General features: G+C 45.5%; 1 protein-coding gene across 1 annotated transcript; it reads left to right on the forward strand.

The window, feature by feature from the left end:
- Positions 1 to 33,319: 33,319 nt before the first annotated feature.
- KCNN4 (potassium calcium-activated channel subfamily N member 4) lies at positions 33,320 to 109,186 on the forward strand. Its single transcript, XM_073655796.1, has 8 exons — positions 33,320 to 33,981; positions 88,128 to 88,223; positions 99,477 to 99,865; positions 102,274 to 102,400; positions 102,601 to 102,711; positions 106,836 to 106,954; positions 107,209 to 107,278; positions 107,358 to 109,186. Exons 1-8 carry the CDS (start codon positions 33,691 to 33,693, stop codon positions 107,502 to 107,504), a joined length of 1,350 nt encoding a protein of 449 aa, XP_073511897.1. The 5' UTR covers positions 33,320 to 33,690; the 3' UTR covers positions 107,505 to 109,186.
- Positions 109,187 to 119,309: the final 10,123 nt, after the last annotated feature.

The raw sequence follows: 119,309 nt of genomic DNA on the forward strand, positions 1-119,309 counted from the left end.
GGCCAGACTCCCGCCCGTGGCCTGCAGCCAAAAGTTTCCTCCCTGAACCTGGAGGGGGTCCTGGGAAAGCTACCCCTGGAGGATATGGGGTTCTTGCGTGCCGAGGTGCAGGAGCTGGGCTGGCGGATGGAGGAAGCCCAGCAGGCCGCCATCGCACATTGGAAGGACGGGCTGCTGGTGAAACTAACTCGGCAGCGGACCACGCTGAGCTCTACCACCAGCACCCCAGCCCCGGCGGAGCCTGTCCTGAACCCGGAGGTGATGCGCAGTACCGGAGAGAGCAGGTAACCATGCCACACCTGCCCCAGTGCCACACACACATACAGTTTGAGCAAAGTGGGGGAAAAAAAAAATTCTACTTTTTGGAGCAAAAATTTGCATGTTCTTCCCAAAATATCTCAAATTTGCGCAAAAGGGAGGGGAGGAGAAGGGGAAAACACGAGTGCATTTGCGGCAAAAATACTTCACTTTTTAAAAAAATCACCATAAAAGTGCACCTTTTATGATCTCACTAGATATCTATGTTCAGTCGGCCGTCTTGTATGGGGCATCTTTGTGCAATGCACACTTGTGTACAAGTGGCCATCATGAAGGTGATGGATCCAGAGCACAAAGAGTAGACTAACATATATTTTCTGGTGGCGTATCTGACATAGTAGCGCAGTTTATGGCTTTACAAGCCTGAACGTACACACCTATAACATACACTTATTGTTGGGTTTCATAAGTTTGTGCATAAAGTTGATGAAATAGGATTGGTGCATGGACGACGGATATTATGCCTATGTCTTTCCCATACATATATGTTCCGTGGGGCCATCTTGCATGTGGCAACAGTGGCCATCTTGGATGTGGCGGAGCTAGTAGTAGTCATTGCTATATCTTCTGGTTGCGTTATATCCAACCTAGTGTCGCACTTTATATGTTGCACGTGGTATAAAAGGTAATTACCAGGGATCCTCTCTAACAATACTGGACATGGAGTATATGGAGGATACAGGCTGCAGGATCTGGTTATTATTCCACTCCTGATTTTCTATATGACCTGAACACAATGTGGAGGTGGATACATCATGCTGTATATAAGCCAGGTTCAGTGCATTGTATCATTATCCCCTGAAGAAGCCTTTTTGCTGGGTGAGTAGATAGATAATTTTTTGCCTTTTTCCCAGGGGCACACACAGAAACCATGGGGACCGATAATAAAAGTCCTAATTGGTGGGACCCCCTTCACTCTCAGTGGAGCAGGCAAGGTCACTGTGCACAGGAAGAGTCACAAAATAGCATACCTCATAACTTTTAAAGATGGGGAGAGAAACATGTATGGCAGCACAAACACTGTAATTTTGCTCCTTCATAAGCCCCTTAGGCTTTGTTCACACATTGCATTTTTTATGCAAATTTTCAGCTGCGTTTTACAGTACCAGCAAAGTCTGAGATTCCAGAAATCCACACACAATGGAGAAATTCCCCACACACAGCATAAGGACCCCAATGTCTCCAAAACAGTATAGTATCCCCCCTCACACACAGAGAACCCCCACCCCCACCCCCATATCGCCTCATACAATTCCCTCAAACATCGTATGAATGGTGCCCACAGAGAGTGATAGCCCTATAAGTACTGAAGCCATGGTCTGCAGGAAGATGGCCGCTGGAGGCTGCACAGGCGCAGTTGATATCTCGGCTGGGCTGAGATCTGTCTGCGCATGTGGCCCACGGCTTCAGGAAAAAGGCCGCTGGGGACCGAGCCGCACAGTGGATATATCGGACAGACCTGACCGGTGGCTTCTCCCCACCCTCTGCCAGTGATGACAGGTCTACAGTATTACTGCATGCGGGATTAGAGAGACCTGTCCGTCACCGGCAGCGGGTGGGGAGAAGCCACCGGTCAGGTCTGTCCAAGTAGTCCACCATGCGGCTAGTTCCACGGCCGCTTTTATAGATTGGTTTTATCTGAAACTCCGCAAGTGGATGGAGCAGCGTGCGTCATGTCAGGGTCACTTTAGGCCGCGCACTATATCACCGGGGGGGTACAGAACAGGGATATATTGTCCAGAGGAAACAAACCAGCCCCACCAGACATCATTGCATGTATTTAGTCACATGTGGCCCTTCAGCCCCATCACGGGAACTGAAATGCCGCATATGAAGCCATGAGAATACATGATCTACCACAGATGGATACATGTATCTAGACAGGTGCATTCAGCAGATTCTTCTCGGGGGTCTGACTGCAGAGCTGTAAGTACAGGGCAGGAGGCGGAGAGCAGCGCTCTAAGGCTGTGTTCACATATTGCATTTTTTTTTTTGCAACAAAACCTGATCTCATGCCAGGAGGTTTGATCAGGATTTTTCTTGCATTTTTTCCCTTGGTTTTTGCGGCTTTTTTTTGTTTCACTGTCTTTTTGTCTCTTTATTAATGTCCATAAAGTTCAATGGAAACAAAAGAGAAAAAAAAAAAAAAGTTCTGGTTTTGGCAGGAAAAAAAAACACTGAAAAACCTGACACCTGCTTTTTTTTTGTTTTTGTTTTTTTTCCACCACCCATTACTTCCAATGGGTGATAAACACTGAACGAAGTAACATCCTGTATTGTGCAAAAAAAAACCTTGCAAAGCACAAAATACTGATCAAACAAAAGCAAAGGTGCATGAGATTTCTGGAATCTCAAACTTTGCCGGTACTGCAAAACGCAGCTGAAAATTTGCATGAAATTAAATGCAATGTGTGAACATGGCCTAATATACAGAGCAGGGAAGGAAGGGGCAGGGAGAGCAGGGGCAATGTTGTCTGCAAAACACTGGGGCTGGTGGTTGGATCCTCCCCTCCCCTCTCTCTTCTCGAGGGCCCCATACAGCCAGTGTGGGGGAGCATCATAACGTCACATACAGGGGGCACAGTCTTCATGAAATGGCATCACTTTGCTTATAATTTCTGGTCAAGAGCAAAAAAGCACCATTTATGCTACATGTGAACACTGAATTTCTTTTCCCACGTTCACTGAATGCTAAAACTGACCTGCCATCATTATTCTCCAAGTCATTACGAGTTCGTAGATACCAATATGTATAGGTTCTTTTTTATTTAAGTGGTGAAAAAAATGCAAAGTTCGCTTTAAAAAAAAAAAAAAAAACGCCATTTTTCAGGATCTGGGGCCGGGTGAGGGCTTATTTTTTTTCCACGCCGAGCTGAAGTTTTTACTGATACCATTTTGGGGTAGATCTGATGTTTTGATCGCCTGTTATTGCATTTTATTGTAATGTTCCGGCAACCAAAAAACGTAATTCTGGCGTTTAGATTTTTTTTTTCTCGTTACGCCGTTTACCGATCGGATTAATGTTTTTTTTTTTATATTGATCAGGTGATTCTGAACGCGGCGATACCAAATATGTGTATGTGGGTTTTCTATTTTATTTTGAATGGGGCGAAAGGGGGGTGATTTAAACTTTTATATTTTAATATTTTTAGAAACATTTTTTTTACACTTCTTGCTTCTATAGTCTCCATAGGAGACTAGAAGCAGCAACTGTCCGATCGCCTCTGCTACATAGAGGTGATGAGCAGATCACCTCTATGTAGCAGAAATGCTCCTGTGCTATGTGCGCCGACCACTAAATGGCGCTCATAGCGATCTTTACATGACAACCACTGGGGTCTGCTGCAGACCTAGGGTTGTCATGCCCACCCATCAGTGACCCGCGATCACGTGACGGGGTCACCCATGGGCGGGGTAAGTGATGCACTTGCGGCGCTGTTAAATGCCGCTGTCTGAGATTGATAGCGGCATTTAACATGTTAACAGCCGCGGGTAGATCGTGATTCCACCCGCGGCTGTTGCGGGCGCATGTCAGCTGTAAGAATCAGCTGACATGTGCCCGCTTCAGTGTGGGCTCGGCGCCGGAGCCCGTGCTGAACAGGGGGTGACAGCCTAGTGCATACTATTACTCCCCAGGCTGTAAAGGGGTTAAAACCCACCTGTAAAAAAAAAAAAAAGTTAGGGCAAAATCAAAGCTTTTCTGTAGTAATAAAACCACTGCTTTAAATATGGGGCAACTGCAGACAATATACAATCAGAAGATTGTTATTGCATCATGTGGTGTAGACACCTGTAGAAAATGTGCTAAATGCCGCGTGACTTCCAGTGTTGTATATATGTGTAACTTATAACTTTTTTACACTATTAAGGCTATGTTCACACGTTTTTTTCAGCATTCATTTTCTGTAGCAAAACCTGATCCCTTGCCATGAGGTTGTTCAGTATTTTTTGTTGCGGTTTTCTTGAGGTTTTTTTTTTTTTTAGCGTTTTCTCACTATCCTTTTGTCTGTTATGAATGTACACAAAGTTCAGAGGGAAAAAAAAATCATTATGATTTAGGCACAAAAACACTGAAAAAAAACATGTGTGAACATAGCCAAAGTTCAACTTTGCTTCCACCACAAAAGCATGAGCAAAGGTCACCAATGCAAGACATATGTGAAGCCATATTAACCAGAATTACAAATGTAACAGTGGGGGAGGTGAATTGTTCAGGAATAGTTTAATTAAGACACTGGCAGTGCATTGAGTTTGTAGGACACTATTTATTTTCACATTATGGTCTGCCATTGAGTTGCTCAGGGTATGGTTCAATTTCACACCTCCCTGGACCACAGCTTTTGTTCAATCTCACACCTAGCTCAGCCAATCTTTACACATCACTAATTTAATTACACTGTACTAATACAAACTACCATCTCGGTGACCAAAACTAAATGGTAAAATCACAAAAAATGAGTTTCACATACTGCTGTACTCGCTTATTTTCACTAAAGGCAGCAAAACCTGATAGCTATGATCACACTAGGCATTTTTTCATCACCCATTACTTCCAATGGGTGAAAAACGCTGAAAGTGACAAGCTCTATTTTGCAAAAAACTATGCAAGGCACAAAATCCTGTACAAAAAAAACGATGTGTGAACTAAGAATTCTGGAATCTTATAGACTTTGTTGGTACGGCAAAACATGATGTGCGAACATAGCCTTACAGATAACTGTAAATCTGATCATGGTATTGTGTGGGTTGTTACAATTACAGGAACATCAAATATGTTCATGTTATATGCGGATTTGTGTGTTTAAAATTACTGTTTTTTTTTTTTTTTTCCATTATGATTTATAAGCAGAAAAAAACTGACCTTTTTTAATTTCCCTCTAGAATACAGGTATCTAGAAATACACTGCTAGGTACAGATGTTTCTCTGTGTAACAGTATATCTGTCATACTCATCAGTGCAGGCTGTGGCTCATAGCTTTAGCTGATGCATACAATGATGCAGATGGTGGGTTCGATTTCTGATGAAAGCAGATGGAAAGAAAATAATTTGTTTGAGTAGAGATGCCAGCCCTGCCCCCTGAGAAAGAGGAGGAATTGGATAGATGTGCATATTTTCCATCATGCAGCTTTTAATAGGAAAAGTTTTCTTTATTCCTTTCCTCAGATTTACTCCAGCAGAGCTAGAGGAGAATCTTATGGTTGTTGTGGACCATGTCAAGATGCTTGCCAACTAATTCCAAAAACTGGATCTAGCCAGGTATGATGTGTTGGGCGTAACTGTAGAAGATAATTTGCCAAAAAATGATCTGAAGATCTGGTATCTGAAGAAGTGCATGAAAGGACTAGCCTAGAGGTAAGTCATCAGTGTTCTCACCAGACTTATTGAAGGTGGTGGCAGAATCCCAATATCATTTCATTGGAATTTCTAGAAGGCTTCCATATTTCTCCAGTGGCTGCTGTAAAAATTCCCCGTGTTGGACTATTAGTCGATCATTTCTAATGGATCGTTTTGCTTTTCAGGTGTATCCGAACCAATGGATAAGGGCATCTTTGAGGCTTAGGTTCTCATGACCTAAGATCTCAGATACCATGACCTGGCAGTGCCCAAAGAATTCACCTAATGGATTGACCATATGAAGTCTCCAACTGATGAGACTTGGTTCTCGCTTTCCATGACTGATGGGCCATTAAGATATGGCTCTTTTTTTTTTTTTTGGACAGGTTGGGGACAGAACATTATCCGTACACAGTGGCCATCTTTGATCCAAGAACCCCCTTTGTATCCGAAATGCATCTCCAAGGACTTTCAGAAGATCACCAAGAATCATCTTGTTCGTCTATGGTCAATTTGCTCCATATGGACACCAGGAAAATTATTGCTTTATGATGCTCATCACTTCCATTATCTCAGACTTATTTGTGAAAATGATGACATTAAAATCGAGGGACGTACAAGTCCCTCTGTGTCCTCAGGATCCCTGCATGGAACACTCCCTAATTCTACAACCCAACAACAGCCCTGCAGCAGAAGTACTGGATGTAGACTCTGTGGGCCCTGATGACTGTAGAATAGTGGGGTGTACATGATATATTGTTACAAGGTTTTTTTTTTGTTTTGTTTTTTGTGTGTGTATATAGTATGTAATTTCAGCAATATAGGTACACTGCCCAAATAAAGTACAATATTCTTATATGGGTTTTGATATAACAACCCTTCTGTTATGTACCTGCATACACCGGCACCATGGCAAAAAAAATCAAAGGATCGAAACAGTAAAATGTGGCTTTATATAAAGACCTCACAATATAGAGGTGCCTTTTTACTTACAGCATTGCACAATAGCAGAACTTTGCCCCAATTATGTGAAGGTTCATGCACACATCCAATCTTAATGTATGCATAGCAAATTTTTTTTTTTTTTTTTTGGGGGGGGGGGGGGTATTGTTACAGGTCTCAGTTAGACCCATACACTACTCTCTAGCAATCTCACTTAACTCCTGCCTTCTCCCTAGATCAAGAGCCAACATGTCATTGGTGCAGACGGACAAGGGCCCAAGAGATAAGGGGGGGCCCATTTCTACCTTCAAAGCAGGTGGAATTGTGTATTAAGCTGAACTATTGGACTAGAATACACCAAAAATAATAAAGGCAAAAAAACAACTATAAGACCCAAAGTTGAAAAAATGCCAAAACTTTAATGAAATACATAATAAAAAATACATACAATAAAAATAAAAGCAAGACGCACCACAGATGAAAAAAGTGGTGGGGTGCCTGGACCCATAATGTGTATAAGCTGACAACTACGTCATTCAGATAGCTAACATAAGCATATGATTAATATTCAATACAAAACACAGTATTAAATATCTTCGAGCACCAGAGAAGAAATGTATATACTTGTCACAGAGAATAATGACAATCCATAAATATATACATTAGTAATTAGCAGATAGCCTCTGTTGGTCCAATATCCCCATTACAATCACATATATAAATATCAATGCTCGAAGGGGCTATAAAAAAGACTGAGATATAACTGTAGCACCCTGAGGATTCGGCTGCTACAGGGGTATTGCACCTCAACCCAGAGGTGTGATATTCCACTCCCGGGTAAGGAAGGAGTGTGGAACTGAGCTCGGTAGGCTGCATGCACTACACATATCCCATTTCCGAGGAGCAGACCGACGGTACTCCCACGTAGAAATGTGCAGGTACGACCGAGTCTGTTCCTGGCTGGAGTGGGAGGGGGGTGGTACATCCCAAGTAGTGTAGGGGCAGATAGGGGGAGCAGCCTGGGTAAAGATAGGAGCTCATTGGGTGCTGGTCACCTGAGCTCACACATAGAGGGTGTATATAAGGTGGGCACCAACTAAGAACAGGGTCAGTTGCAGAGAGAAAGTCAGCGAGCTGAGGAGAAGAGAGACCCAGAGTGAGAGAGGAGAAAGAGAGACCCAGAGGGGGAAACAGAAGAAAGGACTCTAAGACCCCAAATTAAATCCCCGGGTGAAGAGTCGGCACAGGGTACCGGAACCCAAGCTGGTGGGGGCAAAAACACACCCCAGCCAGAGACCGGAGACCGTGGGCAGCGTTTGCCACGGTCACCCACCACATCCACCACGAAGGCATACCACGTGGAGGGTCAGGGAACCCAAGGCCAAGGGTCTCCCAACAGAAGGCCCGAGGGAGCTGGACCTGGGTGGATCAATAGTGGGGACGGCCAGAGAAAGGACAGAAGGAGAGCTCAGGGTCACGCTCCGGACTTATTTGGGGGTTGGCTGGATCCAGAACCTGGTGGACGCAGCACGGCTCGGGAGGTCACTCGAAGCTGGAGTGACCAGAACATCAGCAGTGAGTAAACATCCTAAACTGCATAACCCGACTCTGTCTCTGATTGCCGTCTACACTGCATCACCACAACTCCCATCCTCTGCACCTGATCCCCCTGAGGCTATACCCCACCCGTTGGGGGTTATATCACCAAAGCTGCACCTACACCACCAGCCTCAGCGGACCCTGCTGCAGCGGCGGCCACAGTGACCGCAACACAACGGGTGGCGTAGTCGACATTAAGAACTTAGTAACATCTGTAGGACTGCCACATACAACTGAGTTTGACACCCTGGGCACGGACCGGGTCACAGCCACTCGGAAGACTACAACCCCCATCTGATCCGGCTCCGGATATTCCCCCTAAAGAATATGGCCCAGGGGGCGCGTCAACTTTGGCGTAGTCGGCAGGATTACGTGCCCGCAACACCCGGGTACTGCGTGCCTGAAGGAAAGTGCAAGTTTACCTCAAAAAGAAGTCTCCTGCCGGTTCCGGAGGGTCCCCGCCATCGGACCCCATCACCAGTCGATTCCCGCCGGTTGTCCGCCATTAACAGCTTTTTCCCGCCATCTGCAGAGTTTCCCGCCACTGGGAAGCGATTCCCACCATTTCCAAAGGTTTCCCGCCTTGGAAGAGCGGACGCCATTATGGGCGTGCCAGAGGGTGGCAAGAGGCCACCTCCCATCGTGGGCCAGGACCGAAAATGGCGCCAAAAGTGGAAACCGCCCCCACCAACAGAGACTGTGATGCTAGAGGTGTCTGTCAGCGTGAAAGAACTCCCCCTGGAGCTGACAGTCACCAAGTGGCCCCGGGACCGCCCTCGAAGTGGGAGGAGACGAAAGAAAAGAACGAAGATGGGTGCCGCCTGGAGCAGTCTGGAGCGAGCGCACCCGGAGGCAAGAAGCCTGGAGAAGAGTAGCGGAGGAGCTCACCCGGAGATGGCGAGAGAGCAGAGCAGCACCGGCCCGCTGGCCAGGAGCCTGCTGGAAGAAGAGCAGAGCAGCACCGACCCGTTGGTCAGGAGCCTGCTGGAAACCACGACCCCACTAGGCCTAGTGGAGGTCCTTGCACAGCTCCCCCGAGACCGGGAGTGTGCACAGACTGCCCTGGAGGGCCTCGCACGGAGGATGGCCCGGGTACAGCGAGAGACATTGGCGGAGTGGAGCCGAGAGATGGCCCAGCAAACCAAGACCCGGAGCACGCCAGCCAAGATGAGGAGACAGACCGCCTCTGAGGATGGCGCGGGAGGACCCAAGGCCGGAGACGGCGCCGAGAAGGGAGCCGAACGCATGGAGGCAGGTAAAGGGGACGTCTATACCCCAAACCGGGAAACCGCGTACCTGTCCCAGCTCCCCGTCGCAGAGCCCGAAAGTCCCCCTGCTGTGCCCGAAAACGCCATGTCACCGACGCAGACTAGGCCCCAACCGGAAGCCGCCGCCGCGACCCCTGTGACGCCATGCGCAACGACCCCGAGCGTGGCAAAACAGGAAGCAACACCAGCCTGGTCGCAGGGCCTAGAATTCCCGGGCGTCGCATCACCAACAGCGCCCCCTACCTCCGCGGAGCCTCCGGCCTGGCCGCAAGGCCAGGTAGCCCAGGGCGCCGCCGTCCTAACGGTGCCCTTCACCTTCCAGGTGCCCCAGGCCTGGCCGCAAGGCCTGGGCAACCCGGGCGCCACCACCACCGCGCCCGCACCCGTAAAACCAAGGGTGCCGCGTCTGGGAGAGGACTTGTTTGCCCAGCACACGTGGCCGGACGGGCAGCCTTTCATCTGGCCCCAGAAATATTATGAACTGGAGCACCAGAGGAGAGTTGGGGCCATGTGTGCACCCCTGATTCCGGCTCCGAAGCCCGTGATAAGGATCTCGCCCCCGCTTGAAGAGACCCAATTTGAGTGGGACCCCACCGGAGAAGACCTAATGGGGTTCACTCAAGAAACCAGGGCAGCTGCAGCGGAGCGTGCTGAGTGCTGCCGACAGCAGCTCGAGGAGTTTGCGAGGGAGCGGAGAGAGAGGCGGGTCCGGGAACAACAGGCCCAAATAAGGAGCGCCGAGCAGAAGAGCCGAACCAGGAGGGACCCCCGTGCAGCGCACAGTCCCCGCACCACCGGGACTGTAATTAAGTTCAACATGCAGCATGGGTGGGGCTTCATCAGAGACCACAACACCCCCGGCGACGTCTTTGTCACGCGCAGAGATGTGGAGTCCCATCTGCCGGAGGGGCACAGAGGTCGTGACCTTTATATCGGGGACGAGGTCACCTTTACCCGGCACAAGTGTGCCAAAGGACCTTACGCCCTCCATGTGCATCGCCTGACAGAGGAGGAGCTGCGATGTGAGGAGGAAGAGCAAGAGGATCCGGACGGGTCTGAAGCTAAGATCCCCAAAGAAAGAGCAGGAGGAAGACGTCGTTAAGTACAGCGGAGCAGGTGCTGTAAATAGTTACCCGACCGGGGTACAAAGAAACTGTTACTGCAAATATAGTCCCCGTTGGGACCAGCTGATGTGAACTGTTCACCCGTTTACCCTTAATCCCACAGGCTGAGGACTGTGAGCAGCCATTCCCTTTCCCTCCTTAACTGGCCGAGGACTGAGAGCGGCCATATCCTTGTATATAGTTGCGCGTCCTAAAGCGCCCCCTACTGGTTTTACTGTTAAATCATCTTAAAGAAAGGAACTGTCGCACTTTGCCCGGTCAACAGTTGCCCAGTGACCGGAGGAGGAACAAGAGACGACGAGAATGTTTAATGCTGCTAATTTATATAATGTTTTATATGTTTTATATGTTTTATATGTTTATGAAAAATTTTGTATGTTTTGTGATGTTTTTGTCTTACAGCCCGAGGACGTGCTGTGATTTACCAGGGGGGAATGTAGCACCCTGAGGATTCGGCTGCTACAGGGGTATTGCACCTCAACCCAGAGGTGTGATATTCCACTCCCGGGTAAGGAAGGAGTGTGGAACTGAGCTCGGTAGGCTGCATGCACTACACACATCCCATTTCCGAGGAGCAGACCGACGGTACTCCCACTTAGAAATGTGCAGGTACGACCGAGTCTGTTCCTGGCTGGAGTGGGAGGGGGGTGGTACATCCCAAGTAGTGTAGGGGCAGATAGGGGGAGCAGCCTGGGTAAAGATAGGAGCTCATTGGGTGCTGGTCACCTGAGCTCACACATAGAGGGTGTATATAAGGTGGGCACCAACTAAGAACAGGGTCAGTTGCAGAGAGAAAGTCAGCGAGCTGAGGAGAAGAGAGACCCAGAGTGAGAGCGGAGAAAGAGAGACCCAGAGGGGGAAACAAAAGAAAGGACTCTAAGACCCCAAATTAAATCCCCGGGTGAAGAGTCGGCACAGGGTACCGGAACCCAAGCTGGTGGGGGCAAAAACACACCCCAGCCAGAGACCGGAGACCGTGGGCAGCGTTTGCCACGGTCACCCACCACATCCACCACGAAGGCATACCACGTGGAGGGTCAGGGAACCCAAGGCCAAGGGTCTCCCAACAGAAGGCCCGAGGGAGCTGGACCTGGGTGGATCAATAGTGGGGACGGCCAGAGAAAGGACAGAAGGAGAGCTCAGGGTCACGCTCCGGACTTATTTGGGGGTTGGCTGGATCCAGAACCTGGTGGACGCAGCACGGCTCGGGAGGTCACTCGAAGCTGGAGTGACCAGAACATCAGCAGTGAGTAAACATCCTAAACTGCATAACCCGACTCTGTCTCTGATTGCCGTCTACACTGCATCACCACAACTCCCATCCTCTGCACCTGATCCCCCTGAGGCTATACCCCACCCGTTGGGGGTTATATCACCAAAGCTGCACCTACACCACCAGCCTCAGCGGACCCTGCTGCAGCGGCGGCCACAGTGACCGCAACACAACGGGTGGCGTAGTCGACATTAAGAACTTAGTAACATCTGTAGGACTGCCACATACAACTGAGTTTGACACCCTGGGCACGGACCGGGTCACAGCCACTCAGAAGACTACAACCCCCATCTGATCCGGCTCCGGATATTCCCCCTAAAGAATATGGCCCAGGGGGCGCGTCATAACCATAGTTACCAATGAGCTCAGGTCAGAGGTCCAGGTACCTGATGCGCGTTTCATTATTTTATTATTTTTTTAATTTTATATTTTCACTTATTTTCTATATTACACATGTTCATAATTATATCACTTGTCACTGTGTTTATAATTATAGCACATGCCACTTTGACAGGCGGCACTTTATTATTATTATATTTTTTCTATTAATTGTACTGTATTTGTATTTGCACTGTTCACTTCACATGGGTGGTGTCTTATTTATTTAACAATAATAAAAGAATTTGTTCTTTTTTCTTTTCCTTTTTTTTGTTATGTCCATCTTATTTTATTCAATTTTTCACTTATATACTCTTTTCATGTTCATTTGCACACTCATTATTTGTTTCGTGATATATTCCTCTTGGATCTCTATATCCATTCTTTTTGTGTCTTTGGGAACTCTGTCTTGGTTAAAATGGCGGCTATTGCGCATGCGTTGAATAGGGTAGAACACGAATCATGTGATTCAGTCCCGATCATGTGACCATTTGTGTCACATGATGGGAAGAACTTTTTCTCAACTATGTTTGAACCCGGAAATTCCAGGGCACGATGTACAGTACGGAGACAACGCTCCTTTTGCGGTAGTAAAACAGAACACAGGTACCCATGGCAATGGTAATCACGGGTTAGGTAGCGGTTGACTATTACGACGCAGGTGCATATGATGACTAATTGGAACGGCATTGGCCAGGGATCCCTATATATATGCCGTTCCAATTAGTCATCATATGCACCTGCGTCGTAATAGTCAACCGCTACCTAACCCGTGATTACCATTGCCATGGGTACCTGTGTTCTGTTTTACTACCGCAAAAGGAGCGTTGTCTCCGTACTGTACATCGTGCCCTGGAACTTCCGGGTTCAAACATAGTTGAGAAAAAGTTCTTCCCGTCATGTGACACAAATGGTCACATGATCGGGACTGAATCACATGATTCGTGTTCTACCCTATTCAACGCATGCGCAATAGCCGCCATTTTAACCAAGACAGAGTTCCCAAAGACACAAAAAGAATGGATATAGAGATCCAAGAGGAATATATCACGAAACAAATAATTAGTGAGTGTGCAAATGAACATGAAAAGAGTATATAAGTGAAAAATTGAATAAAATAAGATGGACATAACAAAAAAAAAGGAAAAGAAAAAAGAACAAATTCTTTTATTATTGTTAAATAAATAAGACACCACCCATGTGAAGTGAACAGTACAAATACAGTACAATTAATAGAAAAAATATAATAATAATAAAGTGCCGCCTGTCAAAGTGGCATGTGCTATAATTATAAACACAGTGACAAGTGATATAATTATGAACATGTGTAATATAGAAAATAAGTGAAAATATAAAATTAAAAAAATAATAAAATAATGAAACGCGCATCAGGTACCTGGACCTCTGACCTGAGCTCATTGGTAACTATGGTTATATCTCAGTCTTTTTTATAGCCCCTTCGAGCATTGATATTTATATATGTGATTGTAATGGGGATATTGGACCAACAGAGGCTATCTGCTAATTACTAATGTATATATTTATGGATTGTTATTCTCTGTGACAAGTATATTTCTTCTCTGGTGCTCGAGATATTGAATACCGTGTTTTGTATTGATTACTAATTATATGCTTATGTTAGCTATCTGAATGACATAATGTGTGTAAGCTGACAACTATGGGTCTAGGCACCCCACCACTTTTTTCATCTGTGGTGCATCTTGCTTTTATTATTATGTATTTTTTAATATGTATTTCATTAAAGTATTTGAAATTCTTCAACTTTGGGTCTTATAGTTGTTTTTTTGCCTTTATTATTTTTGGTGTATTCTATGTCAGTTTGGCCCATTAGATTTATTGGTGTTTATTGAACTATTGGACTGCAAAGGGCCCAAACACTGTTCTTGCCCAGGGGCTTTTTTTTTTTGGGGGGGATGTCCGCCAGTGCCCTAAAGTCTGATTTGGACCCCAGTCACTTGGTCTCGGGGTGCTCCTCTCCTGGCTTTCTGTCTCCTACAATTCTTAAGCTGCTGGCTTGGCTCTCCTGCTCAAGGTCATTCCTACTGCTATGAACTGGTTTTCGAGACACTCAACATTTTGTCTTTTTGAGGCATCCGATCACCTACGTATAGGACTGTCACAGTATCAAACTGTTCTCGAACCCTCAGTTCCACCCTCCCTGGCATTGCACTTTCAACTGTATGGGCAATGGCATAACTACATCGCACTCGCTCTGCTGAGCAGGGCAGGTCTTCAGACCACATGCTATGGAGACTGGGGGAGAGGTGAAGATTTTATTTAACTCAATATAGATCTCAATGTGGGGACCGTTATACTCTTTGCGGGGCCATGGGGTGACCAATTAGTGTGGGTGGGGGCCATTAGCCTCTATTGGGGATCACTGTTGAGATATCATAATTTGTGGGGTAGGGTCACCAAACTGTGCGTCTGGAGGGTGCTATGTCATGATTCACTGTGAGGGTATCATAGTTTATGGGGGCCATGAAAGGGATGTATGAATGTATGGGAACACTAAGAGGCTTCAATGAGAGGAAAATTACTTTGAGGGTTGCAAAGTTATGAGATGAGCTGTTCTGTGTCCCCTGCAGAAACTTTTTTTTTTGGTATGGGGCCAATTACAACCTCAACTAAGGGGGCCCCATGATTTTTATGTATGTCCATGCTTGCTGCTACTTGGCAACATAGATCACTGGAAGGAGGTGTTACCAGCCCTTACATCACCTGTCTGTCACACTGAGCCTAAACTGCTGCAGTATTACAAGACCGAGCATTCGTCACAGGCGCAGAATACAGAATTCATGGCTCAAAAGGACCAGACAAAATGTAGACAAGTGCACGGAGCAGACGTTTGTGCAGACTAGAAACACATTTCATAGGAGGTTAGAATCCACCTTCACCCTATTGCATATGAACAATTGCAGCACGCACTACTGTGTGCCTGCTTCTAGAAAATTCATTACTTGTTGATAAGAATTAGCAGCAGGGGGCAGTAGAGCTCAGTGATAAGGCAGCACATTATAGGACGGAGTTCATTCACAATTCCTGTGCTGGAGTATTGAGCACTGATACATTTCCTTGATGTCTGAAAGAAATCAATAACCCATGAAGACTTGCCTATAATAACTTCCAAGTGTTCCTGTGCTGTGCACTGCAGGATCAACTTTACATTTTTTGGTTTACGATGTCCCCGTACTTTCTGATGTGACCTCATCAAATAATTTGATAAGTAAACAATCTGCAAATCACATACTGATAGTCATGGACGAAAGGGTTGGCACCCTTGAAATTATTCCAGAAAATGAAGTGTTTCTCCCCAAAAATTATTGCAATTACATGTATGTTATACACATGTTTATTTCCTTTGTCTGTATTGGAACAGCACAAGAAAAAAAAGCAAATTGGACATAATTTCGCACAAAACACCAAAAATGGACCAGACTATTTTTGGCACCTTTCCAAAATTGTGGTTAAATAACTTTGTTTAAAGCATGTGATGCTCGTTCAAACTCACCTTTGACAAGTAACAGGTGTGGGCAATGTGAAAATCACACCTTAACCAGAAAAAAATGTGAGAAGTTGACTCAATCTTTGCATTGTGTGTCTGTGTGTGCTACACTAAGCATGGAGAACAGAAAGGGGAGAAGAGAACTGTCTGAGGACTTGAGAACCAAAATTGTTGAACAATATCATCAATCTCAAGGTTATAAGTCCATCTCCAGAGATCTTGATGTTTCTTTGTCCACGGTGCACAACATAATCAAGAAGTTTACAATCCATAGCATTGACTGTAGCTAATCTCCCTGGATGTGGACAGTAGAGAAAATTGATGAAAGGTTGCAACACAGGATAGTCCTGATCGTGGATAAGCAGCCCCAATCAAGTTGCGATGAAATTAAAGCTGTCCTGCAGCCTCAGGGTTCATCAGTGTCAGCGTGAACTATCCATTGATGTTTGAATGCAATGAAACGCTATGGCAGGAGACCTGACTGCTGACACAGAGACATAAAAAAGCTAGGCTGCAGTTTTCTAAAATGTATGTGAGTAATCCAAAATCTGTCTGGGAAAGCATCTTATGGACAGATGAGACTAAGATGAAGCTTTTTGGTAAAGCACATCATTCTGTTTACCAAAAACAGAATGAGGACTACAAAGAAAATGACACTGTACCTACAGTCAAATATGGTGGAGGTTCAAAGATGTTTTGGGGTGGTTTTGCTGCCTCTGGCACTGGGTGCCTTGACTGTGTACAAGGTATCATAAAATCTTAAGATACCAAAGGATTTTGGGTGGCAATGTAGTGACCAGTGTCAGAAAGCTGGGTTTGTGTCCTAGGTCATGGGTCTTCCAGCAGGACAATGACCCCAAACATACATCACGAAGCCTCCAGAAATGGATGGAAACAAAGTGTTGGAGAGTTCTGAAGTGGCAGCAATGAGTCTGGCTCTAAATCCCATTGCCACCTGTAGAGAGATCTTAAAATTGCTGTTGGGAGAAGATGCCTTCACATATGAGAGACCTGGAGCAGTTTGCAAAAGTAGAGTCCAAGATTCCAGCTGAGGTGTAAGAATCTTTTTGATGGTTATAGGAAGTGATTGATTGCAGTTATTTTATTCCAAAGGGTGCAACCAAATAAAAAATTGAGTGCCAACAATTTTTTCAGACCATTTTTGGTGTTTTGTGTGAAATTATGTCCAATTTACCTTTTTTTTCCAATTTTTTTTTTGTGTTGTTCCAATACACACAAAGGAAATAAACATGTGTATAACAAAACAAGTGTAATTGCAATAATTTTCTGGGAGAAATACTTCATTTTCTGGAACAATTTCAAGGGTGCCAACACTTTCCGCCATGACTGTTGATGGCCTCTAAGTCAGGGCAAGCGTTTGGACAGTGCGTGGTGGAATACTGATAAAGCAAAACTGCCAACTGTAAAAGAAAATTAAACGGCAAGTTAAAGAGTGAGAATTTGGACATATCAGACTGATATGTGACAAAAGCAGTAGTGAGGGGATTAGGATAGCTAAACTACCTTAGTGTTTTCTTTTAAGTGCAAGAACGCATAAAAATTGTAATTCTCGACTTTATTAATTTGATAGAACTTTTGTATTTTCATTCTATCCTAACCCACAAATATATATGATCACAATCCTTACTCATTCCATTTGTACATGTCTACAAAATGCAAACCAGACAGAAATTCTCTCTGTGCTTGAGTGGGTGGTCACTTCCTGGTATGATGTAGGGGATGCACTGTGAACCAATCAGATGCCTTTCCTTGCAGCTCCTCCTCCCCTCTCACAGAATGCAGACTCACAGACACAGTAGCTGCAGCTGCATGTTCACCTCCCATTTACCGCTTTAAACTTTTTGGACTTTTTGGGGAGCAAGAGAAAGAAGTCCATGATGCTTTCTTCTGATACTACAAATACGTCATGTGTTAAGAGGTTCTACTTGACCCCCGGAGGTTTAATACTTCCAGATTGTGCTACTTTTTTCTATATTTTCCACTAATGACTCTTTTTTTTTTGTTAGAAATCCTTGCAGACAATAATTCTAATGATAATAAAGGGTTATAGCTAAGAGCCGCAGATTATTGACCGTCTCCTTGGAAGGATATAACGTACCAGAACACATATTTGGTTATACAAGGACGTCCAATAATAAGAGCTGAGCAAACACAATGTGAAAAGCTCCTAATGATAAGCATCGGCGAGGCTATAATAAACCGACGGTTATAACCATTATCAAAGCCTTGCAAAAGTATTGACGCCCTCAAGTGTAAAGTCAATTTTAGATCAAAGTCAATTACACTGAGATCTAACCGGCCAATGGTTTATAATGTCTGCCATATAGAGAAGCGCTAGCACATACACAGTGTGATGCTGAGATACTGTGCCACGGTTGTGTCAAGTTTGACAGACAGTCATTCTGGATCCGGCTGTAGAAGGTCGCTGAGCTTGGCCTTGCAGACACCTTCTTGATTCTTTCACCATCTTTCCCTCTCTTGGACCCAGCGATGATCTCCACCATCTGCTGCTAATTAACACACCCTTGCTGGATCTTTAAATACACTGTTTCTCCAGAGAGTTGCTGGTGATCGAGTAAATTCCTTTGTTCAGGTCTGGAATTCTAGCAGTCGGCTGGATTTTTCTTGGAGTTCCTTTGTGGATTGTAGTCGTGATCTCTCTGGTGTCTTCTCAAAGCTAATGTATCCCCTTGTCTGTTTCCCTTGTTTTGTCTTTACACTGTGTGCAGAATTATTAGGCAAGTTGTATTTTAGAGGATTATTTTTATTATTGATCAACTATGTTCTCAATCAACTCAAAAGACTCATAAATATCCAAGCTTAATATTTTTGGAAGTTGGAGTGGGTTTTTTTTAGATTTGGCTATCTTAGGAGGATATCTGTTTGTGCAGGTAACTATTACTGTGCAGAATTATTAGGCAACTTAATAAAAACCAAGTATAATCCCATCTCACTTGTTTATTTTCACCAGGTAAACCAATATCAGTGCACAAAATTTAGAAATAAACATTTCTGACATGCAAAAACAAAAACAAAAAAAATTAGTGATCAGTATAGCCACATTTCTTTATGATGACACTCAACAGCCTTCCATCCATAGATTCTGTCAGTTGCTTGATCTGTTTTCGATCAACATTGCGTGCAGCAGCCACCACAGCCTCCCAGACACTGTTCCGAGAGGTGTACTGTTTTCCCTCCCTGTAGATCTCACATTTTATGATGGACCACAGGTTCTCTATGGCATTCAGATCAGGTGAACAAGGGGGCCATGTCATTATTTTTTCTTCTTTTAGACCTTTACTGGCCAGCCACTCTGTGGAGTAGTTGGATGCATGTGATGGAGCATTGTACTGCATGAAAATCATGTTTTTCTTGAACGATATCGACTTCTTCCTGTACCACTGCTTGAAGAAGTTGTCTTCCAGAAACTGGCAGTAGGTCTGGGAGTTGAGCTTCGCTCTATCCTCAACCCGAAAAGGTCCCACAAGTTCATCTTTGATGATACCAGCACATACCAGTACCCCACCTCCACCTTGCTGGCGCCTGAGTCGGAGTGGAGCTCTCTGCTCTTTATTGATCCAGCCTCTGGCCCATCCATCTGGCCCATCAAGAGCCACTCTCATTTCATCAGTCCATAAAACCTTTGAAAAATCAGTCTTAAGATATTTCTTGGCCCATTCTTGATGTTTTATCCTATGTTTCTTGTTCAAAGGTGGTCGGTTTTCAGCCTTCTTTACCTTGGCCATGTCACTGAGTATCGCACACCTTGTGCTTTTTGATACTCCAGTAACGTTGCAGCTCTGAAATATGGCAAAACTGGTGGCGAATGGCACCTTGGCAGCTTCACGCTTGATTTTCCTCAATTCATGGGCAGTTATTTTGCGCCTTTTTGGCCAACACGCTTCTTGCGACCCTGTTGGCTATTTGCCATGAAACGCTGGATTGTTCGGTGATCACGCTTCAAAAGTTTGGAAATTTCAAGACTGCTGCATCCCTCTGCAAGACATCTCACAATTTTGGACTTTTCAGAGCCCGTCAAATCTCTCTTCTGACCCATTTTGCCAAAGGAAAGGAAGTTGCCTAATAATTAAGCACACCTTATATAGGGTGTTGATGTCATTAGTCAACACCCCTCCTCATTACAGAGATGCACATCATCAGATTTACTTAATTGGTAGTTGGCTCTCAAGCCTATGCAGCTTGGAGTAGGACAACATGTATAAAATGTATCAGAGTGATCAAAATATGCATTTGCCTAATAATTCTGCACGCGGTGTAGTTGCAGTGGGGCTCACTAGTGCTTACCCCGTCCCCTCCCTTCCTAGGTCCTAGCTCTAGGGTCAGCCAGGGATTAGGTATCCCGCTCGGCGATAGGTGTGGAAACAATTTAGGGATGATAGGGGAGTCAGGGTGTTGTTAGATCTGCATAGGGGTCTCCAATTCCCCTTTCCCTAGTTGCTGGGCTTCCCCCCTTTTCCCGTTGTCGTATGCTGGGTTCTTCCCAGACCAAACATGACATACTGGTTCTGTACACATCTCCCCTCTGATCCTTCTACTCTACTGCCTCAACTGTGTCCATCTTCACTGCGGTTCTGGTATTCTATGTGGGGACAATTGGCAAAATAGGGACTTTGAAGCTTTGCCCCAGGAACAACACCAAAATCACACAGAAAAACTCCACTTCTGGGTGGTTTTTAAATGTCCAAATTTGGCCAGATTGTTTCGAAACAGTCCTGGAAAATTCAGAATTTTGCCGTTTTTAGGTTGTCAGTGTTCTGGTATTTTTTAAATAGTTTAGGATAAATGGTATGCTTTCCAACCGAGCCGGATTCAGCAGGACGGTCGCGGATTTGGAGGCATGTCCCACCTTCAACTGTATCTGCCTGTTTAAGACAAAGTTACTGTTTAAGGTGGTGGTGGATCAGGGAGCCGTCAGCTCCTCTCTCCACCGTTCACTTGTGCCACCTGAGGCTCAGCACAGAAGGCGTAATGATGTCACTACATCTCACCTGCCGTGCTGGAAACAGACCCAGCACACAGCGGAGCAGAGAACTGCTCCTTTCTTTGAGGAAATGGGGCTGGGGAGCATTTGTTATTAGGTTGGAGGGGGAGAAAAGGGGTAATATACTTTGCGTGGGTGATGTGCACTGTGGGGGCATCGTTAGTGGGCATCATACTGTATCGGGAAGCACTAGAGTATCATAGTGCTGGGGGACACCGTGGGGGGTTCATAGTATACTGTGTGGTCACAGTGGGGGACATTATACTGCATGAGGGACATCAAATGGGCATCAAACAATGCAGGAGAACTAAGGGGCTTCAATATTTCTGTGTGGTTGCACAAAAAGAAGTGGGCAGAGTTAGGGGTATGGATAAGTAGTGAACAAAAATTGCTGCACAATATGTGCCTTTCTTTCCTGTCTTTCAAAATTGGGAGGAGATGAGTAGACGAGACCTACATGTCCATTGATGGCCATTATTACCAAAAGGGTGGCCCCCGGAACTTGCTCGTTGTTTACCAAGCACAGCTCCACTCGTTCGGTAGTGGCTGCTAATGGTATTGCAGCTCAGCTCCATTCACTTTATTAGGTCTGAGTTGCAATACCAGGAGCCGCCACTACTGAACATGTGGCACTGTAACTCGTAAACAGAGAGGGGTTGAAGAACCCCTTTAAGGGATCTGGGAAAGCTGGTTGCCCCTTAAATGAACTGTAATGGAGGCTTTATCTTGATCATAGTGGAAAATTTGTGATTAGTAGCCCAGAATTGATGTAGTCACAGCTGTCTGCAGGTGTGCTGTGTACCTGCAGGATGTGGGAATGTTCATCCACTGATAAACAAAGACGTTAATGTATCGGGTGCAGTAAATGAATGGCAATCATTGATCGTAAGCTCCGGGGACAACTTATTAGCCACTTGTAATTTTACGCACCCGGCTATGAATAAGTCCTTTGTTGGTGCAGGTCATTGCGGACATAAATGTGGTGAGATATTAGAACCGGTCCTGGCAGCGCGACGTGTCATTGTTATTTCTTAATTATGTCGCTTCAGGTTCCAAAACACACAGACAATGGAAATTTACTCTTGTTTGGAAAAATTGCCAAACGTAAAAATTAATTTCCTCCTAAAATTAGCACTGTTATGCCAAGATTGTGATGGGGACATTGACTGTGCTACTTTGGCTGCCATAGTTATGGGACATAGTCCTTGGTTGGTAATGTGAATGCATGGCACTGCCGTTAGGGCGCACAAAAAAGGGGCAATTGTTGGTACTGTCGTGCTGCTACGATGGTACCGGAAATATAACATGGCTTATACATTTATGGTGACAATGGATAAGTGGGGCTCTTATGGAGCAGAGTGTCTGACAGTATTACAGGGCATTGCACTGACTGGCACTGCTAAAAGGAAAAGCATATTTTTGTGTCAGCTGCTGTTGGTACTTCTAGGGTGAAACTGTAGCTGAAATTCTTGACACTGCAGAATAAACTGCTTTGGAGCAAAGTTATGTGGATATAGCCTTGGCTGGCACCTGCAGGGTGGTCTTCCTGGTTATTCGGCACTGTAATAGCTATATTGTAACTGCATTGTTGTCTGGAACTGTTACGAGCGTTCTGCGGCTGGCTAGTACAAAAATAACACCGCAAAAAAATGAAAAACAGTTAAAACAAGAACAACCTATGTGTCACAATAGTAGAACAGTACTAGCCCAAAACTAAAGGGCTGGACATCCAAAATCCCTGAGAAAAGAAGCTAACATGCACATACAAAGCTATGTATCCTCTCTGAATAAAAAAAAATATTCACTTATGCAAAATATATAAAGTGTTGGTTACCAAAAATCCAAGAAATCAAATAAATATCAAAACCCCCTGAGGAAGCTGGGTTCTGGCGAAACATGCGGGACCATCCTTTCTCTCACTATGCACTGGATTTAGTATTGATTTGGTCTATAGAAAAGGCTCCGAATGAAGATAGAAGACCAAAAATAAAAAACAGAAGAGCCGCTCGGAGGACTGGAGGCATCGGGTCAAGTATGGTGATGGCTGGGAGGGTGTGAGGTTTGTTTGTTTTTGACCTTTTCCCAACAATTTCATGCTTGCATTTCTCATTTTCATAATTTGCATCCCATTTTTTCTATGAAGATCAAATTTTCTCCTTGGATTAGGCACAAATCGAATATTCTAACAGCGATACATCTTGGCCAACGTTCTACAAGGGTAGGACTAGCGGCCATAAATATATCTTATTGAAATAATTATATCCGCATTTTACGATCCACAGACCTGATGTCTTTTATGCTGAAAAGATCCATTGAGCATGTGCCGCCCAATGCCAAAAATATGTATAACGTCTTGCATGCAAAGCTTTACCGCTATTTAAAGGGCCAGCGTCTACTGAACTCACTTTCAGGACAGCTTGAGTCTCTCGTGAAACAGTTTTCTTTATAGCCAGTTTTTATACGACTTCCAAGAATAATTCAGTGACTCAGAAAGCGATGTGATTGATCTAATTTCCTTTCTCGGAAACTTTTCTGCCTGTGCGGGTGGTTAACGAAGTTATATAGTCATGAAAAGCTTAGAGAAGTGTCACATACGTGACCGATCCAATTGTAATAATCTCCAGGCAGAGTGACAATCCTATGATCACGAGCAATGCGTTTTATCCTCCAGATGTGACAGTATTTTTTTTTCTTTCCAGATCTTGATTGGTTATGATGGGCTTACCCTATATAACTCGACTATTTTAGCCATTGTGCCACCACATATAGCCTATACCTACATACTGTGGAAGCAGAACATAAGCTAGGTGCCTTGGGAAAATGGGACTCCAGCATGGTTGACCCGATCTGAATTGCTATTGATTGGCAGAACTTTCAACAGGAATTGGGAGGAGGACAATAGATTTCGGGAAACCTTAGCCAATTCTGTATCAGGGTAACCTTACATGTAGGTCCCTTTCAATCCAGAAATGTGTGCGGACCACCACCCATTTGTCATATCATGCTTTTCCTGCATGACAGCTCTGAGAACAAAGAAGAAGACGAAGCAGAACACAAACAAGGGTTAAGACGAGCTTCCCGTTCCTGCCCCAGGGGACACTTGACATTTTTCTTCACCTGTCTGCGTCTTCCCGCTTAGTTCCTTTTGGAAAATTACCCTGAATCAAGTGCACACTTTGTTTTATTTAAGATCTTGAACTTTATAAATGAGGCGTGAGGATTAAACGGAGGAGCCAACTGAAGATACTCCAGATAAAATCTATGTGATGTTTTTATGGGAATTATTCTCACTTTGCCCGATAATGCATGAATGAAAACAATTCATATCGTATCGTTAAACAATAGCAATCTGTAAGTATTCAGAAAATTTTTAGAACCCTAAGAAGAAGGAGATTTGGTCGCTCGACGTAAAAATCCTTATAAATTTGGATGTCGTGTGACTGTTTTAGATTTATGATTTGGCTCTAAGGACATAAAAAGAAAATCAAACAAAAAAAAACACAAACGAGTCGCTTTCCATCTAGTCTTACATCGTGGTCCACGATGGCAAAGTCAAAGTCAAGCAGGTTGGAATTTTCGGCATTGGTCACGCTGTAGTCAAGACATTGACCAACTTCAGAAACAATGCATTGCTCATCTAAAGCCGCCAGGCAACCCAAACTTGCCGATACTCAACGATCATCTGGTTGGCTTCCAGAAAGAGAGGGGATCACCTGGACTTTCTAAAGAGATGGCTAATCTTCCAAGCAGCACAACATAAGAAACTATGCTACGGTGTTGCTCATCTAAAGCCGCCTGGCAACCCAAACTTGCCGATTCTCAAGAAACATCTGGTTGGCTTCCAGAAAAAGAGGAGACCGCCTGGAGTCTCTAAAGAGATGACTAATCTTCTGGGTGGCACAGAAACCTTCTCGAAAGCAGCAACTGCAAAAAAGTAGATGACACTGGAGTTGGGTAGTGGGGCATGGATGGGGCGTTTAGAGAGGACATGGCTCGGAAAAGAATTGTAACTTCACTTACCACAATTAGATGCCCGTTTCTAAAAGTTGCCATTTTAACTGTAAATATTCCTTGACGTATGGTGTATGATACCGATGACAGAAGTGGTGACTTTTATAGAAAACATTTATTGGGCATCTATAATATAACACTGCAAGCGTCCCTCTGTCTGAAGCCTCTATAGACTGCGCATGTGCGAAGCGCAGTCTGGCTCCAGACAGAAGAACGCATGGAGCCGATACAGGTAAGAGGAGTGTATGGCGCCGGAGATCGCGGTATGCGTTGACACTGAACTCATACCACGATCTCCGGCGCCATACTTAACTGACCGGGAAGAGCGTTGCCGCGACACCTCTCTTCTCGCCGGAGACTGGGGCAGGAGTGAAGGCGTCGGCGCATGCGCATAGCGCTATCCGGCGCCATTTTACTGAAGACACATTTGCAGCGTGTCTTCAGAAAAATGGCACACTCCTCCCCCGGCCTCCGGCCGAACAGGACACCACAGCGCTGGAGCAAAGGGAAGAAAGGTGAGTATAAGTGGGGGTTTTTTTGTATGTGTGCAGCGTGAAAGGGATGAGGGGGCACACATACCAGTATTGGGGGATGAGGGGTGCCACACATACCAGGATTGGGGGGTTAGGGGTGCCACACATACCAGGATTGGGGGATTAGAGGACACACATACCAGGAATGGGGAATGAGGGGGGCCATGCATGCCAGGATTGGGGGACAAGGGGGGCCACGCATACGAGGGTTGGTGGGTGAGGGGACCATGCATACCAGGATTGGGGGATGAGGGGACCACGCATACCAGGATGGGGTGTGAGGGGTACCACGCATACCAGGATTGTGGGATGAGGGGAGCCACGCATACCAGGATTGGGGGGTGAGGGGTGCCATGCATACCAGCATTAGGGATGAGGAGTACCATGCATACCAGGATAGGAATGCAGGGTATCATGCATACCAGGATGATGGATGGGGTGCCATGCATAGCAGAATAGGGATGATGGGTACCATGCATACCAGGATTGGGGGTGAGGGGACCATGCATACCAGGATTGGGGGATGAGGGGTACCATGCATACCAGGAATGGGGGATGAGGGGGGGCATGCATACCAGGATTGGGGATGAGGGGTGCCATGCATACCAGGATTGGGGGGTGAGGGGTCCATACATACCAGGATAGGAATGCGGGGTACCATGCATACCAGGATAGGAATGTGGGGTACCATGCATACCAGGATAGGAATGTGGGGTACCATGCATACCAGGATGATGGATGGGGTGCCATGCATACCAGAATAGAGATGAGGGGTACCATGCATACCAGAATAGGAATATGTGGTGCCATGCATACCAGGATTGGGGGATGAGGGGGCCATGCATACCAGGATTGGGGATGAGAGAGCCATGCATACCAGGATGAGGGGTTGGGTACCATGCATTTCAGGATTGGGGAATGAGGCGTGCCATACCAGAATTGGGATGAGGGGTGCCATGTATACCAGGATGAGGGGTACCATACATTCCAGAATAGGGATGTGGAGTACCATGCATACTAGGATGAGGGATGGGAGGCCATGCATACCAGGATGAGGGGTACCATGCATACCAGGATAGGAATGCGAGGTACCATGCATACCAGGATTGAGGGATGAGGAGGCCATACATACCAGGATAGGGATCCGGGGTACCATGCATACCAGGATGAGGGATGGGGTGCCAAGCATACCAGGATGAGGGGTACCATACATACCAGGATAGGGATGCGGGGTACCATGCATACCAGGATGAGGGGTACCATACATACCAGGATAGGGATGAGGAGTGCCATGCTTACCAGGATTGGGGATGAGGGGTACCATGCATACCAGGATTGGGGATGAGGAAGCCATGCATACCAGGATGAGGGATTGGGTACCATACATACCAGGATTGGGGGATGAGGGGTGCCATACATACAAGGATTGGGATGAGGGGTGCCATGTATATCAAATTTGGGATGAGGGGGCCATGCATACCAGGATTGGGGATGAGGGGTGCCATGCATACCAGGATTGCGGATGAGGGGTTCCATGCATACCAGGATTTGGGATGAGAGGTGCCATGCTTACCAGGATAGGGATGTGGGGTACCATGCACACCAGGATTGGGATCTGGGGGGGCCATGCATACCAGGATTCAGATGAGGGGCCATGTATACCAGGATAGGGATGAGGGCTACCATGTATATCAGGATGAGGGATGGGGTGCCATGCATACCAGGATAGGGATGAGGGGTACCATGCATACCAGGATGAGGGGTACCATATATACCAGGAGAGGGATGAGGGATGGGGTACCGTGCATACCAGGATTGGGTATGAGGGAATCATGCATACCAGGATGAGGGGCACCATGCATGCCAGGATTAGGGATGAGGAGTGCCATGCATGCCAGGATTAGGGATGAGGGGTGCCATGCATACAGGATTGAGCATGAGGGGTGCCATGCATACCAGGATTGGTATGGGGGCAGCACAAATACCAGGATGGGGGCAGCACATACCAGCATGGGAGACCATATAACAATAAAAATGCTCGCCACCTGGGCGTAGAATGGGTTCAATAGCTAGTAATTATATAATCCCAATAGATTTCTGAAGATCCTATGGGCAACTAAATTTTAATTATACGGTCGGGTTCACACAAGGGTAATTCAGGTGAATTTTATCCCCCATAGTATGGTCAAGTCCAGAGTTGGCATCATATTCCTGGTGAAGTAATATATCGTAAAACTGCCTTAAAATTGGCTATAATTTATGAAAAAGGAAAAGTCTATACTAAAAAAATCGTATTTCAGATAATCGTTCCCAGTCTGGTCATGAGGAGAAGAGAGGTAATGATCTCCCTTTGACTCCGCTGTTGACCACTATGTGGCGCTGCATTATATATCTGTAACACAAAAACATTTCGATCATAAAAAAAACTTTCAAAAAGTTATAGCAGAAACCACGAACGAGTCCAAAATGACATCTAAACAATAAGTCTCAAAGTAACCCTCAAATTAAGTAATAAAATCTATTTCTATCTGAGCCATGAAGCAAGAATAATCATTTTGGTGAACTGATTTTTCACGCTATGACTGTTTTCTTAACCTGTTATTCTAGACCAGGTAATTTCTGCAGAATTTCACTTCTGTGAAACTGAGATATTATCTATGAAGTCAAACTAACCCGAGGGACGTACATCTTGTAAATAATGAATACTGAAAGAAATCTGAAAGAAAATGGTTCAGGGTGTATATAAGAAAACAACCACATGCAATAAATATACAGTTAGGTCCATATATATTTGGACAGAGACATTTTTCTAATTTTGGTTCTAGACATTACCACAATGAATTTTATACAAAACAATTCAGATGCAGTTGAAGTTCAGACTTTCAGCTTTCATTTGAGGGTATCCACATTAAAAAATGAAAGCTGAGTCTGAACTTCAACTGCATCTGAATTGTTTTGTATAAAATTCATTGTGGTAATGTCAAGAACCAAAATTAGAAAAATGTTGTCTCTGTCCAAATATATATGGACCTAACTGTATCTCCTGACAGGAAAGAGGGGCCCATCACACAGTATTATGCCACCACAGTGCCCCCACACAGTATGATGGATCCACACAGTATGATGCCCCCACAACTTCCCAGGCAGTATGATGCCCCCACATAGTATGATGATCCCACAACCCCCCACACAGTATGATGGACCCCACACACAGTAAGATGCCCCCACAAAGTATGATGATCCCACAAGCCCCCACACACAGTAAGATTGCTGCACAGCCCCATACACTGTATGATGAACCCAACAGCCCCCATACACAGTAAGATGCCCCCACATAGTATGATGGACCCCAAAGGCCCAACACACAGTATAAAGCCCTTACAGCAACTCACGCAGTATGATGTTCCAATAATACCCACTCATAGAATAATACCCACACAGTGCTCCTCACAGAGTATGATTCCCCCATACTCAATATTATGCCCCCACAATGCCCCACATGCAATATATGCCCTCAAATAGTACAACAGTGCCACAGCCCCTTACACAATATAATGCCACTAGTGTCTAAACTTAGTATAATGTCTCCACAGTACCCATACTTAGTATGATGTCCCCGGAGAGACCCTCACACAGTATAATGCCCCACAGTGCCCACACATAGTATAATGTATCCACCATGCCCCCAACACAGTATGATGCCGACACATGCCCCCCACAAAGTACATTTCTCTCTATAGTATGATTCCCCCAACACACAATATGATGACCCCACAGCCATCAACAAAGTATGATGCCTCCTAATAGTATACTGCCTCTACAGCAGTCCCATACTGTATGATACCCTCAAAGTTCCCAAGCCACAGTATGATGCCCCTTCATTCCCCTACACAGTGTAATGCCTCTACAAAACCCTAGACAGTGTTCTGCTCTATGATGCCCTCAAACAGTATGATTGACCCCACAGTCCCACCCACACAGTATTTTGCTCCCACAGTGCCGCAGGACAGTATGATGCCTTACTTTGCCCTCAAACAGTATGGTGCCCCGGCATTTTCCTCAAAATGTATGATGCTCCCACATAGTATGATGCATCCACAGCATCCCTCCACACAATGATGCCCCCACATAGTATGATGACTCAACAGTAAACCTCACACACAGTATGATGGCCCACTTATACAGTAAGAAGCCCCCACATACACAGTATGATACCCCCACAGTACATTCCCAACGCTCCAACCCAAAGAATGGTGCCCATCCACCCAACGCCTGTTTCTATAATGTATTTGCTGATAGAAAATAATATTCACCTCTCCCATGATGAGCGGAACAGATGTACAGGTCTCCTCCAGTCCGTACTGTGTGTGGTTTGGCCCCGCAGGTGTGATCTAGTGACGCCATCACCCTCGCTGTGGCAAGTTGTAGATATAGGGTGACGCGCCCCCTGGGCCTCTGTTGTGTAGCGTTGCGCACGCGGGGACTACCCGGAGCCGGATCTAATAGGGGTAGTAGTCCTCGTGGCGACGATCCGGTCCGTGCCCAGGGTGTCAAACCAAGTGGCAGAATTTAGTAGAAGATGTTATAGTGTTCGACTACGCCACCCGTTGAATGCGGTTATGAAGCCGCCGCTGCAGGGCAGACCGCTGAGGCCGGTGGTACAGTTGTGCAGCGTGGATAGTATAACCCCCAACGGGAGGGGTATGGCCTCAGGGCAGCGGACGTGGATGATGGGGATAGCAGAATTGCACGCAGGCACCAGGAACCACTCAGAGACGGTGCGGTGTAGTTCAGGGTCTTTACTGGTGGCAAAGGTAGACCCTCCCGGGAGTACTGGCTAGCGATCGGGGCCTGGTCAGTCCGTGAGCAGATAGGATCTCCCCCGGCCAGGCGGAGTTGTAGGCCTCCCCTACTTATTGTACTCTCCCTGGCTACCTTGCTAGAAGCGGGTAAAAGTAGCCCACGTCCCTGAGTGTACCGTGTGGTGCTCACCCGTATGGCCGGTGACTCGGGGCCTTCTGGTAGCCTCCGCTCCACAACGGCGGTGCTGGTCCCTTGCGTGTGACCGTGCCTTCGGGTTTCTTGGCCAGAGGACCTGAAATCCCCTGCCGGTCGGTTTCTGCTGCTGGGTATGGATCAGTCCCCACTGCCTCGGACTCCGTGTCCGGTGAGATCTCTTCAGTCAGGACGAGCTCTATAGCTTCCAGTCTCTGACCCCTTTTATCACTGCTCCCACATAGCTCCTGATCTTGCTCTCCCTGTATCTGCTCCACTCCAGACCAGACCAGACTGTGTCTCTGTCTGGGACTCCTCTTCTTCTCCTCTAACCCCGCCTCAGCCCCAGTTTATATAGGGGAAGTTCTTCCCCTCCCAGGACTGGGCAGGAAGTGTTGCATGCTTAGGGTTCCTGACCAGGAGACCTCCCACCTGCTCTCAGACGTAATATTGCTATTACTGTGGTAACCAGACCCCTGGGGTGCCACATAGGGCATAGGCTGAATGTTGTCTCATGGAGCTGGCCCATGTTTGCCAACACTCCCAAATTTACAGGGGCTGGCATAATTTTTCAGAAACATCCTGTTTGGTTGCTGGGCACCATTGCCGCGGCCTAAGAGAGCCGTGGTTGCTATGGAAGCTGGGGCCTAACAATGGCCACCAGACCTGTCAACTTCACACACGTATTAGTCTCTGCAGTACAAAAATGGAAAATAAAGTAATAATATGTTTAATTAATCACTTCTGCTCTTACATTTATTGGACTAGGCCTCGTTAAATAAATGCCCCCGCGAGCCCTTGATGTTGGACGTGGCCTGGCAGCCATCCATAGACATTACTGCTCAGTCCATGAAGTCAGATCTACCACACAGACCACGGCCCACAGAGAGTTCCTCCTGTCCGCGCGCCCTGACAGGATGAGCACCTGGTTCACGACACGCCGCCCACGGGCGCAATTAGATCCGCCATTTATAGTTCCATGTCTGAATGTGGTGAATTTTCTTTATTTGGGACAAAAAAGGCAAATGAGACAATTGGCTAACATGCAATCCCCTTCATTATTGAACTCCCTTATGTGGATGCATTTATTAAAAATATTTGACATTGATATAGGCCCGTAAGTTACTAGAAGAAGTTTTTACGCCTAAAGAAATGTGTAAATATGTTACATGTCAGACATGTCGTCTGCGGCAAAGCTCTGTCTGACACTGAGGACATCAGTATTGGACCTACAGCTCCCATAACAATAGTCCCGTAAGGGGCAGGAAATGGGTCTGGTTTGTAATTGCATAGTGGGTCTGGTTTGGGGTCTGTACTTGTTCAGGGGGTCTGATTTAGGGTCCGTACTTTTTCAGGGGTCTAATATGGGGACTGTAATTATTCAGGGAATCTGGTCTATATTTGTTCAGGGAATCTGGTCTATATTTGTTCAGGGGGTCTTGTCTGGGGTCTATATTTGATCAGATGGTTGGGTTTGGGGACTGTAATTGTTTAGGGGTTTAGTCTGGGTTCTGTATTTGTTCAAAAGATTTTGTCTGGGGTATATATTTGTTCAGAGGGTCTGGTCTGAGTACTGTATTTAATCAGGGGTCTGGTCTTCTGGAGTCTATATTGGTTTGGAGTCTGGTATGGGGGCCACAACTGTTTACTGGTTGTGGTTTGGGGTCTGTAATCGTTTAGGAGTCCTAGTCTGGGGTCTGTATTTGGTCAAGGGTCTGGGCTCGGGTCTGTATTTGTTTAGAAGATCTTATCTGGGTACTGTAATTCTTCAGGGGTCTGTATTTGTTTAGAGGGTCTTGTCTCTGTAATGTATTAGTTCAGGCCTCTGGTCTGTGGTCTGTATTTGTTTAGAGGTTCTTATCTGGGTACTGTAATTGTTCAGGGTTCTGTATTTGTTTAGAGGGTCTTGTCTGGGCACTGTAATTGTTCAGGGGTCTGTATTTGGTTAGAGGGTCTTGTCTGGGTACTGTAATTGTTCAGGGGTCTGGTCTGTGGTCTGTATTTTTTTAAAGGTTCCTATCCAGGTACTGTAATTGTTCAGGAGAGCTGGTCTGGGATTTATATTTGATTCGCTGGTCGGGTGTATACTACTGTAATAGTATAGTGGGGTCTAGTCTGGGTTTTGTATATGTTTAGAGGATTGCATGGGGTCTATATTTGATCAGAGGGTCCGGTCTGAGGACTGTAATCAATCAAGAGCTCTGGTCTTGATTGCAGTTTTTGTGTCCTCGGGACAAGCTACCCTAGAACACAACAGTGGAGCAGGGACTCAACAGATCTCTGCTCCACCGTTCCATCAATGTAGTCTACTGGCTAGCTTATCCTTCTCTATTGTTATATGCAATCTACTCCAAGTTCACTAGATGGCGCTATCGACAACATCCTTTTTTTTAACAATTCTCTAGGAAAAAAAATCACTTTTTAGAAGACCAAATTTACAAAAAAAAAAAAACATTCATCAAAATCTGAAATGAGTTTAACAATTTTTTAAAATAAAACCAATTAAAAAGAAGTAAATGTAAAATCCCTTTAAATGTAAAATCCCTTTACATGTACAATCCCTTTAAATGTACAATCCCTTTAATTCTAGATCACTGGGTTCTGATAGATGCCGGATTATCAAACGTTCCGGATTAATGGACGGCCATAGAAAATTTGTATCACGCCCACTTGTAAAGGTAGGAACGCTTCTAGAAAAACACCCGAAATGAATATCGGCTATTAACCCTTTGATGTTTTGTACTGGGGCCGAAAATACGGTTGCGTGTACGAGCCCTTATTAGCAGACCATGACCGTGTAACAAGTGTATGACCCAGGGTATAGGATGCCCGGGTCCTGCTGCAGAGCATTGCTCCGCCGCCACCACCTCCAGCCTCCGGAACAGCTCGCGCATCCATTTATCACCTTCTATAACCACAACACAATAAACCTCAGTATTGCAACTGTTTTTTTTTTTTTTTGTGCCGCCTCCTTCTCCCCTCCCATCCCCTGCAGCTAAACAAATAAGATATATTACAGGGCGAATACACCAGAGTCAAGCGAGATAGAGGTAAAGCAAGAGCTGACGAGGCTGAGCTGAACCAGTTAAAAAGTTTTAAAAAGTTTAGGAAACTTTTGACCAGTTTCAAGATGAAGAAAAGTTAGAGCAGAAAAAAAAAGTTTAGAAAAGTTTTCAGAATTTTCCCAAACTTTTTTTGGGAAAAAAAATTTTTTGAAAGAGGAGGCAGGTAATAAGTGGTCGGAGTTCGGAGTCGACTTTCCCCTCCCTTTTTGCCAAGCGAGAACACAGGAAACTTGCGGTTTCCTTCGCTGTCTGTGGTAGCCGGACTGGGCCGGGGCTCAGGAGACGCTGCCAAGGCTGCACATGGGAAGGAGCGGCTGGCCTCTGTTTACAACATGCCTTCCTGCATCCCGAGGGAAAAGAGCCCGCGACAACATGCAGACCAAGGAGCTCATCGAGATCTCCATCCTCAGCTCCAAAGCCAAGGTGGACATCCTCCGGCAACCGGCCTCCGAGAACCTAAGGAAGCTGAAGAAGAGGAAAGTTCTGGTGGAGCAGAAGAAGAGGTTGTCCGCCTGGATCCTGTTCTTGGCGCTGCTGGGCATCGTGCTGATGGTCATCCATACCGAGTTGCTGCGCTTTGAAAACTGCCAGGTAAGAGAACGGTATCCCCTGATGAAGGAATGTTTCACCACAAGTCTGGCTGAACTTCTACAAAACTTTTGACAAGTCAGAAGTTTTGATCGGTCGAGAGCCATATGTCTCCTTGGCTGGTGGCACCGTCCACACTCGCTTGTCCTCTTATGGATCTGCAGAAAGCAGAAGTTTTGTTTTACCTTCTAAGTCACTTTATTAATGATTTTATGGAATTGTCTCATAAGCGATTCCCTAATATGATGTTATTACAGATACAGCTCCGTGAAGGGGCACATGAGCGACCAGCTGGGTACAGTATCCGGGATATTCCGTCTGGCCTCAAACTGCTCAGAGCAACTTTAATAACGATTTTATGGAATTGTCTTCTAAGCGATTTCCTAATTCGATGCTATTACGGGGTACAGATTTCTTAATATGATGTTACTATGATGGACAGAGAGAAGAGAGTCCAGCTGGATACAATATCCTATATTCTATGCATTCTGCCTAACCTAAAACTTCTCAGAGCAACTGTAATACTAATATTATGGAATTACCTTATAAGCGATTCCCTAACAAATGATGTAATTACAAGTACAGGTCGGTGAAATAGCACAGGAGCGGCCAGCGGCCAGCTGGGTAGGATATCCTTAATCCTGTGTTTTCTGTCTGACTTTAAACTGCTAAGAGAAACTTTTAATAACTTTATTATGGAATTGCCTTATAAGCGATTTCCTATTATGATGCTACTATGATGGACAGAGAGAAGAGCGGCCAGCTGGGCACAAGATCTTGTATTCTCTATATTCTGGCTTACTAAAATTGCTCAGAGCTATTTTAATAATGAAATTATAGAATTACCTTATATGCAATTTCTTAATATGATATTATGGGGAACAGATCCCTGGGGGGAAACGGGAGCGACCAGCTGGGTACAATATACTGGATTCTATCTATTCTGCCTTTCCTAATACTGCTCAGAGCAACTGTAATGCTAATATTATGGAGTTGTCTTATAAGCGATTGTCTGTGATGATGTTACTACATATACAGCTTACTGAAGAGGCACAGGAGCCACCAACTGGGACAATATCCTGTATAAACTGTTCTGAGCAAGTTTATTATGGAATTACCTTATAAGTAATTTCCTACAATGATATAATTGCTGGTACAGCTCCCCACAGGGAGACACAGCTGCCACCTGGGTGCGACATTTTGTATCCGGTGTTCTCTGTCTAACTTAAAACTTCTCAGGCCAACTTTACTAAAGATATTATGGAATTGCCTTATAAGCGATTTCCTTATATGATGTTATTACGGGTACAGCTCCCTATAGGGGCCCAGGAGCGGCCGGCTGAGTATGATGTTCTGGGCCCCGGGTGTTTTGTCTGTCTGATCAGAGCTGGGGATGAGCGGACCCGGGGATGTTCAGGATCGTCGGATTTGAGCAAAGTTTTGTCCAAAGTTTGGTTCAGGTTCCAGAACTGCCACCAATAGAAGCAACGGGGACCCGAACTTGGGTGCTGTAAAATGGCTGCAGTGAGGGCTAGGAGGCTGCAAAAGTCTCTGCTTTCTTACTTACTTTCTTTCTTTCTCTCTCTCTTTCTCCCATTCTCTCTTTCTCTCTCTCTGCCTTTCTCTTCCTTTCTTTCTTTCCTTTTTTCTTTGTCTCTTTCTCTCTCTATTCCTCTTCCTTTATCTCTCTCTATTTCTCTTCCTCCCTCTCTTTTTCTCTGTCTTTTTCTCCTTTTCTTTCTTTTTTTCTTCCTTTCTCTTTCTTTCTCTCACTCGTTCTCTCTCTCTCTCTTTCTCTCTCTTTTTCTTTTTTCTTTCTTTCTCTCTTTCTTTCTCTCTCTCCTTCTCTCGTTCTTTCTCTTTCTTTCTCTCTATTTCTTTCTCTCCTTCTCTCTTTCTCTTACTTTCTCTCCCTCCTTCTCTCTCTTTCTCTTTTTCTTTCTCTCTCTCCATCTCTTTCTTTCTCTCTTTCTTTCTCTCTCTCCTTCTCTCTCTTTCTCTTTCTTTCTCTCTCTCCTTCTCTCTCTTTCTCTTTCTTTCTCTCTCTCTCCTTCTCTTTCTCTCTCTCTTTCTTTCTCTCTCCTTCTCTTTCTTTTTCTCCTTTTCTCTTTTTTTCTCTCCTTCTCTTTCTTTCTTTCTCTCTCTTTCTTTCTCTCTTCTTTCTCTCTTTCTCTCTCTCCTTCTCTTTCTTCCTCTCCTTCTCTTTCTTCCTCTCGCTCTTTCTTTCTCTCCTTCTCTCTTTCTCTTTCTTTCTCTCTCTTTCTTTCTCTCTCCTTCTCTCTTTCTCTATTCTTTCTCTCTTTCTTTCTCTCTCCTCTCTTTCTTTCTCTCTCTCCTTCTCTTTCTTCCTCTCCTCTTTCTTCCTCTCGCTCTTTCTTTCTCTCCTTTTCTCTCTCTTTCTTTCTCTCTCTCCAGCCTCCAAACACTAAAACAGACTTCCAGGACACGTCCGTGTTCGGAGTTCAGCTCTGGTTCGATGCAAATCCCGGACTTTACAGTTCGAGTTCGCTCATCTCTATTCAGAGCCACTTTATGGATATTATGGAATTACCTTATAAGCGATTTCCTTAATGTTATTACGGGTACAGCTCCTTGTAGGGGACCAGAAATGACCAACTGGGTGCGATATCCTATATTCAGTGAATTCTGTCTAACCTGAGCAAATGTAATAATTATAATAAAATTATGGAATTGCCTTATAAGCAATTTCCCTCTATGATGGTCTTATGTGTAGAGATTCCTGAAGCGGTACAGGAGTAGACAATTGGGTTTCCTCTGTCTAACCGCAAACTGTTCGGAGCAATGTTAACAATGGTATTCCGGAATTGTCTTATAAGCAATTTACAATGTAAAAAAATAATTTTAAGGAATTGCCTTATAAGCAATTTGCCAACATGATGATATTAGGGGCACGAAGCAACGACGAGGTGAGTGTGATATTGTGGCAATACAATGGCTCCTGGCACATGGTAATCGCTGCTGCCTGCCGTGCATGGAGGAGGCTGCACACAAGCTGCTGGTAACGGAGCCTGGATTCTGATGCTGGATCCTGCAAGGAAATGACGCACAGCCCTGAATGCAATGAGCTTGTTTCCAGCGACGAGTTAATTTATTGAGGAATTGCTATTTAAGCGTTTTCCTTAGATAATAATCAGTTTTACTGAGTCTTTTTAGGACACTGTCATTATTTCAGCTGGTTGGTGTAGAGTCAGGTTATTCTTATGTCTTGCGAAAAGGTGAGAACGATGTAGCAGAGCAAAGGGGGAGACTAATCTGCAACCTAACGGATAGACTAAAAAACAGAGACTCTGGTGTAGTATAGATGAGTGTGTAATTTGGCAAAATGAGAAGAATCACTGAACGCAAGCTCAGCTCTGCTACATCAGTCTCTCGTCTCACTATTCCAGGTGTTTTTCCAGATACATCACTTTATACAGAACTATTCCGAAAGCCGCTGATTCCTCTGCTACAAAGCAAAAAAAAAAATGTGCCAAATGACAAACTTCAAAAAGACTTGCAGAGCCGATTCTTTTTGGAGTTTGTCATTCGGCACAACTCTAAAATTTTGTTTTTTTTTTTTTTGCTCTGTAGCAGAGGAATCAGTGGCGTTCTGTATAAAATGATGTATCTGGAAAGACACCTGGGATAGAGAGATGAGATACTGATGTAGCAGAGCCAAGCATGCGTTCAGTAATTTCTCTCACTTAGTCAAATCATAGAATCATAGAATCATAGAATCATAGAATGGTTGAGTTGGAAGGGACCTCCTGGGTCATCTGGTCCAACCCCCTGCTCAAAGCAGGATTCACTAGATCATCTCAGACAGATGTCTGTCCAGCCTCTGTTTGAAGACGTCCATTGAAGGGGAACTCACCACCTCTTGTGGCAGCCTGTTCCACTCATTAATCACCCTAACTGTAAAAAAGTTTTTTCTAATATCTAATCTGTGTCTCCTCCCATTTAGTTTCATCCCATTGCTTCTAGTCTTTCCTTGTGCAAATGAGAATAAAGATGATCCTTCTACAATGTGACAGCCCTTGACATATTTGTAGACAGCTATTAAGTCTCCTCTCAGTCTTCTTTTTTGCAAGCTAAACATTCCCAAATCCTGCAACCGTTCCTCATAGGACATGGTTTGCAGACCAGTCACCATTCTGGTCGCTCTTCTCTGAACTTGCTCCAGTTTGTCTATGTCTTTTTTAAAATGTGGTGCCCAAAACTGTACACAGTATTCCAAATCACACACTCGGCTCTGCTATACCAGATTTAAAGCCGCAAGCCGAGTCTTTATCTTTTAGCTTATCGGTTAGGTTACGCTTAGGTTTTAAATAAGTCTCTCGGCTCTGCTACATCGTCCTCATCTGACATAGCAGAGTTGAGTTTGCGTTCAGTAATGACACACTCGGCTCTGCTACACCAGATTTAAAGCCGCAAGCCGAGTCTCTATCTTTTAGCTTATCCGTTAGATTACGCTTAGGTTTCAGATAAGTCTCCCGTTAGTCTCTGCTACATCGTCCTCATCTGATGTAGTAGAGCTGAGCTTGCATTCAGTAATTTCTCTCACTTAGTCAAATGACACACTCGGCTCTGCTACACCAGATTTAAAGCAGAGAGAAAAAATAGTTTTGTTGCATTAGACTGTTGCATTCCTCTAACACAACAAGTTACAGAAGAAATGGCACAGTCGGCTCTGCTACATCTCTGTGTAAATCTGCCAGCTGTTAGTCATTGTTCTTGCTGATGGCGTCCTGACGTGCTGATTTTCTGCTCCTTCCGTCACGTTGTGTATCCTGACATTTCTTTCCAGTTTGTAGTTAGATATATTTTATGCTGCACGAGAGCTGCTAATACGCGTCTGTGCACATGGCACGCTGCGGGGTCTCAGGGGGACCCCTCTAAGGGTCACACAGTCTGGAATCACAACATCATTTCCTATGTTTCCAGCCTGTAACATTTTCAATACCGGGGACAAATCCTTATTTTATCTGCACAGAAATAATATTAATAATAATAATTAATAATAATAATATTTCCTCTGCAGATTTTTACCATTAAAAAAAATATATTTTATCTTTCTTTATCCTTACCCTCTTTTATTGTCTTTTTTTGCTTCACTGATGGCAAACGGAGATCTTAAAATGTAGAACTTTTGCAAAAAAAAAAAATAATAAATTAAGTTAAAATAAAATTCCCTTTAAAGTGTATCTAAAGTTTTACCAAAGTTTTGATATGTTGTCGCCCCCATTAAGTACTGATTAGCAGTAGGGGTCCGAATCCTGAGACCCCTCCCCCACCGATCGCTCAAATTAAGTATGGACTTTGCATAGAGCCCATACATCGCAATGTCCATGCTCTTGGGTGGGAGATCCATGGGGACCCCCTGACTTATCTGGTGGAGACTTTTTTGGTTACAGATCCATAGGCATATTCCATGGCTTCTTACAGGGGATCTCCAGAAGGTGGCGCTAGGGAGACAATCCTCTATATACAGGACAAGGCCTCATTTGCATAACTGTTTTCCCAGGGAGCATTGCCCGGTTGGCGGTCTCCACAAGGAAAGCATTACTCTATTTGTAATTCAGTGGTGCTGACGGGGGCAGTTTCTTCCCAAAGTCCAGTACAAAGGGTTCTGCTCCGCACGTTGTATGAACATGTCCTCTGCCCCAACCGGGCGTCTTAAAGGGGCACACAATAAAAGACGTCTGTCTGCCTGATGTATCTTCCTTGGAGAATCTGAATAGACTTGAGATAAAAGGAAGCGAATCCTGACTGCTAATTAGTAATGCAGTGCGGCCCAGCGGATCGGCAGAACCAGGCAGATTGTGGACGTGGGTGCCAAGATCTAAATCAGGCGATCAATAGCGGAGTATACAGAAACAGGCCGCGAGGAAAGCACTGGTACACAATCACCATTGTGCTGCTAGAGATCCTGCCATCAACTGACATCAGAAGGAGACGGCAGCGCAAGAGGTTGTGAGGCAGCTGCACAGTGTCCTATACACAGGGTGTACAATGGTGGGGATAACGGGGTGTACAGACATCAAGGACAGAACTGAAAACTACTGCATAAAAGCAGACACTATTCTGTAAATGACGACCTACTGTACTGATCCTGTGTCACTGCTAGAACCCTCCAGTTTGTTTTTTCCATCTTGTGTTTTGCGGTCATGTGACCATCTGCCTTTATATTCCAGCTCCGCCATTTTGGCTGTGCTGGACTTCAGTGTTGTTTGTGTGTCTATCTCTGTCAGTTCTTGGTCCTTCTGGGACCTCTAGTACCTTTTTGTCAGTTTTTCTTTTGTTTTTCTGCAACAACTTTCTCTGTTCAGGAGGTGTCCCATTTGTGTTCCAGTCCTTAGTTCTTTTAGGGATCCATTCCCTTTATTCCATAGGTCTTTGTTCAGACTAGCCGAGGACTAAGGCGGGTCTGTTCGCAAGGAACAGGCAGCCCGCTACATCGTAGGGATTCAGCTTAGTCTTACTGTAGGGACAGCTTTCCCCTTCTTTCCTTAGTACTTGTTGCAGATTATAACAGTCACATCCTGTATTATACTCCAGAGCTGCACTCACTATTCTGCTGGTGCAGTCACTGTGTACATACATTACATTACTGATCCTGAGTTACATCCTGTATTATACTCCAGAGCTGCACTCACTATTCTGCTGGTGCAGTCACTGTGTACATACATTACATTACTGATCCTGTACTGATCCTGAGTTACATCCTGTATTATACTCCAGAGCTGCACTCACTATTCTGCTGGTGCAGTCACTGTGTACATACATTACATTACTGATCCTGAGTTACATCCTGTATTATACTCCAGAGCTGCACTCACTATTCTCCTGCTGCAGTCACTGTGTACATACATTACATTACTGATCCTGTACTGATCCTGAGTTACATCCTGTATTATACTCCAGAGCTGCACTCACTATTCTGCTGGTGCAGTCACTGTGTACATACATTACATTACTGATCCTGAGTTACATCCTATATTATACTCCAGAGCTGCACTCACTATTCTGCTGGTGCAGTCACTGTGTACATACATTACTGATCCTGTACTGATCCTGAGTTACATCCTGTATTATACTCCAGAGCTGCACTCACTATACTGCTGGTGCAGTCACTGTGTACATACATTACATTACTGATCCTGTACTGATCCTGAGTTACATCCTGTATTATACCCCAGAGCTGCACTCACTATTCTGCTGGTGCAGTCACTGTGTACATACATTACATTACTGATCCTGTACTGATCCTGAGTTACATCCTGTATTATACTCCAGAGCTGCACTCACTATTCTGCTGGTGCAGTCACTGTGTACATACATTACATTACTGATCCTGAGTTACATCCTGTATTATACTCCAGAGCTGCACTCACTATTCTCCTGCTGCAGTCACTGTGTACATACATTACATTACTGATCCTGTACTGATCCTGAGTTACATCCTGTATTATACTCCAGAGCTGCACTCACTATTCTGCTGGTGCAGTCACTGTGTACATACATTACATTACTGATCCTGAGTTACATCCTATATTATACTCCAGAGCTGCACTCACTATTCTGCTGGTGCAGTCACTGTGTACATACATTACTGATCCTGTACTGATCCTGAGTTACATCCTGTATTATACTCCAGAGCTGCACTCACTATACTGCTGGTGCAGTCACTGTGTACATACATTACATTACTGATCCTGTACTGATCCTGAGTTACATCCTGTATTATACCCCAGAGCTGCACTCACTATTCTGCTGGTGCAGTCACTGTGTACATACATTACATTACTGATCCTGAGTTACATCCTGTATTATACTCCAGAGCTGCACTCACTATTCTGCTGGTGCAGTCACTGTGTACATACATTACATTACTGATCCTGTACTGATCCTGAGTTACATCCTGTATTATACTCCAGAGCTGCACTCACTATTCTGCTGGTGCAGTCACTGTGTACATACATTACATTACTGATCCTGAGTTACATCCTGTATTATACTCCAGAGCTGCACTCACTATACTGCTGGTGCAGTCACTGTGTACATACATTACATTACTGATCCTGAGTTACATCCTGTATTATACTCCAGAGCTGCACTCACTATTCTGCTGGTGCAGTCACTGTGTACATACATTACATTACTGATCCTGTACTGATCCTGAGTTACATCCTGTATTATACTCCAGAGCTGCACTCACTATTCTGCTGGTGCAGTCACTGTGTACATACATTACATTACTGATCCTGAGTTACATCCTGTATTATACTCCAGAGCTGCACTCACTATTCTCCTGCTGCAGTCACTGTGTACATACATTACATTACTGATCCTGTACTGATCCTGAGTTACATCCTGTATTATACTCCAGAGCTGCACTCACTATTCTGCTGGTGCAGTCACTGTGTACATACATTACATTACTGATCCTGAGTTACATCCTATATTATACTCCAGAGCTGCACTCACTATTCTGCTGGTGCAGTCACTGTGTACATACATTACTGATCCTGTACTGATCCTGAGTTACATCCTGTATTATACTCCAGAGCTGCACTCACTATACTGCTGGTGCAGTCACTGTGTACATACATTACATTACTGATCCTGTACTGATCCTGAGTTACATCCTGTATTATACCCCAGAGCTGCACTCACTATTCTGCTGGTGCAGTCACTGTGTACATACATTACATTACTGATCCTGAGTTACATCCTGTATTATACTCCAGAGCTGCACTCACTATTCTGCTGGTGCAGTCACTGTGTACATACATTACATTACTGATCCTGTACTGATCCTGAGTTACATCCTGTATTATACTCCAGAGCTGCACTCACTATTCTGCTGGTGCAGTCACTGTGTACATACATTACATTACTGATCCTGAGTTACATCCTGTATTATACTCCAGAGCTGCACTCACTATACTGCTGGTGCAGTCACTGTGTACATACATTACATTACTGATCCTGTACTGATCCTGAGTTACATCCTGTATTATACTCCAGAGCTGCACTCACTATTCTGCTGGTGCAGTTGACGCGCCCCTGGGCCTGTCTCGCGCTGCGTTGCGCACGCGGGAGCCTACCCGGAGCCGGATCAGTGGAGGGTTGTAGTCTCGTGGCGGTGACCCGGTCCGTGCCCAGAGAGTCAAACTAGACGGCAGTCTATTAGTAGTAAATAGTTGATGACTACGCCACCCGTTGAGTGCAGCCAGGAAGCTGCTGCTGCAGGGCAGACCGCTGAGGCCGGTGGTAGGATTGTGCAGCGTGATAGTATAACCCCCAACGGGAGGGGTATGGCCTCAGGGCAGCCGACGTGGATGATGGGGGTAGCAGGAACCACTCAGAGACGGTACGGTGTAGTTCAGGGTCTTTACTGGTAACAACGACAGACCCTCCCGGAGTACTTGCTAGCAAACGGGGCCTGGTCAGTCTTTGAGCAGATGGGATCTCCCCTGGCCAGGCGTAGTTGTAGGCCTCCCAAACTGACTGTACTCTTCTGGCTACCTTGCTAGAAGCTGATGTAAGTAGCCCACGTCCCTGAGTGTACCGTGTGGTGCTCACCCGTATGGCCGGTGACTCGGGGCCTTCTAATGGCTTCCGCTCCACGATGGCGGTGCTGGTCCCACGCGTGTGACCGTGCCTTCGGGCTTCTGGGCCAGAGGACCTGAAATCCCCTGCCTGACGGATTCTGCTGCTGGGTAGGAGTTAGTCCCCACAGCCTCGGACTCCGGGTCCGGTAAAGAATCTTCTTAGTCAGGGCGAGCTCTGCAGCTGCCAGCCTCTGACTCCTTGTAACTCTGCTGTTTCCTATGCTGCTTCTTGTCTCCACTCTCCTTGTCTGACTCACCCTGCCTCAGCCCCGGGTTTATACAGGGGAAGTTCTTCCCCTCCCAAGACTGGGCAGGAGGTGTGGCATGCACAGGATCCCTGACCAAAGGACCTCCCACCTGCTCTCAGACATAACATTACATTACTGTGGAAAACCAGACCCCTGGGGTGCCACATTCCCCCCTAGTGAAATTTAGTACTCCGGGACTAAACACATTTAGAAAAACATAACAAAGTATAACAATAACAATACTATAAGAAAAACACATAAGATGGTTACGGCGTGTCCGCAACCGGATGCAGTCTTTGAAGAAAAGCAAAGGTGTCCATTTCACCAACACAGGGAGACGTAACCAGGTAGGGGTCTGTCCTACCCCGAGTCCTTAACAGTCTCTAGTCCATCCTGGGTTACGCTCCAACTATATACAAGGATTCCCGGTAAATCCACCAAGGTTTCCTAAAAACAACTGGAAACACAAAATTATACACAAGCAACAATACACAGATAAACATAAATAAAACTATTTTTACACTTCAAATTCTCCAGCGTGCGGGTAACTGGCCTCTAGTGGCCCTAGTGGACCTACGGAGCTGACTGTCTGGCCCTGAACTACAGGGTGTAGGAGCTGTCAAGGGTAAACTGGGCAGCTGTCTACCGGCTCTTTGTCTCACTAGGGGTACGGCAGGCTCACTATAAGCAGAGGGTTGATTCTCCTGTTCTACTCGTGTGGAGTCTTCTGCCTCCTGGACCGGCTGTTCTTCCAGCTCTACCCGTTGCTCCGTAGGTTCTTGGGATGATGGTTGGAGGAAGGTGAGTACGGGTACCACAACTGCACCATTGACTTGAGTCCAGGACCGAGGGAAGTCCCCGAGCACGGTATTAACCATATCTTCCCTTTCTCCCACGGGTCGATGGTCTTCTTGTTCCTCTTCAGGGTTCCTCAGTTGTTCGGGACACTTCTTCAGGTGGTCCCGGGATACAATGGCTGTGGTTTCCCCTCCGTCTTTACTGATGGTACAGACCTTCGGGTTCTCGTGGCTTGAGGGCAGTACGGTGTACGGGTCCTTCTCCCACTGGTCATCCAACTTGTGGAGCCGTCTTTTCCTCTTCAAGACCTGCTCTCCGGGTACCAGGGGAACAGCGGGAGCATACTGGTTGTAAGTCTTCTCTTGTCTTTCCCTAGCCTGACAGAGACTTCGCTCCACGCTCTCTTGTACTCTCCGGTACTGCTGCTGCCTCTCTGTGTCCCAGTCTGTTTCTGGTGAAGTGTCCTCAGGTGTCAGGACTCCCATTTCCAGGTCAACAGGTAACTTACCAGGTCTCGCCCTCATTAGGTAAGCCGGGGTACAGTTGGTGGAACCTACCGGGATGTGGTTGTATAGGTCCACCAGATCGGGCAACTTCTCAGGCCACAGACTGCGTTCTTCCAGGGGCAATGTTTTTAGAAGATCCATTACCACCTGGTTCATTTTTTCACAAAGTCCATTAGTTTGCGGATGGTAGGGTGTCGTCCTTATCTTCCGGCAGCCATACAGATTGCAGAATTCCTGGAAGACCTCCGCTTCAAAGGCAGGTCCCTGGTCCGTCAGCACTTGGTCCGGGTACCCGTGTGGACGGCAGAAGTGCTGCTGGAAGGCTCTAGCTGCTGTTTGAGCCGTTAAGTCCTTGACGGGGACGACAACCAAGAACCGGGAGTAATGATCCACGATGGTTAACGCGTAGACGTAGCCACTTCTGCTTGGGGTCAGTTTTACATGATCCAAGGCTACCAGTTCCAACGGTTGCCGGGTGACGATGGACTGCAGGGGAGTCTTCTGGCTGGCCCGGTCCTTCCTTCTCAGATTGCACGGGCCACAGTCTCTGCACCACTTCTCGATGGTTCCCCTCATGCCTACCCAGTGGAACCGCTCGCGCAGCAGGAACTCCAGCTTTTTCCACCCGAAGTGTCCAGCTCCGTCGTGGTATGCCTCCATCACCATGGCTGCGTCTCTTCGTGGCACCACTACTTGCCAGAGTAGTTCATGCGTCCGGGAGTTGACCATTCTGCGGCACAACTTCCCCTTGTAAAGGAATAGTCGACTCTTCTCCGCCCATAGCTGTTTGGCTTCCTCCGGAGCGTCTGGTTCAAGGCGAGCCTCCGGCCGAGTCAGCATCTCCTTCACCAGTCGGACGGCAGGGTCGCTGTCTTGCGTTTCCGCCCAGTTGTAGTGGGGTAAGGGGTTCAACGTAGCAGCCTGCTTACCCCTTACCCGGTGGGAATACTGGATAGTCCCATGACGGTGGAACGCAGGGAGTTCAACTTCTTCCAGTCCCTCCGGATCTTCTCCTTCGTCCGGCAGGTTGGGCATCCTGGACAGGGCATCCGCGTTAGTATTGGAGCGTCCTGCCCGGTATTTGATTGTGAACTCGTAGTTGGACAGACGGGCCATCCACCTCTGCTCCAGGGCACCGAGTCTTGCCGTGTCCAGGTGTGTCAACGGGTTGTTATCCGTGTATACGGTGAACCGGGAAGAAGCGAGGTAATGCCTAAAGCGCTCGGTGACTGCCCATACCACGGCCAGGAACTCTAGCTTAAATGAGCTGTAATTCTCGGGGTTCCTTTCGGTGGGTCGCAGTTTTCGGCTGGCATAGGAGATTACTCGTTCTCTCCCCTGCTGAATCTGGGACAGTACGGCTCCTAGCCCGATGTTACTGGCGTCGGTGTAGAGGATGAAGGGCTGGCTATAGTCCGGGTACGCCAAGATTTCATCCCCCGTGAGGGCCATCTTCAGCTGGCGGAAGGACTCTTCTTCTAGCTCTTCCCATTTGAAGGGCGGCTTCTGGTTCTTGGCCTTTCGGGACTGGCCTATCAGGAGGTCCTGCATAGGCGCTGCCTTTTTGGTGAAACCGGGAATAAACCTTCGGTAGTAGCCTACCAACCCTAGGAACTGCCGCACTTCTTTTACGCTGGAGGGGCTTGGCCATCCCTTAATTGCGGTGATCTTATCGGGGTCGGGAGCCACTCCGTCAGCGCTCACCACGTGTCCCAGGTATTGCACCTTTGGTTTCAGGAGGTGACACTTGGAGGGTTTCACCTTTAGGCCGTAACTCGCCAGAGCTTCGAACACCTCCGCCAGGTGTTTCAGGTGGTCCTCATAAGTTTTGGAGTATACGATGACATCGTCCAGGTACAACAGGACCGTCTCGAAGTTTCTGTGGCCCAGACAGCACTCCATTAATCGTTGGAAGGTTCCTGGGGCGTTGCAGAGTCCAAACGGCATGCAGGTGAACTCGCTAAGTCCCATCGGGGTGGTGAATGCGGTCTTCTCCCGGTCCGCCTCTGCTACAGGAACCTGCCAGTACCCGCTAGTGAGATCCAAGGTAGAGAAGAAGTTAGCAGATCTTAAAGCAGCCAATGACTCCTCTATCCTTGGTAAGGGGTACGCATCCTTGTGTGTGATACGGTTGATTTTCCGGTAATCTACACACATCCTCATGGTGTTGTCTTTCTTTTTGACTAAAACTAGTGGGGCTGCCCAGGGGCTACAGCTATCCCGGATTACCCCAGCCTCCTTCATGTCTCTAAGCATCCCCTTGGCGTGTTGGTAATGTGCAGGGGGTACGGGTCGATACCTCTCTTTTATGGGAGGATGATCTCCCGTGGGGATGCGGTGTTCTACCCCCTTGACTCGCCCGAAGTCTAACGGGTGTTTACTAAACACTCTCTCATACTCTTGAACCACCCGATAGACTCCTTGTTTCTGATGTGAGGGAGTGGAATCAGTACCCAAATGTAGTTGCTGACACCAGCCCTCCATGTCTTTCTTAGAGCCGTTACCTTCCTCCGGGTGAGATGGAGGCAAGGGTTCCACAGATTGTATAGAATTTTGATTAGTGGTATATAATTTGGCTAGCGTGGCATACCGGGGCAGGTACACTTCCCTCTCCCCGATATTTATTATGCGAATAGGCACCCTCCCATGGCGTACATTGACCACCCCCCGTGCTGTCAAAATGGTGGGCCTACTGTCTGAGTAAACTGGTTCTACCATTGCCTGGTAATCTCTACCTCTCAGACCAATAGCTGCCCGGCACCAAATCATCATTTCACTTTTTGGGGGCATGGCAATAGGAAAAGGGTCACACATTCTTACGCTACCAATCTCACCGCCGGAGAGTTCCACTTGTTGCCGTTGCATCAGTGCCCGGATCTCTTTCTGGAGCACCCGCTGCTCGCCGGAGCTGGCGTTCTTGGCAACCTGCTGTAAAAGGAAAATCACCTCTGCAAGACAATTTTCAATTACGTTAGTTCCTAGAGTTATTTTTGGGTGACTCTCATGTTTATCAATATCTACAATGATCAGTCCCTGTGCGGCCAGTTCGACTCTACCGATTTTGAGGGTCACCTCTTTAAATCCGATCTGTGGCACGGGCTGGCCATTGCTGGCGATGATACTCAAGTCGTCGTCAGGGTAGCGGGTAATATCCGAGTCATTCCAGTACTGCTTGAAGAGCACGTACGGGATGGTGGTGACCTGTGACCCGGTATCCAGTAGGGCACTCATGGGAATGCCATCCAGTACCACAGGCAAGACTGGACGTCCTCCCACATATCTGTCGCGCCAGTTCGATGGGCCTGGTGATCTTTTTCCTGGGGGTTGGCCCTCTACCCCAGGTTGTGCCCGTTTAAAGAACAGTACCTTTCCATATGTCCGGGTTGATTGCAGCGGCGGCAGATGGGTCGTCCGTCCTCGCTGTATCGGTCACTGGGTCTTCCTCTGGCCGGTGGGGTCCTCCTTGGTCGACGCCACGGGATGTCCTCCGGTCCGGATGCCAGCTGGATCTTCCCTGGGGTGGAAACCTGTAAAGACTGCACAGTTCGGGTTAGCGCAGCAACGCTCTTAGCTAGCTCTTGGACCTGATGGTGTAGGTCTGGAGCCGGGTCATTGTCCAAAGCCTGCGCATCAGCTCCCACAGGCCCTGCCGACAAGGGCGCCGCCTCCTGGTGGTAAGTGATAGCTGGGCGCCTGTGGGTAACAACGCCACCCGGTGCTGGTTCTCGGAGCACCCGGATAGCTCTATCCTTGAACTGTGCAAAGTCCAGATGGGGATCCTGTAAGGCCATTGCCCGCAACTGGGTTCGGTGGGCATTGCAATATAAACCCTCTATAAATTGTTCAGTCAATAGCCTGTCCTCGTTTCCCACCCCATCAGGGTCGGTCTGCTTTATGGCCCTCAGGGCCTCTTGTAGGTTTAGTGCATAGTCCCTTATACTCTCATGCGCTCGCTGCTTGCACCCGTAGAATCTAAGCTTAATCTCGGCTGAGGTGCGGGTATCAAAGGTGTCCTTCAGCCGGGTTAGTATCCCTGCGACAGTCTTCCTCCCAGGTGGCCAGGATTTTACTTCCCTTTTGGCTGCCCCGGTTAGTTGGGCCACCAGGATGCTCACTTTTTGCTCTTCTGTGAGGGGGTACACCTGGAAGAGGCTATCCAGCTTTTCTCTAAAGTCATGCAGGGTATGTGACTCCCCTGAGTACTGGGGTAGCCAAGCTGCTCCCGGGATATAGGGCATGGTGAAGGGCATAACTGCAGCAGCGGTAGCGCTGGCGGGGGTTGAGGCAGTGAAGCTCTCCTCCGTATCCGACATCTTCCTCCCCCCTAGTGGACCGTGGCCTACCTTGCGATGATCCTCTTCCGTAGGCCACGGCTCCGCAGTGGATCGTCAGGGTTGAGGACCTTCCGTCGCGCTCCTGTGACGTCGGCGTCTGCTGGGCTCCTTCCAGGACCTTACGCAACGTCCGGACGTGAGGCGGGGCTTCAGTTCTCGCGCGCTTTCGGAGTCCACGCCCCTCTTCTTCCCGCGCGGCATCCTCAAGATGGCGTCCAATGGCGGGAAAACTCCACGGATGGCGGGAAGAAGGTCGAAGATGGCGCCGGATGGCGGGAAAACTTCGCGGATGGCGGGAAGAAGATAGAAGATGGCGCCGGATGGCGGGAAACCTTCACCACTGGTAAGTTTGAACAGTCTTTGCTTTTCAGGCACGCAGTACCCGGTGGTTGCGGGCACGAAATCCTGCCGACTACGCCAAAGTTGACGCGCCCCTGGGCCTGTCTCGCGCTGCGTTGCGCACGCGGGAGCCTACCCGGAGCCGGATCAGTGGAGGGTTGTAGTCTCGTGGCGGTGACCCGGTCCGTGCCCAGAGAGTCAAACTAGACGGCAGTCTATTAGTAGTAAATAGTTGATGACTACGCCACCCGTTGAGTGCAGCCAGGAAGCTGCTGCTGCAGGGCAGACCGCTGAGGCCGGTGGTAGGATTGTGCAGCGTGATAGTATAACCCCCAACGGGAGGGGTATGGCCTCAGGGCAGCCGACGTGGATGATGGGGGTAGCAGGAACCACTCAGAGACGGTACGGTGTAGTTCAGGGTCTTTACTGGTAACAACGACAGACCCTCCCGGAGTACTTGCTAGCAAACGGGGCCTGGTCAGTCTTTGAGCAGATGGGATCTCCCCTGGCCAGGCGTAGTTGTAGGCCTCCCAAACTGACTGTACTCTTCTGGCTACCTTGCTAGAAGCTGATGTAAGTAGCCCACGTCCCTGAGTGTACCGTGTGGTGCTCACCCGTATGGCCGGTGACTCGGGGCCTTCTAATGGCTTCCGCTCCACGATGGCGGTGCTGGTCCCACGCGTGTGACCGTGCCTTCGGGCTTCTGGGCCAGAGGACCTGAAATCCCCTGCCTGACGGATTCTGCTGCTGGGTAGGAGTTAGTCCCCACAGCCTCGGACTCCGGGTCCGGTAAAGAATCTTCTTAGTCAGGGCGAGCTCTGCAGCTGCCAGCCTCTGACTCCTTGTAACTCTGCTGTTTCCTATGCTGCTTCTTGTCTCCACTCTCCTTGTCTGACTCACCCTGCCTCAGCCCCGGGTTTATACAGGGGAAGTTCTTCCCCTCCCAAGACTGGGCAGGAGGTGTGGCATGCACAGGATCCCTGACCAAAGGACCTCCCACCTGCTCTCAGACATAACATTACATTACTGTGGAAAACCAGACCCCTGGGGTGCCACACAGTCACTGTGTACATACATTACATTACTGATCCTGAGTTACATCCTGTATTATACTCCAGAGCTGCACTCACTATTCTGCTGGTGCAGTCACTGTGTACATACATTACATTACTGATCCTGTACTGATCCTGAGTTACATCCTGTATTATACTCCAGAGCTGCACTCACTATTCTGCTGGTGCAGTCACTGTGTACATACATTACATTACTGATCCTGTACTGATCCTGAGTTACATCCTGTATTATACTCCAGAGCTGAACTCACTATACTGCTGGTGCAGTCACTGTGTACATACATTACATTACTGATCCTGTACTGATCCTGAGTTACATCCTGTATTATACTCCAGAGCTGCACTCACTATTCTGCTGGTGCAGTCACTGTGTACATACATTACATTACTGATCCTGAGTTACATCCTGTATTATACTCCAGAGCTGCACTCACTATTCTGCTGGTGCAGTCACTGTGTACATACATTACATTACTGATCCTGAGTTACATCCTGTATTATACTCCAGAGCTGCACTCACTATTCTGCTGGTGCAGTCACCGTGTACATACTTTACATTACTGATCCGGTACTGATCCTGAGTTACATCCTGTATTATACTCCAGAGCTGCACTCACTATTCTGCTGGTGCAGTCACTGTGTACATACATTACATTACTGATCCTGTACTGATCCTGAGTTACATCCTGTATTATACTCCAGAGCTGCACTCACTATTCTGCTGGTGCAGTCACTGTGTACATACATTACATTACTGATCCTGAGTTACATCCTGTATTATACCCCAGAGCTGCACTCACTATTCTGCTGGTGCAGTCACTGTGTACATACATTACATTACTGATCCTGAGTTACATCCTGTATTATACTCCAGAGCTGCACTCACTATTCTGCTGGTGCAGTCACTGTGTACATACATTACATTACTGATCCTGTACTGATCCTGAGTTACATCCTGTATTATACTCCAGAGCTGCACTCACTATACTGCTGGTGCAGTCACTGTGTACATACATTACATTACTGATCCTGTACTGATCCTGAGTTACATCCTGTATTATACTCCAGAGCTGCACTCACTATTCTGCTGGTGCAGTCACTGTGTACATACATTACATTACTGATCCTGTACTGATTCTGAGTTACATCCTGTATTATAGTCCAGAGCTGCACTCACTATTCTGCTGGTGCAGTCACTGTGTACATATATTACATTACTGATCCTGAGTTACATCCTGTATTATACTCCAGAGCTGCACTCACTATTCTGCTGGTGCAGTCACTGTGTACATACATTACATTACTGATCCTGTACTGATCCTGAGTTACATCCTGTATTATACTCCAGAGCTGCACTCACTATTCTGCTGGTGCAGTCACTGTGTACATACATTACATTACTGATCCTGAGTTACATCCTGTATTATACTCCAGAGCTGCACTCACTATTCTGCTGGTGCAGTCACTGTGTACATACATTACATTACTGATCCTGAGTTGCATCCTGTATTATACTCCAGAGCTGCACTCACTATTCTGCTGGTGCAGTCACTGTGTACATACATTACATTACTGATCCTGTACTGATCCTGAGTTACATCCTGTATTATACCCCAGAGCTGCACTCACTATTCTGCTGGTGCAGTCACTGTGTACATACATTACATTACTGATCCTGAGTTACATCCTTTATTATACTCCAGAGCTGCACTCACTATTCTGCTGGTGCAGTCACTGTGTACATACATTACATTACTGATCCTGAGTTACATCCTGTATTATACTCCAGAGCTGCACTCACTATTCTGCTGGTGCAGTCACCGTGTACATACTTTACATTACTGATCCTGTACTGATCCTGAGTTACATCCTGTATTATACTCCAGAGCTGCACTCACTATTCTGCTGGTGCAGTCACTGTGTACATACATTACATTACTGATCCTGTACTGATCCTGAGTTACATTCTGTATTATACTCCAGAGCTGCACTCACTATTCTGCTGGTGCAGTCACTGTGTACATACATTACATTACTGATCCTGTACTGATCCTGAGTTACATCCTGTATTATACTCCAGAGCTGCACTCACTATTCTGCTGGTGCAGTCACTGTGTACATACATTACATTACTGATCCTGAGTTACATCCTGTATTATACCCCAGAGCTGCACTCACTATTCTGCTGGTGCAGTCACTGTGTACATTCATTACATTACTGATCCTGAGTTACATCCTGTATTATACTCCAGAGCTGCACTCACTATTCTGCTGGTGCAGTCACTGTGTACATACATTACATTACTGATCCTGTACTGATCCTGAGTTACATCCTGTATTATACTCCAGAGCTGAACTCACTATACTGCTGGTGCAGTCACTGTGTACATACATTACATTACTGATCCTGTACTGATCCTGAGTTACATCCTGTATTATACTCCAGAGCTGCACTCACTATTCTGCTGGTGCAGTCACTGTGTACATACATTACATTACTGATCCTGTACTGATTCTGAGTTACATCCTGTATTATAGTCCAGAGCTGCACTCACTATTCTGCTGGTGCAGTCACTGTGTACATATATTACATTACTGATCCTGAGTTACATCCTGTATTATACTCCAGAGCTGCACTCACTATTCTGCTGGTGCAGTCACTGTGTACATACATTACATTACTGATCCTGTACTGATCCTGAGTTACATCCTGTATTATACTCCAGAGCTGCACTCACTATTCTGCTGGTGCAGTCACTGTGTACATACATTACATTACTGATCCTGAGTTACATCCTGTATTATACTCCAGAGCTGAACTCACTATTCTGCTGGTGCAGTCACTGTGTACATACATTACATTACTGATCCTGAGTTGCATCCTGTATTATACTCCAGAGCTGCACTCACTATTCTGCTGGTGCAGTCACTGTGTACATACATTACATTACTGATCCTGTACTGATCCTGAGTTACATCCTGTATTATACCCCAGAGCTGCACTCACTATTCTGCTGGTGCAGTCACTGTGTACATACATTACATTACTGATCCTGAGTTACATCCTTTATTATACTCCAGAGCTGCACTCACTATTCTGCTGGTGCAGTCACTGTGTACATACATTACATTACTGATCCTGAGTTACATCCTGTATTATACTCCAGAGCTGCACTCACTATTCTGCTGGTGCAGTCACCGTGTACATACTTTACATTACTGATCCTGTACTGATCCTGAGTTACATCCTGTATTATACTCCAGAGCTGCACTCACTATTCTGCTGGTGCAGTCACTGTGTACATACATTACATTACTGATCCTGTACTGATCCTGAGTTACATTCTGTATTATACTCCAGAGCTGCACTCACTATTCTGCTGGAGCAGTCACTGTGTACATACATTACATTACTGATCCTGTACTGATCCTGAGTTACATCCTGTATTATACTCCAGAGCTGCACTCACTATTCTGCTGGTGCAGTCACTGTGTACATACATTACATTACTGATCCTGAGTTACATCCTGTATTATACCCCAGAGCTGCACTCACTATTCTGCTGGTGCAGTCACTGTGTACATACATTACATTACTGATCCTGAGTTACATCCTGTATTATACTCCAGAGCTGCACTCACTATTCTGCTGGTGCAGTCACTGTGTACATACATTACATTACTGATCCTGTACTGATCCTGAGTTACATCCTGTATTATACTCCAGAGCTGCACTCACTATACTGCTGGTGCAGTCACTGTGTACATACATTACATTACTGATCCTGTACTGATCCTGAGTTACATCCTGTATTATACTCCAGAGCTGCACTCACTATTCTGCTGGTGCAGTCACTGTGTACATACATTACATTACTGATCCTGTACTGATTCTGAGTTACATCCTGTATTATAGTCCAGAGCTGCACTCACTATTCTGCTGGTGCAGTCACTGTGTACATATATTACATTACTGATCCTGAGTTACATCCTGTATTATACTCCAGAGCTGCACTCACTATTCTGCTGGTGCAGTCACTGTGTACATACATTACATTACTGATCCTGTACTGATCCTGAGTTACATCCTGTATTATACTCCAGAGCTGCACTCACTATTCTGCTGGTGCAGTCACTGTGTACATACATTACATTACTGATCCTGAGTTACATCCTGTATTATACTCCAGAGCTGCACTCACTATTCTGCTGGTGCAGTCACTGTGTACATACATTACATTACTGATCCTGAGTTGCATCCTGTATTATACTCCAGAGCTGCACTCACTATTCTGCTGGTGCAGTCACTGTGTACATACATTACATTACTGATCCTGTACTGATCCTGAGTTACATCCTGTATTATACCCCAGAGCTGCACTCACTATTCTGCTGGTGCAGTCACTGTGTACATACATTACATTACTGATCCTGAGTTACATCCTTTATTATACTCCAGAGCTGCACTCACTATTCTGCTGGTGCAGTCACTGTGTACATACATTACATTACTGATCCTGAGTTACATCCTGTATTATACTCCAGAGCTGCACTCACTATTCTGCTGGTGCAGTCACCGTGTACATACTTTACATTACTGATCCTGTACTGATCCTGAGTTACATCCTGTATTATACTCCAGAGCTGCACTCACTATTCTGCTGGTGCAGTCACTGTGTACATACATTACATTACTGATCCTGTACTGATCCTGAGTTACATTCTGTATTATACTCCAGAGCTGCACTCACTATTCTGCTGGTGCAGTCACTGTGTACATACATTACATTACTGATCCTGTACTGATCCTGAGTTACATCCTGTATTATACTCCAGAGCTGCACTCACTATTCTGCTGGTGCAGTCACTGTGTACATACATTACATTACTGATCCTGAGTTACATCCTGTATTATACCCCAGAGCTGCACTCACTATTCTGCTGGTGCAGTCACTGTGTACATTCATTACATTACTGATCCTGAGTTACATCCTGTATTATACTCCAGAGCTGCACTCACTATTCTGCTGGTGCAGTCACTGTGTACATACATTACATTACTGATCCTGTACTGATCCTGAGTTACATCCTGTATTATACTCCAGAGCTGAACTCACTATACTGCTGGTGCAGTCACTGTGTACATACATTACATTACTGATCCTGTACTGATCCTGAGTTACATCCTGTATTATACTCCAGAGCTGCACTCACTATTCTGCTGGTGCAGTCACTGTGTACATACATTACATTACTGATCCTGTACTGATTCTGAGTTACATCCTGTATTATAGTCCAGAGCTGCACTCACTATTCTGCTGGTGCAGTCACTGTGTACATATATTACATTACTGATCCTGAGTTACATCCTGTATTATACTCCAGAGCTGCACTCACTATTCTGCTGGTGCAGTCACTGTGTACATACATTACATTACTGATCCTGTACTGATCCTGAGTTACATCCTGTATTATACTCCAGAGCTGCACTCACTATTCTGCTGGTGCAGTCACTGTGTACATACATTACATTACTGATCCTGAGTTACATCCTGTATTATACTCCAGAGCTGAACTCACTATTCTGCTGGTGCAGTCACTGTGTACATACATTACATTACTGATCCTGAGTTGCATCCTGTATTATACTCCAGAGCTGCACTCACTATTCTGCTGGTGCAGTCACTGTGTACATACATTACATTACTGATCCTGTACTGATCCTGAGTTACATCCTGTATTATACCCCAGAGCTGCACTCACTATTCTGCTGGTGCAGTCACTGTGTACATACATTACATTACTGATCCTGAGTTACATCCTTTATTATACTCCAGAGCTGCACTCACTATTCTGCTGGTGCAGTCACTGTGTACATACATTACATTACTGATCCTGAGTTACATCCTGTATTATACTCCAGAGCTGAACTCACTATACTGCTGGTGCAGTCACTGTGTACATACATTACATTACTGATCCTGTACTGATCCTGAGTTACATCCTGTATTATACTCCAGAGCTGCACTCACTATTCTGCTGGTGCAGTCACTGTGTACATACATTACATTACTGATCCTGTACTGATTCTGAGTTACATCCTGTATTATAGTCCAGAGCTGCACTCACTATTCTGCTGGTGCAGTCACTGTGTACATATATTACATTACTGATCCTGAGTTACATCCTGTATTATACTCCAGAGCTGCACTCACTATTCTGCTGGTGCAGTCACTGTGTACATACATTACATTACTGATCCTGTACTGATCCTGAGTTACATCCTGTATTATACTCCAGAGCTGCACTCACTATTCTGCTGGTGCAGTCACTGTGTACATACATTACATTACTGATCCTGAGTTACATCCTGTATTATACTCCAGAGCTGAACTCACTATTCTGCTGGTGCAGTCACTGTGTACATACATTACATTACTGATCCTGAGTTGCATCCTGTATTATACTCCAGAGCTGCACTCACTATTCTGCTGGTGCAGTCACTGTGTACATACATTACATTACTGATCCTGTACTGATCCTGAGTTACATCCTGTATTATACCCCAGAGCTGCACTCACTATTCTGCTGGTGCAGTCACTGTGTACATACATTACATTACTGATCCTGAGTTACATCCTTTATTATACTCCAGAGCTGCACTCACTATTCTGCTGGTGCAGTCACTGTGTACATACATTACATTACTGATCCTGAGTTACATCCTGTATTATACTCCAGAGCTGCACTCACTATTCTGCTGGTGCAGTCACCGTGTACATACTTTACATTACTGATCCTGTACTGATCCTGAGTTACATCCTGTATTATACTCCAGAGCTGCACTCACTATTCTGCTGGTGCAGTCACTGTGTACATACATTACATTACTGATCCTGTACTGATCCTGAGTTACATTCTGTATTATACTCCAGAGCTGCACTCACTATTCTGCTGGAGCAGTCACTGTGTACATACATTACATTACTGATCCTGTACTGATCCTGAGTTACATCCTGTATTATACTCCAGAGCTGCACTCACTATTCTGCTGGTGCAGTCACTGTGTACATACATTACATTACTGATCCTGAGTTACATCCTGTATTATACTCCAGAGCTGCACTCACTATTCTGCTGGTGCAGTCACTGTGTACATACATTACATTACTGATCCTGAGTTACATCCTGTATTATACTCCAGAGCTGCACTCACTATTCTGCTGGTGCAGTCACTGTGTACATACATTACATTACTTATCCTGTACTGATCCTGAGTTACATCCTGTATTATACTCCAGAGCTGCACTCACTATTCAGCTGGTGCAGTCCCTGTGTACATACATTACATTACTGATCCTGTACTGATCCTGAGTTACATCCTGTATTATACTCCAGAGCTGCACTCACTATTCTGCTGGTGCAGTCACTGTGTACATACATTACATTACTGATCCTGTACTGATCCTGAGTTACATCCTGTATTATACTCCAGAGCTGCACTCACTATTCTGATGGTGCAGTCACTGTGTACATACATTACATTACTGATCCTGTACTGATCCTGAGTTACATCCTGTATTATACTCCAGAGCTGCACTCACTATTCTGCTGGTGCAGTCACTCTGTACATACATTACATTACTGATCCTGTACTGATCCTGAGTTACATCCTATATTATACTCCAGAGCTGCACTCACTATTCTGCTGGTGCAGTCACTCTGTACATACATTACTGATCCTGAGTTACATCCTGTATTATACTCCAGAGCTGCACTCACTATTCTGCTGGTGCAGTCACTGTGTACATACATTACATTACTGATTCTGAGTTATATCCTGTATTATACCCCAGAGCTCCACTCACTATTCTGCTGGTGCAGTCACTGTGTACATACATTACATTACTGATCCTGTACTGATCCTGAGTTACATCCTGTATTATACTCCAGAGCTGCACTCACTATTCTGCTGGTGCAGTCACTGTGTACATACATTACATTACTGATCCTGAGTTACATCCTGTATTATACTCCAGAGCTGCACTCACTATTCTGCTGGTGCAGTCACTGTGTACATACATTACATTACTGATCCTGTACTGATCCTGAGTTACATCCTGTATTATACTCCAGAGCTGCACTCACTATTCTGCTGGAGCAGTCACTGTGTACATACATTACATTACTGATCCTGTACTGATCCTGAGTTACATCCTGTATTATATTCCAGAGCTGCACTCACTATTCTGCTGGTGCAGTCACTGTGTACATACATTACATTACTGATCCTGAGTTACATCCTGTATTATACTTCAGAGCTGCACTCACTATTCTGCTGGTGCAGTCACTGTGTACATACATTACATTACTGATCCTGTACTGATCCTGAGTTACATCCTGTATTATACTCCAGAGCTGCACTCACTATTCTGCTGGAGCAGTCACTGTGTACATACATTACATTACTGATCCTGTATTGATCCTGAGTTACATCCTGTATTATACTCCAGAGCTGCACTCACTATTCTGCTGGAGCAGTCACTGTGTACATATATTACATTACTGATCCTGTATTGATCCTGAGTTACATCCTGTATTATCAGGGGTGGATTAAGAGTAGCAAGGGCCCCGGGCAGTTTAGAAGGCACACCCCCCCCACACACACACACACACACACCTGATGTGTCACACGTCACATGATCCCCTATGATAGATCATGTGATAGTTCACGTGAAATTAATTTGGCACAATATTAATTATAATTTTTTTTTTTAAGCTGTGTGCCCACTATGCGTTTTTTAAGCGTTTCCGCAGCGGCAATTCCGCTGCAGAAACGCTTAAAAAACGCTTGGTAGAAGGTCTGCCATGGTCCCCAATGATAATCTGCATGAGCTGTGCACATGCTGCGGAAATTTCCGCTACGGAAAAATCCGCATTACCAATTATTTTGCGGAAGCGCGGCGTTTTCGCCGCCATTGACTTGCATTAGAACGCATGGAATCCGCATCACTGCATCTGTACATGCAGAATCCATGCGTTTCAATGTGCGGATGGTACCCAGGTGTGGAGGACAGGAGACTCTCCTCCGGACCCGGGTACCATAGAACCTGTAAAAAAAGAATAAAATAAAAAATAAATATTATACTTACCTTCTGATGGCCCCCGGTGTCTTTATCCGATGCGTCCTGGCTTGCCGGCAGCTCGCGATGGTCTGAAAAGGACCTGCCGTGACGTCATTTAGTCATGTGACGGGTCATGCGACCGCTGACGTCGGCAGGCCATCAGAAGGTAAGTATATATTTTTTATTTTTTACCATTCTTTTACGGTCACACTATATAAATCCATGCCGGTTGCATGGATTTATATAGTGTGACCAAGTTGTCAAGCACTTTCCAAGTGATGCTAAAATCGCTTGTCAACCCGCATGCGGAAATGCATGTGAAGAACGCTTCACATCCGTATGTCCCTGGCAGGAAAATGCATGTAAAATCCGCATGCGTTTTTTCTGCCAGGGAGATGCAGAAACGCTCAAACAAAAATCCGGAACATTTCTGTATCGTGCGCACATAGCCTTACATTAATTGTATGACTCAATTAATTGTATTGTATTAATTGTATGACTCAATATTGAGCACACGTAGCCATCTATACAGAGCGGGAGGCCGCACGTAGCCATCTATACAGAGCGGAAGGCCGCACGTAGCCATCTATACACAGCGGGAGGCCGCACGGCACCATCTAAATACAACAGGATGCCGCACGGCGCCATCTATACAGAGCGGAAGGCCGCACGTAGCCATCTATACACAGCGGGAGGCTGCACATAGCCATCTGTACACAGCAGGAGGCCGCACGTAGCCATCTATTCACAGCAGGAGGCCGCACGGCGCCCCCCCCAGAGACAGCAGGATGCCGCACGGCGCCATCTATGCACAGCGGGGGGACGCACGGCGCCATCTATGCACAGCGGGGGGACACACGGCGCCATCTATGCACAGCGGGGGGGCGCACGTAGCCATCTATACACAGCGGGAGGCCGCACGTAGCCATCTATACACAGCGGGAGGCCGCACGTAGCCATCTATACACAGCGGGAGGCCGCACGTAGCCATCTATACACAGCGGGAGGCCGCACATAGCCATCTGTACACAGCAGGAGGCCGCACGTAGCCATCTATTCACAGCGGGAGGCCGCACGTCGCCCCCCCCAGAGACAGCAGGATGCCGCACGGCGCCATCTATGCACAGCGGGGGGACGCACGGCGCCATCTATGCACAGCGGGGGGACGCACGGCGCCATCTATGCACAGCGGGGGGGTGCACGTAGCCATCTATACACAGCGGGAGGCCGCACGTAGCCATCTATACACAGCGGGAGGCCGCACGTAGCCATCTATACACAGCGGGAGGCCGCACGTAGCCATCTATACACAGCGGGAGGCCGCACGTAGCCATCTGTACACAGCGGGAGGCCGCACGTAGCCATCTATACACAGCGGGAGGCTGCACGGCGCCCCCCCCAGAGACAGCAGGATGCCGCACGGCGCCATCTATACACAGCAGGAGGCCGCACGGCGCCATCTATGCACAGCAGGAGGCCTCACGGCGCCATCTATGCACAGCAGGAGGCCGCACGGCGCCATCTATGTACAGCGGGGGGGCGCACGGCGCCATCTATGCACAGCGGGGGGGCGCACGGCGCCATCTATACATAGTGGGAGGACGCACGTAGCCATCTATACACAGCGGGAGGCCGCACGTAGCCATCTATACACAGCGGGAGGCCGCACGTAGCCATCTATACACAGCGGGAGGCCGCACGTAGCCATCTGTACACAGCGGGAGGCCGCACGTAGCCATCTATACACAGCGGGAGGCTGCACGGCGCCCCCCCCAGAGACAGCAGGATGCCGCACGGCGCCATCTATACACAGCAGGAGGCCGCACGGCGCCATCTATGCACAGCAGGAGGCCTCACGGCGCCATCTATGCACAGCAGGAGGCCGCACGGCGCCATCTATGTACAGCGGGGGGGCGCACGGCGCCATCTATGCACAGCGGGGGGGCGCACGGCGCCATCTATACATAGTGGGAGGCCGCACGGCGCCCCCCCCGGAGACAGCAGGAGGGCGCACGGCGCCAACTATACTCAGCAGGAGGCCGCACGCAGTCACGCACAGACACAAACATATACATACACGCATAAACACATTTGAAACACAAAAATACATATAAACAGACATCACACAATGATATCTGCACACACACTCACACACACATACACATACACACACACACATACACACACACACGCAGGTAGCCATCTATACACAGCGGGAGGCCGCACGTAGCCATCTATACACAGATGGCTAGGCACACACATACATAAACACGCATAAACACATTTGAAACACAAAAATACATATAAACAGACATCACACAATGATATCTGCACACACACTCACACACACATACATACACATACATACACACACACACATACATATATACACACAGACATACATACACATACACACACACACAGACTCACCATCCCCCGGCTCCATTCTTCCTGCCTGCTCTGACTTCTTCGTTGCAGCAGTGCAGGCCGGGCGCGTGACGTCACAGCTAGGAGACACGGCCGTGCACAGGGCCGTGTCTCCTAGCAATGACGCGGCCGGGCCAGCACAGGGAAGTTAACTGCTGCAGTGCTGGCCCGGCCGATGAAGAAGTAGCAGCGGCCGCTGCTGGGAGAGCGGTCCGGGGCCCCCCTCCCGCCACTGCTACCGATATGTGCCGCGGCGGCCCGCACATATAATGAGGGCAATCCGGCATTAGACACCCCGCCCGGAGTAGCGGGCCCCCTGCAGGCTCGGGGCCCCGGGCGGTCACCCGGATTGCCCTCATTATAATCCGCCTATGTGTATTATACTCCAGAGCTGCATTCACTATTCTGCTGGTGCAGTCACTGTGTACATACATTACATTACTGATCCTGAGTCACATCCTGTAGATCTTTTATTATAAAAATGATAAACATAACAATAATAATAATAACAGAAACATAACAAAATTAATAACCAGAAAATAAACAGTGTAATGAAACTGGTCCAGCCGCTCCCTCTCTCCTCACACACATATTATACATATATACACAACAATAACTACCTACACCATGACATCTGGTCCGGTTACCAAACAAATAATAACAATATAATAAACAATAACCAACAAATTATATACATACTAATATATACATTCTTTTTTTTTTTTTTTTTTTAAATAAAATAAATACTAACTATACAAATATATACAAGACAAAACAAAACCCCCCACACTCGAGCCCACCAGTCCCTCCCCGGCACTGACCTGAGAGCTGGTCCTGCGCCTCATGCCTCAGTCTATGTCCAACGTCCTTAGGACAGATCAGGCAGTGCCAGTTATTCACCCAAATAACCAGTGTCCCACAAGATGAACCCACCTCCCCCCTTTTCCCACCACCCAACCTAACACCTACACTCAAACCCATATATACAATATATACAGAAACAAACAATAGAATAACACACAATACAATAACCACAAATGACAAAGCCCAAGTTCGGCGCCTGCAGCCCTACATCACTGTCTACTGATCAATAAAACAAAAATCTATGGTGTCAGCAGCAGCCCACCACCAGGAGAGGAGATGACCAGACTAGGGCACACTAAAAGAAAAGCCCCTCCAGAGGAGAGCGGCCCTCCGTGTACCCAGTCTCTCATACTCCAGAGAACCCACCTTCACCAGGTCACCGAGTATGGTCCTAAACACATCGTCCACTGGGAGGATTTTCCGCTGCATCGATACTAAGCACCGTGCATTCCACATGTGATACCTAACCACTGCGCTAACTAGAAATAAGGTGCAGCGGTCCCGACCACCCAGGTCCCTGAATGCTCCATAGGCCCATTCCGCATAAGAGAGACCGGCCAGCCGGGGCCAGCCAATGGAGGTGCCCACCCTGTTGTACACCTCTGTGTTAAAGGGACAACGAAGCAGGAAGTGGTCCATGCTTTCTAGCATGGTACCACAATGCTCCCGAGGACAGTTCCTGTCCTCAGAGCTCCTACACTTCAGATTGTCCCTCACACACAGTTTCCCATGGAAGCAGCGCCAAGCCAAGTCCCAAACCTTCGAGAGGATCCTGATAGAATTCAAAAGATGCAGACCCACCCCAAGATCCCGACTTGGGCAATCCCTGAGCGCCAGAGGCCTCTGAAAATGGGTCAACAGAACCCTTTTGTCAAGGAGCTTCCTTGGCAGAGTCCTGACCTCCCACATTCCCAGACCCCACCGGCGAATTACCTTCAGAACCACGGTAGCGTAAGCCGGGAGATGTCCATGCGGTGTGCGGAGATCCTTCACTTGCCCTCCTGTCTCCCATTCCTGGAAGAAAGGCTGAAACCATCCCTTACAGGAGAATACCCATGGAGGAGCCCTCTCTTTCCAGAGGTTTGCAATATTGATCTTAATGAAGGTATTCATAAGGAATACCACAGGGTTGACCATACCCAACCCTCCTAGTCTCCTCGTACGGTAAGTAACCTCCCTCTTGACCAGGTTCAGTCTATTCCCCCATAACAGTTGGAAGAACAAACTGTAGACCCGAGTCCAGAGAGGCTCTGGCAAGATGCACACACTGCCCAGATAGATCAGCAAAGGGAGCAGGTAAGTTTTGATCAGGTTTACCCTTTCCCTTAGGGTCAAAGACCAACCCTTCCATTGGTTCACCTTCTGAGTGGCGATCTCTAGCCTGCTGTCCCAATTTTGTTTGGGGTAATCCCCCTGGCCAAATTCAATGCCAAGAACTTTTGCAGAGACTTTGGGTTCTGGAAGGGTGTCCGGGAGATCAAAACCAGGATCTCCTCCTCCCAGCCAGAGACTCTCACACTTATCCCGGTTGATCTTAGACCCGGATGCCTCCGAGTAGCGATTTACCTCTGACATCAGCCATTCTGCCTCCCCATCAGAGGAAACAAAAACGGTGACGTCATCGGCATACGCCACCACTCTCAGAGTGGCTTCCGGTGCTGCCCGGTCCATCCCGATCCCAGCCAATGGTCCACGCTCCACCCTCCTAAGAAGTGGGTCAATCGCAAACACGTACAGTAGCGGGCTCAAGGGACAATCCTGGCAAACACCACACCCAACCTCAAAAGAGCTGCCAATCCAACCGTTCACAAGCGGGAAACTCTCTGCCCCAGCGTACAAGGTCTTAAGCCAATCAACAAAGCCCCCCGGCAGTCCATACCTCAGAAGGACAGACCAGAGGTACTCATGATTAACCCGATCAAACGCTTTTGCCTGGTCCAATGACAGCATGTACCCCTTCCAGTGACCAGCCCTACCCTGCTCCACCGCCTCTCGGACACAGAGTACAGCACTAATTGTACTGCGGCCCGGAACAGAGCAATGCTGGGCCCCCGAAAGGAGCTGGGGTGCAAATTTCACCAGCCGATTAAACAGCACCTTTGCCAAAACCTTCCTGTCTGCATTGAGAAGTGCTATGGAACGCCAATTCTCAATGCAAGATGGGTCCTTACCCTTTGACAAGATGATCAGGGCAGACCTCCTCATTGACTTTGGCAGAGTGCCCGAGGAAAGACACTCATTGAATACCTCAGTCAAGAGGGGAACCAAGGCGTCCTTAAAGGTCTTATAGAATTCAGATGTTAAGCCATCTGGACCGGGAGATTTCTTTAGGGCAAGCCCTTCAATCGCCAACTTAACTTCCTCTTCCCTGATCATCTCTGTCAAAACACCAAGAGAGGGGTCTACCCCTGGTTCGGGGACGGCTTCAGCCAGAAAAGCCGACATCTCATCCCAATCCAGATCCCTCTTCCCCAAGAGGTGCGAGTAGAAGGATCTGACGACCTCCAGGATCCCTGATCTGGATCTTTTCAGGGACCCCGCAGTGTCAACCAGTCCTGTAACAACTTTACTATTCACTGACATCTTGCAGTTTCTGTAAGGGTCGGGCGAGCGGTACTTCCCGTAATCCCTCTCAAAAACCAAAGATGCGTGTCTATCATACTGACACCTCATTAGCAAAGATTTCACTCTGGAGATCTCCTCGCGGCTACCTCCAGTTGAGACAAGATGCTCGAGTTTCCTCCTCAGGCCCTGATACAGGCGATAACTGTCCAGGCTCCTGAGGCTCGAGAGCTGGCGGAAGAATCTCGCCACCCTTTTCTTAAACATCTCCCACCACTCTGACTTACTACTACAAAGATCCAGTAAGGGTACCTTACTGTAAGGGTAACAGGCTGCCACGAGAGGTGGTGAGTTCCCCTTCAATGGACGTCTTCAAACAGAGGCTGGACAGACATCTGTCTGAGATGATCTAGTGAATCCTGCTTTGAGCAGGGGGTTGGACCAGATGACCCAGGAGGTTCCTTCCAACTCTACCATTCTATGATTCTATGATTCTCTGAAGAAAATCCTCAAAGGACTGTCTTATCTCCGCTTCTTCCAAGAGAGACGAATTGAGCCTCCAAAAGCCTCTTCCCATCCAGGGGGTCTCTGTAACATTCAGGGAAAACAAAATCAAACAGTGATCGGAGAACTCCACCTCAACAACAGATACTGCTGAAGAGACGGCTTCCTCCTTTAAATAAAACCTGTCTATCCTGGACCTACAGTTACCTCTATGATAGGTGAACCCCTCGTGGCCTGGGGTGTGCCGGATGTGGACATCCACCAGGCGAGCCTCACTAGCTATACTATTAAGGGCGACGCTATCATAAGTCAGCTTGTCTCTGGAACCTCCTCTATCCCGGGGCCTCGTGACAGTGTTGAAGTCCCCTCCAAAGACGACCTGCCAACTCGTAAAAAGGTAGGGCTTGATCCTCGTAAAGAGACACTTCCGGTCCCACTTAGATTGGGGACCATAAATGTTAATGAGCCGAAGCTCCTGTCCCTTCATGAGGACATCTAATATCAGGCACCTCCCCATTTCTAGCTCAATAACCCGTCGGCATTCTACCGGTGCGGTAAAAAGGACCGCCACTCCGCTATACGGCTCGGCCGCAAGAGACCAATAGGAGGGCCCGAGTCTCCACTCCCTCTTAGCTATAAACACCTCTGCCATATTTGGCAGCCTGGTCTCTTGCAAAAAGAAAATGTCAGCTTCAACCCGGCTGAGAAAATCAAAGGCCGCAAATCTAGTCATATTTGACTTAATGCTGGCGACATTAATGGACGCCAGCGTCAACGGAGCGGGTACCGCCATCATTGGTGATTGAGTTAGATGGCTTTCTTCTTCCCACTCTCCTTATCCTCTGCCTCAGAGGAGGAATCCTTCCCCCTCTTTAATGACACAAAGGTGTCCATTCCCACATTTTTCCTTCTTTTTTCGTCCTCGTCTCCGGACTCTGGGCCAGTCCCTCCCCCCAAGGACCTTGCATCCCCAGGAGAAGGAGACTCGGCGCCCCCTGTAAGCTCCGCTGAAGCCGGAACCTCACCCTCAGCCTCCTCCTCAGAGGAAGAGATGTTATCAAGGGCTTGGAACCGGTTAGAAAGACCAACCAGAGGGGAGTCGGTTTTACCTTCCTTAGGTACCTTGGTCAGAGCGGGAGAAGATGTTTTATCTCCCTTCTTTCTCTTCTTGTTGGTGCCGAGCTTACGCTTGTTCTCTAGCCACCGCTTATTATCCTCATCCATACTTTCATAATGGGAGGATTCTGAAGCAGAGGCAGTTTCCTCCCTGTGGATCCTCCTGACCTCCTCATCCAACTCATCATTCCTCGGGGCCTCAGCAGCAACACTGGCATCCAGGACAGGGGCCGCCCCAGTAGCCCGGGGCTCACCCCGCTCCCTCTCCTGTATGCGCTTGTCTAGACGCCTCAGCTTGGCAGGCGTCTTTTTATTGCTTTTCTTCCCTGGCCCCTCAGCTCCCCCACCCCTGCTAGTCCCCTCCCCAGCAGAATCAGCCTCACGGCTTACTCCCACCGGGGTCTCGACTGCATTAGCAAAGGAGCGAGGACAACGGCTGAATGGGTGACCTAACTCACCACACAGGTGGCACCTAATCTCCACACAAGAGGCGGCAAGATGGCCGACACCCCCACACAACGCGCATTTCTGCACAGTGCAGTTTGCACTGAAGTGTGTGGGGTCGCTGCACCTGTGACAGAGCTTTGGTTGCCCTTGGTAGAAGACCAGGATACGATCCCTACCCAGGAAGGCAGACGATGGAATGTGGGCAACCGTACCACCTGAACACTTAAGTTTTACCATAAACGTCCAGGCCCCTGACCAGATACCAAACTCGTCGCGGTTTTTCTTTGGCATCTCCACCACCTCTCCATACTGACCAAGCCACGTCATGATGTCATAGCAAGAAAGCGACTCGTTACGAGTCATCACGGTCACTTTCTTGATCTGGTTTTGGCGAGACACTGCCTGAATGGCAAAGTCTCGCCAGCCGGGCTCATTTTTTGCCAACTCATAATTCGCCCAGAAGAGCTCAAGCCCCTCCGGCCGAACAAAGCTGACATCAAACTCAGATGTGGAATAGGGATGTATCAAGGCGTAGATGTCAATCGCCTTGAAGCCCATCCTCAGCAGGAGCTCCACAACTTTAGACCTTGGCGGACATGCATCACTGCCCCTCCACCGAAGACGGACCACATTCCTACGCACACTGCCTGGCCCGGCTGTTGGGAGGGACCACACCGTATCCCCTCCTTTTTGCTCTCGGAAGGCCCCGAGGCCATGCCTCTCTATCCAGAAGGATAGATCAACCTCTCGACCCTCTACCATTAGTGATCTCTCCCCCTTCTTTAGAGCCTCCAGAAGGCGCCGTTGCAACAAGCCGTCCCCAAAGCCCGGAGACGAGGAGGATGCCCTATTTGCCCCGGAGGTGACACTGGCATAACTCTGGACAGGTGTTGCCACCCCCGGGGGGGCAACCGGACCAGTGACCACATCAGCCCCAACAGTATCACCATTACCCACCTCCATCTCACCCTCCACCAAACCAGCAACCACACCACTAGACAATGAATTATCCTCATTCACCTCCACCACCACATTCATTCCTGCTGGACCAGTAACAATGGTGGATAACCTTTTGACCTCCGCATCAGGCACAAGGGGCTCAGTCACCTCCATAGAACTGGAGGCGACCTCACCCCCGGTCTTATGTGTGCCCTCCACATCATCGGTCGGTAATTTCCGCTGTTTGGCATTTGGTATAATGTGCCGCTGATCTCTAGCTGCAGTTAGGCGCCGCTGATCTTTAGCATCAGGATCTTCTGGACCAGCGACGCCAACACAAAATAGCACTTTCGTGGGAGGACCGGAACGCTCAGTCCCAACTGCCCCCTCACACTGCCGTCGCTTCTCAACTAAGTGATCAGCGGCAACAGCATTCAGAGGCGCCGAGGCTACCGGAGCTGCCCCCGACACCGGGCTGCTCCCCCCTCCCTCTGAGGAGCGCACCACAGCATCGTGGCCTGATGGAACGCCCGCCGCCGGGCCGCCCTCACTGTCCAGCCTCTCGGCTGATGCATCTCCTGCTGCGTCCCCGCTACTACAAGCAGAGACGGAGCTCTGCGCCTCACTACCGCACTCTGTAATCTCCCCGCGCCTTTGCACCGGATCCACAGCAGAACCCGGGCTGGGCTGGGCAACGGGGCGTATACAGCGAGCTGAGCCTGCCACCGACTCAGGGGGTACAGGGAGGGGGGCATAGACATAGCTTACCGGTTCCTGCAGCTTTGGCTTGGTCTTCTTTGCCTTTTTGTGGCCCCCAGGTGCCTCTTCTGGTAGATCGTCACCAAGATGGAAGTTTTGGAGGCACACTGGGGACTCCAGGAGCTTAATCTCCGCCATTAGCGCCCCTCCCTGGCCGCTGCTGTCACTGTCCTCCCCACAGCCGGCAGAACTGCGACCGGATGTCACTGTCGCCTGTCCTGCAGGGAGCTCGCTGCACGTGGCCTGCGGGTGACTTTGCAGGCTGCCAGGTGGGGCTTCCTGCTGGTCATCATCACTCTCATCATCCACCTGGCTCTCAGGCTGCAGCCCTATCTGCCTTTGCTCTCTGGTATCAGCCATTTCTCTAAAGCGGTTTTCATTTATAAGTTTTTCTTTGAAAGGACCACTCTGCTCCCTGATGGTGGCTTTCCTAAGTTCCAGGAGTTGAATTTCACTGCTCAGTCTTTTTACCTCGGCTTGGAGCTTGGACTTTCTTGGTTTGGAGGCCCCTGCAGCTTTTGCGCTTGTGCAGCGCAGCTCCTCCCGGAGCCTCCTGATGAGCTTACTGGCATCTTCATACTCATGGAGGTGGATCATGACCCGGGAGGCATAGGTGGACACAGACTCCCGGGGTCCCTGCAGCGCCCACCCCCCCTCAGGGAGGTCGGCCTCACCTCCGTGAGCACTCAGCTTTCCTCTGGAAGGAGCGCCATCTTGCACGCCGCTGTCAGGCTTTTCCTCCATGCTGGAAGCCTTGCGGCTTCTGGGGGTCTCCACAATCCCGGGGGGAGTAGGAGCCACATTGCTGCGACTCCTGGTGCAGCGTCTCACCCTCGAGTCCTCTGATGTGCAGGCCGGTTGCTGGTTTCTTCTGCCCCCCCGCCGGCCTGGTTCGGGAAGCAGAAGCCTGGGACTTGGCTCCATCACTCATCCCAGAAACCCGCTCCCTCCCTGGGAAAGAGAGAGGTCCCCAGGTGGAGAGGTGTTGGTTTCTCATAGATCAGGAGCTCACAGCAGGATCTGCAGCCACCACACCCGTAATCACCACACTGACTAGCAGCTGATCAGAGCTGCACCCAGTATGCTGCTGGTGCAGTCACTGTGTACATACATTACATTACTGATCCTGTACTGATCCTGAGTTACATCCTGTATTATACCCCAGAGCTGCACTCACTATTCTGCTGGTGCAGTCACTGTGTACATACATTACATTACTGATCCTGAGTCACATCCTGTATTATACTCCAGAGCTGCACTCACTATTCTGCTGGTGCAGTCATTGTGTACATACATTACATTACTGATCCTGTACTGATCCTGAGTTACATCCTGTATTATACCCCAGAGCTTCACTCACTATTCTGCTGGTGCAGTCACTGTGTACATACATTACATTACTGATCCCGAGTCACATCCTGTATTATACTCCAGAGCTGCACTCACTATACTGCTGGTGCAGTCACTGTGTACATACATTACATTACTGATCATGTACTGATCCTGAGTTACATCCTGTATTATACTCCAGAGCTGCACTCACTATTCTGCTGGTGCAGTCACTGTGTACATACATTACATTACTGATCCTGAGTTACCTCCTGTATTATACTCCAGAGCTGCACTCACTATTCTGCTGGTGCAGTCACTGTGTACATACATTACATTACTGATCCTGAGTTACATCCTGTATTATACTCCAGAGCAGCACTCACTATTCTGCTGGTGTAGTCACTGTGTACATACATTACATTACTGATCCTGTACTGATCCTGAGTTACATCCTGTATTATACCCCAGAGCTGCACTCACTATTCTGCTGGTGCAGTCACCAGGTACATACATTACATTACTGATCCTGAGTTACATCCTGTATTATACTCCAGAGCAGCACTCACTATTCTGCTGGTGCAGTCACTGTGTACATACATTACATTACTCACTCTGTACTGATCCTGAGTTACATCCTGTATTATACCCCATAGCTGCACTCACTATTCTGCTGGTGCAGTCACTGTGCACATACATTACATTACACCCGTGTTCTCCATCTGCAGAGAACACAATATTTACATTCCATTGGAGTGATGTTCTCATGTCACCATAGTCTTTGTGCCCTTCCTTATGTACAGGGTAACTGCCCATCACACGCACACAGGGCAGGTGTCGGATTCCAGTGATTTCTGTGTTGTGTTAGAACTTGTTTCTCCAGTTGTTCTGGATGAAACTTCGAGGAAACTTTGATTCTTGTGTTTGGTAGGATTCTATAGACTCTTTATCATGTTTGTATCTTTAACCTTTCGTATTTCTTAATCTTTACATTTCTCATAAATGTACATATTTAGTGATGATTCCCTGTTGTTTCCTACTGGTTCTATCTATCTATCTATCTATCTATCTATCTATCTATCTATCTATCTATCCTCTTGCAACATTTATCACTATTTAGCCCCAGTCTACGATTGAATGTCATCCTTTGGGGGAATCTAATGATTTGGCTGAGAATGGGTTAAACTTTTATCCTTTCTCCATCTCCGGTAATGCCGACTTCCAGAGTACCTTTCTCTAAGGGATGAGTGGATCCTGTACTCAGGGGGTCATTGTTACATTACTCTCATGGGGGTCACTGGTGAATGACCCCCATATCCACTCGTATAAGACACAGTCCGTAATTTACACATGGAAGGAACAGGAATAAAAGAGTCTTCTGTTATCACGATGGAAATGAGACCCAGGATTTGCATGACGTAGGGAAAGCATTCAGTATAAAACACACACATCACATGTACCGACCGGCTATAGGGTCAGATGGCATCACTGAGTATCAGGGGGCAATGTAGAGAATATCTAGATTTGGGTACCACCTTAAAGTTGACCTATCACTTGCCATAAATATGTATTTTTTCCTCCTGGCATAGAAGCCGCTGTTCTCCTGAATCCGGCGCTGTATTTCTTTTCTTCCTGCGCCTTTCCGTTCCTGAGATATGACCTCCTCTTTCTTGTGTGTAAATCGACTCTTGTTAAACAAGTGGGAGTGGTTTTCAAAAAGACACACCCATAGAGGAGCTGAAGACCGTGCCTAGTTGGCTAACAAGACTAGATTTATATGCATGATAGTCGGGGTCATATCTCAAGAACGGAGAGGCGCAGGAAGAAAAGAAACACGACGCTGGATTCAGGAGAACAGCGGCACTTACATCAGGTAAAAATTACATATTTACACCATGAAAGGTCATCTTTAAAGAGATATTCACATCTCCTAACATGGTTGCATATCATTTATGATCAGTGGGATCCAACCTCTGATTCTGAGGATGTAGGATGTAAGCAGAAGTTTTTCCACCTGGGTGTGCGGGAATCCGCAGAATGGCCCCACTGCCCATTGTGCTGAGCAAAGAAAAATGAGAGCTACACCAATCTGGCTTCTCTTCACAATCGTTTACGAGACAATCCCACAAAGTGGATTTTATGGAAATCTGTTCCACTGTGGGCGTTTTTGGGTCTTTCCTGGTGGGTGAAGCATGAAGAGGTCATCCCAGTAAAACCATATATCAGTTATCCCCAGGATAGGTGATAAATGCATGATCAGGGGTAGTCCAATCTTTGGGACCCCTAGCGATCACAAGATCTCAATATCCCATGTGTGAATGGAGCTATAGCGGTAGTGAGCATGTGCCGTCATAAGAGTGATGGTCGCACATGCTCACTACCGCTCCATTCACACATGACAACTTTGTCCTCCTGCTCTGGAGATCGGTGGAGGTCTTAGCCATCGGACCCTTAGCGATCCTAAATTTTTCACCTATCCCGTGGATTGATTATAAAAGTTTAAATGTCCTGTTTGGACCTTCTAAAGGGATTGTAGAGGCGATAACGACCAGATTCCATTTTTTAACGTTCCTGCTTGGTCTTTAGGCCTCTGGCAGTGCCATGCCGGTGCTGGGTAATCTGCACATTTTTAGCAATGCCCATGTAGATTTATAATCTTCCATTCCCAGCCCCTGATCGCAGCCAGAAGGTCTTGTCGCTGATAAGAACATTTCATTGTTTGCTATGGAAAGCTACAAATAGCAGATACATTTCCCTTTATAGGAAACAATGGGCACGGTTTGTCGTCAGCGACCAGCGGGCAGAATGTGTCGTGGCTTGTTAAAAAAAAACTTCAGCTGTTTAGGTAGAAACTCGGCTTCACTGAGGATTCCTGGTCTACATGATCATGTATGGAAAAATGTAGCTTGAGATCTTTACTGCATTGTCAGTGGGCAACAGGTGCATGTAGCCATGGTGGCCATGTTGCCAGCCTCATCTGGTAGCTGGGTGAGCTTACAACATTCTCACGCAAAAAGGTATTAGAGGGCGTATTAGCTGTCATGGTGGCATAGTGGCTCCTATAGGGACAGTGGTGTTGGTAAGGATGACACTACTGAGTATCTTTAGTTTTTTTTCTGGGATATTAACATACTTGCCGACTGTCCTGAATTTGCTGGGACTGTTCCAAATTTTCAAATACAATCCCATCAAATTCAGACAGAGAGCCCCCCGAGGAAGCCTACGCGAAACGCGCGTCGGGGCTCGTGGTAGGCACCAGTCCTTTACATCTATGGATGAGTTTGTCTCTCTTTCTTTCATGCAGTATTAGGCTTCTTTATATCCCCGTGGGCGACACTGATATACAGCACAGTGGGCATACTGATTAGGCTCATAATAATAGCTTAATGCTACCCTATTTTGGGTTCGTATACCAAGGGCATACTACTACATGTATATATCTATCTCTGAACCCATGCTCTACCTTGGCCTTGCATGCTATTGATGTTCTCACCTGTATGGGGACTACTATGGTTGCCTCCATATCTGTTATTGTTGTTCTCACCTCTGACCCTCCATTTTAAATGTCTGTTATTTTAGGAGTGAGTTCTCTGACCTCCTTTTTTATACCTTGTATACTTAATAAAATAGATTTTTATATTTAACTTATTTTTGAATGTCTCCTTCATGCTTATGTGGGCATAGTTACTCCGTTCATTTTGTAGGTGTTTCCCATCAAATTTAGAGCTGAATGAACGTGGCACAGCGCTGGCCAGCTCTCTCATTTTTATGGGAGAAACCTTGCAATACCGTTGTTGGCCCCTAGGTGTGTCACACCTTTAATCAGCTGATCGGTGGAGGTACCAGCAATCCGACCTCCATCTTTGATGACCTATGCTACATTAAAATTAAAACTCTCGGGAAAACTTTTCAAGAGCTACACAATAAAAAATAAGGTGTCCTCCAGGGTTGTCAATTTTATGGGAGAAACCTTGCAATATCATTGTTGGCCACCAGCTGTGTTGCACCTTTAATAAGCTGATTGGCAGAAGTGCCATGAATCCGACCTCCACCTTTGATGACTCATGCTTCATTAATATTAAAACTCACAGGAAAACTTTTCAAGAGCTACACAAAAAAAATAAGGTGTCCTCCAGGGTTGTCAATTTTATTGTTGGCCTTGTTGCACCTTTAATAAGCTGATCAGCAGGAGTGCCATGAATCCGACCTCCACCTTTGATGACCCATGCTACATTAATATTAAAACTCTCGGGAAAACTTTTTAAGAGCCACACAAAAAAATAAGTTGCCCTCCAACGTTGTTTTTAGGATGGTTTACTGATTTCTGGCACAGAATTGTGCCACAATTCTAAACCATCCACAGATGTACCCCGAACTGCCTGCCGCTGAGATATCTATTAAGATATGGTACAATAGTTTTGGTATCAGGTGGTGAATTTGTCGCTATCATAGTGTTTTATCCTTATGCAACTTGTATGATGGAACATTTGCCACATTCAGAGAGGAGAATGTGTCGGATGATCGTGTTCTCCAGACTTTTATATATGAAACTGTCCCTTTATCCGTCGCTCTGTATCATAGATCTGTAATTGTCCTGGGGGGGGGGGCGGCTTTACTGTCACTGCAGGAAACAAACCTCAACTATTCCTGGAGCTCAGGAAACCGGTCAGTGGCAAACCAAAGAAAGACACCGCGACCCAACTTGGATATCATTAATACTCCGAGTGCAGGGTTATATATATAGTAGCATATTGGATGGATGGATGAATAGATGGGTAGAAACATATAAAATATATTTCCAGTGAAATAAGTACACCATTAATACATTTACATTAGCTCAATGTATCATAGTGCAAAGTACAAGCAAAATTGGCTAATAAGGCATTTCCCCTTGAAAAAGCATTATGCGAAACGCGTGTTAGTTTTGTTTTAGAGAATTCAACAACCATCACTTTAAATGGAAAAGCCCTGCATTTTACTTGCCACTATCTGGGTTTTTGCCTTAATAATTAGTTGATATTACTTTTGTCTGAGCTGTGAATTAGAAGTTGGTCAGTGGCAATGGTGACCAGGAGTATGCACTGGACAGCGGCGAGACTGTGGCATGCACGCGCTCCGCACTGTACATAATGCAGGGTAACCGGGGCATGTCAACCATACTGACTTATACTTGCTTTAGCGCCAAATCACTGATTCTCCCATGGCCCTAAAGGGACATTGGACAATTTTGACATTAGCAAAATTGCCTCTTCAGAGAGGAAGAGGCCTAGAATTCTAGCGCTACCTATTGGAAGTACCAATCCTAAAAGTCAATATCGACCCTTTAACGAGCCTTGTCACATGTCTCATCAGTGCAAAGTGTGGATCGGGTTTGGCTAGGTGAGCGGCGTCTGACTGTGATTCAAGGGGTAACATTTCTCCTCATGGAGAGAGATATGCAAAGCATGGCTTGCCAATGTGAGGAGACTTTCAAGCCTTGCACAGCTCCTCTGGGAAATTAAATATGTAAATTATCTCTTCAGAGAGGAAGATGACTAGAACTCTAGTGTCACCTATTAGAAGTAGCAATCCTAAAAGTCAATATCGACCCTTTAATGAGCCTTGCCACATGACTTAGGATAAAAGCCAAACCAGAATCTCAATTTGCTTTGCTTCAGGGTGCTGCCCCTCATCAGTGCAAAGTGTGAGATCTGGTTTGGCTGGGTGAGAGTCGTCTGATCGGGATCCAAGGGGTAACGTTTCTCCTCGTGGAGATTGACATGCCAAGCCTGAGAAGACTTTTAAACCTTGCAATGCTCCACTGGACAATTAAATATGTAAGTTACCTGTTCAGAGAGGAATAGAACTTGAGCTCTAGTGCCACCTATTGGAAGTAGCAAACCTAAAAGTCAATATCGACCCTTTAACGAGCCTTGTCACATGACTTAGGATAAAAGCCAAACCAGAATCTCAATTTGCTGACACTGTGTTTCAGGATGCTGCCCCTCATCAGTGCAAAGTGTTAGACCTGGTTTGGCTAGATGAGGTGTTCAAGGTGTTCCACCCTCACCAATATTGTTTTCCATTTTTTCAGTAGAGGATATGACAAATTAAAAAAGGGCAAAACGCAAGTCCTCACAGGAACAAAAAGCGTGAACATAGAAATTGGCAAAAATAAAAATGTTTTTGTTACCCAAAATTTTTGAATTCGGAGAGTGTTCACTGATGAGAGGGGGATGGGTGTTTGGTTTGTATCACAGACAACAGTCATTTTTTATCAGATTGTTTTCTGCTGTGAACTGAAAGCTCTGGGCGGTGAGCACCGCTGTTTCTGTAGATTGTGGCTATCTGCCCAAATCCATCACCTTGAGGCCTGAGATCAGCAAAATCTTTATTACTGGTATACACAGACAAAAAAAAAAGCTACATGGCGCAATATCGAAGAAAAAAAACAACTCAAAAATAATTTTCATTTATCTAGATAAAATATGGGTCGATTTGCTTCATGAGGAATTGGAAACATATAGGGTGGAGCGCCAAAAGGTGACCCCCTTGTAGTCGTAGCCCCAGATTCCTTACTGTATTTGCACCTTTTTTTTTTTCAAATTTTTGTTTTTTTTCTCCAATTTTTTATTTGCTTTTTATTTTTATATCCTTTTTGCTCTTCTTTTTATTCTTTTTTTTATTTGCTCCCTTTTTAATGTCTATTTTATGTGTTCTCTTATATTCCTTTTATGTTCGCCATTGTAGGTAAAGTTTGAGGTTTTCAGATGTTTTCAGTTGAATCATCAATTTCGACTTTTTAAAAAGTCCCAGAATCTCAGAAGGGATTCCATGTATGTCTTTAAAAAAAAAAAATTTTTTTTGCACAAATTTTGCCACATTTTAACAGATCTTTCAACTTTTTATGCTAAAGAGTCACAAAAAAATTGTTAAAATAAAAAATAAAGAGCAGTTTTTGATTTTGAAGAATTTGGCAGCAAAAACGTCAGTGGATGCCACAAAATCTAATAAAGGAAAGGGACTTAAAAAAACTAAAAAAGGAAAAGATTAAAGGGTCCTTAGTTTGTAACCTAACACCCTATCCTTGGACCTCAAGGCCCTGTCCCTTCTACATAGTTTCCTAAAGTAGAGATAGGGGTATAGATGGTGACCCCTTTTCCCTAAAGCCAAAATTACTATATATTTTTTTTAGATTTTTTTTATTATTTTTTTTCATCCCTGGCTTTCAACAGTTGTGACGTCTTTTGTCAATACTGTAATAATAAAACCTTTAAAAAATTGCAAAATTGCTGTTTTTGTGTTTCTACGAGCCATACGTTTTTTACGTTTTCCTCAGTAATGTTGGTTGAGGGCTTAGATTTTGTGGGAACAATTGAAGATTTCATTAGTACCATTCACAACATTTTGATAACTTTTATTCCGTTTTTTTTTTTTAGAGGTGAGATGATCAAAAAAAACCAGCAATTTTGGAATTTTTTATTCTTTTAAAATTTATTTGTCGAGGCAATGCCAATTACGTAGTTTTCTTTTTGTTTTGTTTTTTTTTAAGAAAAAAGTATGTTTTGACTGAATATATAATTGAAAAAAAAAAGTCGCAATTGATGAATTGGTCGAAAACATCTAGAATCACATAAAATAAACTTTAAAAAAGACACAATCTATAAAAATAAGGCACAAATGAAAAACACGAAAAAATAGGCAAAGAAAAGATGTCAACGAGGAGTCGGACCCGATGAGATTCCCGAGTTCAGCGTTATATTTTGGCACCTGCTAGATTGTATAATGAGAAAAATAATAATAATCTCAGACTTTCTCCGATTTCCCCGTCCCCGGAGAGCCCTTGTAGGTTGTGCCATTGTTGGTTAACCCCGTGTTAGAGCCAAGTCTTGGCCATGCGTGTGAGAAGTGGCCCTTGTTTAGATGACGTCCCGGCTCTCTGCGTTGGAAAGCTTCTGTTTTTAACTCTCTTCGGAAGCAGGAACTCCCCATTGTTTTAGATCTAGTGGGAGAGATAACGTTTGTTATAGAAGCGGCCGAGTTTATTTAGATACACAGGAAGTCGAAATGTGTGAAATCAGAAAGCGCCCACCGGGACTGGAGGTGAATAACACTTGGTCCAAGCAAACTGGATTGAGTAAAGCCAAAACTTTCATTCTGGGAAGTTTTTGGAAAGTGAAAAATTAGTAGACATGTCTCTTCTGATGGTGATAATGGATTGCACCCGGTGGCCCACTCTTAGTCCTCAAGAGGACCCTAGAATGTTGGCTATCTGTCCCAGGCAACTTAGAAGCTAGTGGACAGAATACTTAGAAGCTAGTGGACAGAATGGTGAACTCTAGTTTTTGCCAAAGTTCAACTTTTAGGAGAACCACCATATTTTTTTAGCGCTAAACACTTGTTTGGACGGGAGTAATCTTGCCCGATTCACCCCTATGTCCTGGTCTACATATCTAAAAACAAAAGGATTGGATAGGTAAATTCCAAAATGTCCCATCCGTTCTCCAACATATCATCAAGTCAAAGATGAGAGTCTACCGTAGACATTAGATGATTGGCCCTCAAAAAATTGTTGGATTTTAGCAATTGGAGTAGCTGAGCACTATACTACAGGTTGTCCATGGTTGATGTCCTTGTTAACTCCTCCAAAACAATCGGGAAACACCTGGAAAAAGAGAATTTCTGGACTTCCAGAAGATTTAGCAAGAGTCCAGCACACAACGGAAACCTCCAAAAAAGCTCCTAGAATCCAACGTATTCAGAAGATTTCCTGTGCTTGTCGATGAGCTGATTTGTTCCGTTGTCCAATGGGGATGTGGTGGGGAAATGAAGGTCGAAACAGTAGATGAGGGGTAACCTCAAGAACTGAGAGTGGTTTCTGATAAAGTTTCACACTCAACTCACAGGAAGCCGGCACTGAAAGTTAATAACATCCTATATAGATGCCTTGCCTTAGGTTTGGCGACCATATGTGGATCCAGAGGTGCAACTTTTAGATGTTCAGGCCATTTTGGACAATTGTGCACATTGAATACTGGTTTTGTTTATTAAAAATGAGTCCCCTGGCTAACATACTTCTTCTATTAGATACATATGTCCTTATCACTATCTATATTTCAACAGAGTCCAGAATTCTTGCAGTTTACACTCTGAGACTCATGTTAGGCTGAGATCACAGCTCACCTCCTCCTCGTGTATAATGACTGATAACACCTCTATATACAGTAGATAACACAGGAACCACTATGCACAATAGGTGATATCACAGCTCACCTCCTCCTCCTGTACAATGACTGATAACACCTCTATATACAGTAGATAACACAGGATCCTCCATCCACAATAGGTGATGTCACAGCTCACCTCCTCCTCCTCCTGTACAATGACTGATAACACCTCTATATACAGTAGATTACACAGGATGCACCATTCACAATAGGTGATGTCACAGCTCACCTCCTGCTCCTGTACAATGACTGATAACGTCTCTATATACAGTAGATAACACAAGAGCCACCATTCACAATAGGTGATGTCACAGCTCACCTCCTCCTCCTCCTGTACAATGACTGATAACACCTCTATATATGCCGCAGATAACACAGGATCCACCATTCACAATAGGCGATGGCACAGCTCACCTCCTCCTCCTGTACAATGACTGATAACACCTCTATATACAGTAGATAAGACAGAAGAACAGGCAATATGGCCGCCTCCATACTCATGTACTGAAAAGGAGAATAAAAACTGCAATCCTAATATAAAAACTACTTTTTATTACTGGTTTCAATCATTAAAAAAATCTAGGCGATACATTTCCTTTAAGTCCACATAAAATGCTGTTCTTCCCCAAGGACCGTGCTCCCTTATCTCCACCCTCAATCAGGTTCTGCAGAAGGTGCAGTAGATGTAGGACTTCCGAGGACATTAGTTACGTGGCGTCTGCTTTAGGCAGGACCGCTATACTGTAATTGCCATCTCTAGTGTCCTTTGCTATGTTTGCACTTATCGCAGAATAACAAGTGTTTTTGAGCAGATCAGAAGCTGCAAACGGTCATAGTTTTAAAGGGTGTTTACTTCCAAACTTATAACCCCTGTCCGTACTCCTTTTAACCCCTACTAGAAGTAAGTTTTAGACCCCCCCCCCCCATTGCTCTGTTTGCAGCATGATATGAAATGGCAGTTTAAATTGTAGTTTTTCTTGATGCAGACACTGAACCTGCAGGGAATGCACTAGGCTGAACCTTTTAAAGGGTCATTCCCATTTTCAGAAATGGGTATTATCGGATAGTGCTTGCAAAAACAATCACTTTTGCAATTTACTGTTTGTTAAAATTTCGAATCGTTCTTGAGATATGAATACTTTTTGTACTCGTTTCCTAGGAGACAGACCACCGCTGCTGTTTGCCTTGTAAGCATTGCGCTGGGATTTAGGGGGTAAAGGTGTGCTCTAGCGACCCTGGTTAGCTTTAATTCAGCTCTTATGGGCTCACTAGAAAAGAGATTGTAAGCACTGTGCATGTTCTGCTGTCTGGCAGCGGTGGTCGGTCTCTACGGCAACGAGCTGTAAACAAAAGAAAAGTGTTAATATCTCAAGAACGACTGAAAATTTTAACACGCAGCAAATTGCAAAATTGCTTGTATTGACAAGAGCTATCCGATGATACCCATTTCTAAAAATGGGAAAAAACCCTTTAAATCCTCATGCAAGTTGATTTTTTTCAGGCTACAATGCTGAAAATGTCAAGCAATATGGTCAAGACTGAGGATCTTATTAGTTAAGAGCAGTTTCTTATTTGTCAGCACCAAGTGGAGCTTTAATTTTCATCATGTTTCCCATAGTCACTCAGGGAATGTTGACATACGGCACACGAACATGTCCCCCACTCTGCGAGCAAACATATACATTTCTATAGACAATGCCCTGGCGGCTCACCAGCGTTCTGCATCCTGAACAGCTGATCACAGATTAATATCCAACGGTGCCGTGTTTGAACAGCGCGCTGCCACAAAGATGCCATTGTAATGCCAGCCGGGGAGATCCTGCAGGCTTTCTGAGCAGTGAATATAATGTGTCTCATAAAAATAATTTTCACTTAATTGAGTTTGAAGCAAAAAATGATACAACTTTGAAAAAAAAAAAAAAAAAGTATTGATGAAAAATCTCAGACCGTTTTGTGTATGCAGCCCCAATGCAGATCTATGTGTCTTTGTGGTTACAGACTATAAAAAACCCTGCATGTAGTCAGATTCTGCAGTTCAGTTTCCTTTAGCCCTAGATATGTTAGAGGGGTTATAGATAACATAATATCGTTAATGGTTGGGTTGCTACTAATGCGATGGAACCAACTATACCCCTACCTCTGTCTAACCGCTTAGATGCTACAATTGACATTGAAATCAAAGCGGTTGAACGGTCGTGATCTGAGTTATCGGTTTAAGAACTCGCAAGACCATGCCAACACAGTGTTGTACATGTGAGGCTGATTTTACAAGCCCCCTAATGGCAACACTTTGAATATATGGTGTTGCCATTAGGGGGCTTGTAAAATCAGCCTCACATGTACAACACTGTGTTGGCATGGTCTTGCGAGTTATTAATCTGATAACTCCGATCACGGCCATTCAGTTGCTCAGATTCCAACGTTAACTGTGGCATCTAAGCAGGTTTACAGAGGTATGGAGTTCTGTGTACAACAGACTTATCAACACTGAGACAACATAGGCTTGGGAGTTGTTACAAATAACTCTGATCACGGTCGTTCAACTGCTTAAGATTCCAACGTCAACTGTGGCATCTAAGCAAGTTTACAGATTTAGGGAGCTCTGTCTTCAACAGACTTATCAACACTGAAACGGCATGGGCTTGGGGGTTGTTAATTAGATGACTCAGATCACGGCCGTTTAACCGCTTAGATTCCAATGTTAACTGTGGCATCCCAGCAGTTAGACAGAAGTAGGGGGTTCTGTCTACAGCAGACTTATCAACAATGAGATGGCATGGGCTTAGGAGTTGTTACAAATAACTCAGATCACGGTCGTTCAACCGCTTAGATTCCAACGTTAACTGTGGCATCTAAGCAAGTTTACAGAGTTACGGACTTCTGTCTACAACAGACTTATCATCCCTGTGATGGCATGAACTTGGGAGTTGTTAATCAGATAACTCAGATCACGGCAGTTCAACTGCTTAGATTCCAACGTCAGCTGTGGCATCTAAGCAATTAGGCAGAAAGAGGGAGTTCTGTCTACAACAGACTTATCATCCCTGTGATGGAATGAGCTTGAAAGTTGTTAATCAGATAACTCAGATCACGGCCGTTCAACTTCTTAGATTCCAACGTCAGCTGTGGCATCTAAGCAATTAGACAGAAGGAGGGAGTTCTGTCTACAACAGACTTATCACTGTGATGGCATGAGGTTGGGGGTTGTTAATTAGATGACTCAGATCACGGTCGTTTAACCGCTTAGATTCCAATGTTAACTGTGGCATCCCAGCAGTTAGATAGAAGTAGAGGGTTCTGTCTACAGCAGACTTATCAACAATGAGACGGCATGGGCTTAGGAGTTGTTACAAATAACTCAGATCACGGTTGTTCAACCGCTTAGATTTCAACGTTAACTGTGGCATCTAAGCAAGTTTACAGCGTTACGGACTTCTGTCTACAACAGACTTATCATCACTGTGATGGCATGAGCTTAAGAGTTGTTAACCAGATGATTCAGATCACGGCCGTTTAACTGCTTAGATTCCAACGACGTCAACTGTGGCAGTTAGACAGAGGGAGGGAGCTCTGTCTACAACAGACTTATCACTGTGATGCATGGGCTTGAGAGTTGTTACTCAAAAAACTCTGATCACGGCCGTTCAACCGCTTAGATTCCAATGTCAACTGTGGCATCTAAGCAGTTAGACAAAGGTAGGAAGTTCTGACTACAACAGACTTATCACTGTGATGGCATGAGCTTGGGAGTTGTTATTCTGATAACTCAGATCACGGCCGCACAACCTCTTAATTGAAGAGAAGAACGGCGTTCCTTTGACAGTAAAGGTGCACGGATAGGGTCCCAACTCTTACCATACAAAAAAATTCTGGAATCCGGCACTGTAAGAGATGATTTTTTATTGAAGTCAATTAATAGTGTATACATTTTTATTTTTATTTTTTCGGTCTAGTCGACCTTCATCAGATATACACTGAAACAGCCAGATATATATACATGGATGTTTCACCTAGCCTAACCTAAAAAATAAAAGACAAAACAAAATAGAAATAAAGAGCACAAAGAAGGTACAAAAGAAATGCATGAACCGCTGCAGCACTGTGCATAATTACCGAAAAGCATATCATTGGGTTTAATTTACGATGTAGTTCCAGAACTAACCCAGTATGTCACCATAGTTCCTATATTTATATATGACCATTTCTTACTGGAAGTGCCGTATAGCCTTCATTGTATGAGGGCTGCACATTATTCCGCACTTTATGGAACTACAACTTTTCTCTTATTCCACCAGTTACTACGGCTCTTTGCATGCCGGCTCTATACATTGCTTTTCATACATTCTTTTTTTCTTTCACACGCTGCTATTTGAAACTTAAACATCCGGAGTCTTAATTTCTACGCATTTATGAAATGATATGATATGCTTCTAGGTGATTATATACAGTGCTGCAGCGGTTCATGCATTTCTTCTGTACCTTGTTTGTGCTCTTTATTTCTATTTTGTCTTGTCTTTAATATTTTTATTCTTCCTAGTTACCTATTGTCAGGCTGTGTTAAATATTTAGTTATATATATATATATATATATATATATATATATATATATATATATATATATATATATACAGTACAGACCAAAAGTTTGGACACAGCTTCTCATTTAAAGATTTTTCTGTAATTTCATGACTATGAAAATTGTACATTCACACTGAAGGCATCAAAACTATGAATTAACATATGTGTAATTATATACTTAACAAAAAAGTGTGAAACAACTGAAAATATGTCTTATATTCTAGGTTCTTCAAAGTAGCCACCTTTTGCTTTGATGACTGCTTTGCACACTCTTGGCATTCTCTTGATGAGCTTCAAGAGGTAGTCACCAGAAATGGTCTTCCAACAATCTTGAAGGAGTTCCCAGAGATGCTTAGCACTTGTTGGCCCTTTTGCCTTCACTCTGCGGTCCAGCTCACCCCAAACCATCTCGATTGGGTTCAGGTCTGGTGACTGTGGAGGCCAGGTCATCTGGCGTAGCACCCCATCACTCTCCCTCTTGGTCAAATAGCCCTTACACAGCCTGGAGGTGTGTTTGGGGTCATTGTCCTGTTGAAAAATAAATGATGGTCCAACTAAACGCAAACCGGATGGAATAGCATGCCGCTGCAAGATGCTGTGGTAGCCATGCTGGTTCAGTATGCCTTCAATTTTGAATAAATCCCCAACAGTGTCACCAGCAACGCACCCCCACACCATCACACCTCCTCCTCCTTGCTTCACGGTGGGAACCAGGCATGTAGAGTCCATCCCTTCACCTTTTCTGCGGTGGTTGGAACCAAAGATCTCAAATTTGGACTCATCAGACCAAAGCACAGATTTCCACTTGTCTAATGTCCATTCCTTGTGTTCTTGGGCCCAAACAAGTCTCTTCTGCTTGTTGCCTGTCCTTAGCAGTGGTTTCCTAGCAGCTGTTTTACCATGAAGGCCTGCTGCACAAAGTCTCCTCTTAACAGTTGTTGAAGAGATGTGTCTGCTGCTAGAACTCTGTGTGGCATTGACCTGGGCTCTAATCTGAGCTGCTGTTAACCTGCGATTTCTGAGGCTGGTGACTCAGATAAACTTATCCTCAGAAGCAGAGGTGACTCTTGGTCTTCCTTTCCAGGGGCGGTCCTCATGTGAGCCAGTTTCTTTGTAGCGCTTGATGGTTTTTGCAACTTCACTTGGGGACACTTTCAAAGTTTTCCTAATTTTTCGCACTGACTGACCTTCATTTCTCAAAGTAATGATGGCCACTAATTTTGCTTTACTTAGCTGCTTTTTTCTTGCCATAATACAAATTCTAACAGTCTATTCAGTAGGACTATCAGCTGTGTATCCACCAGACTTCTGCACAACACAACTGATGGTCCCAACCCCATTTTTAAGGCAAGAAATCCCACTTATTAAACCTGACAGGGCACACCTGTGAAGTGAAAACCATTTCCGGTGACTACCTCTTGAAGCTCATCAAGAGAATGCCAAGAGTGTGCAAAGCAGTCATCAAAGCAAAAGGTGGCTACTTTGAAGAACCTAGAATATAAGACATATTTTCAGTTGTTTCACACTTTTTGGTTAAGTATATAATTCCACATGTGTTAATTCATAGTTTTGATGCCTTCAGTGTGAATGTACAATTTTCATAGTCATGAAAATACAGAAAAATCATTAAATGTGAAGGTGTGTTCAAACTTTTGGTCGGTACTGTATATATATATATATATATATATATATATATATATATATATATATATACACACATATAGAGTCACACACATATATTTATATATTTCTTGGTGTTTCAGTGTATATATGATGAAGGTCGACTAGACCGAAACGTAAAAAAAAATGTATACATCATTCCTTGCATTCAATCTCTTGGGCTCGGGAGTTGTTAATCAGAGGACTCAGATCACGGCCGTTCAACCACTTACATTCCAATGTCAGCTGTGGCATCTAAACAGTTAGACAGAGGTAAGGAGTTCAGTCTACTACAGACTTATCATCACTGTGACAACATGGGCTTGGGAGTTGTTAATCAGATGACTCAGATAATGGCCGTTCAACTGCTTACATTCTGTCAGCTGTAGAATCTAAGCAGTTAGAAAGAGGTAGGGAGTTTGGTCTACAACAGACTTATCACTGTAATGGCATGGTCTTGGGAGTTGTTAACCAGATAACTCAGATCACGGCCGTTCAACCGCTTAGATTCCATCAGCTGTGGCATCTAAGCAGTAAGAAAGATGTAGGGAGCTCTGTCTACAACAGACTTATCAACACTGTGACAATATGGGCTTGGGAATTGTTAAGCAGACAACTCAGATCACGGACGCTGTATCGCGTAGATTTTTATTTTCCAAAAAAGGTGTTCAAAAACATAATATCTGACTCTACGCGATATTCTAGTTAAAGGAAGAGTACAGGCAAAAAGCAGGACCCAAGGAGGAGAAGCAATGACACCGGTGTTCTCTACTTGATGGTATTGGAGACCTTGTGATATGTGGCAATGGGTTTGACTTTCCAGGGATATGGCACAGAGTTTACTTTTGACTTTACTGTTCCTTTACCTGGAACATTACGTAGAGTCAGATATGACCGTTTTTTGATCTATTTTATTTTTTTTTTTAAATCTGATGGACAAGAATTAATGTTGTGCAGTGCTGGACTACGTGACATGTGAGTATGCTGAGAGTATATACAGTCCGGAGAAGGGGCAGTGTCTGTATATAGAGGAAATATTAACAGGAAAGCAGCAGAAACCAAGCGTGCGGCCAAGAGGTGAAGGACGGGAGACGCGATTCTGACAGTCAGCAAACAGAATGTTGTTTACCTTGATGGTATCGGGTAGGAACGTCTCTTCCTTCCACGGCCCAAAGTCAATATTACCCGCCATCAAATGAACAGGTGTAAAGGGAACTTCCCCTTTAAATTAAAAAAAAATAATAATCACCAAATATTAGAACATCAGAAATGCGCCCCCCTAGTGGCCTTCTTTATGTAAAATTGAAATATAAGCTGTGAAAAAACCAAGGTCCCGCAAACAGATTAGGCTCCCATGTAACGTCTCCTATTTCATCTTGTGACTTCTAAACAAAGCGCAAGTTATCTAATAAATCCAGAGTAAATATCATGGCATATCACTTTTAACGGTACCAATTCTGTGCCAAAATAGGCAAAAAAAAGTTCATGGGGTCTGGAAAAAGTCATAATTTATCAGTCTAAGTGGACAGAATTGATAAAAGTTCCTCTGGGGCATCAACCTCAAGGCTTTAGAGACCCACCCATGAGTAGATCCTTGACCCAGATCGATACATAAATGGATTCAAGTTATTATAATAATGTATTTTTTTTCCCCCAGGCTCGACATGCCTCATTTAGGGCATCATCTAATATATTCTGTATGTTTTTTTTTTCTTTCAGTGGTATGTCTATCTGTATCTGATGAAATGCACCATCAGCATGTCCACCATCATTCTTCTCATCCTCATCATTGCCTTCCATATCAAGGAGATCCAGGTATCCGAATCTACCACCGACTGATAATTGATTGGGGAAATAAAGGGCAATTACTGATACCACATGTAATTATATATTTGCATAGGGGGTAAGAGAGTCCTGAAGGGTCATCTCCTCGCCCACTTAGCCTTACCCCCAGACCTGTGGCTTCTATAGAGTGTATTGGATACTGTTGAGTTCTTCAGTCCATTAAATCTAGGAGTAATGAACTGGAACTGTGAGTATTCCAGTTTTGGACCCTAGTCAGACCAAGGAGAGTCTCAAATAACTTCATGGAAAATTAATAAACTGTTTTATGCCAAAGGCAGAAGGTGAAGAGGTGGATCTTGACATATCAGTGCAGAGAAGATCCCTGAGTTATGTTCCACCCCTCAGGACCCATCTCAAGGAAAAACAGTGTATTAGTTGTGTCTGGAGGGTTCCTCAGAGGCGTGAAGTTTGTTGCCAGCACCTTAGGCAAGGAAAGAACTTTGTAACGTCTTAAAAGTGAACAATTAGCACTCAGAGTCTCTTCCACCACTCCAGTATTGAACCCTTTGCTCCCCAAACACATGTATTATATGATAATACTGATGTACTTACAGTATGCCCACCAGATCTTTATTTTTTTCTGCTTTCTTACTGAAGATTTTTAAAATAAAAGTTATACATTGAATCGATTGAGATAATGAAGCTCACCTCATTATACTAAGACCTTTGTCATCTAGGTCACCACCTATGCAGAGCGAAACAGCTGATGACCAACTCCTCTCGACTGCTGCACTCTGCATAGGAAGTAGCTGCAAGGGCCAAGATGACAAAGCAGGTTGCTTAACTCATTCAGGTCGTGGGCCGCTGGATGGGTTCCCATTCTGCTTATGTGCCACCCAATATAGAGGAGATTCCCGAGATCTAGTCCTCTTGGGTCATTAGACAGGGTTGAGGGAGCTCAAAGTTTTACCCTCCCCATAGAAGGTGGCTCTTGAGGCAACCTCCCCTCTCCATCCATCCCCAAGCTACAGCACTAGTGATCTTTTATAACCCTTATAATAAATTTTGTACTTTAAGAAGATTATGAAAAATTCCTTGGAAAAAAAGAAAAATAGCCAATTAACACAATTTCAGATTTTAGCACCGAGGCCAACTGGGAAGGTGAATTCTTGGCGGTTTCTTTTGGCTCCGGGTTTTACTTCTATTGTTGCTTTTGTTTTTCGAAATTGCAATAAAACTCTGTACAAACCGTGAAATATGAAGTGTCCTACATTTGAAGGCTTTGCCAAGAGTCCTGCCTGGTATATTTGTGTGCTAGTATCGAGATACTTAAGGACCTGGCCCCGAGTCAACGTTTTATATTGACTTCTTGACGATTAATAGACTCGCTAAGGCTAGAGGAATGAAGAACCTCGACATTAACCTTTGCTTTATGAAAGAAATACTCTGTTCATCATGTCACTAACGATGCCGCCTGACTACACAAGCAAAGACTATCAGCTGGTAGAGGCAAGTGCCATCCTGTAGCCTAATCCAGTGGGAATGTACATGGACAAAGTGGTGGCTTTTAGATTCGTATTTAACTGGACAGACCGACCACCTAATGAACACTTCTCTTCATGGAAATTGCATCTACAAGAAGGAAAAGTCATGGAAGTATAGAAATCACAGGGGACACATTACTGATCTGCAAAGAAGGAAAAAATAGAAACACAATTTTCAAAACATCTTAATGGCTGTTGAGGAAGATTCTGCCACTGAATGCACTTGGGCAAATCATCAAGATTCTCTGTTAGCAGCTCCTGTGTAATCACTGACCAATGACGTCCCATATGTGCTCGATGAGAGACAAGTCTGGAGACGCTGTAGGCCATGGTAGCATGTTTAGGACACGCAGGTTGCTCACAGTAGCCCCAGCAACATGCGGCCGAGAGTTGCCGTGTTGAAAAACTGCTCCTGGGATACTATTATGTTCCCTCGTTTAGGCTTCTTCATGGCATTGCCCATGTGGTCTCCTGCCCTATCTCCATCTATCGTTTCATTCAAGAGATAAGCAGACTCAACGCTGAAGAGGACTGACCTTCATTCCTGCCTCAATTACTCTGCCCCATCATAGTGGTTACGTGAGGTCAATGGACACTTATAGCTAGACGTCTGACTCATAGACCAATGTCATGCAGATGTCTTCTGATGACTTGTGTAGAGATGGTGTGATGTCCAATTTCACTTGCAATACAAAAGGGATCACTATGTACCATTCTTCTAATCTGACGAGACCATATGAAGAGACGAGGGAATGTCACACTGGTCCTACTCCCGGGATTAAGGTGTGGGGTGGCAGAATGTACGGAAGTCGGATCCCTTTAGTCTACATGCCAGGTCACTAATATCTTGGCATTACAGTGATTTGGTCACGGAACCAGTAGTATGGCCTTTTCTTCAAAGTGTCCCAGAAGCTCTTTTCAACACGACAACCCCAGACTGCATGTTGCTGATGTTACTGTGAGGAGCCTGTGTAGCCTAAACGTGCTCCCATGGCTGCAGTAGACCTGTCTCCATCGAGCACATCTGGGACATCATTGGACGATGATTACACAGGAGCTGCCAGCAGCAGATCTTAATGATTCACCCATGTGCATTCAGTGGCAGAAACTTCCTCAGATGACCATTAATAACCTGGTTATTTGGCCGAGGCTGGAATTGCAGGGATTTCTCAGCGCATACTCCGTACTGAATAAATTGTGAGATTTTGAAAATATTGTTTCCGTTTTTCATCATTTGCAGAACCCTCTGTGATTTCCATCTTTCTACAACTTCTTGGCGTTACAATTTCAATGCTGAATGGAGTATATGAGGGTTCTTCTGACTTTTTGTTAATGACAGATATTGGAGAAGAGAAGGATCAGACAGTTGGATGTGAACATACCCAATTATCTTGTTCTAGGGCAGATTTCTCCAACCCTGGTCATCAAGAGCCACCAACAGATCATGTTTTCAGGGTTTCCTTAGTATTACACAGGTGATAGAATTCTTGCCTGTCTAGGTGATGCAATTATCACCTGGACAATACTAAGGAAATCCAGAATATATGACCTGTTGGTGGATCTTTAGGACCAGAGTTGGGGAACACTGTTCTAGGGGAAGATAAGCAGCCTCTAGAGATGTCTACCAGCAGTTTATTCCTCCATTTCCTTTCACATTTACACTGAGATTAAATGATCAAGCATGTGCATGGGAGGAAGGAGGTGCGAAGGAAGTGAGTACGGTAGCTGTTGGCCAATAACATCTAGTCATATTCTATCTCCAACACTGAGCAGAGCTATCAATCACTTAGAAGCGCCACCGACGCTGAGCTGCTCAGTAGTGCACACATTGGGGTCATCACAGATGTCCTTTTATGATAATGTGTCCTCCTAATACAACATGTTATATGGCATTCTTGAAGCCTCCCGGAATTATTATAGCCCCATCATATAACTGTGATGGGATTACCATGGCTGTGCCTGCCATATGCTGTATTCACAAACATCTCATTCAGTAGAGCGCTAGGGGCCAATGTAGAGGAATAAGAGGGTATTAAAGAGCCTCTGCCAACAGGACATGTTCTTCACTTTAGTTTAGGCCATTTTGACCTACCTTATTGCAGTAGGACACCCCAAAACAAAGAGAAATTGCTCAGATACGCTCTCACGGTATAATTTGCGGTGTCTGACCTATGGGACCTCCCGCGAATCTGAAAATCAGGAGGCTACAGCAACGTCTTAGCACTGCAAAGCTTTGAGGCTTTAGCTTGATTTTTTGCGTGATGACCTGATAATTTTGTAGGTTTCACTTTGAGGTACATATGCTTTTTACTGCATTTTTGGAGGGGAGTTACAGCCATCAAAAAACAGCAATTCTGGCTTTTTTTTCTCTATATGGTATTATTTATTTATTTTCATACATCATATTTTTAACAGATGCAAAGATATCAAAAATGTTTATTTTTATATATTTTTTATATATATTTCTATATAATTATTTTTATATATATTATTTTCTGGCTGCAGCAGGAGCCTCTCCCTCTGCCTTGTCTGTAGTAGCCGAAAACGACAATATGGAATTTCAATTTCTTCAATCACTTAATATCCACACTCATATTAGGGAATTCTATACCACCATTGCTCCACCCAAAATTAACGCTCGACCTCCAGAGATTTCCAAACAGAATTCACCTGTTTGTCTGTGGCTTCCATTAACCCTGCTGCCTAACACGAAAAGTCCTGAAGACCACTGACAGGGAACCGGGTTACTGGAAGCCATAGACAAGTAAAGTCCTGAAGACCACTGACAGGAAGCAAGGTTACTGGAAACCACAGACAAGTGAAGTCCTGAAGACCACTGACAGGAAGCAAGGTTACTGGAAACCACAGACAAGTGAAGTCCTGAAGACCACTGACAGGAAGCAAGGCTACTGGAAACCACAGACAAGTGAAGTCCTGAAGACCACTGACAGGCAGCAGGGTTACTGGAAGCTGCAGACAAACAGGTGAAGTCCTGAAGACCACTGACAGGCAGCAAGGTTACTGGAAACCACAGACAAGTGAAGTCCTGAAGACCACTGACAAGAAGCAAGGTTACTGGAAACCACAGACAAGTGAAGTCCTGAAGACCACTGACAGGCAGCAAGGTTACTGGAAACCACAGACAAGTGAAGTCCTGAAGACCACTGACAAGAAGCAAGGTTACTGGAAACCACAGACAAGTGAAGTCATGAAGACCACTGACAGGCAGCAAGGTACTGGAAACCACAGACAAGTGAAGTCCTGAAGACCACTGACAAGAAGCAAGGTTACTGGAAACCACAGACAAGTGAAGTCCTGAAGACCACTGACAGGCAGCAAGGTTACTGGAAACCGCAGATGAACAGGTGAAGTCCTGAAGACCACTAACAGGCAGCAACGTTACTGGAAACCACAGACAAGAGAAGTCCTGAAGACCACTGACAGGCAGCAGGGTTACTGGAAGCTGCAGACAAACAGGTGAAGTCCTGAAGACCACTGACAGGCGGCAGGGTTACTGGAAACCGCAGATGAACAGGTGAAGTCCTGAAGACCACTGACAGGCAGCAAGGTTACTGGAAACTGCAGCCAAGTATCTCTTGGGCAGGAAATCCCAGCGAGCTAGGAGATGTCCTGATGACTGTGGACTGGAACTGTGCACAGACAACTAAGAGTTACTAGCAAGTGTTAATACCAAGACCCAGGTGTGTGACTTGAGAGGCCTTACATAGGCCTAGAAAATACAACAGATGGGAGAATGGCGGGATACTTGCAAAGCCTGACGTGGAGCACAAGAAAATCTAACGGACCAGGGCAAGTGTGTAACACAGCGGGTATAAAATAAGAGCAAGAACTGGCCACTTTCGACCTGGTGAAAAATCTTCTTTAGTTTGTAATCCTTATACATAGAGATCACCTCCACTGCAGGCACATGTAATTAATCCAACCACTTCTAGCCGTCCCTGCAGTCATTACGGAGGCGGATGTGAGTGAGCCATTAACTAGGATGACTTTGTGTGCTTAGCAGGTGGGGCCGCTCCCTGCGCTGCCAAGTCCTCGCCGCTAGCAAGGGAGACTGCAATTAGCCGAGCACGGGATATACTGAGGTCTGCGGCTTTTTACGAATATAACGTGTCGTTATTAGTGGGTGGATGGAAAGTGCACGTCTAGGAAGACTGAAGACGGAGTCAGGGAAAATGGTCTATCAATATCATATCCAGCCATTCCTATGTTATAGCGGTCATGGTCAACAGCCATTATAGAAAATAGACAGAGCAGATCCAGCATAATGTGGTGCACACTGAGCAACCGGGAAAGGTGACTGATGGCGGATGTATTATATACGGAGAGAAGAATTATAACACACATCTTAATCATTGAATTACGGTTTCTTATTAATTCCCATTGCCCCACATTGTTCGGCCCCATCGCCTCCGATGTATAATATTCGACTGTCCACCCTTGGTGTATAACATCCGGCCCTCTCACCCCCCGGTGTATGACATCCAGCCCCCTCATCCCCCGGTGTATAACATCCGACTACCTCACCCCCAATGTAAAACATCCAGATCTCTCAACCCCCGGTGTATAACATCCGACCGCCTCAACCCCCGGTGTATAACATCCGACCCCCTCACCCGCAGTGTATAACATCCGACCCCCTCACCCCCCGGTGTATAACATCCGACCCCCTCACCCTTGGTGTATAACATCCGGCCCTCTCACCCCCCGGTGTATAACATCCAGCCCCCTCACCCCCAGTATATAACATCCGGCCCTCTCACCCCCCGGTGTATGACATCCAGCCCCCTCAAGCACCGGTGTATAACATCCGACCCCTCAACCCCCAGTGTATAACATCCAGCCCCCTCACCCCCCCGTGTATAACATCCGGCCTCCTCACCCCCCCGTGTATAACATCCGGCCTCCTCACCCCAGTGTATAACATCCGACCCCTTCGCCCCCAATGTAAAACATCCAGCCCCCTCAACCCCCGGTGTATAACATCCGACCGCCTCAACCCCCGGTGTATAACATCCGACCCCCTCACCCGCAGTGTATAACATCCGACCGCCTCACCCCCAGTGTATAACATCCGACCCCTTCACCCCCAGTGTATAACATCTAGCCCCTCACCCCTCAGTGTATAACATCCGGCTCCTCCCCCCTGGTGTATAACATCCAGCCCCCTCACCCCCAGTATATAGCATCCGCCCCCCTCACCCCCAGTGTATAACATCCGGCTCCTCGCCCCCTGATGTATTAGATCATGCCCCCTCAGCCCCTGGTGTATAACATCCAGTCAGTCATCCCTGGGGTGAAACCTCTGGCCCCTCCCCCACAGTGTATAACATCCAGCCCCCTCACCCCCCATTATATAACATCCGACCCCCTCACCCCCAGTGTATAACATCTGGCCCCTCCCCCACAGTGTATAACATCCAGCCCCCTCACCCCCAGTATATAGCATCCGCCCCCCTCTCCCCCAGTGTATAACATCCAGCCCTGTCACCCGCGGTGTATAACATCTGGTCCCTCTCCCCCAGTATATAGCATCCGCCCCCCTCTCCCCCAGTGTATAACATCCGACCCCCTCACCCCCAGTGTATAACATCCGACCCCCTCACCCCCAGTGTATAACATCCAGCCCCCTCACCCCCAGTGTATAACATCTGGTCCCTCCCCCACAGTGTATAACATCCAGCCCCCTCACCCCCAGTATATAGCATCCGCCCTCCTCTCCCCCAGTGTATAACATCTGGTCCCTCCCCCACAGTGTATAACATCCGCCCCCCTCTCCCCCAGTGTATAACATCCGACCCCCTCACCCCCAGTGTATAACATCTGGCTCCTCCCCCACAGTGTATAACATCCAGCCCCCTCACCCCCAGTGTATAACATCTGGTCCCTCCCCCACAGTGTATAACATCCAGCCCCCTCACCCCCAGTATATAGCATCCGCCCCCCTCTCCCCCAGTATATAGCATCCGCCCCCCTCTCCCCCAGTGTATAACATCCGACCCCCTCACCCCCAGTGTATAACATCCGACCCCCTCACCCCCAGTGTATAACATCCAGCCCCCTCACCCCCAGTGTATAACATCTGGTCCCTCCCCCACAGTGTATAACATCTGGTCCCTCCCCCACAGTGTATAACATCTGGTCCCTCCCCCACAGTGTATAACATCCGGCTCCTCCCCCCAGTGTATAACATCTGGCCCCTCCCCCACAGTGTATAACATCCGCCCCCCTCTCCCCCAGTATATAGCATCCACCCCCCTCTCCCCCAGTGTATAACATCCAGCCCCCTCACCCCCAGTGTATAACATCCAGCCCCCTCACCCCCAGTGTATAACATCTGGTCCCTCCCCCACAGTGTATAACATCCGGCCCCCTCACCCCCAGTATATAGCATCCGCTCCCCTCTCCCCCAGTGTATAACATCTGGTCCCTCCCCCACAGTGTATAACATCCAGCCCTGTCACCCGCGGTGTATAACATCCAGCCCCCTCACCCCCAGTATATAACATCCGACCCACTCACCCCCAGGGTATAACATCTGGCCCCCTCACCCCCAGTGTATAACATCCAGCCCCCTCACCCCCAGTATATAACATCCGACCCACTCACCCCCAGTGTATAACATCTGGCCCCCTCACCCCCAGTATATAACATCCGACCCACTCACCCCCAGTGTATAACATCTGGCCCCTCACCCCCAGTGTATAACATCCAGCTCCTCACCCCCAGTGTATAACATCCAGCCCTGTCACCCACGGTGTATAACATCCAGCCCCCTCACCCCCAGTGTATAACATCTGGCTCCTCCTCCTGGTGTATTAGATCATGCCTCCTCACCCCCTGGGGTATAACATCCAGTCCCTCATCCCCAGGGTGAAACATCTGGCCCCCTGCTCCAGATGTATAACTTTTGGCCCTTGTGTATAATATCCGGCCCCTCATTCCTGGTGTATAACATCCGACCCCCTCGGTGTATAACTTCTGGCTTCCCGCTCCCCAGTGTATAGCATCCGGCCCCCAGCCATGCCATCTACCATTACTAACGTGACAGGACGGCTGGTGGTGCAGAGCTCACTGATACCAGCGCGGTCCTGTAGTAGAAGCCACCGAGGTAACAAGTCCGTCCATGACATTTCTTCCTCCTGAATCTTCCTCCGTCACCTGTGAAGGATATTACTGAGAAGTGGAAGGAACCGCAGCAACTCAACTACGAAGTAACCCCATACTGTTACAGAATGGGGGGCCGAGTGCTGAAGAGCAGAGGGCAGAAAAGTCACCACCGTCCTGCTGACTCCATAACTGCAGAGTCCAGACGTTCTCTAGTAACAGCACTAACACTGTGCCCCCTCTGGGACCTTCATGGCCGAGCAACGACATGCAGCCGTACATCACCAAGCACAATGCCGAGCATCGGATGCAGTGGTGTAAAGCCGCCACCACTGGACTCTGGAGGAGATGTGTTCTGTGCAGTAACAGATTGTACTTCTCTATCTGCGTCTGATGGAGGAGTCTGGGTTTGGTGATTCCAGGAGAACTTTACCTTCCTGACTGCATCGTGCCGCTGTACAGATGGTGGAGGAGGATAATGCTATGGGCTGTTATCAGGGCTCGGTCTCCAGTGATGGGAAATCTTAATGCTTCAGCACAAGACATTGTGGACAATTGTAGCTTCAGCTTTCCATGCTTTTATCCATATAGTGGAAATAGGAGAATAGATTCTGAATTAGCACGGGGTCCCTATGGCACCAGTGTCTGGGAGCAGATACAACCTCAATACCCCCTATTTGTTGGACTACGGCTGTAAGAGATTATTCCATAAATTCATTCTAAATACATTCCAGATTCTTTTCCTTTTTTGATCCAGAAATACTTGACATTTACGGTGCAGTGAGCCATGTGTAAGGCATTGATGGTTTTCCTGCAACGCGCCCATCCCGGTGACTCAGGTTTCTGTCGCTTTGTAGTCATTTCTGCCTTTTTATGTAAAGATGGATATTTTGGCAGGAGAACTATTATTCTAGGTGTGTCATGCCCTCCATGTTCTAGTTACCCTTTGCCGGGTTTGTTGGCTCAATATAAGCAGTTGGGTGGTGCCCGCACCATGTATTTACTGGTTGCTGGGAAGATACATTGACCGCACCTATCGCCTATCTGTGTGTTCATGATAGGACTCGGCCATATCTGCTTTGTTCAGAGAGGGAATATGGACCGATATTGGCATTTTCCACTTACACGTAAAATTTGCTTCTAAGAAAACTGAGCGATAGCACTATACACAGCCTCACAATGGAGCTACCCACCTATATTGTGGAGTCCACCGTAGGATCTAACCAAGGTGTGGACTCCACAAGACCTTTGAAGTTTCCTGTGGTATCTGGCACCAGAACAACTCCTTAGGAGTACTTAACAATTGCCTCAGTGTGCTGCATAAGGAGGAAAAAAAATCTATACTTACCTCCCAAACCTGCATCTAAGCTGTGAATCCCACACTGGTCTCATAACAGAAACCACGTGACCCCCTTCAGCCTTCCCAAATAACATCTGAGCAGAACCACCTTTCAGCTTTTCACTGCTTGTCCATCCTTTGACCTGTTTTGGTAAGAACTGCATACCGGTAACACACCACAAGACCTGCCATATACCGGGTACACCCCACAAGACCTGCCGTATACCGGGAACATCCCACAAGACCTATCGTATACCGGTAAAACGCCACAAGACCTACCGTATACCGGTAAAACACCACAAGACCTACCGTAGACCAGGAACACGCCACAAGACCTACCGTATACCAGGAACACGCCGCAAGACCTGTCATGTACCGGTAACATGCCACAAGATCTGTCGTATACCGGTAACACCCCACATGACCTGCCGTATACCGGGAGCACCCCACAAGATTTGCCGTATACTGGTAACACCCCACAATACCTGCCGTATACCAGGAACACGCCACAAGATCTGTCGTATACCGGTAAAATGCCACAAGACCTGCCATATACCAGAGACACCCCACAAGACCTGCCGTATACCGGTAACAACCTTCAAGACCTGTCAAACACAGGAAACAATCCACAAGACCTGCCGTATACCAGAAACACCCCACAAGACCTGCCATATACAAGGAACACTCCACAAGACCTGATGTATACCGGAAACACCCCATAAGACCAGACAACAAGACCAACATACAGGGAAGAACTCACATGACCTACCATATCCTGTGAACACCCCAATAAACATGCCATACACTTCGACACCCCACAAGACCAGTCACATACAGGAAACATCCCACGACCCTTCCAACACATCATCAAGAAGAATTAGCTCTTGACTTGTTTTCTAAAATATCCCACACCAGATGCCATTGTCCCAAGATAGTGTTATTCAGTTTACCCATGTGATCATTTAATGTTCTAGTGTATATATGTATGTTTATGTATAACAGAGTGATCAGAACCCCATTTTTCTCATACAAAGTTCCAAATATAATGTTTTTGCTACCTACAGCCACCACTAGGTGGAGCTCGATGTATACAGTACATACATTGCACTGAATAGGAAAACTATATGCTGTGAGCTCCCCCTAGTTGTGGCTGCAGAAGATAAGGTCTAAGAATTGAAGCAGTAGCTTCCATGTTAGATACATCTTAGCTTCTAATAACTTAGGTGCCTAGATTAATGAGGCCTAAATCCATATTTTATGTTGTCTTCTTCTCAGATCTTCATGACAGATAATTCTTTAGTGCACTGGCGCATTGCTGTGAATACTAAGAAGTCGGCATGGATTTTTCTAGAAATCTTAGTATGTTCCATCCACCCGTTTCCCTTCGATCGACCTTGCGAAGAAAACAAGAAACTCTCACAAGCCGAAATATTCCTGTCCATCTTGATGTTCCTTCGTGTTTACCTGTTGCCCAGGACTGTGCTGCTTCATAGTAAGGTGCTGGTGGACGCCTCGTATCGGAGCATCGGGGCCCTTAACAAGATCAAATTCCAGTACCAGTTTGTTATAAAGATCCTGATGAACACCTGCCCAGGTCGGGTCCTGCTCATCCTGACCGTCAGTCTCTGGATTGTGTCTTCTTGGGTCCTGTCCGTGTGTGAGAGGTAAAAGGGCGTCCAATGATTCCTCATAGGGGGCAAATTAAATAACTATACAATATCAACACAAAGGTTTGGTCCAAGTGCTCTAGGTGGGAAATTCAAAGAGGCAGTATTATAGTAGTTATATTCTTGTACATAGGGGGCAGTATTATAGTAGTTATATTCTTATACATAGGGGCAGTATTATAGTAGTTATATTCTTGTATATAGGGGCAGTATTATAGTAGTTATATTCTTGCACATAGGGGGCAGTATTATAGTAGTTATATTCTTGCACATAGAAGCAGTATTATAGTAGTTATATTCTTGTACATAGGGGGCAGTATTATAGTAGTTATATTCTTGTACATAGGGGGCAGTATTATAGTAGTTATATTCTTGTACATAGGGGGCAGTATTATAGTAGTTATATTCTTGTACATAGGGGGCAGTATTATAGTAGTTATATTCTTGTACATAGGGGGCAGTATTATAGTAGTTATATTCTTGCACATAGAAGCAGTATTATAGTAGTTATACTCTTGTACATAGGGGGCAGTATTATAGTATTTATATTCTTGTACATAGGGGCAGAATTATAGTAGTTATATTCTTGTACATAGGGGCAGTATTATAGTAGTTATATTCTTGTACATAGGGGGCAGTATTATAGTAGTTATATTCTTGTACATAGGGGGCAGTATTATAGTAGTTATACTCTTGTACATAGGGGGCAGTATTATAGTATTTATATTCTTGTACATAGGGGGCAGTATTATAGTAGTTATATTCTTGTACATAGGGGGCAGTATTATAGTAGTTATATTCTTGTACATAGGAGCAGTATTATAGTAGTTATACTCTTGTACATAGGAGCAGTATTATAGTAGTTATACTCTTGTACATAGGAGCAGTATTATAGTAGTTATACTCTTGTACATAGGAGCAGTATTATAGTAGTTATACTCTTGTACATAGGGGGCAGAATTATAGTAGTTATATTCTTGTACATATGGGGCAGTATTATAGTAGTTATATTCTTGTACATATGGGGCAGTATTATAGTAGTTATATTCTTGTACATATGGGGCAGTATTATAGTAGTTATATTCTTGTACATAGGAGCAGTATTATAGTAGTTATACTCTTGTACATAGGGGGCAGTATTATAGTATTTATATTCTTGTACATAGGGGCAGAATTATAGTAGTTATATTCTTGTACATAGGGGCAGAATTATAGTAGTTATATTCTTGTACATAGGGGCAGAATTAAAGTAGTTATATTCTTGTACATAGGGGCAGAATTATAGTAGTTATATTCTTGTACATAGGGGCAGAATTATAGTAGTTATATTCTTGTACATAGGGGGCAGTATTATAGAAGTTATATTCTTGTACATAGGAGCAGTATTATAGTAGTTATACTCTTGTACATAGGGGGCAGTATTATAGTAGTTATATTCTTGTACATAGGAGCAGTATTATACTAGTTATATTCTTGTATATAGGGGGCAGTATTATACTAGTTATATTCTTGTACATAGGGACAGTATTAGAGTAGTTATATTCTTGCACATAGAAGCAGTATTATAGTAGTTATACTCTTGCACATAGGGGGCAGTATTATAGTAGTTATATTCTTGTACATAGGAGCAGTATTATAGTAGTTATACTCTTGTACATAGGAGCAGTATTATAGGAGTTATATTCTTGTACATAGGGGGCAGTATTATAGTAGTTATATTCCTGTACATAGAGAGCAGTATTATAGTAGTTATATTCTTGCACATAGAGGCAGTATTATAGTAGTTATATTCTTGTACATAGGAGCAGTATTATAGTAGTTATATTCTTGTACATAGGGGCAGTATTATAGTAGTTATATTCCTGTACATAGGGAGCAGTATTATAGTATATTCTTGTACATAGGAGCAGTATTATAGTAGTTATATTCTTGTACATAGGGGCAGTATTGTAGTAGTTATATTCTTGTACATAGGGAGCAGTATTATAGTAGCTATATTCTTGTACATAGGAGCAGTATTATAGTAGTTATATTCTTGTACATAGGAGCAGTATTATAGTAGTTATATTCTTGTACATAGGGGCAGTATTATAGTAGTTATATTCTTGTACATAGGGGCAGTATTATAGTAGCTATATTCTTGTATATAGGGGGCAGTATTATTGTAGTTATAGTCTTGTACATAGGAGCAGTATTATAGTAGTTATATTCTTGTACATAGGGGCAGTATTATAGTAGCTATATTCTTGTACATAGGAGCAGTATTATAGTAGTTATATTCTTGTACACAGGAGCAGTATTATAGTAGTTATACTCTTCTACATACGTGGCAGTATTATAGTAGTTATATTCTTGTGCATACAGTAGGTGGCGGTATTATAGCAGTTCTATATTTGTTTTCATAGAGATACGACGGCAGATCTGGCCAGTGCTATGTGGTTGATTCCTATCACCTTTTTAACCATTGGCTATGGAGATCTGGTGCCTGCAACTGTGTGTGGGAAGATGGTGTGCCTTTTCACCGGAGTTATGGTAAGAAACACTCAGGTTCTGGAGGGACAGACAAAAACTAGAACATGATAGAAGCCATATCATTATCAGTTTTTCCTATTTGCTAGATGAAGCCTTTATTTATAACATCCCACATCCTCATTATACAACTCTTCATGGCTCTTTGTTCATTATGTGACACTGACTTCGTAGGGGAGTTTCACCTTGTGGGTCTTTTTCAGGGGGTCGGATGTACGGCACTAATCGTTGCTGTAGCTGCTCAGAAACTGGAATTTACTAAGGCAGAAAAGCACGTCCATAACTTCATGATGGATATACGCTACATGAAACAGGTGAGCGTTGTATTGCGGAATAATTATTGTATATATATTTTTTTATAGCACTGAGTGTTTTTTTTTTTTTTTTACATCGTCTTCCATTTCCTTACACAACGGGTGGCAGTTGCATTGTAAAGTCCATCTCTAATAGCCGCGACCGGAGCTAGCGCCGATTGCTGCTGGTTAACCATTTAGATGCTGCTGTCAATCTCTGTCAGCAGCATTTAAACAGTTGCGTAGTCTCCACGATATTGCGACCTGCTGATGATCAAACACATGTGAAGCCCAATTTATTCTTGAATATGTGTTTATGTTTTCTCTTTTTTTTTTTCTAGTTTTAAGACTTTTTGCTTTGTGGCACTTTTTTTTAAGTTGTAACTTTTTTGAAATTTTTATTTGTTCAGTTATAAAACTTTTTAAAAAAAAAAAAAAAGTTAAAAAAATTTAATTTTCTGCCCCCAAATTTATAAAAAAAATTTGAAACCCAATTTGTTATTGCATATGTGCTTATGTTTTTTTCCTTTTTTAAGACTTTTATTGACAAATTCTTTTTTTTAGGTTGCACCTTTTTTGAAGTTTTTTTTACTTGTTCAGCTGTTTTTCCTCCTGTTCCCTGTTTTTTTAATAAGTCTCAACATTTTTGCCCTAATGTTTTCCCGATTCCTTCCCAAGTAATTTATTTGTATATTTGAATTTTTGGCGCAAACTTTTTATCCATTTTTAAAGGATCATGTGGGTTTTTGCTTCAAAAATGCACCTAATAGTTAAAAACAGCAACCAATACCATAAAGCAAAAAAAATACAAAAGAAATATGAATAATCCATGAAAGTCCGATTTATGAAAATATAACATTTAATAAAGTCGTAATTGGCGTTAAAAAAAAAAAAAAAAAAAAAATTGGGGTAATTTTGCATCCCCCCAAAAAAATGGAATAAAAAGTGATCAAAACTTTGTATATATCCCCAAATGATAGGAAACACACGGTCAGCCTGCTTGCTGTCAGTGAAGGGAAGCATTCCGATTTACACTAGGGGTCTCTCCGCGGTTCTTGGGATAGCTACCAATCGGCAGTCATGATTTACTGCATTAACCCTTGAAGCACTCTTATTCCTAAATTCCTCTCTCTTGGACGTGATGTCCTCTATCATAGCAACCGTCGGCACAACACGCTGAACGTACGTTGCATGTGGTGGGCTCAGCAAACAATACAGATCCGGTTCTGGGACCAGCGGGAGCCATCAGCCTGAGAAATGACCTTACCGAATACAATAGTGATCTCATCTGCCAGCAGGCTCCTGACCGCAGGCTACCTGCGCTGGAAATAAAGCGGCGATGCAACATGGGAATGGAGTTTAGAACTTAGTGGCGGTATATTGTGAAGCAGCCACCGTTACACATTACATACATGACGCCATCAATGTGAAGAAATTTCCAGGGGCGCTGTATGAGGTCAAAAATCATGTGATGGGGGCAAAAACCTCACAATAACTGCCCTAACCTCCAAGTTGTACTGGTATATAGTGTGAAGATAATAATGAAATCCAAAAGGAACAGTGTCCGGAGCAATAGGGTCGTACAGTGTTCACATGAAAGCAACACTACCAGAGTGCACAAATCAGAAGTACCATGTAGTTCCTAGATCAAAACCACCATACAGTTCCAAGATTAATACTGCCAAACAGTGGCCACATCGATAGCGCCATACAGTGCCCAGACTAAAAGAATAATATAGCATCCAGATCAATGGTATCAGAGCATCTACATCAATGGCGCCATACACAGTCTGGATCGATATCGATAGCGCCATACACAGTCTGGATCAATGGCACCGTACACAGTCTGGATCAATGGCGCCGTACACAGTCTGGATCAATGGCGCCGTACACAGTCTGGATCAATGGCGCCGTACGCAGTCTGGATCAATGGCACTGTACACAGTCTGGATCAATGGCGCCGTACAGGGCCCAGATTAATACTGCCATATCGTGTCCAAACCAGTGGCATCAAATAGAGTCTAGATTAATCGCTCCATACAGTGTCCAGGTCGAGAGCGCCATACAAAGTCCATATCAATAACGCCATACAGTGCCCTGATCAATAGCTGCACAGTATCCAGATCAATAGTTGGGCCCAGATCAATACTGCCATATAGTGCCCAAATCAATGGCATCATATAGCGTCTAGATCAATCGCGCCATACAGTATCAATATTAATGATGCCATAGTATCCTGATCAATCTTGCCATACAGTATAAATATGAATGACGCCATAGGGTCCAGATCAATAGTGCTATACTCAACAGCTATACAGTATCCAAATAAATAGCGCCATGTAATTTCTGGATCGATGGCGCCATACACAGTCTGGATCGATGGCGCCATACACCGTCTGGATCGATGGCGCTGTACAGGGCCCAGATTAATACTGCCATATTGTGTCCAAACCAATGGCAACAAATAGAGTCTAGATTAATCGCGCCATACAGTGTCAAGGTCGATAGCGCCATACAAAGTCCATATCAATAACGCCATACAGTGCCCTGATCAATCGCCCAATACAGTATCAATATTAATGACGCCACAGGGTCCAGATCAATCGTGCTATACAGTATCCAAATAAATGGCGCCATGTAATTTACAGATCAATAATACCATACAGTGTCCAGATCAATAGTATCATACAGTGCCCAAATCAATACTGCCATTGTGCATAGAAAACATTGTGCCCATGCTATAAAATGCTCACATCAAGAGTACCATAGAATATCTCGACCACTAATACCCTACAGTGCCCAGATAAATAGTGCCCCGTAGTGTTCAGGTGTATAGTACCATACAGTACTCCTTTGGCTTATTACCCACAGGCATCTTCTGGGCTACTACCCGCAGTACCTCGTACATCCAGTAAGAAGTGCTGCACATGACCCTGCCGGTTGTTGTGCTGGCGCAGTACCCACCACATGGTGCCTTGTAAAGTTGTACAATAGTTAAGGAAACTCCAGTCACACCACCGGAGGGGCCGAATGTACTGTGACCTTCTGATAACAACCTTGCCTTTCTACTATTACGGGCAATGGAGGCTTTTTATCCATCATTGTCAACATCCCAAAAGGTGCCCTTCGTAGTCGCACAATACAGGGAGGACACGGAGGGCGCGACCTGCCGATTCTTATTATAGCTGGGTCAGAAGACTTCAGCTTCCACACAGGAAACAATTAAGATTTCCATACAGGAAAAGAGACATTTACGAATCATGTTATGGCAGATCCACAATGGAGACCATCGGGGGCATTAATGTGCATCGGTCGGTAGCTCGTCTTCCAGATTTGATCTCTTGGGAACCCAACTTTTCAAAAGCCTTAGTGAACATTAAAGACTATTCTGAAGAAATGGCTGGATCGACTCATTTCCAACAAAAAAGGAAAGTTTATTTTAAAGTAAAGAGGGAAGTTCGTTCCTAATTGGTGCCCGTAGGAAATTTCCCTTCCTGTTCTACATAATTTTTGGAACTGATTTTCATTCCAAATTTATCACCGTTTGGCATAAGTTTTGTTTTTATTCCTGAACATTGTTGGCTGCTGAATGAGTTAACTGAGATTCCATTAGTAAACTCTGAGAATGAAAGTTTGCAACTCTAATCTGCACTCCTCAGGGCATATTTATGATCACAGACCACATCAAAGTTGAGCTGAACTTTGATGTGGTCATAAATTTAGCGGAGGAGAGCTCAGATAAGAGTTACAAAGTCAAAATTAACTCACTCAAAGTTTCTTACTTAGCTTATTCTGCAGCCAGCAATGTTCAGGGGAACAAAGAGCCTGTAATAGACAAAAGGTGCCACATTTTTTATAAAATCCAAATGCGAAAATATGTTTTTGCAAAAATGGATACTGAAGTAACACTTCTGGCGTAAGAAACGCCAGCACTTTAGCTGAATTTGGCAGGCAGGCGTAGCCACGCTCTCTTCTACTCCCTCCCCAACTCCCTAAAGTTTTGCAAAGCTGCTTTGAACTGGCAGGAAAATGCTGGATGTCGCTAAACTTTTCGGCAACTCCGCGTCGCAGAAAATTTTTGAAAAGTTTTATACCAGTTTTCTGGTGAAAACACTTCTATAAAATTGCCCACTTTTGTCTTTTAGATTAAATGTGCAGCTGCCAATGTATTGGGAGAGGCCTGGCTGCTCCACAAGCACACGAAGCAGGGGGACATGGCCAAGATCCGACTGCACCAGCGGGAGCTGCTAGGAGCCATTCATATGTAAGTCCAACCTCACAAACCCCATTTATTCCCCTTTGGACCCAGGGTCCTTCCATAATTTATACCCATACAATTTTAGATTTTTTCTTTAGTTCATAAAAATTTTAAAACAAGAGATGCTAAGTAGGACAATCGTGGCATCAGCAAGGAAAGTAGTAGATACTGTAGCTTCTTCTCTTACTTGGGTTCCCATATGTCGTTGATCCTGAATGTTTCTGTTTAGAGGTTCTATGACGCATAATTTATTTTTACAGATTCCGCCGAAAAAGAATAAAGCAAAAAAATCTGAAGGATCAGGTCAATGCCATGGTCGACATTTCCAAAGTAAGTGGAAAAATTGTATGGTGATGATCTTTAAACCTAAATGTATGGTTGTCCTTCAACAATGTCCTATGTTCTCTAGATGCAGATGATCATGACGGACCTCGATTATAACTTTACCTCCTCTCACCAAGACCTGGAGAAAAGGATCGACCAACTGGATAAGAAACTGGATGAGATCAGCCGTTTAATTTTGACAGCCATAGAGTCTCCCCAGTTAACACACTGACACGGACAAGCCAAGACACTTGGAAGGTCTTCTTGAAGCTCTTGGACTTCTCCCTCATTTTGTTTACCACTGAATAATTGTCTTCCACTTTCCCACCTTCATTGTTCGAAGGTTTAAGAGGAAAATAACACTTTTATGGCTGCTTGGAGCCTCAGAAAGACTGGTTACTAGTAGATGAACTTTATGTAGTTGATTAGTCTTCAGAACTACTGATGAGGTCTTCAAAGGAGATAAGGCCAAATGGTGGCCTTCATGGACAACTTTTACTAGACATTTGAAGAATGGATCAGGTTTTATGTTCATCTCTAGAAAGAGGATATGTCATTTTTACATGGGAGATTATTTTTGTAGATCTGCAGTAGATGAGTACAAAATATGATTATTAGCCTTCATGCGGTGATGGGATGGAGACAAAGCGAGGCCTCAGTTGAAAAACTGAAGCCTAGGTGGGATCCTAATTGGAAAGATGCAGCCAACGCTGTGTTATGGTTGACAAGGTGGAGCCAAAGAGGGACCCAAGGTAGAACCCAATTAAAAAAGTGATTCCAAGGGGTCTCCCTTGATGAAAAAGGCGGAGCCAAGGTTAAGCCTTAGTTGAAAATATGGAACCAAGGTTAAGCTTTGGGTGAATTGACATAGCCAAGATGGGTTCCTGGTTGAAATGTGGTGAAGCAAAGATTAATCTTTGGATGAAAAGGTTAGGGAGGATGGATCCCTGGTTAAAAAAAAAAAGTGGTACAGAGATGAGGCCTTGTTGAAAAAAGTTGGAGATTGAAAAGGTAGGCAAAGGTTGAGCTTTGGCTGATAAGCTGATGCAAAAGCAGCGTTTTGGCTCAAACTTAAGCCAAGGTGGGGTCTAAATTGGAAAGGTGTAGCAAAGGCTGTGCTATGGTTGACAAGGTGAAGACAAAGATGAGTCTTTGTTCCACCTTTTAAACCAAAAAGCCAACCTTTGTTCTACCTTTTTAACCAAGGTTTAGCTGAACAAATGGAGCAAGGGTTAAGCTTTGAGTGAATTAGCCTAGCCAAGGTGGCATCCTGGTTGAAATGGTCAAGCCTAGGTTGAGTTTTAAATGAACAGGTTGAGATGGGACTTTAGTTGAGAAGGTGGTGCCAAGATGGGGTCTTGTTTAAAAATAGCGGGCTTAAGGTTAATTCTTGGTTTAAAAGGTGGGTTCTTGATTAAAAATGTGAAGCCGTAGTTGAGCCTTGATTGAAAAATGTAATGCTTAGGTGGGTCTTTGCAAGTTGGGGCCTGGTGAAGCCACAGTGGAGTCTGAATCTGCGGACATTAGTAGAGGTGGAGAACCCTAATGTGTACTTGATATTTAAAGGAGATTTGCTAACATAGTAAATGAGATACTTTACAAATCACTACAACTTGTAGGATCTGAACTCAAAATCCAAGAAATTAAGTGCTTGTAGATAAGTTCAGAATTCACAAATTTCACAGGATTATAACCACCTGAAAATGGGACCAAGTTCCATTTAAAAATGAGAATTCTTCAGAAATGTTAATGCTATATTTGATGTTTGTATGTTTATTGACAATAGGGCGGTGTTAATAAGACTGTCATATTTTAAAATGTTATATAGATGTAACAGAGAACTTTCAGAATCTGACCAATTCCATAAAAACTATGCAGAACAACAACAGAGTAATAAAGAATATTTTATCTCTCGCTTGTCAGCTTATTGTCTTGTGTACCTTTGAGGGAGTTTCCAGGAATAATTATGTGTAGCCTATGCTTAAAGTGAGCATACTCATTAGATGACTTAAGCCAAAACTGATTTAAGCGGGACTTGTTGACCATCTAATGTTAATGAAAGTGTCCAGATTCTCCTCCAGTGCAGATATTTGGGGAAAAGAAGGGTTGGGCATCTTGAATTTCAACAGGTCTGATCTTTTTGCTCTCCTGGGAGGTATGCCATAACCAGAAGTGATTAGGAGCAGATAGCTACCCTATTACCAATTCCAATTGAAAACATGCTCATGGTACTTTACTGTAGCCTGTGACATCTGTGTTGGTGCCTACCCAGTCTCTGCTTCTGGTGCCGGACGGCGCCATGCTTTTGTTATGGGCAACAACTGGGAGGTTCTGTGTAAAATTCTGCCACTTGTGCTGCCGTCCAGGCTGGGAGTTTGTGGGCTAACTTCTGTTTTGTGTTGGCCCTCAGCGAGACTGCTGAGCAGGAAACCTAATCCCTGAATGTCCCTAGAGCTTGGCCCTAGGTAGGGGAGGGGACGGGGTGAACACAAGTCTGGCCCCACTTTAACTAAAGACAACAAGGTAAACAAACAAAGGGGATACACTTAGCCTGAGAAGACACCAGAGAGATAACACCAGCTGTCCTCCAAGGGAAGTCCAAGAAGAATCTAGCCGACTACAAGAACTCCAGGCATGGACATAGGAACATAGAACTATCACCGGCGACTCTCTGGAGACACAGAGTTTTTAATTACCAAGCAAGGGTGTGTCAATTAGAAGTTGAGAGTGGAGGTCGCTGCTGGATCCTAAAGAAAGAAGGATATCACTACACTACAGAGATGACAGGATCAAGAAGGCGTCTGCAATGCCAAGCGCAGTGACCTTCTAGAGCCAAATCCAGAGCGACTGTCACCCTTTATATACCTGTAACGGGTCTGGGAGGTGGAACCTCTGAGCAACTATACAAGGGGGCAGTCCTTGTAAGGAAGCGGGTGGCTCCCAGGGAAGGCGGGCAGGTAGTCACGGCTAGTGACGGGGACAGTCTCTGGGTAGAAGGGCAGGAGGTCACGGCAAGTGACGGGGACAGTCTCTAGACAGGCGGGTGGTCACGGCAAGTGACGGCAGAGCCTCCAGGTAGGCTAGCAAGCAGGTAGCAGGTGGACGCTCCCAGGTGAGCGGGCAAGAGTCTCTGGACAGGCAGGTGGTCACAGCACGTGACGGCGGAGCCTCCAGGTAGGCTAGCAGGCAGGTAGCAGGTGAGCGCTCCCAGGTGAGCGGGCAAGAGTCTCTGGACAGGCAGGTGGTCACAGCACGTGACGGCGGAGCCTCCAGGTAGGATAGCAGGTAGGTAGCAAGTGAGCGCTCCCAGGTGAGCGGGCAAGAGTCTCTGTACAGGCAGGTGATCACAGCACGTGACGGCGGAGCCTCCAGGTAGGCTAGCAGACAGGTAGCAGGTGAGCGCTCCCAGGTGAGCGGGCAAGAGTCTCTGGACGGGAAGGTGGTCACAGCACGTGACGGCGGAGCCTCCAGGTAGGCTAGCAGACAGGTAGTAGGTGAGCGCTCCCAGGTGAGCGGGCAGGCTGGTCCATAGACAGACTGACAGGTGTCGGAAGGCAGACCGTCGGACCGCAGGCTTGCAAGCAGGTAAGCGGATATCATGCAGGTATCAAGCAGGAATCTGGCAGGTGACTGTCAGGTAACAAGCAGGAATCTGGCAGGTAACTGGTAACGGGACCTGAGGGCTGAAGCAGAGTGAAGGCTTTGCAACAACATTGCTCGGGCACCTCCATTTTGGAGGAGGTGCCTTATATATGGGAGGTCCTCCGGCAATTGGCCGGGGACTCCTTAGGACGGCGCGCGCGGTCCCTTTTATGAGAGGGGGAGCGCGCGCGCCCTAAGCACACTGCCGGGGAAGGAGCGCGTGCCGGAAGCAGCGGGGAGAGAAGCGCTGGAGGACGCCGCGCCTGGAGCGGGGAGGTGAGAGGAACGGCGTCTCTGCCTAGTACGGGGCAGAGACGTCGATGCTACAATACCCATGACACTACCATTCTAGTAGTCACCCAGGTTTTTCAGAAATTTTTACAAAAAGGTGAATATTTAGGACTTTATTATATACTAATATACTAATAATTATTTTTACAGACAATGCTCGTTTGAGGACCCTATATACCTTAAGTCCAGCAGCTAATATCTTCCCGTATGTCAACCTCTCCCCACAACCTGAAATGGCTGATAACAGTAAACAAAAGCTCACATTCAAATTCACTTAAAAACAGCATTACATGAGGATTACTCATTAATAATGGCGTCACCTCAGGTCGGCTGGCACCTCGTTTATCTTTGCTGTAAGGGGAATCATGAAGTGGGTGTGAGGACATTTCTTATACTAATCATCTCCTGCTTATCATGTACCACCACATATCATAATAAAACAAAGGAGACCTGTTAGCTGAAACAAATTCGTCCAACGATATCTCCCAGACAGTGTTCAATTATGATCCTGGACATCAATGAAAACCTCCATGCTTTACACTGCTGCCTGCATCCAGAGAATTGGAATATAGTGTGCCACAGAAACAAGGTTTATATAAGGATGTGGATTTTTCACTTCATGACTTAAAGGGTTTTCCGTGACTTAACAATTGATGACCTGTTGTAATATAGCTCAGTTCTTGATATCCTGGCAATTTAATTGTAAAGTGCTGGATAAGTATAATTATTATTAACTCTTAAAATGACTTCCATGGCAGGCATTGTACTAAGTTATGCATTTATCAGTTCCCAGAAGACCTTGGCCTTTACAGAACCCCATGGTTTGGTTCCATGTAGTGGGTGCTGGCCGGTAGAGTCGGTTGGCAGAGAAAGAGTTAAAACCAGAGAAGAAACCAAGTCAGAATTGTCAAGCAAAGGTCAAACAATCCACGTTCTGTAACTTTATAACACATAAGTCAGCACAGCAAAGGTATAAGGACAGAACCAAGGTCTGGTATAACCTATTACTGGCAACGAGATGAAGGGAGCTTGTAGGTAATATGAGCCTCACCCGAGGCCAACAGAAAAGAGACAATAAGAAGACCAAGTTAGAAACTAACTCACAAGCTCTCTGCCGACCCAGAATATGAAAGAAGAGTTGCCGCATTGTCGCTCACATTGAAGGCACCGGATGATGGAGCACAGACATGGTTGTGACACACATATCAGTAAAATAACTTTTTACAAAACGGGATCAACCAAAGCAGACAACTTTTTCAGGTGAATAAGACTTAGGTTTGAGAAGAACATGCCTCCAAGTTGAAGAGGACTGACATTTTTTGGCCAATGATACAATAGAAGTGCTTTTTGTTTGTCCCTCATGTCCTCCAATGTTATCTCGCTTCTTCGCCTTGGGATCAGTGTCAATGTCTCAGAGACAACATTATGCAGACAAAGGAACTTTAGAAGTTTATTGCAAAAAGTATCATATTGGACCTTTCATTCGCCCCAGGAATCGGCAACTCTCAGAACCAAAACTTTTGGGGAAACATACGATGCTATCCATCATGTTAGAAAACATGAAGCCTCGATTAGTACTTATATGTCCTAAATAACTTTACCGACCTCTTACAAAAGCTTAAAAAAAAAGATGGGGATGGGGTCAGAACGGTGGTTAATACACTTGTTCTGAAGCAAGAATCTTCAGTCATGTGACCATTATATCAAAAGGTCCTCTTAACCTTAAGCCCCCGACTCACATAGCGAGATCACTGCTGAGTCATGGTTTTGGTGACGCAACAGCGACCTCACCAGCGATGTCGCTATGTGTGCCACTTTGCAGCGATCAGGCCCCTGCTGTGAGGTCGCTGATCGCTGCAAAATGTCCTGGACCATTTTTTGGTCTTTGCCCTCCCGCTGGTCAGCACACATCGCTGTGTGTGACCAGCAGGACCAACGATCAGGCTGGTAACCATGATAAACAGCGGGTAACCTCCCGCTCACCGTAGCAGAGTGGTAACCATGATAAACAGCAGGTTACTAGGTGCGCGTGTGCCCCTAGTAAAGCGCTGTTTATCATGGTTACCAGCCTGCTCCTGCTTCAGCAGGCTGGTAACCAGGAGAAGGACATCGTGGAAAGATTCTTTCCACGATGTCGCTGCTCCCCTGATCGTTGGTGAGCCTGCCTGTTTGACAGCTCACCAGCGACCACATAGCGATGCAGCAACGATCCCTGACAGGTCGTATCGTTGTCGGGATCGTTGTAGCGTCGCTAAGTGTGGCGGGGCCTTTAGAAACTACACTGATAATGCAAGACTGCGATAATCAGTGAAATTTCTGCTTTGTAGGAGCAGTTAGAAATAAAAAGACCGGCAGACTGAATCTGCAGCACTGTAGGGTCTTTCCCCACAAACAATGCCGGCATTTCCCCCTACTTCTCCACCTAATAGCATGGAGCATCTCAGAGACAACATAATACAAAGGAATGGCCAAATACACTTTGGAAGTCTATCACAAAAAGTATCACATTGCACCCTTCATCCGCCCCAGGCATCAGCAACTCTGAGAACCAAAACATTTGGGGAAATATACAATGCTACCCATCATGTAAGCAAACATGAAGCCTCGAATAGGACTTATAAGTCCTGAGCAATTTGACTACAAAGCATCATAAAAGCACTATCAGGGGGCCGTCACTGCGTCCCCTTCGATCTAAGAATGGACCAGTTGTAATCCCAGCCACTAGTGTAGAAGAGTCTGCATGTGATCTGAACGCGTGTAAGTTTTTTTTTTTAAAAAAACTTAAAGGCATAGGATTTGAGATACATTCGGTAATTGGGTTCCTTTAAAAATTTTGTGCAATTTGCCTTTTACAGCCTCCGTGTTGCACGGTTTATTGCTGGCTATGGAATGAGCTGAGAATCCATCAGAGAGCTTGTTCTGATGAGAGAGTTTGTAAATTTTTTCTTGAGCTCCTCTTGGCTGATTTATAACCACACATCAAAGTTGAATGTGCCAGAAAACAACAAAAAATTGTAATAGCCAAAGGGGACAACATTTTTAATGAAACCAAATAGCAAAAAATGATTTTTAAGCCCAATAAATAATTGTCGAAATGTTGAACAACCGCCCCACCAAACGCAAAAAAAAGTCACCAGAAATAGTCCTCTTCTATGAAAATGTTGAAAATATTGATTTCTGAAGAAGCTTGGAGATGTTGGCTCTCAAAAGGGCTGAATGGAAATTCAGGAGTCTGGAAAATGTGCTATTATTCCCTCTGGGAATTTAGATTTTACATAAAAATTACTACTTTTATACTTTTAGATAGTTTATTTTAAAAAGTTACATTTCTACATTTAATTTAGGAATTGATGCTGATTCTGTGGTGAATACTGTGGAGTCAGAGTTGGTATCGGTATAAAATGGACCAACTCCAACTCTTAAAATATATAATAAATTGGGTACAGTAGTTCAATGCAGTTTGTGGGGAATATTTTTTCATAAGAATTTGGGAAAGTTATGAAATGTCCTATAAATGTCTCTCCTATTCCTGATCTAAGGGTCTAGACTTTTAGCTGAGATTAATCTGTGCTACAGAAAATTTATCATTTAAACATGAGCCATGTATGAGGGAGTTGGAGTCGGTGTCATAGAAATTGAGGAGTCGGAAGTTTGGCTTACCGACTCCACAACCCAGTGGTAAAGCTTACCAGATTCATCCTCACCCACAATTACTTTGAATTAGATAACATATATCTACAGGAGACTGGTACAGCGATGGGAAGTAAAATGGCTCCACAGTGCGCAAGTCTTTTCATGGCCAAGCTTGAAAGTGACTTTTTGTCCTCATGTCCCATCAGGCCTCTGGCCTACTACCGTTACATTGACGATGTTTTAATCATCAGGATGGAGTCTGAGCAACAGCTGAAGACGTTCCATGAACACTTTAATCAATTCATCCCACCATCAATTTAACACAACTACTCCTGTACTGAAATGAACTTTTTGGACACCATCATTAAGCTATGAACAATGAAATAGAGACATCCTTGTACAGGAAGCCAATTGACCGTCCAACATACCTTAAATGGGACAGTTTCCATCCAAAACACAAACTCTATTGTCTACAACCAAGCCATCAGATACAATCGGATATGTTCCACCCCTATGGATAGAGACAAACACCTTGGTGGCCTCAGAAAGACCTTTTTGACTCAGGGCTACTATTCAAGAACAATTGAGAACCAGATTACAATAGCCACCAGAATATCAAGGAATCATCTCCTACATTACAAAACTAAAGAAGAAAGCAACCGGCTGCCTCTAGTAGTCACCTACAGTCCAAACCTGGAGTTGCACGGAAATTACAACCATTAAAACAAAAATATGCCCGATTACAATCCATATTTCCAGCCCCCCCACCATTTGTGTTTTGGGCAGCCCTCATATCTAAGAAGCATCATTGTTAGAAGCTTACTGTCATCTCCACTAGCTACATGAACCTTTCCACGCAACCAGAAAAAGTGTAAAACCTGTCCATTTATAATGACCACGGGAAAGATGAAGATCCCCAACTCACATCAAGACTACAAGATTCCAGGTACTTTCAACTGCATCACATCTAATGTAGTGTACTTAATTATATGCACCAAATGTCTAGCTGGGGGTCTGTATTAGGGGAGACAGGGCAAAAACTTAGAACAAGAATGAATTCTCATCGCCACACAATAAAAGAAAAAAGAATAGATAGAATACCTGTGGCCAAGCATTTTTGTATCCTTGATCACAGCATCATGGACATGAAATTACTGGTATTAAAAGATAAACTTCATATCTCAGAGACAGAAAAATTTGGGAATACAAACTAATGACAACCTTTGACACCTTCAGAGCAGGAATGAATGTGTCGCATGGATTTATGTCATTCTACATCAACTAAGGAATGGGCTTCTCAGACCAGTGGGGTCATCATAATCATGGACCAGACCTCAGTCACAGGACAATAAAACTTTCACACTCCTTATCTATGAACTGCTCTAATATTTACGGCCTCAACTCTTTCTCTCCCCTCCCATACTCATTGTTCTACTTCACGTCACTTGTCTCATCTATTGCATTATTCTTGTGCTCTCTTGTGTATAAATATGAGACTCTTCAGATTTTGTGTTATTCTATGCCTAATGAAGAGACCTGAGTAGTCTCGAAAGCTTGCAATTTGTTACCATCGTTTCAGTAAGCCATTAACCCCTTTATCCCCGAGGGTGGTTTGCACGTTAATGACCAGGCCAATTTTTACAATTCTGACCACTGTCATTTTATGAGGTAATAACTCTGGAACGCTTCAATGGAACCCGCTGATTCTGAGACAGTTTTTTCGTGACATATTGTACTTCATGATACTGGTAAAATTTCTTCGATATCACTTGCGTTTATTAGTGAAAAAAATCAGAAATTTGGCAAAAATTTAGAAAATTTCACAATTTTCAAAATTTAAATTTTTATGCCCTTAAATGAGAGAGATCGGTTACACAAAAAATAGTTAATAAATAACATTTCCCACATGTCTACTTTACATCAGCACAATTTTGGAACCAAAATTTTTTTTTTAGTAGGGAGCTATAAGGGTTAAAAGTTGACCAGCAATTTTTCATTTTTACAACAAAATTTACAAAACCATTTTTTTTAGAGACCACATCACATTTGACGTGACTTTGAGGGGCCATTATGACAGACAATACCCAAAAGTGACACCGTTCTAAAAACTGCACCGCTCAAGGTGCTCAAATTCACATTCAAGCAGTTTATTAACCCTTCAGGTGCTTCACAGGAATTTTTGGAATGTGGAAGAAAAAAATGGACTTTATTCACAAAAATGTTATTTTAGACCCAAATTTTTTATGTTCGCAGGGGTAACAGGAAAAAGTGGACCCCAAAATTTATTGTGCAATTTCCCGAGCATGCAGATACTTCATATGTGAGGAAAAAATACTGTTTGGGCACAAGGCAGGGCTCGGAACGGAAGGAGCACCATTTGACTTTTTGAATGTAAAATTTGCTTGAATAATTAGCGGACACCATATTGCGTTTGGGGAGTTCATGATGTGCCTAAACAGTGGATACCCCCCACAAGTGACCCCATTTTGGAAACTAGACCCCTTAAGGAACTTATCTAGATGTGTGGTGAGCACCCTGAACCCCCAGGTGCTTCACAGAAGTTTATAACATTGAACCGTAAAAATAAAATTTTCAAATTTTTTCAACAAAAATATTTTGCAGCCCCAAATTTTGCATTTTCATAAGGGTAACAGGAGAAATTGCACCATGCAATTTGTTGTGCAATTTCTCCTGAGTAAGCCGATACCCCATATGTGGGGGAAAAACACTGTTTAGGCGCACAGCAGGGTTCGAAAGGGAAGGAGCGCCATTTGACTTTTTGAATGTAAAATTTGCTTGAATAATTAGCGGACGTCATGTTGCGTTTGGGGAGTCCCTGATGTGCTTAAATAGTGGAAACTACTCCCCCAGTGACTCCATTTTGGAAACTACACCCCTCCAGGATTTTATCAAGGAGTATAGTGAACATTTTGAACCCAGAGGTACGACACAGAATTTGATAACATTAGGTCATCATATTGAATAAGTTGTCATTAGTCTTAAGTGCAAGTGCTCACTATTTGAGTTTACATCGGGTACTTGGGTATGCACCAAGTATCGCGGGTGCTCAAGTGACATGCTCGAGTCCCTGCCCCGCATGTTTCACGATTATTAGACACCCCAAAAAAAAAACATGCGGGGAACGCTCGTGCATGGCAGGCAATCCCTGCAAGATTTTTTTAGCTGTATAACAGCTGCAAAACATTTGGGGCGGAGACTCGAGCATGTCACTCGAGCACCCGATGCAAACTCAAGTAGCAAGCACTTGCACTCAACATTTATCGCCATATTGTCATTATTTTTTTTTCTTTACTTCTGAAAAATTCCCAACCCTAACCATAGCCCAACCCTTGCCCAACTCTAACCCTAGCCTAGCCCAACCCTAACCCTAGCCCAACCCTATCCCTAGCACAACCCCAACCTTAGCACAACCCCAACCCTAGCCCAACCCCAACCCTAGCCCAACCCTACCCCTAGCCCAACCCTACCTCTAGCCCAACCCTACCTCTATCCCAACCCTACCCCTAGCACAACCCTACCCCAACCCTACTCCTAGCGCAACCCTACACCTACCCTAGCCCTACCCTAGCCCAACCCTAATCCTAGCCCAACCCTAATCCTAGCCCAACCCCAACCCAACCCTAACGCTAACCCTAGCCCAACGCTAACCCTAGCCCAACGCTAACCCTAGCCCAACGCTACCCCTAGCCCAACGCTACCCCTAGCCCAACGCTACCCCTAGCCCAACGCTACCCCTAGCCCAACGCTACCCCTAGCCCAACGCTACCCCTAGCCCAACGCTACCACTAGCCCAACGCTACCACTAGCCCAACGCTACCACTAGCCCAACGCTACCACTAGCCCAACGCTACCACTAGCCCAACGCTACCACTAGCCCAACGCTACCACTAGCCCAACGCTACCACTAGCCCAACGCTACCACTAGCCCAACGATACCCCTAGCCCAACGCTACTGTAGCGTCGGCATCCGAGCCTCCTACTAGGCAGAGACGCCGTTCCCCTCACCTCCCTGCTCCGTCCTCGGCGTCCTCCTCCCGCGCTGCTGGCAGCGCTCGCTGCTTCCAGGGCACTGTGCTTAGGACGCGCGCGCGCGCGCGCTTCCTCTCTCTTAAAGGGGCCGCGCGCGCCGTCCTAAGGAGTCCCCGGCCAATTGCCGGTGGAGCTCCCATATATAAGGCACCTCCTCCAAAATGGAGGTGCCCGAGCAATGTTGTTGCAAAGCCTTTCACCTCTGCTTCAGCCCTCAGGTCCCGTTGCCAGTCTGTTTTCCAGCTCTGTCTACCTGCTTGCATTCCCTGCGGTCCGACAGTCTGTCTACCAGCATCCGCCAGTCTGTCTATGGACCAGTCCGCCTGCGGATCAGGAAGCACCTGCCTGATACCTGCCTGTGACCACCTGCCAGCCAGCCGAGAGACTCTTACCCGCTCACCTGGGAGCGCTCACCTGCTAC

This window comes from Phyllobates terribilis, unplaced genomic scaffold, assembly GCF_046119375.1.
Source record: "Phyllobates terribilis strain yellow unplaced genomic scaffold, ASM4611937v1 Scaffold_12__6_contigs__length_324123572, whole genome shotgun sequence".
NCBI classification, from domain to species: Eukaryota; Metazoa; Chordata; class Amphibia; order Anura; family Dendrobatidae; genus Phyllobates; species Phyllobates terribilis.

What these genes read in the sequence shown, in the direction of transcription:
- KCNN4 (XM_073655796.1), top strand. Translation starts at nt 33,691, where the DNA reads ATGGGAAGGAGCGGCTGGCCTCTGTTTACAACATGCCTTCCTGCATCC. An exon ending in TCCATATCAAGGAGATCCAG is followed by an intron (nt 88,224 to 99,476) that starts GTATCCGAATCT and finishes TCTTCTTCTCAG; the next exon opens with ATCTTCATGACAGATAATTC. An exon ending in GCCTTTTCACCGGAGTTATG is followed by an intron (nt 102,401 to 102,600) that starts GTAAGAAACACT and finishes GGTCTTTTTCAG; the next exon opens with GGGGTCGGATGTACGGCACT.